The sequence below is a fragment of the Platalea leucorodia genome (genome assembly GCF_965183815.1).
Source record: "Platalea leucorodia genome assembly, chromosome: 5".
NCBI classification, from domain to species: Eukaryota; Metazoa; Chordata; class Aves; order Pelecaniformes; family Threskiornithidae; genus Platalea; species Platalea leucorodia.
In genome coordinates this window covers 7767929-7884664 of record NC_138827.1, presented here as the reverse complement: position 1 = coordinate 7884664, position 116736 = coordinate 7767929, and the positions used below count along the sequence as shown (strand labels likewise).

The following is a 116736-nucleotide window of genomic DNA, read 5'->3' as shown; positions in this document are numbered from 1 at the left end:
CATCGGAGATGCGCACTAACGGCAGAGTCCGGCCAGGCAGAGGGGTCTGTGGCCAGTCCCCAGCTGGCACTGCTGCCCTTTGCACCCCCCAGCCCTTCCTCCTGCAGCCAAGGAGCCCAATCTGAGCCTGTGATGTGCAGCAGGAGCTGTGGATGGAGGTAACTCCACATACCCGCTCGTGCTCTGTGTGCCCAGCACCCCTGGCCCCAGTGTCCCTGGTCCAGCTCAGCCCATGGCTGTAGGAGAGATTGCAGCAGGAACATGGCAGGAGTAGATGCTTTGGGCAATTAATACATGTCCATATGTAGATTTTATTAGGTTTTTTTTTTTTTTTTCCTTATGACTCCTTACCGCAAAAGCTAAGCTCCCCCACAGATCTGCCCATGTCCCTCTCCAGCCAGGACCCTGTGTCTGGCCCCAGGCTGGTCTCACCTGGCTGCCCTCCAAGCCGTGTGTCCTGCCCGCAGCAGAGCCCCAGTGCTGTGGAGCAGGGCATCGTCAGGCCACTGGCTTTGCTGTGGCACGACCGGCCACACCATCTCACACCTCATCCCCTGCGCAGCTGGGGCAGCTGGCCAGGATGAGCAGCATGTCGGGAACCAGCAGGACCAGGAAACCTGGCAGTCACTCATGGAGAGCTGCCAGGGCCTTCTCCTGGGCATGGCTAACCAGCGCCCAAGGCCAGCAGCCCCAGGGCAGCCCCAGGGATGCTCACGCAGACCCAGGTTGTTGTCTGCTGCTCCACTTTGCTGGGCTCCTGGTGATCCAGCATGTGGCCAACAGCTCCATCCCACCATCCATGCCCGCAGCCACTTTTCCTGGAGGTGATGGCTTGTGCTCATGAGATACTTCCTTGGGTGGATGGGAGAAGAGAGAGCGCAGCACAAGGCTGCAGAAGGAGCTTCAGGCAGGATGGTGACCATTCATACCCCAGAGGAGGGGAGGAAGCAGAGCTATTAGACTCCCTCTCCTCCTGCCCAAACAAGGCCCTTCCCCTCCAGCCAGCACTTGGTAGCTGGTCTTCTTCAGTTCATTACTGATACCCCCTCCTCAAGCTGATGCCTGTTTTGCAGGGGCCTTCACAAGGTAGAATAGCTACTAGAAACTGCATCACAGAAAAAGTGAGGTTGGGAGGACCTCTGGAGGTCTCCAGTCCAACCTCCTGCTCCGAGCAGGGCTGGCTGCCAAGCTAGACCAGGTCACTCGGGACCTTGCCCTGTTGTTTTGAAAACCTCCAAGGATGGAGGTGCCACCACCTCTCCAGACCCTGTCCCAGGGCTGCACCACCCTCCTGGGGAAGAAGTTTTTCCTTACATCCAACCGCTGTTTCCCATGTCACTACCCACGGCCTCCTGCCATGTCCCTCTGAGACGAGCCCGGCTCCACCGCAATCCCAAAAATGCAGAATGACTTGTCACAAACGTTACTCACCAGCAGAGCCATGAAGATGTTTGCTGCTTTTCCTCATCGCCTCTAAACACCACAAAGCAAATCCCAAGCAGAGAGCAAAGCTGTGGGGGTGAGCGCAGTGCACACCCCCAGCCGCAACCGCCCTCAGCATCTGTGTCCAGCTTTTTGGGAGAAATTGAGTCCTGTTGATTTGAAAGCAAAGAGAACAGCGATATTTGAAAGGCGTTTGCTGGAATTGCCCAAGTGAGTTTCTAAATCTCTTCTTGATAAATGCCATAGGATGGGGGATGACTTTCAGGCTAAGTTTTGACCTGTGCTGACACTGCGTTCACAATTCATAGCGCTCCTAAAAATCATGTCCCTTTGCAATGGCTGCTCCACACTGAGAGCCTGAAAGCCATGAGGGAAAACGCAGGCTCGCCTTTGAGACTGGCATGAAAGGCAGGGACACACTGCTTTTGCTAATGCTCCCAAAATATTACTCACTGTTTGAGTACAGAGGGGTCTGTGGGGAATTTGCAAGTAAAATGCTCTTTAATTCATTCATTTAAATAGATAAGAAAATAAGTTTGTTGAGAAATACAGCCTTAATCTCAAGCTGTTTTTTGGATCAGTGACCACAGCTTGCTGGGAGCCATGAGCGAGACGGACAAAATTCAAACGTTGCTTCAAGATATCAGCTAACACAGACTTGGGAATTCAGAACCGCAAGGTCAGTATACATGTCCCGCTATTGCTGAATGGCAGAATTAGTCCAGCCATCCCAACTGAGGCTTTCCCAGTTTGGGTGCTTTCCCCAGTTAACGTTTTTCTCTGCTTTATTGTTCGCAGTGTTGGGTTTGGAGGTGATTCCCCCAGCCGTGTAAAACCAAGCCCCCTCCACAACCAGCACATGGGCCCAACTTTTGTGTTTCAAGGGGCACTGTCATATTCGTGGTGGCATGCTGGGACTATTAAACTGTGTATTTTTGTTACCTGAGGAATGAATTAAACAAGGATCTCTCAGTCCTGGATTGACCTTTTAACTTCCCAGCGCTGGTGGCTGATACCTGCACACGTGCATCTCGCTGTCTGAATTCCACGCCTTTGTCCACCAACACCCAGAAAACCGCTAAGGCTGGGGATCCCCCCCTCTGCTGACCAGTACCTGACTGCGGCACGCTCTGGGGCAAGGTTTTCCTCATCTCCGACCTGAACCTGCCAGTTTGTGGCCATGTCCACTCCTTGTTTCATCTGCCACGGCCGCCCCCCCCTCCTCTATCTGAACCACGAACAGAAAAAACCACCCGGGCACAGGGGTCACCCCTGGCCATTCTGCACTGCTTCGGTGGGTGATGGACCACTTCGCACTTCCCCTTGGGTTGCCTGGCCCTGGTGGCACTGGGAAGGGCTGTCACCACGAGACATGTTTGCGGCAGGCGGCCTTCGAGGTGGCCTCCGTGGCTGTGACTCTGCTTGGCAGTCCGTGGGGAGCCCCGGCACAAGGCATGGCATGCCCCGAGCCCTTCCCTTGTTTGTGCTTACAGATGCGCTGCTGAGCGGCGCTTATCTGCGACAGCCAAGGAAACCTGTGGCTTGAGTGAAAGCCTCAGGCAGAGCGCTATGGTTGGGTTTGCCCTGTCAGAAGTCCTCCCAGCACTGGCTGCAGTCCCTACACAGGAAAATAAAACAACCAAGTGGTTTTGCACTCAAGATGCCAGCTAGCAGCCATCTTGCCCAGGAATTGCATTGACAGATTGGCACAAACCTTGGCCTGCCAGTTCTCCTCGGGATTTTTCCTTTCATTGCTATCTTGCTGAGATCATTTTTCGCTTTTCCCCCTTCTAAGTGGTCTCCACTGCTACCCCAGCCTTATCTTAATCTGTCAAATTCAAGGTGACCCTGGGCAGGGCTCTCTGGCAGTTTGTCACTGGCTGTCACATCCTCGAAAGCTGCTGGGTCTCTGCTCCCAGCCTGTGTGTTGGTATTTGCTGTGCACGCTACCGCGGTGCTCAGGATCCTCATGGTGGCTGGCGTTGGACACGGACGGCACCTGGTGACCTTTGCTGAAGCTCAAGGCAGTGCTCGGGTCTGAGCTGTGCTTAGCAGCCAGGCCCTTCCCCTGTCCCGGGGTGGATTTGCAGCCTCAAGCTGACAGCACCCAATTTGCACCCACAGGTTTGTGGCATCTGTGGCTTTCTGGGAACACGTTGTCATGGCAAACCAGCTCCTCCGATTCCCCTTGCTAGGGCAGGGAAGGAACTTGATATCTGCCAGACTGAGCCCACCTAGACAGATAAAAAACTACTACCATCACACCAGCACAGTCAAGCTCTAATTTTGTGGTCAGAACTGCAAATGAACAGGCATAAAACCAGGACAGGTCTAACACTGGGCCCTGAGCTATTCCTCCACCTCCTCAAGTAACCTGGCTTGGGGTATCATTGCCCAAACTACCCCGAAAGCCAGACAGGGGCTCCCTGCCACCCCAAGACATTTTCTGATCTGCCTAGCAGAAGGGCAAGCCAGCCCTGCATGCTTGCGGCTGTGCAACCATGCACTTTACTTTCTCTGAAGCTGCAGCATCCCTGGTCCGCAAGCAGAGTTTCCAGCTTTCCTCAAGTCAGGAGAGTATTTCCATGAGAGTAAGCTCCCGGCCACATCCAACATGGGTGTAGGGAAAGGAGCAAGGGGAGGGTTTCACAGAGAAGGCAGGATGAGAGAACGGAGGGCTCCAACTCAGAAGTCAGGATTAACGACATCTCCAATAGCTTCCCCATGGAGAAGCTCCTGCAGCTTGTATCGCACTCCTGCGGTGCCCCCAGTAGCACCCCCCGCCCCCAGCAGGACAGGAGCTCTCCCCCAGGTCCCGCCCAAAGGTCCCGTCTCACTACCCCTCAGCACCCACCGAACCTTCCCGAGGCAGCAGATCCTGCAGAACGGGCACATGCGATGAGCAGTGCTGAAGAACAGAATCAACTTCAAGGACAGGCAATACCAGCAGCGCAGCTGGGGAGGACGTACAGCCAAAGCTCTCCCCCGAGAGATACCGCACTACACAACGGGAAGATAATTTTACATAACTAAAACCTACTAGCCCCCAGTACAGAGAAGGAGCTGGTAATTGCCCACTCAGCCATCCCAACAGCCCCCTCACTGCTGAGGAGCTGTGAGGCACTCGGGGACCCGCACGGGGCTGAGAACGGGATCCGGGCAGGCGCCAGCCACGCTCTGCCGTAGCTGCACCGGGCCCGAGAGGCCAGACCCACACCAGCACGTTCCAGTAAAGCTACGGAGGGGGGCCGGGACAGAGCCACAGTCTGGAGCTTTGCTCAGAGCGGCATTAAAATGCATGAGCTGTGCTAGTCCTAATGATGAGCAGAGCTGTCAAACAAGGAGCTTGTCCCAGCTAATTATCTCTAACGAGGGCAGAGTGTCAGGGTCCCCGAGGAGCTGGGCAGCAGCTTTCCACTCAGCTCAGTTGCAGAAGAGGGAGAAGATAAGGAAATGTCATTGTGCTGGCCTAGCTACAAAATCATTAATTAGGCAAACGTGACCTTCGGTGCCAGTTTGCTCTTGAGAACCCGGACTTGCTGGAGCTGAGACTCACAGGCAGGCTGGAAACATCCCAGCTTTTGCCACCCACCCTGTCCCCTGCAGTGCTGAGCCTCCTGCCCCCGTGCAGAGACAGCAGAGCCCCAGTCTGGCAGCCCCTGACCAACCAGCCCCACCAGCCCGGGGCTGCACAGCCATGCCACACTCACCTGGGGGCTCAAATACCCCTTGCGAGGGCTGCAAGCCATTCCCTGGCCCAAAAAGCAGCAGAGAAGTCTGGTCTTCCTGAAACGCCACCATTTATGTCATGTTCACCTCAACCACCTCCCTCATCCCCAGCCACCTAGCACAGCCCTGCAGGGGCTCTGTGCCCACCCAGCAACCACCCCTGCAGCACCTCTCTCCCAAATCTTTACGGCAGATGTTAAGGCACTGGGAATTTCTGCTCCTCTGTGGTTCTACTCCATTCCAGTGCAGAGGGCACCAGCCACACACCACTCTAAAAGCCCGGTTTCTCTCTTATCATGGGTCCTGTGGCTCAGAAACCGAGACTGTACACTCGCCCTTATGTGCTGGATACGGGGAGCATGTCTCATCCCAAGGCGAGGTTAAGGCAAAGCCTCTTCCTGGGGCGACAATCCAGAGATGCGGCTCACACGAGGTCCATCCTGCAAGCTCTGTGCTTGTCCCTCACCTCAGAGCTGAAGGGAAAGGGAGGAGAGGCTGCTTTTTCTCCAGCCAGAAACCCACTGCAGGACCACGAAGCTTACAGACAACACCAGTGGCACACAGCACTGTTCGCTAGCACGTAATTCTGGTAAGTGCTTTTCGGTCCCTTGTTGCCAGACAGGAGCAAAGGCTTGAACACCCACTTCAACTACATTTTTACAAAATAAAAGATTTAAAAATCACCTGCTTCAAACAGAAACAGTGCTGGAACCCAAGGGTGAGCTGTACAGCCATCAACTGCGGCCGGGGAGCTCAGCCCCACCTGCTGGCAGGCACCGCCTGAGGCAGGGGTTTGCGGTCAGGCTTTTGGGGCACAATCGTCTCTGCTGCAGAAGGCTGGGGACTGATCTAAGTTACACCACCATGTCTTACAGTCCCTGCTATAATACACTAACGAGCAATGAGTATCAGAGAAAAGTTTACTGATATTCCCAAAATGCATATTTCGTTTTATATAGTGATCAAGCTCTCAACAGCAGCCAACTACTTGTACAGGTAGAACCACATTAAGTCAGTCTTACAAGAACGCTTTCAGAGGCCACAGGACAGAAATTCCTTCCTCAGCCCACAGGAACGGTTCCTCACTGAATTTAGACTGTCATTAGACTTCGATAACTGCAACATGCTCCTGGGCATGCTCTTCATGTGGCCCCCTCCACACAACGTGGTTCAGACAGAAGACTCACTGAACCCCACAGCTTGATCTGCAGCAGGGGGTTTGCTCCAAAGGTTTCTTTCCTTCTACTGCTTCTGCAGTGCCTTTTCTTTCAGTTGGTTGACGAGCTCTTCAGCATACACCTTAAAGAGCGGGACAGGGTCCTGAAACAAAGCAGAGGATAAACCACTTAAAAGGAGTGAACCTGAGCAGCAGCAAGGGGTGAAGTCTAACGGAGAGCCCAGGGAGCCAGTGCTGTGGGAGTGTTAGCAGTTAAAACCAGAGGAAGATGGGCCTGGTTTTTTTCCCGTGGCTGAACAAGACAACCTGCTGTGCTACTCCTCCAGACACAGCTGCTGCTCAGCTCTGTAACCTTGCCTCAAAGATGGCAGGCACCTGTGTGGGACATTCACCAGCTCTCCCAATTCTGCCTGCATTCGAGAATCACCAGTAGCTCCCAGGAATCTCTTTTCTTCTACAAAAAGCTTGCCTCCCTCCTCACGTTGCCCTAAATCAGAGCTGTACTGAAGCACATTGGGTGAACATGCTCCCTGAAGCTGGACCCCACAGGGTTGAGGGCCCAGCACCGCCTCCTGCAGTCAGTGCTCCTGACCTTTCCATCCCTGCTGCAGCTACGACAGGAGCCAACAGGTCTGGGGGACACGTCACCAAGGCACCCCATCCCCCAGGAAGCCCTTTTGCCCCAGCAGCTCTCTGGGGAACCCTGCTCTGCATATTGCTTCTAACAAGCAAGATGTGGTGACAGAGGGTCACAAACTGAGCAAGCCCTGAGCTTGTATCCACGTGTCCCAAAGCACAAGAGCATAGCAGAAGGCAACCAAAGGCAAAGATATTCACACAACGGGGCAGGAGTTATGAGCCATCCCCCTAAATATCTCTCTCCTAACTGGGGGATCTGGTTTTACAATGTGCTTTAACTCAGCCCCATGTTTTGGGCACCCAAATTTAACTGGGCTCACGTGGCTGCTCAGGAGTTTCGGAGCACCACTTCTGCCGCTCAGGAGCGCTCAGATCAGCTGGACGTCCAGCCTGATGCAGCTAAGACGCCTCGGCGCTAAGCACTGCCTCAGGAACTCACCTTTTTTTCTAGGAGCCTCTGTTTTTCTATTGCTTCTTCTAAACTCAAGCCAACCCATTCAGCTTCCTCTTCTGGGATCGCAAATTCCTGTGATAAAAGAAGGAACGGGTGGTACAGTCTTTCCAGGTGACTAAGATGCAAATCTTCTCTATGCCCAACTCACACAAACAGGTGATCCAGTAGGAACGTTACTACGGACAAATCTTAAACCACCGTTCCCTCATTGCTGGCAACCAAAGTCCACTTCCCTTCTCTCCTTTTCCCTTTGCGAGGGTCCTGCTTCCTCTGAGCAGTCGTGCCCACTGCTGCACCCCTCTTTTCTGTAGTTCTGTAGCTGTTTCTCAGCACAGCTCCATGGACTGTAGACGCTGGTGGTATTTCTATACTGGCAACCATCACCAGCTGCACAAAACGAAACTGCACACAGGCAGTCTGGGCTCCTCGCTGCAGAATCAGTACAAATTCTCATTGCCATTGGCAGTTCCAGCTCCTACCAGTGCTTAATGCAGACCCTCACTGACCTCAATCACAGTAAAATACAGGCTTTTGTCTTCCTAAATGATCAGTACAGAAATTAGCAGCCCACAGACAGACAAGAAAAACCTGACAAACGATATTTAGATCTTCTCTGCCCATACCCTTAACCCTAAACGCGGTTTGTACCGCAACAGGGTGATTAGGGCATTATCAGTCTGGACAACCAGCAAACATCGCTGCAGACACCAGGGCAGGGACTGCAGGTCAGGCACCCACCTGGTACTTGTTATAGATCGCCTCTCTTTTGGCTGGATCATCAGGATGCAGTTTAGGATCCCGCCGTGCGAGTCGCAGCAGCATCGTTCGCTTCAAATCCATCCCGAGCTTTGAGCACATATCGGCTTTTGGAGTCTAGAGAAATAAAGTCTGATGTCAAACTGCACCAAGAGACCAGCTGCTAGAGAACACGCAAGTCTATCAGCACGTGGACAACACTGGCAGTTTATCCGCACGCTCTAGAGGCTCTCAGGACACATGTTATGAAGGGGGAACGATCCCTCGGATTTGTTCTGGAGCTAATTTGATCATGGTTCTGATCTTTAACACCAAGGGCTCTAATCAAGGGGATATTAAAGGCTAGAAGCCTTAGACCGGCACCAACACATTAACAGCAGCAGATGCCTGCAGGCCCCTGAGCAAGGGCAGCGTGGGCGCAGACCTGCCGCGCTGAGGCTGCTGCACAGCAAGTCCCGCTGGGCGCAGGGCCTTACCTTGAGGATGTAGAAGTCGAAGCCGTAGGCCTCGTCGATGAGGTCCAGCGTCCGCATGGTGACGGTGATGGTCAGCGTGGCGTCCAGGATCTCGCTGTAGAACTGCCGCTCGAAGAGCTGCGGCTTCCACGTCTTGGGCAGCCTGGTGGAGAGCTGGGCAGGGCCCGGCGGTCAGGGCCCGGCGGTCAGGGCCCGGCGACGCCGCCTTCCCCGGGGGTCGCCGCTGCCCGCCAAAACGGGCTGAGGCTGCACCAGGGGCTGGGCGGGCCGCCCAAGACACGGCCCCGGGCCGCTGGGGGAAGGCGGAGGCTGCTACCAGCGGGCCCTGGTCGCCCGCCCGGGGCTCCCCCACCGGGCACCGCCGGCCCAGGATAAGGAAAGGCCGGAGCGCTCACCTTGTCGTTGCGCGCATATCGGAAGCCGCGGATCCAGCCCTCGCCGCCCCAGAGCCCCTCGTCGGCGGCGGGCGGGAAGTACACCGGCACCGGCACGTCCTGCACCCGCTCCCGCTCCCCGGTGCGCGGGTTCCGCCGGTAGCGCACGCCCAGCGGCCGCCAGTGCACGGGCGTGGGCGGCGTGTCGTCCCGCAGCGCCGCCAGGTAGTGCTCCGGCAGCCGCGCACAGATGCCCTCCCGCAGCCGCAGGGCGGGCCAGAGCCGCGGCGCGTACCGGTGCAGCGGCATCGCCCTCCCGCCGCCGCCCGCTTCCGCTCCCAGCGGCCACCGCGGCCGGAAGCGGGGCCGGAGCCGCCTCTCATTGGCTGGCGCGGACGGGCCGCAGGGGCGACGACGGCGGCCGGCAGGGGCCGCGCCGCGCCCGCGTTTCGCCCACAGCCTGCGGCTGCCCGGCCCTTGCTGCTCCGGCCCTGGCCTCAGCTCCAGCCACCACCTCTTTGCCCTCAAATACCATTACCTTTATTAAATTATAAAATTGTAAGCTTTAAAATTTACCGTATAAAATAATCACAGGTATTAACAGCAAAGAAAAAAAATAACCTTTTTTTCCCAGACACAAGAATTCGCTCAGGTATTACCCCAGATAATTAACACCCCCCCCACCCCAGGCACCTGACACAACCCTGTGCCAGGGCCAACAGTCGCGGGGCGGGGGGGCAAAAGCGGAATCTCACCGATCAAACACAAAATAAACAATGACGTTAGTGGGATTTCTCGCCCCAAAGCTTCCCCTGCTTGGCAGCGCGGAAGCCCCTGAAGGAAAAAGCCCGAGGAGGAATTATTGCTTTCTCTGGTAACCGGCAGCACCGGGGCCAGACCGGCAGCCTGGCGCGGACGGCACGGCTGTGAAGGAGCAGCGGTCGCCTGCCACAGGGCCGGGGCTGCAGCGGCCGCTGTGCAAACCCGGGGAGGGGGAAAAAGTGCCTAAAAGTGATAAAAGTTCAAGGAAGCCCCCGCATTCCCCGGTTCCCGCCGTGCTGCCGGTGTGGTGGATGGCAGCAGCAAAAGGAACCGCAGGGGAGGTGGGTGCCGGGGGGACGACATCGCTGGCTGCAGGCCCTTCGCTCGTCCTGCGTCTGCTTAAAACGTCGGAGTTTGCAGAGGAAGGGGAGGGAGAGGGATAAAGTGCAGAGCTGAGCAGAATGCTGGGCGCTTTTTCAAAGCAAAGAAATAACCCTGTTTCCTATAAACTAGGAGGCAAATCCTTCATTAATTGCTCTTTCCTCCCCAAAGCCACCTGAGGGGCTCCCAGCAGCACACACCAGACCGACCACTGCTGGAATAAACCAGCAAGGAACAAACCAGCAAGGAATGATGTATTTGAGCCCTTATCTATAGAATAAGGATGGGCAAAGACAACTTGCCTGGCTGCCAGTTTTCTGCCCTTGCTTTCTGATGCCTGCGTGCCCTATAGTAAGGCTAAGGTGAGACAGACGCTGCGAAGGAGTCAGTAGCCATGTGGGGAGCCCGTGGTGAGGCTCCTGGCTGGGGCGGGACACTGCCGGTGGCCTCTGATCAGCCACAACTCCACAGCACATCCAGCCTCCACGGCACAGCAGGCTGCTGGAGGAGCGGGGGGTGCACAGCTCGGACACCATCCCGGACCACCTATGCTGCCCAGGCAGAGCCGCACATGTGCCCAACCCACAAAAGGGAGGAAGAGGGTGAATACCTGAACACTGAGAGGAAGGGGACAGTACAGCAGCCTGGCTCCTTCCAGATGAGCTAAGAGGGCTAAAGCTAAACTTAGACTAAAGCCTGCACTGCTGTGGGTTTCACAGCTCTGGGCGAGATGCTGCTGATGCCTCTTGCACGTCCCCGCATTTTTTTTTCACATTCCTGCCAAGTCTGATCCTGAATCCAGGGCCCAAGTCCTGGCCTTGTTCTTTCCCCCCCAGAACCAGGACTAGGTAAGAGCAGCACTGCCCGTTTCATGGGGAGAGAGGCTCCAGACCCCCGTGGAGACAGCAGCCAAGGGCACAGCGCACACCAAGATCAGCTCCCTCCCTCCCCATCAGCACCAAGGGCACATGGCAGCATTTGCCCCCCAGATCAGAAGAAACCCATTCTTCTCTTGGGTTCAAATGCTGATTGCAGGATGGCAGGAGAAATACCCGTCCCACAGCCCTGTGCTAGGACAGGGTGTGCTGGGAAGAGCCCAGCAGCCAAAGCCCTGGCTCCAGCTCAGCGTGGGCTAAGCCCAAGCCTCATGGATGCAGCAGGAGGGGAGGAAGGGCTGGCAATTTCCCCCAGGGCCATGGGGAGGTGGGGGACAGGCTATTCCTTGATCTAGAACCATGAAGAGCCTGCCCCATCCCAGCAGAAAAGCAGAGGTGGCCTCAAACTTGCCTTCACAAGACAAGCCCACCATCTTCATCTTTAAACCTGGTCCATATTGCACTCTCCCAGCCAGCGAATGAGCATGTAAGAGGATTGCTCACGTGTGAGAGAGGGGCAGCCCAGGCAAAGAGCAACCGCACCAGCCCTCCACCTCTGCTACCAGGAGCTGAGCAGCTTCAGGTCACAGCATAGAGCTCCTCACGGTCGTTCTGGCAAATCTGATAGCGACAAGTGAGCTTCTGTGACCAGGCCCAGGGCTTCTTATGCTTGTCCCGTGGAGGAAGCAGGAAAGCAACACTGCAAGCCACCAGCACGTGCCAGATGCTGTGGGTGTAGTAATAGTTCTCGTTGGTTTCCATGAATGCATATACTGAGATAGCTATGAAAGCCAAGGTGATCCCTGGGAGGAGGTAGAAAACCCAGCGCTTCCACGAGGAGGGGTAGCAGTGTCTGCGCTTCACTCCGTGGTAAACCTGAAGGTGTGAGAGCACAGGAGGGTTAAGCAGCCAAGCAGAAGCTTAGGCAGGGGGAAACAGGCAGCACTGCCTGACCAGGAACATCTGCTAACCTCACAGCAAGAGGGTGTGCTTGCTGCCCCTGAGAAATTCAGCCCCCTCCCCCTTCTTGGGCCCATCTCTTGTGTGCAAGAGTCCCTATCCAGCTGTGACACCAAAGCCCAGCACAGATGCCATAGCTCCTGCCCAGGGCATGGGCAACAGCCAGCTGCTCTGGGACAACACTTCAGCCACAGGTGTGCGTTCAACTGGAGCTGCAGCAGCTGGACTGTGCTGAGACCCATAACTGGGGGATTTCTCAGCTACTGGAGGGATGGAAGGTAAATCCCTTGCCCTGCCCTCCCTCCACCTGGGTGTTTCAAGGAGATCAAGCTCTCCTTGTGGATGGGATGGAGCCTGGGGTCTGCTCTGCCACCATCATTCTCTGGAAGGGAGCTAAGGGCAGCAGGTCCTGCCTGGCTGCCTGTACTTACCCACGCTGCAATCATGATGACAAGGGCAAAGAGGCAGGGACCCATCATGTTCCACACCCCTCTGCGGTCCAGCTGTAGGGACATGGCAATTAACAGGGTCCCCAAGACGAAAAGGACCTGGGAATGAGACACCACCACTATCGTCAGCAGCTCATCTGCTGCCAGAGCACAGCCAGCCATGCCAAGAGGCAGGGAGAACCACCTCCTGGCCACCCAGCCCTGCATGCATGCAGGACTCAGGAGCAGCACCTTCAGAAGGAGAAACCAGAGGACCCACAAACCTTTCCCACAAATCTCAGTCCCTTCAGGCCCAGTCCCTACAAGCACGCAGGTTTATGATCCAAACCCCTGGGACAAAACAACCCACTGGTTTAAAAATCAGGGTGGCACTGGGTGACAAACAGGCTTTGTCACCAGGCTGGGCTGTGTCATTAAAATACAGCCATGAGAGGGCTCAGCATGGCCACCCGCAGCTTGGCGGGCTCAGGTCTGGCCCTGCCGTGCGGGGTTACCTGACACTCACGTATTTCAGGATCTTCTTCACCCGGGACATGCACAGGATCGTCACCCAGATGGACACCACAGAGCCCAAAAAGTCACAGTACTGTAGTGTGTCATAGTCCATGATGCACATCACCGCGACGCCTGGCTGGTCACACGCGTGGTAGAACTAGAGCCGGGGACAAAAGCAAAGGCTAGCATGAATCCAGCAGCAGCACACGGCTTTCTAGGAAGGAGAGGCAGGAGAAGACTCGGCCCATGGTAGCTCCACCATTACGGAAAGCAGATGAGAGCAGTCATCAACTTGCACCCTCCCAGCAGCAGCCGAGAGCTCCTAGCACAGCACCCTTCAAGCGCGCAATGCTCCAACCCCATCTCAGCTCCCTGGGGTCCCACCCCCAAATACAAGCACCCGCAGTGTGGGTAGAAGAGTCCAGGGAAAATAACACTCCTACCAAGCTCTGAAGGGGCAGGACCTGTCTGTGGAGGTGCTCGTCCAATGACCCTAGAAGCTCCCTGTGGAGCTCCAGGATGGACTGCTCCACGAAGGACTTCAGTCCGAAGCAGCATCCCTGATGCTCAGGGGAAGCTGGCAGGGGACCCGACAAAAGGCAATCCCTACCGTGGAGAAGAACATGGTGTAGGTGTAGACGGAGGCCTCCACCAGGTAGTAGCGATAAACAGCAACTGCTATTGCCGGCAGGAACATGAGGTTGCTCAGGGTGAGCAGGAGGGTGGCCAGGTTCTGTGCACTGACAGATTGAGCCTTGGTATCATCCGTGCAGCTCCACCCGCCCCAGCCTGCGGAGCAGAGAGGTTTGTGTGGATCTCGCATGCCTTGCCTTGTCCTCCTGCAGCAGCCAGCAGGAGCCTGGGACTCCTCGGAAGAGGCAATCACACGCCAGGACCACCTCCTGGCCTCCTCTCCCTTGCTCCATCAGCCACTCGCACTCCTGTTCTCAGGATGGTCTTGTTACTCATCACATGCTCTGCTGTGGAAAGTCTTGGGGAACCCCAACAGAGCCCCGTGTCTGCTCTGAGGACACCCCCAGGTTATTCTGACATAGCAGGGGCCATTCTACATACAGCATAGGTGTGTCCAGGCTGGTACTTTTCATTCCCACAGTAACTCAACACACATGCTACTTGCAGGTGATACATTAAGCATTTGAGGCTCAGACGCTTCGGATGATAGTGTAAGCTGGGTGCAACATCCCTACAGATCCCAGGAACCAGGGTGGAGAATGATCCACAACACGGAGGAAGTCGTTGGGCTCCTGTCTTACCTCCTGTCACAGCAGGGCAGAGTGCAAAGCCAGCTGAGGTTGCCCTGGGCCTTGCCCAACTGAGTTTTGAAGATCTCCAGGGATGGAGACCTGGATACTGTGCAAAGCTGAACAACTCTGACGGGGGGAGATTTGTCTTCTTCGACTTAGCTGAAAGTTTCCTTGCTGCAGCCTGTGTCTGCAGCCTCTTGCCCTTTCCCTGTGCTCCCCCAGAAGAGCCTGGCTCCAGGGTCCCTGTAACCCCCGTGGGCTGTGGAAGGTGTGATTCAACCCCTCTCCAACTCCTCTTCTCCAGGGTGACCAAACCCACTGCCTCAGCCCAGGGTGACATCCAGGTCTGTGCAGGGCACGTGGGATCGAAAACTTTCTAGAGGACAGCGCACACTCTAGGCTTGACACGGGGGTCAATTCTCAGCCTGCTGATGGGATACCAAGGACTGAACTGAGAGAGTCTTCTACAAACACAAACCTGCCTTTTGTTCTTTCTTTTTCTTTTTTTTTTTTTTTTTTTTTTTAATTTTAATTATTTTAATTCAAGATTAGGGTGCCCATGCCCTCCTTTTGGGGAAAGGAGGTCAGTCACAGGGCAGCTTGGGTACATGCAGGCACTCCACGGTCAACAAGCAGAGTAGCATCCATCCCATTGCAGTGCCACTAGAAACCAAGCCAGCAGCTCTGCCCCTCCTGCTGGCTCCCCGCCAGGCAGAGCCCAGGGAGGCTGCTCTCTCCAGTTTATTTCTGGGTCACGAATATGCAGATGGGGCATTTTGCTCCGAGTGATTCAGCAGAAAGCTGTCCTCAGCCTGATTCCCCAGTTCCCCTGGGGTGCTCTGTGCTTCCCAGAACCTGGCACCCCTCAGGGAAATTAGGATGCTGTTTTCCATCTCGCTCCTTGCCCAGCATCAGCACTGCAGCAGACAGCAGGGACATCCTGGCTCAGGCCCAAAGCAGCACTGAACCACATTTTGCCTTGTCCTTCTGCTGAGAACAGGTACACGTACTCACCCAAGCACAGCAGAGCTATCATCTTCCCTACACCGCTGACTCCCGCCCAGTCTGCTCATCCCATTAAGATAATTAGCAGCTTGACACAGATGTTCCTCCTCCAGGGGCACCTCTGAGTCTAAGGGCTGGCCTGTGTGCTGGCTCTTGGCAGGAGACAGAGCACCATGGCAAAGCACAGACAGGGACTGCAGCCCAGCCTCATCGCATGCCTTATCAGGGCCCTATGTAGCAAACCGCCCTGAAAGGCACAGGCTCTGACGCACTTTCAGGCAGCCCTGTCGGCACCCTGATCTCTTTGGGGACGCTCAGAAGGACCTCTCCAAGCCCTGCGAGTCTCCAAGCTGGAGGCAAAATGACCATTGAGCAGAAAGTTGTCCTCAGCCCAATTTCCCCTGTGGTGCTCTGTGCTTCCCAGAACACAGCACCCCTTGGGGAAGTCAGGATGCTCCCAAAGAGGCCACCACGGGTGCCAAGGGCTCCCTGGGCAGGCGCTGCGACCTCAGGCTGTTCCTGGCAGCCACAGCAGACCCCAGACTCCCCTACCCAAATACCACCACCGAAAAACGTGGCCTCCCCTTGGGAAGGATGACAAAGCTTCCTAGGAAAAGGCACTCACCAGCCTTGCAGCTGCAGCCAGCATAGAGGTAGCCGTGTCTTCTCAGGAGGCTGCACTGTCCGTACGGCCCACAATCATTGAAGCAGGGGGTGAGGTATGCAAAGATGGTCACTTTGGCTTCTGCAGCATTACATTCACTGCAAGGAGAGCAGGTTGCCTTGGTACCCCGGTCCTTCGGGGCAGCCTTGTGCCCAGGGAGCACTTTGCTCCAGAGGGTCAGGCCACGCTCATGCACGCAAGCTCCCCGCGATTTCAAGATCTGCTCCATCCCTCCCAAGAGCTAGGAGCAGAGTCAGCTCCCTCTCCACTCAGACTGCCGAGCTGATGCGCAGGCAGGAGTCAGCTCTCCCCAGACCCCCACAGCAGACCCCGGTGCCCAGGCCCAGCATCACCAGCACTGTTTTACAGCGTGCGCTCGGCCCCTTACACAAGGGACCAGCAGGAAGGCAAACTGCAGGACTATGGGTACAACTGTCTGCATTTCAAGAGATCCCTCAAAGAAGTAACAGCAGCATTTTCATTTACCAATTTATCACTTCAAAATCCACCTGGGGAAGGAGAAGCTCATCCAGGCAGGCTCTGCCACCCACAGTCTGCATGAGACATGCCAGCTTGGCACCAGACAAGCTGCTTGGGTACTCACAAGAGAGCAAGTCGGCACTGCCACCCGCCTCCTTCCCCCTCTGCAGCCACAGCTTCACTCCTACCAGGTGAGACGAGCCCACGGCACAGCAGTGAGGACACAGGTTTGGTTTTGCTCACGCTAGTCAAGGGCGGCAGGACCCAGAGGCAGAGCGCTTTGAACCAGCCCCAAGGTGGGATGACAGACTCAGACTCACCCCTGGCCCTTTAGGCAGATGAGCTGCAGGGAAAGGAACCAGTCATCTGTCTGTGGGTACAGGACAATCAGCATTGCTTCTGCAGATGACGTGCTCACACTCAGTGGGTAGCCCTGGAAAAAAGCTTAAAGGGAAGAGGGTGCTGTCATGGGCCAGGACTAGGGGCAAAGAGTCCATGGCAATCCCAGGCTGAGACTAGTTGCACAGGAATCAGATGCTCCTGTGGCTCCTTGCTCCTGTCCTCTGGAGTCACCAAGGACCCTTGCTCCTGAGCCCCTTGTTTTTTCTTTCATCTCAGCTCTAGGTACCTGCCTAGACAGCACAGGGCACCTGGAACAGCCTGTTTGCCTGGCTAGTCCTCCAGTGCAGAGCTCAGCTTCTCTGCACACCAGCAATACCCGGACCATCCCCAGACCTCCTGCCAATGAGGCTGGAAGAGCCCCAGCTGGTAACCAGACCTTCCTTTGGTGGAGGCTAACTCCCAGTGCCAGACTAGCATCTGCATCCCAGCACCCCTGGGCAGATGCCAGCACCAAGACCGCCGGAGGGCTTGTGCCAAAATCGGCTTCCCTGGGACACCCCACAAAGTCTTGAGTCAGTTAACAGCTCATAAGGTCTAAAAGCAAAGCCCCGAGATGGCGTAGCTGAGCTGGCGGCGGGTGCCAGCAGCTCTCATACCTGTGCTGCAGTTCTGCGTGGCATTGAGGGACAGCACCGGTGAAGCAGCACTCACACACGCTACCACGGTGGCATTGGCCAGGCTCACGGACGTCTGTGCAAACAGAGCAGTGTCCCATGTCAGAGCGCCCTGATGCCACCCCCCTGCACAACTCACCTCCCACGCTGCCCACGGTATACGGGAACAGCAGGTGACAATAAATCCTGCAGATCAAGGTCACCCGTCAATTCAGCAGCTCTTTCTGGGCAAACCTGTGTTCACCTCACCCTGCACTGCCACTGTGTTACATGCTGGCTGAAGGGCAAGAGAGCCTCCCGGGGGACTGCACGGGGGGAACTGCCCCAAAGCTGGGACGCTTGCACATCGCTTCAGCACGAGCAGAGGGTGGCAGAAGTCAGAGGCAGCAGGACATCAGGGCTGAGCCCTGCTCCAGCCCTCGGGAAATTTCATAGAATTTCAGGGGGCTGATTTTGGGGTGTCACTGAAGGAGCCTGGGAATCAGCGACTTGGGCAGGAAGATCCCTGGGCTCCCTTGCTCAGTCTCCTCCCGTGGTGGCAAGGCGCTAGGCTCCTGTGGAGAAGATGGCATTGCAGCTGCCTTCCATTTCGTCTCCTCTGCCTCAACTGCCACCACACACCAGCAAGCTGTGGCATTTGAATTAGAGCTGGCAGGTGGGACATGCTAGCAGCGGTTAAAACAGGCTCAGAGTGTTTTGTGACAACAAAAAGAAAGAGAAATAGTCCCACAGGTACCTACAGCCCCTGGAGTTTGCTGACAAACCAGCCTAGGAGCAGGGACAAAGCCCTGCAAAGGGGAGACAATCCCATCAATCAGCCTCCGCACCTTGTTAAGCAGGAGACTGACCACGAGGGAACCCCCGCTGTCCATGCCAGTGTTCAGGTTGAGGAGGAGGAGGGTCGGGGAGAGGGAGCTCACAGGCACACTGGGACTATTCAAGAGCCTGTAGCGCACAGACACCACATCCAGGTCCTCACGAACGACGGGCTGGTTCTGCAGACAGAAGCTCTTCTGGTCGGATGCATTGCGTGAAGCCTCTCCGGTAGACAGAGTAGAGCTCCCTGCTGCTCCTGTGCTACCTGGTCTGGGACCAGTTTGGCTCTGGTTTAGGCTGCTGAAGTTAGGGAATGAACTGGTACTTCCTGGTCTACAAGCTGTAAAGCAGAAAAGGGGAGGAATCAGCACAGCCAGGACTAGCACCTCATCCAGGCAGGGCTCCAGCAGCTCCAGACCTTTAAGCGATAGCACAAACTTGGGGTATTTCAGCTGGTTCATGCACTGCAGTATTGGCTACAGCCCCTGAAAGGCACCGTCTTTGCAGGGGGAACTCTAGCATCGGCATCCACAAGCTGGGACACTGATGGAAGCCAGAGTACAGTGGGTGGAAGCACCCTGGAGCTGCAGGGAAGGGGAGGGGGAACAGAAGAAGGGGTAACACACAGCATCATGACACGTGAACGTACCCAGGGAGTATTCACCAGCCAGTGGCAGAGCACAGCACTTAGCTGTCCCATAACCACAGGCTGCCTAAAAGTCTCTAACAGTTCCCCAGACGTGAGCAGACAAAGCTGAGAAGAGAGATGCTAACCCAATATAGCTACAGGCACAAGCCATCACGTCATGGCAGATGGAGCTGAATGTGACACGTGGAGTCCCACTGCTGGAGCCTGCTCATCGCTCCCAGAGACTCTAGTGCTCCCCTCTAACACCTTGGCTGCCAGTGCCAGGCCCTCCAGCACATGGGATGAGGCTCTGCTTTGAGGAGGGGATTACAGAACCCCCAGCAGAAGAAAACTTTAAAAACGTACCTAGTTGGTGAGCTTCCTAAAGTCAAACAGGGATTGTGGTCACCTAACAAGAGGATGCAAAGGTGCCTATCACAGCCACGAGGACCTTGTGACCTCCTGAGTCACAAGGTGTCACCCGAAATGGTGACATCCCCTCGCTACAACCCAAGACATTACCCCACATAAACCTCTGTAAGATGGTTTCCTGTCTGTAGCCTGCTTATGGCCAATCGATAGTCAACGTACCATTACAGTCTGGTGCATCTACCCAAAACCATTCTCCCCACCAGATTTTAAGCCAGCCACTCCTTCCCAAACAGCCTTTGGAAAATACCATTGCTTCAGAGACCCTGAACTTTTCAGGCATTTCCAAAACAGGGAGTATCCCTCCAGGGAGTATCCCTCTTGGGTGAACACTGGAGCCTTCACTTTTGACCCCAAAGTAACAACTAGGTCTCAGCACCCAGGGTTATGCCCAGGCAACCAGCATGCTGGGGAACGCAGGCCACTACAGCCAGCCACCCAAAGACCCAAGAGAGCCACAGTAGATACAAAGTTCTCTCTGGTCGTTCCCATAGGCCTAGAGAAAGTGGAAGCCCACCTGTGAAAGAAGCCAGCATCTCCACCGACACACTGGCATTGGCAGCACCGAGACTCTCCACCATGATCTGCAGCCACTTCTCCCAGGGGGGTGAGTCCAGGGCCAGGCTGCAGTTTATGTTCCCTGTGCAGGTGATAATCCTCTGGAAGGACTGGGGCAGCGTGATGGAGCCCAGCACCACCCGCACGGTGCACGCTTTCTGCTCGCTTGTTATGCAGCTTCGCAACTCAAACCGCATCCCTGCGGCATGCTTGGGAACGAAGACCCTGCAGGAGGAGGGACGAACAGTTTGCAGAGCTTGTAGTCTCAACACAAGCCAGCCAAGTCTCAGCGGTCCCTGGGGCTTTGTGGCAAGAACTAGGATTGCCCTGGTTGGCATTGTGAAAAGCCTTCCCAAGGGAAACATCTCAAAGAACTAAAATTCCTGCAGCTGAACCTCTAAGACCACCTGGGAAGAGCTGGATAAGGGCACTCGTGTGCTCCCCACGCAAACCCTACCACTGCTGCAAGGGAGCTTGGCAAACAGGCTCGGAGACCCCTCAGCTCCAGCCCCACGTGGGAATAACAGTGCCTTCCCCTAAGCAGCACCTGTGGGAAATCCCACCCCACCACGGCCCCAGGTCTTTCTATCCGCTGCTCTCACTCACTTGACATGCAGTGGCTTAGCAGGCGAGACGACGGTTTGTGGCATGGCAACACCAGGCTCCAGGACGGGCATATCAGTGAGTCTGAGCACAAACATATCTGCCTGGAACATATAGGGGCATGGAGTGGAGAAACCCTGCAGGAGGGGAGAGCAGACGGGTCAGCTGTGGTGAGACACATTGGGCATAGTACGATGGCTGAGACCCTCACCAGCACCCTCACCTTCACTTCAATCCTGCCAGCAGCCTCAGGGAGATGGGCAGCAATGAACCAGTCTCCAGCAGCAGGGGTGGTGACGTTCACAAAGGTGGTGTTTTGCACAGCACTGCTCAGAATGATGCTTATGTTATAGGAAGGACGGACGGTCGCATTTGCAGGAAAACGAGTGCCCAGTGGATTAATTACAGGAGGGGCTCCGTAGCGAAAGTGCCTGCAAAAGAAACCAGAATGCGAATAAATCGAGGGATGTAAAGACACTGGCAAGATAAACAGGGATACAAACTTGTCAGTGGACACCCAGCTTGGCCTGAGACTGGAGAGGGAGCAGGCTGGAAAAAACCCCACGTTTTCAAGTGGACCACCAGATTTTCATCTGGTGAGGACTGGCTGCTATTAGCTTATCCGGGATTTATTTAGAGATTGGTTTAACTTGGCTGCTTGTTAAGATAAGGATTTACACGGTTCCATCAAGCCTGAAAGCAAATTTCCACAACACTTACTAAGGTTAAGCCCCAGCCACAAGACTACTCCTTTTACGTAACCATCTGCAAATTCCCCATATAGGCTAAATCGTCAACGAAGAGCTTTCATTTTCTAGCTAAGATCTGCATCTTCCCTATTTCCTCTGTTAGGAGGGCGGGCAGACGACTAAAAAGATGCTTACCAAGGAAGGTCCACGTGACTGACTTCAGTACACCAACACTTCTGCTTTCCAGATAAGCAGTACAATGTTCAAAGCAGCAGAAAAGCAGGCAGCTAAGTAATACGTGAGATATTTATTTGGGCAGCCAATTTGGTATGTAATTTGCTTGCTTTTGGACTGCGCTGCCACAGAAAACAGACGCAACAGGTCCACCAAGCAAACATGACAAGGTGATGTGTTATTAACCTGTTTGAGTTTAGCTGGGCTGGTCTTCATTTCTTAGGGTATCGTTTAGCTGCTGCCTTGTCCCTCACATCCCCAAACTATGGGAAACGTTTCTGGGAAGCAGAAAGTAGCAAGAGCATCTGTTCCAGGCTGCCCTGGAGCAACCAAGAGCACTTGTCTGTGCCCAGGACAGACCAGGGAAGCACAAGCCAAGCAGCAAACTTCAGTCACCGCCAAGACCTCTGTGGTGCGGGTGCCAGAGACCCACACGTCTCTGAGGGCACAACCTGCCCAGGAAACTTGGGACCCTCCCAAGATACAGCTCAAAGTCTTGCCCCACCTGCAAGTTTTCGATCTCAAATCCCCCAACAACTCAAGTACTGCTTTAAGCTACATTTCTTTCACTGGCATTGAGTTTGCAATCTTCTCATGCTCTTGTGTCTGCAGGACTCTGCATTCCTCTGCTGTCTCTGCTCCACGCACAGCCCGCGTCCCTCAGAAAAAGCATCCCCAGTCTCTTCAGTTTCTTTGTACTGGGGAATTTGTCTGTGTCCCGTCAGTTTGGGTCCTCTCAAGCCCCTGCCACATCCTTTGGTGCCATGCACAGGATCCTGCCAGGCACAGAAAGGTCCAGGAACACCTTTGCTGATGAGCAGCAGCATCAGCCTCACCAAGAAGCTCTCTCCAGTATTTCTAAGGCGTCTCTTAGACATCACGTCTGAGATACAGCCCCAGATCTACTGGTAACGTGAACACGAAATGCTCCTACAGGTTTAAACACAGATTTAGTTCTAGTACAGTAAGAAACTATGACTGCTGCAACTGGGGAACAGACGCCCAGCCTCCTACAACCAACCAACCACAGCCACGAGCAACAAGGACAAGAGAAGGACAGGAAGGCCACGTGGGCAAGCACTGGCACAGGGACAGACATACACTGTGATCTCCATGTCGGTGCACTCAGGTCCTTTCCCCCGGGACGCTTGCAGGAGCCAGCGAAGCAGCACAGTGTCTTCTGGCACACGGAAATGGAAGAGCTTGGCGTTCCCATACCAGCTGTAGAAGGAGAGCTTCTGTGCGCTCTGAGAGAAGTACTCGGACACATACAGGGACTCTGAAAGGGAGAGAGCACAGCAGTTGCTGGGGTGGCTTCTGGGGGCAGGCTGCAGGGCTACACCCGCCCACAGAAGCACACAGGAGTTTTAAGGTTGCCAGAGAGGAGCCCTTTGTGTCCCTGATTTCTCATCCCAGTCCCACTAGATACATGGTGATCCGCGTTGTTCCTCCAGCCAGAACCACCCACACCCCTGCTACAAAACCGTCACCCAGAGCCAGAAAGCACTAAAAGATGCTTTAACTACGCTCTGTGAGATGTCCTCTGAAGATCACAGATCACCAGAGACACTGAGGAGGAGGAGGAGGAACAGGTCAGGAGGAAAAGCTGATGGCACAAGGAAAGGCAATGGAGTAGGCAGCAGCAAACCCTGGGGCAAACAGTGCAGAGCAGATGGGTGCAGGTAGCGCAGGGGTGCTCCGGGCCCCAGCAGCAGTTTATGGTGCCAACAGGCAAGAGCTGTACCCTCGTCTGTCTCTGCTGAGCGCATGGGCTGATGTTATTGGTCTTACCCAGCTCAGGACACATGTGCTGCACAACACACTGCCTTCCTGTGACACGCAACGTGATGAAAATTCATGGGCTACAAATGTAACTCTGCTTTCAGACATACCTTCCAAAGTCTAAAGATTTTCCTACCTGGACGAAAGGCTGCTGGGATAGCGAGAACAGCCCTAAGGTAGGCTGAAAGGTCATGCAAGAGGACAACAGCTATTCAGTCAAAGTGCCATCAGGACTAACTAGAGCCTCCATCCATCCCTCTGCCGAGCTATGTCTATAGATCACCCCCAGCCTGCTGATAATTCCACCTGCAAAATTATATGCTAGTATTATTGTCAGCAAGAAACCAGCCAGACTGCAACTCAGGGATGGAAAAGAAACATCACACCGGGGTTGAGAAGGGGACAAAACTGCACGGAGACAGTGGAGCCAAGGCCATGCCGCCCACCTGGAAACAAGGTTCATAACACTCAGCAAGGGGGTAGAAGAAGATGTCTTCACATCTCTGCCAAGTCCTCCCAGATGCTCCTTTTCTACTCTGGAACTCCCTGGAGTGGGGAGAAACTGTGGCACCTTTCAGACGCAGATTCCTCATTTCTATCAGAGAATACAGCAGCAAACGCGGTTTAACTTGCCTTCCTCCAACGCTGCACAGGGTCGTGTTGGAAACACAGAAGACCCGAATGAACTTAAGAAAGATGCCAAAGAAAGAAGAAAACAGTCCTCGGGCAGGACCAGAGCCTTGGGATGTACTTCATGCCAAGAGGAACCTAATCCTAGCAGGAACTACGATTCATGCCCCAAAGCAGGATGCATGCTGGCCTGCACCCACGGCACTGCAAAGAGACAGGAACGGTAATCATGGGTTTAATTCCCTGGCAAATTACCAAGCCAAAGCCTCCGGGCACCCTGCGAATCCAACAGGGAAAGGAGGAAACAGGAAAACAAGAAATACCAGCCATGCAAGCCAACCGGAGGATTTGCTTGTGGAGGAAGAGTGTGGCCACCTCGCCTCGCCATAGGGACTGCCCCGGCCACGCACCCACAGGGTCCAGCCAAGGGAGCAGTGCTTGCAGCACCTTAATGCACAGGGCCAGGCGAGGTCACGGGGAAGGGTGAGCCCTGGGCAGGACAGCGAGAAGTCCACAGCACGTGGGCAGAGCTGTCCAGCTGCGGTCCCGGCGCCAGGGTTACGCTGCTCTCTAGGCCAGCAAGGAGCAGAGACCACAAAAGGGGCTTTTCAAGCAAATGCTCCCTGGCTGCAATGCCAGCGCAGTGCGTGGGCTATTACAAACAAGAGCTGGCTGCGATCCCCTACAAGCCCAGCCATATTTCATGCACAGGAGCTACAGAAGGGAGCAGTCTTTAATCAGCGGCGTCTATACCCCCGGGTGCCCTCTGCATGCACACGGCATGTTTGCTTCTGGAAGTCCACGGAGATGTTTGGGCACAGGACAGGGACACAAAGCGTGATTAGAGCTGGGAGAGCCCTGGCCCTGCTCAATGCAACAGGTCCCATCAGACAACCTGCATGGGGCTAAGCCTTCCTCCCTTGATGCAAGCTGCTCCAACCCCACGGGCTGCCAGGCTCCGCACGGCCAACAGCCACAGTCGCCACCCATCCAGCATGTCCTCACAAAGCTGAAGCATGATTTGTGTGGTTTTTGGGGAGGAGAGGGCAGGCAGGCTGCAAAATTAAAAACTCAAGCAATCAGTGGTGCTATTTATTAAGGACTGGTCAATTAGACGGAGCGAGCTCAAGCGCAGTAGGAGGCTGAGGGCCTGCCTGCCCTGCCCACGCGCTGCCTGCCACCAGGTCAGCAGCAGCTGTGGCTCTGTCAACAAAACAGCAGCGTGGACAAAGTCCACGCACAAACAGCTTGGGCCGGCTCGCAGGCTTCGCTGCGCTGGGCACCCCAGAGCTGCGCAGCGGGTAAGGTGACTCCCACAGCACTCTCCACCTGGGCTGACAGGCGAATACCACAGGCAGATAAACTGATTATCAGCAGAGAAAAGCCAGAAAGACAGGTCACCGCAGGGGAGGCGTGTGCTCTGGCAGCCCATTTGCATCCAGAGAGTGTACTCCAGTATTTGCTGTGCTCTCTATGTGTCTGTCCCCATCCATTCAGTATGCTCTGCACCAGCACGGCAACAACCTGGAAAGTCCCACTTGACTGTCCCATGATGTAAAACAAGCCTTTAAACCGAGCAAGGGAGTTGTCAAATAGATGCTGTTCCCATCCTCTCCTATACAGATTTCAAACATATTATGCAAAAACCAAGTGTTTTTAAGACAAGAAACAAAATGCGGGAGAATGACAGATGCAGAGAGGACACATTATATGAACTTCAGAATAAAGAGCCACCTGCAATAGCTTGGGTTTGTTGGTCCAAAGATGATCTCATGGTAGTTTTCGGAAATAATATCTTGACTGCTGTTTTCAGGGCTTCCCATCAGAAGGATGAAGCCCTCATTTCAAAGCAGACGCTGTGCAAAGCTATACAGACAATGATAAGTCTGACTCTGGACAAGACATGGCTATAGGGCAAGGTGTTTGGTTGTTTATGATGTAACAGAAACCATATTCCTTTAGCCCGGGTCAAAAATCCATCTTTAAATGTCCCAGAAAGAGGATGCCTCGCTCCTCTGGGAAGACGCTGATCTTCACCGGCTCCCAGACCTAACCCTACAGAGGCATTCCCCCAGCCGGCGGGACGGCGCCGAGACAAACCAACCACCACACCTCAAACGCAGGGTAGCTCTCCAGGGCTGGGAACCCAGCTAGCAGGATGCCAGAGGAGGGTGGGCCTGGGGCAAAAGGCCATCTCAGCCATCGGCTCCTCCAGAGCAGCCTCCGCGCTTTGCAGGCTATGAGGAAGTGATAACCCACCATCAACAGCAGATAGCCACCGCTGGCACAAGCCTACCTCCGTGACAGGGTAAAGCAGGCAAACAATCTCACCTCCGCAAACCTTTCTACCACCGCACGCGCTGGCTGACGCTCTGGAGGGGAAGGCATGGTCCCTGGGGACCCCAGACCCCCAGTACCACCACGAAGAGCAGCCCACCGCCCGTCCAAAACCCCTGCTCCCGCCCAGCTGCCTTGATACACTGGAAGTAAAGCAACCTGAAAACAAAGCAAAACCAAGCAAAACAACCACCACCACCGCAAATACAGCAGAAACCCCTCCGGGTCCGGGCCTGACCTCTCGCTGCTCTGCAGCGCCCGACACAAGCACGGCTCCACCGCAGAGGGTTCACAGAGTCCCCGAGCGCCCAAATCCCTCGGGAAATCACAAAGCCCCCCTCAAAGCCACCCCCGGCAGGAGCTGCGGGACTCAGCCCAGCTCCCGGGGCTGGGCGGCAGACAAGTCCCCGCTCACTTGAACGTAACCCGGTTGGTTTTCCACCGGCGCCTCTGCCCCCCGGGACCCCCGCCGCCCCACGGGCGGGCAGGGACGCTCCCCCAGCCCGGCTCCTCCGCCAGACGTGCGCCTCCGTCCCCGCCCCGGCCCCCGCGGAGCACCCCCAGCTGCCTCCGAGCATCCCCGCGGAGCATCCCCAACCTGCCCCCCTCATCCCCCCCGGCCGGGACTCACCGGGGCCGGTGCGGTTGCCGCGGCCGGCGGGGAGCGCCAGGAGCTGCAGCAGGAGCAGGAGCAGCAGCCGCAGCGGCGGGCCGGCTCCCCGCGCCATGGCCGCCCGGCGCTATACCGGCATCGCCGCCCGCCGCCCGCCCCGCAGCGCCATCGCCGCCGCCTCCGCCCGCTTCCGCCGGCCGCCCCGCCCCGGCCCGCCCCCGGCGGAACCGCCCCCCCGCCGCCCCCGGGGAGCCGCGGGGACCGGCCCGGGGGGGCGCCGGCGGAGCCCGGGACGGGCGTGGGGACACCCGGTCTGGGGGCAGCGCCGGGACCCCCGGGAGGAACGGGGTCTGCCCGCGGCCCGGGGGAGCCTTGGGGGGCTCGGGGACAAGCCTGGGGCTTGTGGGGTGCCCAGGTCCTGAGGGAGCCCCAGCACCCACCTGGGGACCCCCGTGATCCTGGGGAAGTCCTGGAGCCCCATCAGCACCCCAAGACCCCGGATAACCCCAGGGAGCCCTGTGACCCAGAGACATCAGATGGTCCTGGGGTCCTCCGGCACCCCGATACCCCAGGAGGTCCCTGAGAGGCCCGGGAGAGTGACCCTGGGGGGGGGGGGGGCTCAAAACCCCAGGAGCACCCTGGACCCTTGGGAGAGCGCCCTGGGGAAAAGGGGGGGGGGGGGGGGGGCGGTGATGGAACCAGGCTGCTGCCACGGGAGACAGCAGCCTCCTGCGTTGGCTTCTCGGTGACACAAAGAGAAAGCGAGATGGGAATTTAAGATCAATTTAACCTGAAATCACAAACACTAACATGCCTCAGTTGTGAACAGAGGGTAGCTGCCCACCGTACCCTAGCTCAGAACTGAAATTGTAGGGCAGGCTCAGCCCTTCCATCTGAAGGGGGGTTTATACTCGTCCCTAGAAAGTCTGATTGCCGGCTCAGCTCTCACGGATCTGCCACGTGCATAGGACTCGTGGGAGATGTGGCTTCCATAGGTCAACTCATGCTCTGATCTTCTGATTGTCTCCAAAAGAGTCAAGGATCTTCGCTCTTACAGGCCTTTTCTTTGGGATACCTTCTGACGTGTTTGTGTTCTCCAAGAGAATAATGCGGTCTAGACACAGTCTCAGAGTCCTTGCTCAGGCAAAAATCCCACCACTTGCTTATGGGTCAGCTTGGTTGAGGACTTCAGACCTGCTTTCAGTCAACCACAGTCTCCCTGAAGACGGGCTTGTTACTTCAGGAACTCAAAATCTTTACTTCTTGCTCTCACGGGCCTGCTATACTTGCAGTGAGTTTATTAGGTATGGGAAGGATTTCCCCTAGGGAAGAGACAGTCATTTTCTAGGGGCTCTGACATCACTGAAAGCGCAGTCGGAGCAGCTTATGCAATCAATAGCTAGCAATGCCCTCATCTAATTTATGAGAAGACTTCCTTGAAGTCAGCCCAGAAGCTTGAGGGCATAAAGCATGGGATTGGAAGGGACTATTCTTCTAATTCCCAGGCTAGATTTGTTCAGTGCCTATTCATTTCCATTTCTCCCTGTGTAGTACTATCCTGGGATGTTCAGAGCTCTCCTGGAACGTGTCCTGCCTAATGACAGCATCAGCCTTCTCCACATCTTTTTGCTGGGCATGAGGATATCATCCCCTTTCTGCTATATTGATCCTTCAGGCCCTTCAAGTATCCTGTAATATTCTGATCCTCCTCTATTGTGACAGCACCCACATCTTTTTTTTTTTAATATTTTGGCCATTAATAAAAATTCCAAGGCCAGATCCGAGGTCAGATTCCATCAGTAATTTCCTTCCAGCCCAATAATTCCCTTTCAACATTGCTGTTATCATCTCCCTATTTTCTTGAGTTCTATCTTACAGTTCTTCCACTAATTGATATTTTCTCCAGTCTAAATCACATGGTCCCAGCGCCGCATGATGCTGCTGTAACACGGCTCATGACTTACAACAAAGCTCATGACTGAGCTTTGAGATCTTGGCCCACAACTTGATGGATTTATCTGCTCTTACTTCACTCATGCATATTGCAAACATCAGTCAAAGCCTGCTTTAATGGCTAGTCCTCCTCTCCATTTTTCATAATATGCTTATTATTCCTAATATCCTTTTGATATTAGGAAATCACACTCCAGTTAGGTACTATACTCTTTCCCTCCTGTTTTTCCTGCTTGTTTGGGATATAAAGTAATTTTGCAATGTTTTCCCTAGGGAATGGCAAGCGTCTTCCACATAAGCTTTGAGTTCTCTCAGTTGATTTTGCTGTTGCTTAAAAATTGTTCTTCTGGAAGAACAAACAAACCCTTCTATTCTCATTCTATGTTAATTTAGCCTTCAACTCCACTTTAAAGGTATCAGCTCATCATAAATCAATCCTTATGAATGATTTTCCTGCAACGCTGTCTCTACTTACAGTTATTTTCCTCTTAAAGGACAAAAAAAGAGATTCAAAGTCAAAGATCTGAGAGATCTGAGCATAAATCAAACTCAGCTAACGTAATGCAGAATCAGACCCACAACGTGTTACTTCTCCACTTCCAGAGGCAGTGCCGCAGGTGGACACATGCAGCCACTCATAGGCCACCATGACCTGCAGCCGGGCAGAAGATCCAGCTGCAGTGATATCTGCCTCCTCTTGTGGTGGCAACAAAAATCACAAGGTTTAGAAAACCCCTGGTGAGCTTCTGTCTATGCTGAAATCTGAGGGACCATGGCTATGCTGGGGTCAGGGCTTCTGTCCGGCTCAGCGACACACTTGACTGAATATAGCGCAGGTGCCTGTGTAAGGGTTAGGGCTCACCACATCTGCTTCTTGCTCTTTGGTCCATGAGTCCTCAAGCACAGCCCCTCCTCAGACGCAAGTGGAAGACCCTTTTCTGGAGAGTGTATTTCCTACAGTGTTTCAAACAAGCCTGGGGAGAAATCTGGACTATATACTGAAAATATCCTTGCTTGAAGCTACGATCTGGAAAAATAAATAATGGTGACCTGTCCAAATTGAATCTATGGAGCTTTAACAATGCTGACCCATGAATTCTGATAAATATACTTCTACTATTAATAAAGGCACTCAGCTGCTCAACCATCGAAGGAAGTATAAAAGCTTTCTGGCTGAGCAGCTGCAATGCACATTTTGCTGTATTGCTTTCCATAAATCCATAGTTGGGATCCTCTTGGCCATGTGCAAAGGTCTCTGGAGAGCACACAGCTGGCACAGTCTGTCCCCATATCTCTGTCTGGTCCTGGTACAAGGAGTTAAAAAATGGCGCTGGCTGGAAACCCCTGTGTTTTAACCATCTCCAGCTAGATCCTCATTGAGTTGCATCTACGCAACAGCTCATTGCCTACTTGAAGTCACTGTGACAGGGGATCTGGAAAGGAAGGGTATAATGAAGAACTGTGTCCCAGCAATATGGACCAAAAACCTGCTGTGACAGAGTTGCACGCTTTAGCTTTTGACAGAAATGTCAGATGACTGCAGCAGACTGGTGAGAGGCTATTTGATGTAGTCTGTGGAGCTTTACTATATGCAGCTTTCAGTGTTACTCACAAATGGAAAAACAGGAGGTCAATCATTTCAGTGGAGATAAATAAGGTGACACAAATAGGGAAATATGATCTAAAACAAAGGAGGTTGAACTTAAACTGGCTATTACAGCTCAGGAAAAAGATGCTGGATTCCTCACTGACGGTTCACCAAAATTGTAGCCTTGATGTGCAGCAAAAAGCCAGCAAAATGTGGTGATGTCATCAGGAAGGGCTTGGGCTCTCAAAACAAGAAAGAGGGCGTCTCTTGCCTGCTGTGTAACAGCTTGGTGCACCCACATCTGTGCAGTTCTGGCCTCTGAATCTAAGGACATAGTGGGCTTAGAGTCCTGAGCAGAGCAACTGGGATGATCGAGGGGATGGGGCAGCTGCAGTATGAGGAGGTCCTGGGAAGGCTGCGATTTTTCCTTGGAGAAAGGGGAGCAGAAAGGGCCAACTCTACAAAATCATAAAGTGAATGTGGACCTGGTGCTCATCAGATTCTGCATGACTAGAATTAGAGGCCATCGATGAGTCTGGTAGATTGGTTTAAAATGGATAAAAAGGACTTTACATGGGGCAGGGGGAAGAATGAACTTCTGGAACTTGCTGCCACAGGAGGTTGTGGAAACAAATAGGATCAGCAGGTTTATAAAAGGTATAGCAAATTCATGAGCAGCAGGTCAACAGACAGATGCTGAAGGCAACAGGCAGGAATGTACTCGCTGAAATTGCTCTTACTGCTGGTGTGGATGCTGGAGGAGCACAATCAAAACTGGCTAGGCTCGTGCACTCTCCCCACATGGCATCTCCTGTTGCTGCAAACAACACTGGGAGAGAGGAATCAATGATGCGACCAGCATACTTCTACGACCACTTTTCCTTTTCCCACTAGCAAAACAGCCAGCGGAGAAGGTGGGAGGATCCTAAAAAGTGTGAATTAAAGTATATTTCAACCATTCCAGTATTTTCAGACTGTTTGCCTGAAAAAAATGCCCTTTTACTTCAGCAGCTGATGGAGGCCACCTCCACACAGCCAGTACCTTTGAGAAGTGGTGGAGGGTGATGGGGTCGCAGAAACAAGGCAATAGGGTCTCTTATCATTAGCAGGGTAAAAGGAGAAAACTAAGGAACCATAAACCAGTCAACTTCAAATCACAAAAACACAGTGGGACATTTAATCGAAGAAAGAGATGAGTAATAATCATGGCCATTGCCAAGAATGAATCATTTCAGATGAGTCTGTTTTCCTTCTGTGACAGATTCCAGTCCTTGGTTCAACATTATTATTCACTGTTCCTTCATCAATAACTTATGTGTTGTAATGGAGAATGCGCTTATTAAATTCTCAGATGCGCCTGAGCTGGAGGGGCTGTGAGCACCCCAAAGCACTGGGTTAAAATTCAGAATGATCTAGACAAATTGGAGAGATCAGTTCAGTACGGAAAATCTGACATTTAGGACAGACCAACTGTCCAACGACAGGGGAAACAAACTGCTTACGCAGCAGTTTTTCAGCGAAAGACCTATAGGCTGCACCAATCGTCAGTTACGCTATTGGCATATTGAATGCCAATATGGGATGTATAAACAGAAGAACAGTTTGTAAAACAAATGATGTTTCCCCTCATCTCTCCAGCAAAAGGATCTCTCAACTGGTGTCCTAAGATCAGCTTCCAGTAATAAATGAATTCTGTATCTTCCCACTGCTTCTGTGCTAAATTTTGAATGGGAAATTCCTGGTAAAATCCCCTAGGATGCTTGACCTCCTCCAGAAGTATGTACTTCTGTGTCCCTTTCCAGGACACACTCTCTAGGGCCATGACTTTTTATCAGATGCTAATAAGAGTAGTATCCAAGCTACCTGGACAATGCTGTTTGCAGCCCCTCAAGAGACTGGTAAAAGTGTTGTGATCAGGTAAGTCATAACCATCAAGCTTGTTTCCTGATGTCATTTAATTCCTCTTTCAATAAAAATGACCTCTGAGATGCCGCTTGCCTTTGTGACTATCATATAACAAAATACTGTGTTGTTCTGTGGGTATTTTTGAACGATAGATGCTTTGTCCATCAGGAATAAATGTTGATGAGTGGCGAGAAAGGCCTCCAGATAGTGGAGACATCAGAACAGGCTTTTGTCTCACCCGAAGATGTTCATCTTCCTTCTTCCCCTGAAGCTGCCTGCTGTGACTGTGCCTCCTGAGCGCTGCCATGGCCTGGGTCAGGGGGCTTTGCCCCCCAAGTCCTCCTCCTCCACGTCGCCTGGTGCCATTTCAGGCTACTGCTGCTGTGGCAATGTGGAGATTGCCTCCACCTCATCAGCACCAGGGCTGCAGCAATGCAACCTGCAAAACCAACACGATCGGGCAGTGGGGGAAATATTTGACCTGCCCCGCTCCAGACCACTGCTGCTGCGCTGCTTGCAGGTCCCGAGGCAGCTGGGCAGGAATGCTAGCTCAGGAAGAGCCAAGCTGCTGCTGCCAGCGTGTCTGGCCCGTGGGGCAGGCTGTGTCCTAGGGCACACGAAGCTGTGGCCACCAAGGGCTGTCCAATGAAGGCAGCCCTGGGGCTCACATGTCCCTGTGCTATGAGCCAGGAGGCGTGGGCTACCTGGCTGCTGGGGCACCCAGCGCTGGAAGTGGGCTGCGGGGGAGGCTTCCTGCACCTCTCCAAGCTGGCACCAGTGTCCCCAGTGTGCTCGGGAGCTGGGACTGGCTGGAAGCCCACCATGGCAGCCTGCTTCTCCCTGCCTGGAGGCTCCAGCTCAGCCCTGCAGGCAGGACCAAGGCTTGGCCCTCTCCACCCTCTGCCTGGCCCCGATAAAGCACCACGGCTTGAGGTCCCCATCTTGTGGCAGCAGGGACAAATGGCTGGGACAAAACTCATCCTGGCTCTTCGGAGCTCAGCGGTTCTTTGGCCAGGCAGAGCCCCGGGAAAGCGCTGCAGAGCCAGGACACTGCCCACTGCCACACAACATGTCCTGCCTAAGGACACAACACTGCATGTAGTGGTTGGAAGTGAAAGCCTGGCAGAGGCAGTGGGGACAACTGCCAATCCCTTCCGCTCCACGCACATATTGTCCCCTGGGTTGCTCTTACACCTTGCCTCTTGTGCACACATCATGTGCATAAGGACCCCGCGAGGGTCCTCTGTGGCCGGGTTTGGAGCATCCCAAGTCTGTCCTGGATTTGATGCTGCCTCTTCCCGGTGCTTCACACACTAGTCCACACTGCCTTGCACACCTGTGTGCCCTGAACCCCCACCATGCCCCTGTGCCTCCTGAGCTCCCCAGGGAGCAGAGTTGTGCCCACAGCTATGTATGGGTGATGTTGGCTGGAAGGGTGCAACCTGCTCCATGCAAAGGTAGATCAGGTTGGTCAGTGGTGCCCTGACCAGCCTTGTCTTCCCCTCTTCACCGTTCCCAGGTGTGGTGAGCATATGGGGTCATGATGCCTGTGGTGCTTTGCAAGAGAAACCCTGGGGGCTGGAGGGTGTCCCTCTCTCTCCAGAGTCATTTGGGGTCTCTCTTGCTTCCAATATGTTCACCAATGGTGACTGGAGGCTGTGGGAAGCGTTCATCCTTGCAAGTGCCAGGGAGCAAAGGGGCCCATGGCAACCTCGGCTTGGTTCCATGCTCTGGCTCTGCTCCACCAGCTTTTTCAAACCTTCTCCCCAGCACTGAGCACCCCCCAGCCCTGCCAGGGCTGGGGCAGCCTTACTCAGCACCTGGCAGGTTGTAGCCCCCCAGGACTATCTGCTGCCCTGTCTCCTACCACACCCACAGCTGGAGGAGAGCCTACGCTCTCCTTTATCAGCCACCCACAGCCCCCGCCCCGGCCACCCCGCTGCAGGCTGCGATAAGGGCCGGGGCTGCACAGACACCAGCACTGCAGCACCCAGCACCGCTTTGCTGCCTGTGCTCATTTTCCTGCTCTGACACCCCCTACTCTACTGCAGTTCAGTGCCCAAAGAGCAGGATCTGGGGCTCAGCCCCATCTGCTCCCCTTGCAGTGCCCCATGCCCGCTCTCTCCCCCAGCCTGCCAGCCCCCCAGAACCCCTCCAAAGTGACACCCCAGCAATGCAGCAATCCCAGACGCCCATGGCTGGCAGAGCAGTGTCTGCCTGCTGGCCACCACCACCCGAACGCTGTCTCTCTCTGAGACAGCAAAGCCAGAGCCCATTTCCTCCATGTGCCCACCTGGCAGGGGGGACCCTCAGTTCGGACCCCCGGAGCAGATCCCTCCCGCTCCCTCCCCGCAGGCAGCAACCAGAGCAGGACGCCAGGGCTGGAGCACAAATGCAACAGATTTTATTTCAGATCATTTGGCTGCTCGCTGTCAGAGGGCTGGCAGTGGGTTGGGTCCAGCTCTAGCCATGGTGCCGTCTTAACGGTACTTGGCAGTCAGCACGGCAGACACAGCGCACAGGAACTTGTCCAGTGAAGCATGGACCTCCGGGGTCAGGACAGAGGGGAAGTGGATGGCCACCACCACCAGGAAGCATTGGCCCAGCAGCTGAAAGGAAAAGGAGATGGTGAGCAAGGGGGTGAGGCAAGAGGGTAGCCAGGGGGTGCAGGAGGGGAGCCGGGCTGGTCACCCCTTCCCAGATGCTCACTTTGAAGTTGACAGGGTCCACGCGGAGCTTTTGGGCGTGGAGGTCGCTGAGCTTGCTGAGGGCACCTGCGATGTCATCAATGTGGTTGCAAGCCTCAACCAGTGCAGCTCCCACCTTCTTGCCGTGCGCCTTGATCTGAGCAGAGCCGTGGTGCAGATCGAAGTGGGGGAAGTAGGTCTTGGTCTGGGGGTAGGTGGTGAACATCCTGGGGGACAGAAGGGGTCAGGGACGGATGAGACAGGGACAGGGCCACGTAGGACAGGGACAGTTGTGGATGGGGAGTGGATGGGGGCAGATGGGAGGGAGTCAGGAACAGACAGGGGAGGGGATGACGACGGGGATGGACACGTACCTATCCAGGGCCTCGCCGGCTAAGTCCTCGATCTGGCCGCCGGCCTTGGTGAAGACGGACTTCACATTGGTCTTGTCGCTGGCAGACAGCACCATGGTGACACCTCCGCGTTGGCAGCCCCAGCACGGCTGTCCCGGCCGCCCGCCGCCGCCCTTATATGCGGTGCCGCGGCACCGCCCGGCCCCCGGCCCGCCCCGCTCCGGGCCCGGCCGCGCCGGCGCTGGACCCCGGCCAGCGGGGCCGCCGCCCGCCCCCCCGCCAGCGCCGCGCCCCGCTCCTCCCGCGGCCCCGGCCCCGGCCGGGGGTCTCTGCCCCCGGCACCAGCGCGGGTTTGGGTCAGGATTAGGGTTAGGGCTTGCGTCGGCGCAGGCTGGGTGGTCTGTCCCCTCTGGCACAGGCTGGCTGCAGGGTTTGGCTTAGGGTCAGGCTTAAGCGTAGGTTTAGGCTCAGGCTTAGGCTTAGGTTTAGGGTCTGCGCTGGCATGGGTTGAGGTTAGGGTCTGCACTAGCACAGGCGGAGGAGTCCGTGCGTGTCCCCGCCCGGCACAGGCTGGGTTCAGGGCTCGGAGCGGGGTACCGGCTGAGGTCCCCGTGCCGCAGGCAGCTCTGGCACAGCCTGGATGTGTTCTGGCAGGATGGCGGGGACAGCAGCATGGGGGTTTTAACTTCAATAGCATGGTGGGAGTCTGTGCCCCACAGACTGAGCCTGCCCAGAGCCCCCAACACCCACACGCAGCCCCGTAGGCACCTGCAGGTACGGACTGACCCATCCAACACAGCCTTCACGCACACACCTGAACTGCCCCGGTTACACACACTGCCCCTACACGCACTGCCATCTAACACGGCTCCTACACATAGACCGTCCTTGCACACACACGCGCTGCCCCTACACACAGACCGTCCTTGCACACACACGCGCTGCCCCTACACACACACTGCCATCCAACACAGCCCCTGTGCACACTCTGCCCCTGCACACACACGCTGCCCCTATACACACCCCGGCATCCAGCGCGGCCCCTATACACACAGCCACTCATCCACGCTGCCCCACTGCACTTACTGCTCTTGTTCCCTCTGTGCACCCCAAACTGGTGTACCCCAAAGTGTGTGCCCTCTTCACCCCCTGCTTCCCGAACTGCAGTTGCGTCCCTTTGCATACAGACCCCGGAGATCCCTTGCCCCAGCCCTCTCTCCTGCGCAGTGCAGTGCTGCGGAGGGACCGGGTGACCCTGACTCCTGGGAAGGGGGGACACTCGGCAGGGCCATGGGGATCAGCACCAGGCACCGGTGCAAGCACTGGCCTGCAGCAGCAGGAGCTCACAGCCAGGAAAGGAAGGCAATGCAGGGCCACAGCAGCCCATTGCAAGCCCCGTGTGCCCCAAATGATGAAGGCGAGGAAGACAAGAAGGGCAAGGACGATGAGGATGGTGAGGAAGATGAGGAGGGTGAGAGGGGGCCTGTGGTGCTTCCAGTAGGTTCGAGAGCTGGCACAGGCAGGCAGGGGACAGTTCACACCCGTGTTTCCTCCATGGTTCTTATCATTTGTGTTTGGAGGAGATTAGCTTGAGCTGGCACCGTTTCAGAGCAGGGAAGGAGGGGAGGACGGAGGGGCTGATCTTCCGGGAAGCAGAGCCCAGGGAAACAGCGGCGGGGCGGTGTGTCTGCTGCCTGTGCGTGCATCGGGGGGCAAACTGCAAAGGCAGAAGAGTCCTTCAAACTGGTAGCACAAGAAAAAATGGGTGTAAATGTGCATGAAGACACTGGGCTGTAGACTGGGATGTGTCTGAGGATGGAGGAAAAGTGCTACGGGTTCATGAGTGCACTGGCAGGAGCAGAGGCTGGCGTGGCCCAGGGACTCCCAGCCCTGTGTTTCTGTGCAGGCAGGGTCCCTGCACACCCAGTACCCGGCTGCTGCCTGCGCTTGGCCACTGCAGGCACTGCTCTCCCGATGCACCATCTCCCATCCCTCAAGAACGCTTATCTCCTCCCGCTGGTGTCACAGCACAGAGCAAACCCAGGGCTACTTTAGTATCTTATAACCCGTCACCTGTGATCTAAAGAGAATGATTTTTTTTTTTAATTCAGGCTCCAAAACCTTGAAACCAGTGGCCCTGTGCTGGACTGCAGCTCTGCCCGCCCCGCTCCCACCTTGCCCAGGCTCTAGGGGAAGAGCAGGCACCTGGGGCAGGTGTGGGGGCACTTTCCTGGCAGTCGACAGGGATTTGTGGCTCAGGGGCTTGAGCTCAAGAAGTGTTTGTGCTTAATGGTCTGTGGGGGATCCACTCCATGAACTTGTCTGATTGCCTGTGGAGCTCATGCGGGCACTTAGCTCCCACAGTATTCCCAATAAAGTCCTAAATAACCGTTGTGATAGACCGAGCCAGGAGGGGTTAACCCTGCCTCCCCTCCCACCCTGGAGAATCCTTCAAGGGGATGCAAGAACCACATTTGGCTTGGTGCATCCTTCCACCCCGCTCCCCAGAGGGATGGAGGCACGGTGAGGCGACAGGCTGAGCTCCATTCCTCGGGTCCTGCTCCCAGCATTGGCTGCATTCCAAATTGGGGTGGGATGGAAGCAGGCAGGGCCCTGGGGGGCACCCAGGGAGGTCATGGCCAGTGCTGCCCCCCCGTACCATGGCTGGCCTCACCGGCAGCTCCCTCCCTCCGATGGGAGCACCACAACACCCCAGCCCACTCCGGCCCTCGGCCCCGGCACAGACGGACACGGTGCTGCGGCAAAGGTGTCTTTATTGATGGCACCCAGGCATGACTGACAGCTCATCTGTACTTCTCGGCCAGCACGGCAGCCACGGCCGACAGGAACTTGTCGAAGGCAGCGTGCACCTCGGGGGTGTACTCGGTGCCCAGGTGCACAGCCAGCACCACCTGGAAGCACTGCGACAGCAGCTGCAAGGCAAAACGGGGCTCAGCACCGCCGCCACGGCCCCTGTCCCCCCGTTCTGGTCCCCATCCCTCGTCCCCCGTCCCCCGTCCCCCGTCCCCCATCCCCTGCCTGCCTTGAAGTTGACGGGGTCGACACGCAGGTTGTAGGCGTGCAGGCTGCTGAGCTCGGACAGGGCCTGGCCGAGGTTGTCCAGGCACTTGACGGCGTTGTCCAAGGCGGCCACCACCTTCTTGCCGTGGCTGCGGATCTGGTCAGAGCCGTGGTGCAGGTCGAAGTGGGGGAAGTAGGTCTTGGTCTGGGGGTAGGTGATGAACATCCTGCCGGAGTGGGAGGGTCAGTGCCGCTGACCCCCAGCTGGACCCCCTCAACCGGCCTCCCGGGGGGCTCCCACCCACGCACCCCCCTCGGCCATGGGGTTCCCGAGCCCAGCTCGCACCTATAGAGGGCCTCGGCTCCAAAGACGTCCTTCTGGGTCACCTTATCCCAGACCCGGGAGATCAGCTTCTTTTCCTCAGCGGTCAGCATGGTGGCAGCTGGCAGCAGGCAGGTCTCGGTGGCAGTGGTGCCTGCAGGGACGCCTTGTTATAGTGGCTGGCACCTCCGCCCCGGCCTTATCTTATCGGTGCCGAGGGGCTTGGGGGCCACGGCCATGCAGTGCCGGCCCCAGGGAGTGGCTGCGGCACTGCCTCGGGGGGCCCCGGACGCCTCAGGGGGCCCAGCCCTCAGGAGGCCCCAAGGGGGCCCAGCCACCCTGCCCGTCCCTGCGCCACTGCACCAGCCACCGGCCGGCGTGTCCTCAAGCCTCCTGTTGGGATCCGCCATTCCCCCCGGCTGGGCTGGGGTCCTCCCTGGCTCTGCGGGTGTCAGGGTGGGTCCCACACGTGTCCCTGGCCCCTCATGTCTGGCGCATCCAGCCCCTCTCTGCCCGAAGAGCCCCTGGGCCTCTGAGCAGGAGCCACGGATGAGCCTTCTCGTGTCACGCTGGGGATTTACCATGGGAAACACCATCTCTCCAGCAGCCCGGAGAAACCTGGGCGGGGAAGAACCTCCTTTTTGGGCTCATGGTCTTCCCAGAGTCTGCCCTGTGATGCTTGTCAGGCCTGGGCTTCTTCCCTTCTTCCCACCCCGGTGTGTGCTCCTGCCTCTCCCTGTAAACGCTGGGACATCCCGCAGGGCATATGGTGGTTGGTGACTGTCACATCCTTCGCTCAGCCTCTGAACAAAGTCATTGGTACAAATTTGGGGTTAAGGACACACCAGATGTTGACCTACCATCTGAGCTGTGGATTTAAACATTCAGGTTACCTGAGACCCACAAATGTATGATGTTTTCAAAACTGCAGTGGCACACTGGGTGACACGTTTAGAGCAATTGGGTGGTTTCAGAGCTTCCGCACCATCTCTCTCCCCCTTGTCCAGTCCTAAATGAGAGGAGGATGGCGTGCAGTGCCAGTTCAGGTTGTCGATCAGAATGTACTTAAGACTTTGCTCCCACCTTTTCATGTCAGAAGTCCTCTGAGACAGGCATGGGCAGTGAATGTAACCCGACAAATAATTTTCTTCACAGCAGCTCACATGGCGCTGTGTTTTAGATTTTTGACCAAGCCAGCCCTGATAACACACCGATGTTCTGCCTTTTGCTGAGCAGTGTTTGTGCAGCATCAGGGCTGTCTCTGCTTCTCATGCTGCCCCCCAGGGAATAGATTTTGGGGTGCACGGTACGCTGGGATGGGACACAACCAGGCAGCTGACCCCAACTAACCAAGGAGGTATTTCATACCATATAATGCCCTACTCAGCAATAAAAGGGAAAAGAGGGGGTTTTAGGGAGTTTTAGGGGGGTTACTCATCTTTTTTGCTCAGGAGCTGGCTGGGCATTGGTCTAGGCACGGGAGGTGGTGAGTGATTGCCTTTGCATTGCCTGTTTTGTTTTGTTTTCTTCCCTCTTCTTCCACTTATCCTTTACTTATTAAACAGTTATTTCTGTTTGTTTGTTTCTTTGTTTGATCTTGACCCCCAAGTTTTCTTGCTTTTATTCTTCTTTTCCTTTTCCCCTCATCCCATTGGGATCACTCCCCAGTGAGCGAGCAACTGTGCAGTGCTGAGCTGCCCACTGGGGTTTACCCACAACAGGTACATATGGAGCATCCATATGGCCTCAAGCTGCGCCAGGGGACTTACGTTGGATATTAGGAAAAACTTGTTCACCAAAAGGGCAGTCAGGCATTGGAACAGGCTGCCCAGGGAACTGGTTGAGTCTCCACCCCTGGAGGTATTTAAAAGAAGGGTAGATGTGGTGCTCAAGGACATGGTTTAGTGGTGGACTTGGCAGTGCTGGGTTACCGGTTGGACTCGATGATCTTAAGGGTCTTTTCCAACCTTAATGATTCTATGATTCTATGATCCCTGCACTCCCCCCAGGGTGACCATCAGTTCTGTACTCTTCCCTGTCGCTGCTTTCCAGAGAAACCCTGGGAATTTGTGGTCCCCCAGATGCCATCAACACTGATCTCCAGTGGCCACCAGTATTCCCAAATTTCAAATGCATGTGAAGTTCCCTGTATAAAAATAAGAGATGTCAAGCTGAGGGGATGGTCCCTTTACCAACCCTGTCTAGCAGGTGTGATAGCCCAAGGTGTTCATGAAGCGTATCAGATACCTTGTCCATACCCCATGGAGAGGAGCATGAGAAGACAATGCCCAGCATCGCTCTGGCACATCACAACATATGGCAATGCAGGTTTTGTTCACAACAGGCTGTGATGGGTTTTGGATAGGCCAAACAAAAAGACTGGGTCCATTCAATATCCTAGCAGGGTAAAAGACTGTTTCCTGGTCAGCCTGGAAACAGTCTTTGGTGGATATACCTTTGGTGAGCAGTAGCAGTCACGGGGCTCTAGCCTGTTCTGGGCTTCTGCTCAACGTTCTGTTATTCCCACTAATATTATGCTATTGCCACTGAATTTACACAGCTTAGCACATGAACTAGTACGTGTTCATTAGTACATTAATTAGTACATGAATTTACACAGCTTAGTGTTTTCCCCTCCATATTGTGTAGACATTTCAGAACACCCTTGCCTGAAGAGTGAAGTATAGGTGGAACACACGGAGATGAAAGCACAGAGACCGTAGCTCACATTTGAATTATTTATTGGGTTTTGCAGATGACCGAGCCCTTGCATAGGGGATTTGAGAGGACTGCGTAGGAAGGGGTGAGTACCCCAGAGCCTGGCAGCTGGGGTGTGCCAGGGATGTGCCTCCTTCGCCCTCTGCGGAGGCCATTTATCTGTACTTCTCAGTCAGAACAGAGGAAACACTGGACAGGAACTTGTCCCACGCAGCATGAACTTCTGGGGTGAAGTCACTGGGATAGCGGGCAGCCACAGAGCACAGGATACAGTGGGAAAGCAGCTGTAAGGGAAAACAGGGTGAAATCCATCGTAATCAGTAACAGATGTCAGTCTAGGGGTCTGCAACGGACCTTGGTCCCAGCGTGCTCTGGGATGACAGCTACATGTCCCAGCCAGGTAGCGCTGCTGCCTGATGCTATGTGTGAAGAAGCAGAGTTGCCTCTGGTATAGGGCAAAAGGCACTGCTCGATACCACTCCCTCTTTCCAAATGTCCCTTCCTTCCTCCCCAAAGGGAAATGCAACGAAGTGGAGATGTTTAGAATTTACTTTGTTCAAGACAGGTGATATAACTTGACTTGTGAGGGAGGTTCATAAATTACAACAAAGGCAGCAGGGACTCGAGTCTGCCTAACACAAACCATAGGAGCCCCCTGAGTAGTTCTTTGCTTGAGCTAGACCAGGTCTTTCACTAAAAGATCCAGTCTCAGGTTAAAACTCAGATGGGGAACAAGCAGCAACATGAGTTGACAAGGCTGTGCAGTGCAGTCAGGGATCAAGCTGCCATTAGCCAAAATGTTCTGTGGTCACTAATTCTGTGATGGCGGTTTTCATCCCTGAAAGTCTCTGTGTTGACTCACCTTGAAGTTCACTGGGTCCACCCTGAGGATGTAAGCATGCAGCTCGCTGAGTTTGGCCAAAGCGCTTCTGATATCATCAATGTTCTTCACAGCTTCCCCGATGGCATTCATGACCTTGGAGCCATGACCACGAAGCTGAACTGAGCCTTGGCTGAGATCAAAGTGAGGGAAGTAGGTTTTCGTCTGGGGGTAGCTGGAGAAAAGCCTGGAGGAGCACATGAGAATGAGATTCGGCAGTGGAAGTGACATGCATGAGGTAGTAAAACCTCAGAGCAAGTGCAGTGTAAACCTGCCAGCTACAGAAATGCACTCCTTCAGAGGTTGTAACAGAGCTTTGGGATCTTGAAGGTTGCATCGACAAAGTCTTTCTGCTCTTAAACCTCTTCTGCAGTACGTGCAGATTAGACAGTGGGCTAATCTGTATGTACTAAAGAAGAATGACATGTTAAAAATAATTTTTAACCCAATGTATTTTTTGGTTTTTTTGGGAGTATTATAAAATAAATAATAGCCCCAAATTGTCACTACATATCCTATATGACATTGTAAGCCAGTTTGCAGGATCTTCAAACTAATAGGAGCTGAACAAACGAGAATCAATGTGAGTGGTACTCACAGTGCTGGAAGGAGTATCACAATACTTTATCTTGAGCTGTAAATAATGTTTAAATAACTTTGAGTAACATAATAACTTCTGAACAATTTCCAGACTATTATCCCTTTTGTGCCAGCTTGCTTAATTTGTATGAATTTGGGATTACTGTGCTATACTTCATGCAAGGGTCCGGTTGTCTTGTTTCCTAACAGTTTGTTACTTATCAGCTGGCACAATGAAACATGAGTATCCAGTGAATTTAGTGGACAGCTATTCTCTTCATGCCTAGAAATTGTAAGAGAAATTGCATCACTTGTACAATAAACCACTTCAAGTTCATTTCCTAACAGTGATAACCCTGTTTCAGGACACTGAGTATGAATGACTTTGAATTCCTTGCCAGGGCTCCTGGCTACGAATTCTTCTGAATTGCTATAATGGGAAATAAGCCATTAGAATTGCTTAGAAAATTATGTTTTGCTGTAAGATTTTGAAGCCATCTATTAGCATTTAGTAGCACAGATATAATTCCAGAAAATTACATACGAAACAACATAGAAGTCATCCACCAACCCTCACCAGTCCCAGTGTGCTCTCACGCATGCAAGTTGTATGCGTGATGCATATGATGTATGATGCAAGAGATGCATCCTAACAGCAAAGCCAGAGGAGGCACCCTCTTCAGAGAGGTTCTGGGGCACTTACCTCTCCAGTGATTCTGCCCCAATGGCATCAGCTTGGGTAGCCACCTTTGCCCAGATGGTGACCACGGCGGCCTTCTCAGCTTGAGTCAGTGTCATTGTGCAGGAGGGTGCAGGCTCAGGCTCCTTGCAATGAACGCTCAGAGCAGGTTTGGACTCATCGCCCTGGCAGCCCTGGTTATAAAGAGGAAGGGGAGAGCGGACCTTGGTGCCTGTCCACGCTCATTGGTCACCCCAGAGGCCCACCCATGGCGGTGGGAGGCTCTTATCTCCCCGTGGAACAATGCCTATTTCGGCAAGGGTCAGTGCACTGGCCTCCTTGCTTGCTGGCGTTATCAGCTTCTTGCTTCTTAACGTAATGGCCGTGTGGCCCAAAGAAATTGTCTGGACACATATTGATACATGAACAGAGAGATAATGCTGGAAAATTCCAGGGACGACGAGTTAGGACACATCTTTAAGCTGAGGAGCGTATGGACTTCAAGCGTACTAAGGAGCTTGGAGAAAAATTTGCATTTTCCCCCTTGCTTCACAGACGTGAACACAAGACTCTGGGCCTTTCTGCAGCATATCATACACTTCCACTACATGTGGCTGCCAGGTAGCCCAATATTTCATATAAAATGATTCCTAAGTAGTGACAGGCTGGGAGATGCACAGTATAGTTCAGAGGCGGAGTGAGACCCTGATTTTGTGGAAATCAGTGGACTTTTTGCCATTCGCTTCAGCACTGCCAGGACTTCACTTTGCCAGCCTCTTGCAAAGAATTAGGGGTGCACTCCACAATTGATATTGCTTATAACAGCACCGGTAGCAATGATTCCCATGGGTACAGGGAGAGGGAGCTTATGAAATTGAGTATGGTCCTAGAAAAAAGCATGTGTGTGTGTGTGAGAAAGCCCAGTCAGACTTTTTTTTTCATCACTAAATGCCTCATATTGTGTGTCTTTGATTTCTAGTTCCGTGATTCTTACTGTTAATTATCCCTTGTACTGTAAAATAGCCCTCAGCACTACAGCCAGTGCTGGTGTGCATGGTGCTACATGCTGGACATGTACAGGAAAGCCTGGTCCCCCAATAGATGGCTTGTAGGTTCAGGGCACAGGCACACTTGATGGGTGAATGACCAAACAAGCAAAGGGAAGATCAGCACAAGTCTGTAATCACAGATAAGTGGGCAAAGTGTCAAAGAAATACCCTACTGGAGATGGTCGCTGCTGAACCTCAGGGAATCAATATCCTGCCAGCACACGAAGCAGAGGTAAATCTTTCTGCCACCCTGATAAACTACAGCAGCCATACACATCACCACTGAGCGCTGGCAGCCGTGCACGGGAAGCCGGCTGGTACAGTCATAGAGGTCAGATAGTGTTCTCTGCCCAAATAGCCTTGCACACTTGTGCTGAGAAGGTTGGCATGTATAAGCCAGATTCCTTGCCAAGATGTGTCTGTGTTTCACAGCAATGCTACCGACAGCTACAGAGGATGCTCCCCACACATGGTCGTCCTGCTAAGAGGAAAGCCCTTCTAGGGATCTAATGATACTTGGGTCATGCGTGCGTTGGAGTATGTCCAGCCTACAGTTATCTGTACCAAAGTAGCAATGCCGGTGCAATCACACCACCCAGCTCTCCTAAATGTCGCGCAGGAGCATGCACCAAACTTGGAGCCTCTCTTGGGAGCCATGGTGCGGCTGTGCCATGCTGCTGGGCAGGGGAACCTGACTGCTGGCAGGTGCTGGGTTTGGGCTGGGAGCTAGGCTCCCACGTGTGCTGTGCTTACGGTGGGGGTTCCTTCTGTGCCTTCACATGGGGCTAGGTCTCTCCTCTCTGGGTATACTCTACAGCCTGGAGGAGTTGATACATTCAGTACCCATAGACCCCACTGTCCTGGGGCTGTGGCTCTGCCACTGTGTCCTGGGATCGGGTGGGAATGAACCAGTGGTCCTAGAGAAGTGGTAGAGATGGGGTCAGAGAGCTGCTGCTGTATCCTCTGGTGTCCCCAGTGTCCTGGTGGCTGCAGTGGTGCTCGCAGAAGGGCTCTGACCCACCGCTCCTGCTTTGCACTGACTCTAAATTTAAGCCTCTCTGCACGTAAGCTGTCATACGAAGCAGGAAAAACCTTGGGCTTTCGCAAAGGACAGGCACAAAGCACTTGGTGCTTCTTGGTCTGCAAGCCTGGCTGGGTTCGGTGGTCTTGTATTATCATCTCCTCTGTGGAGGCCAACACCTTATCTGGGATTTAATCTGTGTTCAGTACCACAGCTCCCTCCTCAGCCCTCCTGCCCACCGGCTGGGTGGCTGGGTAATTCGCTTCTCTCGGTACCTCACTTTAAGAGAGGGTACAAGGGGGGACTCACTTGAGACCCAGTGAAAACAATTGCTTTATAATAAGGAATATTACCAGAGTGCTCTTTGTATATCCTCCCTTTGATAAATGCCATACGTGTTCACTGAAAACCCAGAGCTAACTCTGGCTGCACAGATGCAGTGCAGAGCAGTCTCCCATTAAAAGTGCCACTGATGGCGTGGGCAGCAGTCCTTCAGTCCGGGCACAGGAAAAGGTGATATTCAGTAGACGCAGCTTAAATGGATGGAGATATCAAGGGAGGTTGTATTCATCATCCTTTCCTACATGCATTTTAAAAACTTGCACTTTTCCCATGGAAAAATCACTTTGAAAATAAAGATGCTGTTGTTAAATATACATTTAGACAATGCTTTTGTCTCCTCCCCAAAGTGCTGCCTCTTACGTTGCCCGCTGCATGGCTGTGCTCCAAGCTCTCCTCAGTGAGGGTGCTTTTAATCAGTGGTCACTCGATCAACGCATGAGGGAAGCGACTGTGACCCTGATATACACAGGGATAAGGCAGAGACCATCAGGACTCCTTCCTATTTTGCTGCCCGCTGTTTAACCTGAGCATTGATCCTCCATGACTGTAGGATTAAGGTCTGTGTAGACATGAGGATCGGAGTAACGCCTGCACAGGAGGGTTTGTCATTGCTGAAATCTTTATGGAATTTGAATTCATTTTCTGAGAGTTACTCTTGCCCTATCACAAAAGCCAGAGCAGCCAAAAGACGACAGTGGTTTGCTAGAAGGAGCTCACCGCTTGCCCAGGATCAGGGCTGCGCTGGGGATGGCCGCAGGAGCTCCTCAGGAGTGTGCCGGGTGGGAGAAGTGTGATCCTTGGCCACGTGCCACAATGTGACGTGGAGAGTGACCGTCTCTGTCCTCACATGGACCTCTCAGCCGGGTTCCTCCATCCCAGTGCTCCAGCTGCCCACTGGTAGTGAGACGTGGAGGTCCTGGCCTGAGCAACGCAAGGAGCTGGGCAACATGATCGCTGGTGTTCCCCTGGTCACAGGACCGATACTGGAGCGATGTCCTTTGCGAAACCCCGCTCGACCTGCCTTCCTCGCTTGCTGCTGCTTCTCATAGTTACAATTCATAGACCTGTAGCAGAATGTCCACCCTCGGGCAGGTGATGAATCTTTGTCATGACCCTGTGAAATGTCACTAAAGGTGACACCAAAGGTGATTTTTAGTATTAATATAGGTCTTTTTTAATCCTGTTCCAAAAGCAGGATGCCAGAGTTTCTCATTTTAAAAGGCAGAAGCGAGCAACAGGCCTGTTTGCTCGTTATAAAAGCAGCCCTGACTAAATCCAGTGACCGATTGAATGGCACCCCTGTGAGACCAGGGATAACTTTCCCCACGGGCCTGTATTCTCCACAGGGACTGCCTCCCCTTCAAAGGGAATTCCTGTGGATAAGGTGGCACGTATGTCTGCTCTAACTCTGAAAATTTGGGGCATATTAAGTTTTGGAAATCTTAAAAGTGGAATCTAAGTCCTGGTTTTATTCTTTAATTTCCTACCAGCTTGCAACACTTTGCTTTAGCTAAACTGCAGCCTCCAAGAGCTGGAAATGACAAATATGTCTGTAATTTATTATTTAAGAAAGTACAATTATGCTTTGAAGCAGACACACTAGGAAATTTTAACGTAGCTGCCCAGTGCTGGTGCACGAGGAATGCTCTGCCATGATAATACGACTGCTCTTTAATCACCCGCAGACAACTCTCTCCCCTCAGCGACACCTTCTCTTGCTTCAATTGTTATCGCCGGCCTTGCGGAGGATGGCCCTGCTGATTACACGCGCGCTGTGGGTGCTCATCTCCCTCTTCAGCCACCCACCTCTGTCCGACGTCCCCGAGGGGAATTGCAGAGCAACATCCAGAGTGGGGATATCTCAGAGCATTCAAATATCCAAATATTGCAATCAAATGCAGAAGAATTTACATGCAAAACCCAGGACGTCCTCTAACATAATTGCTGATAATTTTCTGATCTCAGTTAAACACGAAATAAGACGAATGCACCAAGACAGCTGCCAGCTGTTACCCTTACTAATCTAGAACAAGAGTAAGCTTACAGGAACCACGAGGCAAGTTGTATCAGTGCTGTAAAGCACCCTGAGGTCTTGCAATGAACGTGAGAAAGAAGATCAAGCGTGCCTTTCCAGGAGCCAAAAGGTCCAATTTCCACAGCCTGCCTCCTGCAGGCATCCTGTAATGGCCAACCCGCGCGGGAGCGATGAGCCCTCGCTGCCGTTTGCCAGAATCGCTAAAAACCACCCAAAGAGGCCAATGGAAAGTAACGGGAACAGGTGGCCCAGGCCTCCGGCAGCCGCTGCGCGAAGGCTCCGGGGCCAGCACCATGGCTGGGGAGCCCGGGGGGCCACCACGCACAGGCTGGGTGCGTGGCTGAACTGGGGGTGCTGGGCCGTGCTGGGGGCACTGGGCTGAGCTGGCTGTGGGTGGGTGAAGCACTGGAATAAACTGGAGGTGCCAGGAATAGCGAGTGGTGTCCATGGGCATGGGAAGTACTGGTCTAAACTGGGGACACTGTGCTGATTGAGGGGAGTACTGGGGGGGGGGGGGGTGAGCTGCTGGTCTGAACTGAGGGCACTGGGCTGTACTGGAGGATGGAGCTGTGGGGTGCTGGTGTGCACTGGGGGTGCTGGGCTGTACTGGGGGCCGGGACTGTGAGGTGCTGGTCTGAACTGGGAGCACTGCGCTGTACTGGGGGCCGGGACTGTGAGGTGCTGGTGTGAACTGGGGGCTCTGGGCTGTAGTGGGGGACGGGGCTGTGAGGTGCTGGTGTGAACTGGGGGCACTGGGCTGTACTGGGGGCCGGGACTGTGAGGTGCTGGTGTGAACTGGGGGCTCTGGGCTGTAGTGGGGGACGGGGCTGTGAGGTGCTGGTGTGAACTGGGGGCACTGAGCTGTACTGGGGGCTGGGGCTGTGGGGTGCTGGTGTGAACCAGGCGCCCTGGGCTGTACTGGAGGATGGGGCTGTGAGGTCCTGGTCAGAACTGGGGGCACTGGGCTGTAGCGGGGGCTAGGGCTGTGGGGTGCTCGGGTGAACTGGAGGCACTGGGCTGTAGTGGGGGACGGGGCTGTGAGATGCTGGTGTGAACTGGGAGCACTGGGCTGTAATGGGGGCCGGGGCTGTGGGGTGTTGGTGTGAACTGGGGGCGCTGGGCTGTACTGGGGGCCGGGGCTGCGAGGCGCTGGGCTGTACCGGGTTGCGAGGCGCGGGGCGCCGGCTGCGCTCTGCCCGCAGCCGGGAGGCCCCGCACCGGCCCCGGCCCCGGCCCCGCACCTGCAGCGGCAGCTCCGCCCCGCCGGCAGCCGGGAGCGGCGGCCCGGGCCCGGGCAGCGGGCGGAAGCGGAAGCCGGCAGCGGCGAACGGCCTTCCTGCGGGCCGGGCCGGGCCGGGATGGGCGAGAGCACCAGCCCCATCAGCGTTATCCTGGTGAGCTCGGGCAGCCGCGGCAACAAGCTGCTGTTCCGCTTCCCCTTCCAGCGCGGCACCGAGCACCCCGCCGCACAGGCCAGTAAGTGCGCAACGCCGCGGGGTCCGGCCCGGCTGGGGACTGCGGCTGCCCGCCAGCCTCCGCCGGGGGCCCGCTGCCGCCCGTGGGGGCCTGGCACCCCCCATGCCCCCCGTGGGGGCCTGGTATCCCGCACACCCCCCTCACACGCCCGCTGTGGCGGTCTGGCACACCCCGCCGTGCCTCGTACCCTCGGGGGGGGCTGGCGCCCCTCGCCCGCCTCGCACCCGCAGGTGTCCCGGCCCCGCTGACCCACGCCTCGCACCCCACGTTAGTTAGCACCAGGGCTTAGGGCCGGCCCGGTGCCCCGTTGCTGTCCCTGGATCAGCTGCAGCGGTCTGGGCTTCGAAGAGCTGTAGGGGAAGGAGGAGGCAGGGTGAGAAGTGAAGGCACCGATCGGGGAGAGGGGATTCAGAAGACACTAAGCGAGCTTTAACCAGTAACGGGTAGAAACTAAGAGACTTTAGTCCCTTGTGTTGAACAATGAGGTGGAGGAGGTTTCATTTCTTCTGGCAAATAGGAACATGGGACCGTTCAGGTGCCAGCTGAAGAAGCAGCTACCCCTTCCTCCGACATTCCCGATCCGACATTCCCGAAGCGGGACGGCGTCTGGGGCCGGACTCGGACCTGGCCGCAGGCAGGGAGCGCGGGGCAGGACGGCCGTGCCCGCGGCGCTGCGGGCAGGGTCAGCGTCCCAGCTGGCCTCGCTGCCGGGCGAGCGTCCTGGTGCCAGGCCTAAAGGTGCTGCAGGGGGATGAGGCCGTTCGACTTGGGACGCTCGCTAACTGCCGTGTGTCGCGAGAGGTTTGACGCCCTGTTGAGGTTGTGAGCCGCTTTTTACCAAGAGAGAATTGTCTTCAAACCCGTTTTTGTTTTTATAGGTAAAATCTGAAAACGTGGGGTTTTTTTTTGGCTGGCTGCTTCCCTCCTGCCCCCTCCTGCTTTTTGTTGGTAAAGGATTTCAATACCTGTGACTGCAGGAGGGGCTTCTGGAGCATTATTGTTGTCCTGAAACCTGAGCAATAATGAGGGAAATGCCTTGGTCAGAATTTTATTTTCCACTCTCTCTCAAACTGCAAACTATTACCTGGCACTTGAGAGAAAAGTTGTTTCTGTGAATGTTTTGCTTTCTCCTCTTTATCCCCTGAAGGTGTAAGCCTCTTCCTCCTATTTTTTGATGTGTTTTTGAATGAGAATAGAAAAAACAAGATCTGGTATTTCTACCTAAAAAGGAAGGGGCTTTCTGCTTTAATATTACTTTTTTTAGATCTCTGTTATAGATAATTTTAAAAAGGGCACGGTCAAGTATTCTCTTAATGCACAAGTATTCTCTTAATGCACTTACTTTAATGAACATTTTAAGGAGATTGTTCCTTGAAAAAGCTGTCTTTATTCTTTGTTTCAGATAAACCAAGGAGTCGATACGCTGTGAATAGCTCTGGTGACACCACAGAAGATCAAGATGGGGACTCCAGGTAGGGGAAAACATTTCTCCTTGCCTAAGAGTTTGAAACAGAGGTGAGATGGCCTTTTGCTCTCTTGCCGGCTAGTTCAGTAGGCCAGTTCTCTCAGACTGAATAGAAGACGACCTGCCAAAAAATGCTTTAATGCCAAGTTATGAGCAAGTTAGTGTTTAGTAACGAGGAACTTCTCATGAGGGAATGCTACTGAATCTGGGCAAGGTATACCTCAGGTATTTTGTGCTCGTTAGAAAGGCAGTATTACTCTTTCAAAGCTAGGAGTATTAATACTTTGGCAAAATGCCACTTTTCTTTACCTGCCTACCTCTAACTGGATATATTATTCAGTTGCCTCAAATTCTTCCCTAGCTCATGTAATTGTCGTATGGAATTGCTGTGCACTAATGAATAACTAATTTTGTTTCTCCAGATATAGCTGCCCTTGTGTCTGTGGAATGAAACAGTAGCTCAAAAGGAAACTGAGACTTAAAGATAGTTTTTCAATTAGAGGAAATTAGTGGGTAGCAAACGCACTGAAAATAGGCAGCGTGTTGTTCAGCATGCATGTATGTACGAATGGACCCTCTAATTAGTTTTTGTAGAAAATTTGGAATCTGCATGGTTCTCAATTTATCACTATCAGATATGAGACAAATCTGGGAAAGAAAAAGGTTTTTTTGTCTGTTGGCCCATAGTTCAGTTGCAGATCTTCTTTGTGATATGCGTTTTAATCTCCAATATTAATAAAACGGGGTAGTTGCAGCTCTTCTCTCATATAAGAGTAAAAAAGAAGTACTCATTACTTGCCCCCAGAAAAGAAATTTAGATCCCAACCTTGAAAAATGTAAGCTTGTTCTTAACTTTATGACTGAGAATGGTTTAGTGGAAATTAAAATCACCCATGACAGTGAACTTCATCAATTCATATGTTTTTCCAGGACTGGGATCTTACAAAAACACATTTTGCTTGAGGTCGTTCGTATCTCTTGCCTCTTCTAGTGTCTTTGAAGCCTTCACATGCAGCATTCTGTCCTGACTTCAGCAAGCACAGTACGGTACAGGGCACAACTCCAGTGGGAGCAAGAGATGGTTTTGTAAGTGTGGTAGTTGGTGAATGGCGTTTCAGACTGTGCTGTGGACGGCAGCTAGTATGCACATTAGGAAGGCTCAGTGCACGTGTTTGCTGGTTATCATCTCAGGGATTTTGTTGGTTGCAGTTCAAAACCCTGGCTCTGGTATTTCCCTAGACAGATTAAGATGGCATTGGAACGGTACCAGCTTCTGTCTGATACTGATTCGTGTTGCCTCTGCCATTTTGGCAGGTTGGACTAAGCACTTAACGTGGAGCTGCGTTCACTGGATGTTGCCTGTGGTGCTGAATTAGTGTAATGCAATATGTGGCTACTACAGTGATGTAGGAAAAACTTTTATCATTTCAAATTATGGTGAGATGAGAAAACTGCTAGTGTCTTCCTGAAACTGGTTTTAAGTAGATTGAATGTGCTGGCGTGTAACCTGCACTAAACAAAGATTTAGATTATTTCATTGTAGTGGTGTCCAGAACTCTGGGCTTGAAAGTTAGTGCTTAATCTCCTGGTCAGTTGTTAAGCTTTTAGCGTTTAAAAGAATTTATGCTCTCTCAACTGAGCTCACTAAGCGCAAAGTATCACAGTTCTGAAGCGCTGAATGAAAGAATATGAAGACAGAACTCCCCCTCTGCAGGGATGGTCTTCAGAAAAAAGAAGACACTTGGACAGTTTTGTATGTAGCAATACACACAGACTCATGCTGCAGTGTCTGCACCTGACTCTTACTAAGGTCAGTGTTTATCAGCCTTATATCTACTTAGATGAAATTGAGGTGTCAGCCAACACAGGTCTGTTAGCAGGAAGTCCCTTAATATTATCTCCTGTGGATCTGTCTGTAGCTGCCACGCAGATGACAGGGAAATAGAAGAGGAGCATTTATGTTGCTCTGAAAGCGTTGGTTCTGCTAGAGGCCAGATATTGAGGTCCAGCACACTGCTTCTGCTGCTTATGTGGCTGGGCATCTGCATTCAGAAATTCAAAGTCTCTTTCAAAATTGTGTTTGTTTCAAGTCTGTTTATTGAAAAGCTTTTTCCCAATACCAGTGTAATCAGTGTTGTAAGTCCACTGCATCCCATACAACTGATGTAGCAGCTAAGCGTATCCTTCTCTTCAGTCATAGCAGCTAGTGGAAGAAATCACTGATGCTCTTTATACACTGAGTACAGTTAATTTATATTAGACAAGAGGAGGTTTGTTGGCAGAGTTAATCTCTTTCACTGGACTTACTGATACAGGTGGAAAAAACACAGAAGTTTTATGTACACGGGTCCTTCTTCCAGCACAAAACAAAAGGGGATCTTCAAAACTGTGTACAACAGGTTTCTCAGAGTTTTGATTTGTATCAGACCATTTTAGGAGTAGCCTAAGTTGGTGCCTTGGAGTAGAAGAGATTCGAGGGGGAGAGCAGAGGTAGAAAGGTACAGATGTCTTGGAGAGAGAGAGAGGCAAATGATCTGTAAACTAGGAAAGGAAGGAGTTTAACTATCATATGCTGTAAAACCAGTATTGTCGTTCAGCCCATGGTTTTTTTTCCTCACCAATGTTATGAATTTTCACTCCTGGGCTCCTGTTTGGAATGTGTTTTGTATGTTCCCATTGAAGACTGGGCTGGAGAGACCAGGAATGGAGCGACTGGTTTTGTGAGAGCCATTCCAGTTCCCCCAGTGGCAGCTCTGTCCCTGTAAGTTTGTCCTTCCGCAGTGCAGTGGTGCAGCGGTTCTCTTCCTGAAATGTTCAGTTCAGTAGTCCATGGAGAGAGTTCATCAGCATGAAGTTGAGTCTGTTTTCTGGTGGTGTTGATTTTCCGATTGGAGTTGTCCTCAATGAAAGTAATTTATTAAGTGGTTTCGTATTATTTCTAGAAGGCCTCTTCAAGGAAGAGTGGGCAAAAAGATTCCTTTAAATCATCGCATATCAGTGGCATCTGTAGATGTTTTTGGTGGCACAAATTGAGTCTTTGGAGCGGGCAGACTGCTAGGTTGAGTTGATGGTGTAAGGCAAGTTCGTTAATGTTGAAGGGCTGAGTCTTTTCCATGTTTTCACGTTCAGTAGCAAAGGTTATTTCAGATTTATCTTGTTGCTGCAATAGTTCTTATGAGGTTTGGATTCATCCTTTTTTATACTGGATGGCTGTCTTTAATTTACTAGCAATCCAGCACCAACTGTATCCTAGATAAGGTTCAGTATTGTTTTTTTCCTAAGCTATTGGAACTCGGATCAATTACTTTTAAGCTGATCTCTCCTGCAGCAGTTGAGTTGTATGTATTTCTTTATGGCTTCAGAAAGGACAAGATGAGGTCAGTTTAGGTGCCTTAACTCTCCATTTCCTTATAGTATATTTGTATGTGTAACTGGATTTCTTTTAGCCTTCAGACTCAAATTTCCTGGTCATTGTTATGCTCTTTGTTTTTTTACAGACAATTGCAGCCTATTTGTGACAATCCTACCTCTAGGTTACTGGTGTGTATTTGCTTATATTAATTTCAACTCAATGGAGCTGTGTGTTTGGGTCTTCAGAGTACAGATTTTTCTTCCTTTTAAAAGCAAGTCAAGCAGCAAAAGTGGTTGAGGTGTGTTGATGGTGGCCGTGCAACAAAAAGGTATTCAGAAGAATCTGCTGCTGTCAAAACAAATTGCCTGTCAAGTGTCTCTCTTTGCTGGCTTCTTCTCAGCCTTTCATCATTTGCTCTCTTCAAAAACACCCTTCAGTTTTTGAGTGCTTTATGGGCAATACATACCCCTCACAGCTTATGGAGGTGCCTGCCGGTCTCCCCCCCCACCCCCCCGAAGAAATGTGAGGCAATTACTGTTTTGAAGCCATATGATAATGCTTTGTTAAATTGGTTTGAAATGGTTTTTGTAGCTTGTCTGAAGGTGGTATAGTCAGCAAGCAAAAATTCTAATGAAGATGCACATATAGTAACATATGTTACACCAGACTTTGCATTTTTTAGTAGCATAACTAACTGAAGGAGGTTCAGCAAGTTTGACAGCATTGATGTCATTAATTGGCCAAATGCTTCTGTTATAAAAGAAGTTACTGACAAACAAGGACTTGAATGTCCCTTTCTAACAAACAGTAGTTCTCCTGTGATAACATTTCTGTATCCTCTGTCCCTCTTTCACTGGACTCCAGTATTCTTCCTTGTATTTGTTCTGAAAGGCTTCCTTTCTGTAAGCCCCTGCTTTTCCATTCATCCATCCTTCCATCCCTTCAAACACCCTTCCTGTAATATCACCCCCTTTGTATAGTTTGTCATTTGGGATTGCTCTAGGTTCCCTTTTCAACATGACCGGTAGAAATCTGCTGTCTTTTGGATTAATAGTTGTCATGGGTTTTCATTTTGTCTCCCCTTTCTAATGTGGACAGTATAAAGCTTTTATCAGATTCATTTTTCAGTATATTTAGGAAGCTTGTTTCAGGAAACAAGTCCTTTTTTTCCTTGTTATTTGGAAAAAAAAGCAGTTGACTGTTGAAATGAAAATAGATATTTGTTTCGCTGATACGAAAGTGAGTACAGCTGTTAACAGAGCCTCGCTCCATACACCTGTTGTAGAGAAGGTTTTCAAGTTCTTTGCCTTGAAAACTTTTTCAGCCTGCTCTTCCTAAGTTTCTGCTTATTGCCTGGGGCGGACAGAGAGGGAGAATGACTTCATGCTTGTGCTGTGATTCTGGACAGACTTGTACCTATTGTTTAGATCCCTGGGGGGAGCAGCAGCGGCTCTGCGAGCAAGGCCCTTTACAGAACCCTGGCTGTGCATGCAACAATAAATGTTTGGCATCCTGTTTTTCTAAGTCTTGTGGGTATGGAAGCACCAGAACCAATTGTGAAGAGCTGTGGGTCATTTGGGGCTGCACAGGATGTTCCTTTGGTGAAAATGCTAGTAATAGTCTAGAAAAGGAACTGAAGTTTAGAATCTGCCCTAAATCAGACTGCAACCTCTTCTGTTTTCTCTTACGGTAAGCATGAATTAAAAAGTACGGTGTAAATACAGCTCCATAAATGCAGCATCTTGTGGGAACACCTTACAGCAGCCAGTGTTAGCGAGAGGACTAAAATGCCTTAGCCTGTTTTCTCTATGTTGTCAATCTAAGCCTGCAATATATTCCCGGAATTCACCTACCATTAACTTTTGACTCTTCTCAATAGTTATATTTCCTTTACAGGAGTTAACTCTTTAATAGTTCATCCTAGTTTTTAATATTATCTCTTTTTTTTTTTTTTTTTTGTATTTTGTGTACTTGCCTCGTTTATTTTCTTTTGTTGTGTTTTGTTTTGTGTTTATGGCCATGTTCCCATTTCAGAGACCAATGTCCTCTAACTGATGAGCAATTGGTTTCGGGGTAAGACCAAACGTTCTAAACAGTCACCTTTATCTAGAATGGCTTTCTTTTCTCACCATCCTTTTAATTGTGCTTTGTTTCTGGTTTCTGTTTTACACCGAATGATGAGATAATTACATGCTAAATCACAATGTCTGTAGGAAACATATTGCTAAAGGTTTATGCTAGGATAATTACAAAGGTCCTACTAACATTTCTGTGCTTCCTGTAGGGTATCCAGACTGGGTGTGGTACTGTCCCTCTGTGAATTGAGAAAAGTTGTGATCCTCCGAGAATGCAACAAGTATAGCCTTGGCATTGTAGTTATTCCAACAAGGAGCCCTAGAACAAATTGCTTTCTGATGAGCAATGACTTAAAAGTACAGATCAGTGAGTAAACTATTTAATCCCAAAGTAATTACGGAGAGCTCTTCAGAGACCTGGTTTTGAGCAGCTGCTCTGGTTGGTTGTTCTTGGTGCCCCACTAAGCTGAACTGGATGACTGCATTACACCCCCTTTTTGAATGTGTGGAGGGAGAAGTGCTTATCTCGACCCAGGGCCCCAAAAGCATTAAACTGCATTTGTAGTCCCTGCTTAACATAAAGATGCTCACCTAGATACTCAGCTCCCATTCTAAACTACTTCAAAGAAGAATTCTTTATAAAAACTTTGCTTTGAATTCCTGTGGCATATAAAAAGTTATTACCTGTTCTTGGGGAAAAAATGAATTTGTGTTTGGGATTCTTTCCCCCTCCTTTTCCGTATGCTAAAGCAATTGTTGTTTCAGCCGGGTTTCCAAAGGAGATGCTGGTGACAGCAGTCGATCTGCGCTAGTGTGGTTTGTATCGTACTGCTGGATTGTCTGCTGTTGCTGCTACGTTGAGCTCGTGATAGGAGCGGTAGGGTATTTGGGGCAAATCAAAGCTTTTGTTTCTTGTGTTTAGTTTCTGCCTGCTGAATTCCTTAGTACAGGAGAGATTTGCTTCCCTCTGGAAATCACAATGCTCAGACTAATCTCATAAAAGAAGAAGGAACTGTTACTGCCCAACTGTGAAACCTAATCTGCTTCTAACAAACTCTTGGGCTCTGAGAAGTCAGTGTTTTGAGGTCATCTTAATACACCCCAGAGGTTAGAAAAATCAGTATTAAAATATCTAAAGTAAAAGTGTTCTTTTCTAAGATGAGATGATGAATTGAAATGATGGGAATAACGTATCTGCTGTCCCTCAATGTCACTACCACCCAGAGGCCTAAGAAATGTATAAATTATGTAGAGTATTGGGGGAAAAAAAAACGAAGCAAGCAAACCCAATAAATCTAGGCTGTCAGATGAGGAGAATGAGGCTGGAGTCTAGGTCTCTTGGGAGAGCCCGCGGCGATACCCATCAGGTAGCACCCGTCTGACCCATCGCAGGGTTATCTTTCCTGCGCGTGTCATCTGGCTGCAGTTGCAGTACTCTCCCAGAAAGAGAAGTCTCTGCTAGTGAGCAGATACTAAGGACTTTACAAAATCAACCTTTTAATCTCCTCCTCCCCACAGAGCCACGTACAAGGTGGGGCAGACAGGGCTGTCCGTGGCACGAGCTTTCCTGGGGAACTGCTGAACTGTTACATTCAGCACCACATTTCTCTGTGAAAAGATCTGCCGGTGTAATTCCTTGTAAAAGTCAAATCTTAACCGTGGTGAAAGTCATCGTAACGATCAGTTTTCCAGCTCCCAAGTTATCCCTTGCCAAGGCTGGGGGAGGGAAGAGTAACTCATTTCTACCAGCAAGCAGGCGTTTTCTAATTTGCCTCCTTCTCCCTCTGCTCCCCAAAACATATGCTCGTTTTGGATCCATTGCTATTACAGTCTTCCTGGCTCCGTGATGAGCCTATTAACGAGCACAGCTGAACGGGGCAGATAGAGGGGGGGAAAAGCTCCCTGCTGTCATGGTGACTTTTTCCTATTTTGAATGCGATCTCCAAGGACTGTCAGTCCGGGTCCTGTCTGAGGATGCTTTGCCCTTTCTCCATGAACTCCGTGTGTTGCGCAGCCCAGTGCAGTGTGGCGGCCGAGGAACGTGGGTTCAGCGGCCCCAGGAGTCTTTGGCTAGTCTCCCCATCTCTCTGCTTGCCCTTAGCTGTGTTTGGAGCAGAGTGGCCAGGGATTTGGAAGTTTGTACAGAGCTGCTTATTCCATAAGCCAAACACAAGCAGCGTGCTGTGGTCAGGATGACCTGTTTGTACAAACACCCGGGGCTTTGACGGCTCATAAAGCCCCTGTGTTGTCCTTCAGTCTGTGTAGGTCTAATAAAAGAAATGCCCCTCGGGTCATATGCAGATGGATACACACAAAAGACCTGGCTGTGTGCATTTGTCTTAATTTTTGTAGTACTCCGTAACTCACTGAGAGTGAACCAGGAATATGGTACATTAATTCCTTCTCTGGGCATTGTGGCCAAGAGATAAGGTGAGCGCAGCACACACCCATGCCTGCCCTTTTCTCTGAGTGATATTGGGTTATCTGGGATACCTGCCTGGTGGAGGGGGATGGTCTGACAGGGACACACATCCCCAGAATGTAAATAGAGAAAATGAAAAAAATACTTCCATTCTTAAAAAAACTGGTCTCATCAGAAACTGGTTTGAAATTCATTTGGTTAAATGGGAGCCTCTGAGAAATCAGACGAGGAGAGAACTTGCTGATATCAAACCTTGCACTGCTCCTATTCTAGAACAAGTAGTTCCCTCCAGCAGCTAACTGAGGTCCTCTTCCCTGTGGATTTGAGCCCCACTGTCTCAGAGGATGCCCTGAGGAAAACGAGTGTTTGTAGAGACCAGACCAATGTTGCAAGGCCATCGGAAAGAGCAGTTGCAGAATTCCTCCCTTGTCACCCTGGATTCTTACCCATTTTTGCAGCGGTAGCTGTATTTTACAGGGCAGACTCCTTGTAGATACTTGCCCTCCTGTCTCGCAGCTGCCTTCTTCCCACCACCACTCCAGAGCAATCCAGTAACACCATGGTCGGCGTTGGGAAGGGCCTGCCCTGTCACGAATTTGTCTCAGTTCGCTTTATGAAATGAGAAAGCCCAGGTGAGGCCAGGCAGCTCTCAGAAGGGTGCTGGTGGTCTGTTGACCACAGGTTGACATCTGTTAAGTGAGTAACTTCGAGTCTCACTGATGAGATTGGGGAAAGGAGGGACAAGCGTTGGATGTATGTTTCTTCTAATTGAATCAGCTCTTTCTTGCCTTCACCTCTGCCATACAGGGTGGCTTAAAGATCTCTGTTGTGCTTGACTGACAGGCTGTGTTGATATGTAGTTGCTTAGTAAGTTCATTAACCTGCAGCTAAATCAAGGCAATGGCTAACTCGAGCTGTTTTTATATTTAAGCGAACTGCATCTAATCCTTCCAATGTATTTTGCTGAGCATGTAATTAAATAAGCATGACCCTGCAGTCTTTGTCGTGAATGCTTCCTGTTTTATAGTTATGATAATCTGAGAGATGTAATTATGGGGTTCTTAATTTTCCATAATTGGTGGTACTCCAGGTACAGCAATTTAGATACAATTTACAATACTTTAAAAACTCACAAGTTAAATATACCTGTATTTGGAGGAATATTCTGGTATGCTTTTTGAAAATTGTAATAACTTCTGTCTCTGCTCTTCAAGGTTTTCGGATGTCATCCTGGCAACAATTTTGGCTACCAAGTCAGATATGTGTGGCAAAAAGTTTGAACTGAAGATCGATAATGTTCGCTTTGTTGGCCATCCCACGTTGCTTCAGCATGCCCTTGGGCAGGTATGGTGTGAGGTCCGCTCTGGGGACCTGCCTTCTTTTCAAACTGCCTGGCTTAGTTAGGAAACGTAGAATTCAGAATGTGCATGTTTGCTTTTGATCCTCTTTTTACTTCCTGATGCTCAAAACTGTCTTTTACTTACTTCCAGATAAATACAGTGAGTGGCAAACTGGGGAATCTGTGTCAGTGATTCACAGAAACCCCCTCCTGGTTACTGTAGGAAAGCAGTGTGGGTAAAGAGAAGTAATACTAAGCAGTCCAGCTCAAAAAGCCGTTTCTCACCACATTAGTTATTGCAAGTTAGCTTTTTAGCACCTCTAATTAGTATGGCAGTTAAAAAAAAACACCACCAAAAACCTTCACAAATGCTAGAAACTACGTCAGCCTTGTTTTTAACTCTTTACTTTTAACTATTACTGGTGCTGAAGATGATTTACAAGGCTCGGTTGGAACTGGTAGGGTATTGAAAGAGGTGGAAAATTTTCTTGTGGACAAAGTCAGGCTGCTGTTTGGATTGAGATCTAGCTCTGTGGCCTGTGTTTCAGCTGCTTGGAATGAAAGCAGTTGCCACCCAGGCTATGAAAACCATCCTGCTTAAATCTAGGAAAGAATTTACGTGCTTCTATGTGCAAAATATTCCCTGTCCCATTCCTTCTTCCTGATAGACTGTAAGAATGAACTAGGCTTTGTTAATTTCTGAATCCAACACTGATCTCTGTCACTGAACTGCTTTGGTCTCATTTTTCATCAAATTTACGTTCATTTTTTCAGGAAAAAAAAATCTGCTTGCCAATTCAATCATCCTTTCTGTCTATAATTAGAGGCGCAAACAGATTGTTGGCAACTGCTGCTTGATATTTAGAGGACCAGACTGCTTTAATCCAAGCGAGGAGCTGGCCTCAAGCATCAAAAGATGCTAGTGTTCCACTTTCGAAACTCAGTCTTGAGTCTACAAGAAATGTGACGGAGGATCACCAAGACTCAGTCCTCAAATGTTTAAGCTGTTTTGGAGACAGAATTCAAGTGTCCCCAAGCTGTGCAAGTACATCGCCAGCCCCAGACAAGGCAAGTGGTGAACCAGGCCCGGGGTCCGTATGGGGACCCCAGCCAGGGGCAAAACGAGATGGGACCAGAGACAGGGCTGGAGGACAAGGCTGCAATGTACTGAACCAAGGGTCCATCCAGGAGACAAGCTACCTACGACAATGCAGGTCGAAGGTCCACCCAGGAGACAGGGCTGGAGACAGGCACACCTGCAGGCCCTGGGCCAAGCTTAAATGGGGCTCCTGGGTCATGGGCTAGGGTGTGTGTGGGGGGACACCCAATTGGGGCTGGTCAGGGCCATTAAGACCTTTTGGTGCCCTCAGGGCCCTGACAGTGGCGGCCTGTTCTCTCACAGTATCAGATTCCTTTAGTTTGCTAATCTCGCCCGAACGACACAACTTCCTAAATGTGGTGTAAATGAGGTTGAAGATTTGTGTTTACATTTTTTTCACCGCGTATTATTATACATTCTCTCCACTTTACAATCAGTTTTATACTAATTGTATGAAATGTCTCTTCATTTTCAATTTGTCTAAATAAAATTGTATCTGGGTAAATAAACAAAGTTATACAGTGCTGCAAACACTTTTTTATTACTTCTTGTGGGATCTTCTTTTTGGGTGTGTCTTATCACCCCAGTAGACACCCTAGAACTTTCTAGTGTCCAGAATCTTCTAGACGTGGCAGCCATCTCTTCTAGTTCGTTTGAGTCTAAATCTGGGACCCTTTTGCAGTTAGGAGGAAGCTAGATGGAGCTCCTTTCCCATGGAGCAAAGGCAGTGACCGGAGTAACCCGACAGGCTCTGGTTTGGGTTTCTTCGGAGTTCACACTGTAGTAAGTTAATTCATGCGACAGCTCAGCAAATTCTTACTCAGGTGAGATTCGGGAATTACAAGAGCACAAATATTTTTATCTTGTGTGCCAGACCACGTTTTATGTAGCAATATTCTGAATTCTTCAAATTCCTTCAGCATTTTCTTTTCCAGCTTAATCTTTTCTTCTTTTTTCTGGACAAGAGGCGATGTGAAATCTAGCCTGCATCCCAATTGATGTTAATGGTGGTAGTTTCTTTGATTTTATGGAAGGCACAGGATCAGTCCCTACAATTGGAAATGCTTTTGAGTCTTTATTGAAGTTCACAAGACATCCTGGATCCTGTAACTCCAGGAGAATAAACACACAGAGTAAATTGGCTTTACCACCCTCCCATTACTGCCTTTTTGATAGAACTTCACTTACACTTTAGAAAAAACAAAAATATGTATTGCTTCTTTTAGTTTCTCTAATTTTTAAGACTACTGAGTGAAAGCACTCAGATTTTGGAGTTCACTGCTGAGCAGTTCGTTGCTGGTGCTTGGGACCTGTCAGGAAGGGTGGATGCAGCTCTGCTGTTGCCAGCTTCTCTGCGTTTGCCCCATCTCAGATGCTGCATTAGCTACGTATGCAGGTATGTTGGATAGAGACCCAGTATGAGGTTAGGTGGGTGTTTGGCCTGGCAGGTTATAGCTGTTTTCACTTGGGATTGTGTGGGTGTTCAGCAGGGAGCTTCGGGGGTGGCAGGAATGTCCTCTGGATTTTGTGCTCCATCTTGTGGCGACGCTTGCTCGATTCAGAGTTGTTAGTCTCGGATGTGCAAATTCAACTTGCTCGTCTTGGCTTCCACTGTTCCCCCCCACCAGAAAGGCTGTACCTGCGTTAGGGGTGCAGCTCTCTGCTGCAAAAAGAATGCGGGGGGCTGGAGAATGTGTTTGAAGTCCTGCAGGAAGGGGAAATCAAACCTTTGATTTTAGTACTGCAGTTCTAGAGCATATTTTTCCTGATAAAAGCAACAGGTTGTAACATGACGTGATCCAAATGGGGATTTTAGGAAAGGAAAGAATAGGTGTGGCCTGGGATGAGAAATCTATGGACTTCTCTTTAGTTAACAATATGTATGACAGTTGTGCTAAGGAATTTAAACCTAGGGTCCCTAATGATCCTAGAATGCAATAGTGAAGACACCTAGTAAGACTGCTCTCTTAACTGGTACTCATTTACATGGTCATGACCAAAATGCTTTGGTTTAAGTCTTCACAGCTTCTCAGAAAAGGCAGTGTTGTAGAGTAACTGTGACGCTTTAATAAAAAAAAAAAAATAAAAAAATCACAGTTTTATTTTTTACAAGTCAAATTTGATGGTATAATTTGATTTGTCTGCTCTCTTTTCTCAGCAAACTTGTTATTTGACTGAGTTAGGCTTTTCTTTTTTTCTTTTTTTTTTTCTTTTTCTTTTTCTTTTTTTTTGTTTTCTTTTTTCTCTTTGTTACTGGATCCAACTGAACTAATGTATGGGATTTTTAAAAAAATATTTTTCAGGTATCCAAAACTGATCCCTCACCAAAGAGAGAGATGCCCACTATGATTCTCTTCAATGTGGTGTTTGCACTAAGGGTAAGGATTGTCTTCATTCCATCTGACAGTGGGATGTGCTTTGCATGCATAAGAGAATGCAGTAGGCTCGCGTTCCAGTAAACATTCAGTGCCTGATTTCATTGGGATATTTTAATTTGAAACAAAAAACCTAAACAATGTAGAATATGACACTGACAAGTGGGAAGGTTCTCCAGCCCAGTGGAAAACAAGTACATTTGTTCTCTTCAGGACATTTTTTAGAGTTTTTGGTTTTAAATACCCAGAGCGTAAAGGCATGCAAGGAACCACTTTGCAACCCAGTTGCAAGTCCTGTATGTGTCTTGTCTTCTGTTATTAGCGAGCTGGTAATCTGCTGTGATTTTTCTAGGCCCTGCAATTGAGGCTTGTCCAACTAAGCTGTGCAAGAAGGCAGCCTGAGTCGTGACTGTCCCGCGTGTCAGATGCTGCGCTCTGTATGCGACTGCTATGCTCCTGCCCAGGATAGGACCAAATCCATACAGCTGCACTAGCACATTGCCGAGCCCTTGTGACTCCATGCAGCTCAGACCTTGGTGGTCGGTCCTGCTCCAGAAGCAGAGGCAGCGTGGACAGTGGCTCATGCTTGGCCAGCTGTAAGTCAGGTCCCCACCATGGCCCTAGTCAACCCAAGCTTGTTCAGTGCAGAGTCATTCAGAAACCTACTCTGGCTCAGAACACCACTGGTTTAAGCCCTTACTCATGCTGTATGATACAGAGACATGTGCCTTTGCTCAGTGCCTCTAGGCTTTTTTTATAATTAAATGGACAGCGTTTGAAAGTTGCCTCCTCTTAGCAATGAGATCATTGTAAAGGAAGAGTGCCAGGGAGCAGTGGTTGTAGCATTCTAAATGAGAAGAAGGTACAAGTGAAGAATAAGTAGGTTTTGATGCTCAGCAAGAACCTGGAGCAAATATGTAGTTTTCGCTTGGAATTTTTTTCAGGCCTGCTCTATTGACTAGATGTTGGTATCTGTGCTAAGGGATCCTGGCTTGGCTAATTAGGTGGCATAAAACCCTAGAAATTCCATTATGTTCGAGCATTATTTGATTTCTGAGCTCTGGCTTTCTCTTCCCAGCCCACAGGTTGCGTCTGTGGAGCCATCATATTATTTTTGTAGCATGTACACATATGAAGAAACATTTGAAAAATAGAAGAGGGAGTTGGAATAGCTGTCTTTATGGAAATGCTTGATTTTTGCTTGACTGGATACAACGTCATGCCTTAAAAGCCTCCAGCTCCCTGCTTGTGAAATTACCTTCCCCCCCCTTTTAACACTAGTACTTTTCTTACCGCTGGCTTTCCAGTAGTGATTAACATGGACATGGCCACAGTCTGGACGGTTTGTCCTTAGTTGAAGAGCAAGGTTTCACACAAGACAATTATCCCAGCAATCAGTCTGAATCAAGCAAGAAATGGTTCACTGAGTTCTGCTGGGGATCCAGTGTTCTTGTGCTTTGGGACATTCTTAGGTCAGGAAGTGCTGCATTTGCAATACAGGAATTGATTTTAGATTTCACACGTTAAGAGACATTAGCTTCAAGAATTTTGTTTTGGTGTATTGGTAAAGCACCATGCTTTGGTGGTAGGTAAGTGTGTGTAGATGCACGTGCAAACACAAACATTCATGCACATTGAGTCACGTGGAAGCAGAAGTGTTGAAACCAATGCTCCTTCATTCACAATATTGCAAGAGCTTGGTGAAGTGCAACGAAGACTATCTAGCCTGCATTTTTCTAGAATCTAATTTCTAGTAGTTCTCCTCAGAAAACTGGGGTTTTTTGCATTTTGGCGCTGGGATGATACTGATGTAATTGTGTGTGTAAGGCAGCACTAAATCATATTTGCCAAATAAGACACCGTTAGTTCATAGGGAGCTGTCATGTTTCTGGGAAGTGCTGTGCAAGAAGCAAGTGGAAATTTTTTCCTCGCATGGTATAGTGCACTGCAGAGGGTGGGTGGAGGCATTCTGAGATAACGATGAGAGTCCATCTGCAGTGGGCAGACAGAGCAGGCAAAGTCCCAAATTCTATAATCAGCACTGATCCTGCTGTGTTTAAGCATCAGGGTTACCAACGTGTCGTGACTCAGCAAGAACAGTGGAATCCAAAAATGATGACTCATGGTTTGCTAGTTTACATGCCAAGTTATCGCTTGCTAGAAGCGTAAATTCCTTTAAATGTCTTAACAAACATGAAGCAGCTGCTTACTCAGGCTGGAGCCACCGATTCCCCCCCCCCCCGTCAGCTGTACTTACACGATAGATTGTTCCAGCACTTTCATTCTGGGACTTGCACGAATACAGTGTTAGTAATAAGCCATATTTGTGAAATGTTTGGGAGCGTAAATCCAAATCCATTCTGGTTTGGGATCAAATTGTTGATCATGTGCTGGTAATTCTTACCTAGTTCCTGTCTTGTCAGTATATAAGACAAACATCAGTATAGCAACATGGAGCGAATGGGCTACGTTAAAGGCACTACAGGCCTTATACTCCCAGTGAATTTAACCTGAACATCGTGATATTCTGCCATTTAAAATAGCTTGACAGTTTCTTTTCTCACTGTGTGAAATGGAGTTCTTTGGTCTCTCTGCTAGTAGAAGGCCCATTAACAACTGCAAAAAATAAACCAGATAGCAGTATCATACTCCAGGTGCTGTGTTCGTTTGATGCACTTAGACAAGCTTAAAAATCCCTGAGTCTTCTCTTTACCTTTGGACATCTCTGAGCTTCTGCTTTGTTGCTGCTAGAGAAATCCCTTTCTTTTGCCAGTTGCCAAGGAGGCTGACTTTTGATATCTACGGAAGATAATTATTTTGACTACTTATCCATCAGTGTAGTTGCATATATGTGATTGTGGCCGAATGACTGACCTGTTTCTTTTCTGTGTTGCCTGTAGGCCAACGCAGATCCATCTGTGATAAACTGCTTACACAACCTCTCCCGAAGAATCGCCATAGTCCTGCAGCATGAGGAGCGCCGCTGCCAATACCTGACCAGGGAGGCCAAGCTGATCTTGGCTATTCAGGATGAAGTGTCTGCCATGTCAGAGAGTGAGTTCTGAGCTTAGCTTTGTGCAGGAAGGTGTTTGTCCAGGAGCACTTTTTCAGAAAAGTGCTGATTGTGCCTTCTTACTTCTTTTGTGGCTGGAATCAGTATGAACAAGTTTTGGTGCTCTTTAGCATTCTGACAGCTTTTGACTGCATTTTGCCTCATCCAAGATCACTATCCCTATGCAGAGGTGTCAGCTTTAGAAGTGAAGTAGCTTCTTTACTTTCCTTGCTAGCTCCGTTCAGCGCGATCACTGGAGAATGTGCGCTGAACCGTCACGTTTGGATCTGCCTGTCAGGCTGAGATGGAAGAACTCACATGTAGCCTACTTCACCCAACGTAGAGCAAGTTTCCCATGCTTTAATGCTGTGTGCTGAGTCACCAGACTTCTTGTGTGGATGCTTTACTCTTACATGTTGTTGCCATGGCTAGCAAATAGTTACAGAGCATTTTTATAGACTGTACTTCAGGGCAATTACTATAATGTGCCCTATTTAAGGTAAACTCTATCTGACAGTGATGCATCGTCTTGCTGCAAGCATTAAAAATTAAGACTAACATGTATAAAACCAAAAAGCTTAAAATCATCACTTGTCAAATTCACAGTTACATGTGCTTAACTGAATTGAGGTTTAGGAGAAGTTGGCAATAATTCACTATTATTATTTTAACGTGTAACTTATTGTAAAAGCTTTGGAAGATAATTGTAGATTAAAAAAATATGGATTCTGTCCCTAAGATACTGGTTGATACCTAGTGGGGGAAGAGGAAACTCTTTGCTTTGAAATCAGTGGTTTACTTTCTTGTTTTGAAATTTTCCATAGCCACAGAAGGGCCACAATCACCTTTTCATCACATCTTACCCAAGTGCAAACTGGCCAGAGATCTCAAAGAGACATATGACAGGTAAGTGGGATTTTCTTCCTATCTCATAGTATGCTGCTTCTCTCTGAAACCTCTTGGCCTTGTTCCTTAGGGTATTATGTACCTCTTCATGCTGTTGACTCATTGGGATTTGGGTTTTAGACTGGGTGGAGCAATACGAAGGCTAGCTGTCAGGTGAAATGTTTGTAGAATTGCTATCCTAACCTTTGGATATGTTATGGTTCTTAAAAGTTGGTGATGTCTGTCACAGCTTTAAGAATTATTATTTTCTTCCTTAGCACAGAGGCGCATAAAGACAAGTGAATTGTAGAATTGAAAAGTGTCATAATATGAATATCATATCGCTGTAGAAGTGCTCTAAGCCTGCAGCTAAGAGAAAAATGCTGCATCTAGCACTGATGGCAAGTCAGATACTGCCCTGGCTTCATTTGGTTACACTGTGCATGTCTGGACAGTGAATTTGGATTAGGTGGTGAGACTTTCAGCAGAATGAAAAGTGTAACATGCTGTTTCTTGACTGGATTAAAAGTTCTGGCAAGGATTTCAAAGGAGTGTGGAGTTAGTGTTGAATTTCAGCAGGAGCCAGCACCAACCTCCTCCAGCGTACTTCTGCTCTGACAGCTTGTCAGCGCTGACTCCTTATGCAGAGCAGACACCCCGGTTCAGGATACGCGCTTGGTGAAGGACCTGGACAAAGGGGAACAGAAGGTTTTGGTGGGGAGGCAGATGCTGTGCCCCTTGATTAGGGTGTTCGCCAGGGCTTGGGAGAATTACTCTGGATTCCTTCATTGACTGGAGAGCATATTGTATGATATTAGACAAACCCTTTAGCCTCCCTAGATTGTGGTTCCCCGTGTACAAAGGGAATAATTGCAAAGCCCTGTAAGGTAAGGCACTGAGAGCCTAAATAATTTAATGATTGCAAAGCACATTTTAAAACTTGTAATAAACTGTTCTTTGTTATGTTCAAGAGCTGTGAATCTCAGCTTGTTTGGAAGGAATGTAGTATATTGTTCAATACAACTCGCACAAAACCTGTACTAAAGTTTAAAATGAGGCACTTCTTATGTAGCCTGTAATTCTAATATTAAACTTCACCTCCTACTTACCTTTTTCTGTTCCTCTAGGGCTATGTATTTGTGACTGGGCAAACCCTGATCTTGTTTCCAAACATTTTAGTGACACAGTGACATCTTGTGGCATTTAGCTGTGACTGGAGGAACATACAGCCCAAGCTCGGGGAGTGTGCTAATACCACCAATAGACTAACCACGGAAACACGCACACTGGTGCTGCCCCCCAGGTGTAAAATAAGGCAGTGTCTCCCTCATTTAGGCTTTGTGAGTGGGGGAGAAGTAGTGCAAGTGATATTTTGACACTTTTGCATGACATTGTCATAAGCAAATGTAAGAAATAAGGTGTTGGTAAAAATATAAAATGTGTGTGCATTTGAGTGTCGTTGGCTGGGTGGGTAATGAGGTGTGTTCTGCAGTATTTTTCCATTAATGCTTCATGCGAGAGAACAGGAAATATGCTTATACACCTGCAGTCAGATCAGTTGAGAGGGGCTGCAAGACCTTGCCAGGCAGGCATAGAATTAAAATTATTTTTTGGTAAGGTAGAAGAAATGGTCTAGAAATAGGATTTTTATTCTGCAACTCCAAGATGAAGAATTCCTGTGTGGCAACAGCTCTGGAGTCTGTGTGGCCCTCTATGGAATGAGGGTTAGTCACAAGTGACGAGGGGTTGCAGAAAAAGCAAATAGACAAGAATGCGTAAAATAAAAGTCTTGCCTGTAAGATGGGAACCAATCCTGCTCAGGGTTGTAAAGCCCCTGCTGTAATGAATATTGTATCCAGTTTTGGGCACTGCATTTCAAGAAGGATTTGGGCCACCTAGAGAGTGTGGAGGAGTGAGAATGACCTAGGAGGAAAGATGGAAAGATTTGGTCTGTTTCTTTTAGAGGAGGAAAGACTGCTGGGAACGGTAAGTCTTCAAATGCATGCAGTGACAATGTGCTGTTTTAAATTTACAGAGATTTCTGGCATAGCCTTTGGCGTAGGGGAACAGCATAGTAAAGTGAAGAGAGCACTTTGAATTGCAGATGGGAACCCAGCTCGCCATTTGAGATTCGCTCAAGCCAACGTTTCCTAGTGTCTGCTGATTTCTGCAATTCCAGTCAAAGGCCTCTTGAATTATCACGGTTGCTCCAGAGGTGCTGTCTAGCCCTTGGTTTCCTGTAGATGGTGCTGAGGTAGTTCAGGCAAGACCCAACATGTCCCTTAGCAAGTTGGTTTGTACAAAACCGCAAGTGTATGAATCTTTTTATAGTTCAAAATGTCCCTTGCGTTTTGAATGAAATGCCTGTATTTTATAACACAGGAATCAATAGCCAGGTCATCTTGACTGTAACACTATTGCTGCTATAGTAATGGAGTATTATTAAACTGACAGTTTAGAGGTAATCAACATCTAGTTCCTGGGACCTTTTCTGACCCTAACGGAGAAAACTAGAATGTTTCTTTTTGATTAGTTCAGAAAAAAGATTTGAGAGTCTTCGTTCATCTTGACCCCAAACTCCAGCATTGGTGTGGAACAAAAAGCAGTGGCTTTAGGACCAAGAAAGTCCAGTTGCCAATACCTCCAGTGCTGACAAATTTACCAGTGTTACAATGGGTGTCTCTTTTAAGCCAGTGTTCAATTTAGGGAGTTAAGACAGCTTTCACCAAGTTTTATCTGCAACTGCAGATAATATGTTAGCTTGATACTAGCTAGCTGCCTGTCTGCTTTTAGCAAACTCTCTTAGCTTTATATTGGAATAAAAGTGAAAGTATGGGGAGGTTTTTGGGGAGGATTGGATTGCTTGTTTCTTCTTTTTAATACACAAAGAGCCTTTATACATTTTTAGCCTAGTGGGATTTGAACTGACTAATAGATGTAGCCTATCTCAGCAGCTCAGGGAGAAGTGGAATAATTATATGAGATTTAATGAATTATTAGATGCGATTTGTGTGGCTGTAGTGTAAAATATAAACCAGCTACAGTTATTTGACCAAAGGATGGTCAATGTGTCCTTTACAAGGAAATGTGAAACCATTTCAAAGCTCTAAGTAGTCACAACCTTTAGCAAAAATAAACAAACTCCAAAGCTACAAGCTCACCTCCGCCAAACTAGAAAACATATTAATTTCTGATATAAATAGGATAGTCATAAAATGAGGTGTGTGTATGTAAAAATTCATAACTCTCATAAAATATGAGGCGGGATTGTCTTTCTTTTGCCAATAGTTCTGAAAAAAAAAAAAAAAGGCTGCAATTCTGTGGGATACTGGCCAACTTTCCGGTTCCCATTTTGGGGCAGTGGCTCACAGTCACTGTTCAGGGCAGCGCAGAATAGAGCAAAAGAGCCGTGATATTCCCAAAAATGTTCCCCAGCTTCCTGCAGCTCTGGAGGTGGTTTCTGTATATTCAACAGCCTTCAGCTGATCTCACTTCCCGGAATTAGTCCATGATCCTGTGAGCCAGAGTAAATATTTAACAACCACAGCATCCTCTGATAAGGAGGTCCGTGGCTTAACTAGTTTCTGTGTTCCTTTCTATTTCTTTTGAACTTTGCTCCTTCTAGTATCAGGAGATGTCTCATAGGTCTTGTGATGGAGAGACGTTAAACAGCTCTTCCTATTTCCTTCTCCCTGTCTCAATTTTAGACTATGATAGCCCCTCTCAGTATCCTAATCCCTCATCATATATCCCTCAGTATTGCTCACCATGTATTATCTAACCAGAGATTTTTTTAAAAAATGTGGAAACTAAGTTTTCATGGGATAAAATGGAATGTCTTTGAGGGTTTAATAGCTGGTTAGAGTATGGGGAATGAAGCTATTTTTGCCCAGTCATTCTTGAAGTCTGTGGGAAAAAGGAAAAGTTGCAGCAAGGTCTCTGGATACCAGTTAAGTGTCTGATAAGACAGCAGATGAAATTCAGTGTAGATAGATGTAAAGTAATGCATGTAAGGCCAGACAGCCCTTATATAGTACATAACTGCTCTGAAAAGAGCTTTTGGAATTACAGCAGATAGTTCAGTGAAAAAGTCAACTCAGTGACAAAGCTCAGGGTCCAGTAACACCGCAAAAAATCCCCATGAAATATGAAGACTAGTTAGGAAAGGAGCAAAGAACAAAAGAGAGCCTTCTGGAAATTCCTGGTGTACCTGCGGCACCTCTGAACGCTTTGTGCAATTCTAGGTTTCCTATCGGGGCTACTTAAACTGTGTCCCTGCAGTTCACGGCGTGCAATGCAGCCGATGCGGTGTTCTCACCTTCCCACAGCCCTGCATCTTCCTGGACTCTCTACTCCACAATTTTACTTGGTTAAGAAGAATAAAGTAGAATTGGAGCTAGGTGACTCCCCAGTGCGACTTTGAAAACTTGTTTTCTTAGTATTCTCTTCTCTTGCTGGTTTTTGCCGTTCTGCTTCTGCCCCTAAAAGAAGGTGGCTTCTGGGTCTGCTGGTCACCAGCCAAAGAGCTTGGGGCCAGCTCATGGAGATTTGTGAGACTCACAGTAAAAAGCTTGCTAAATAGATGACTTCATGGGGAATCTGTAAAAATGAAGGCAAATGTGGATCTGAACTTCGCTTTCTGTGACTTGACTGTATTTCATGTTGCATGAATCTTCGTGTATATTTTGGTGAAATTATTTAACTTTGTTGGCTGGCAGTCGTGTACATTGCTGCTGGAGGATGTAGCTTATTCCTTGTCAAATTATTAGAGACTGAAATTATTTTCCATCCAAGGAGGGGCAGGTGAAGGAGAAATCATGTACATAAAGCTATAATGAAGGCTTGAAATTGTACAGTTGAATGCAAATGTAGAAGAATGGAATTAAGATCCAGATCAGAACTGAAAATCTGGTTTTCTTGTTGTCTTTAATTCTAGGCTTTTGTTGTATAGTGCGCTGTAGACAAAATTATGCTGTGGAGAGTGTAATTATGTGATTAAAGCTTCTGCCTTGGTGCACTTGGACCAAAGAATGAAAGGAACCAACTGTATTTTTTTCTGCTTCCTGAATGTTAAACTATGCAGGGAAAATATCCCTGCAAGTGTTTCATGTTTTCATGCATCTCTGCTGCTTTTCGGTAACCTGTTTTAACAACCCAGTAGCTTTCAGGTCGTCTCTTAACTCACTTGTCCCGTTTGTTTATTGTCATGCTTTCCCCTGTATTTGGCCCGGTAGATAGTGTGGATAACTACTGCTTCAGGATGCCCTTTACCTTGATGTATTTTGAGGGAATCCAGCTTTATCTGTCAATTGGTGTATGTCTGGTGGGATAAGCAGTGTTACTGGAGTGGCAGCATTTAATGCAAGAAGAACGGAGGTGTTTGCTGTGCTTTGCATGTTCCTTCAGGGTTTGGAGCCTCTGATCAGACGTGAGGTGGTAGCGCCAGAGAGGCAGTGGATCCATCCTTTCAGTGCCTTTTAAAAAAGGAAAACATACATAGTTTCTACTCCATTTGCAACTTGAAAAATCGGTATTTTTTGGAGGTCAGCGCAAGATTTGAGAACAAAACCATGGCCTCTGCTTTTGAAAAGCATTGTCTGCAGTGAGATTTTCCCTAATGAGTCTGATCATGCACGAGGCAGGACAGGATCGTGTTTGCTCTCTCACCACTCTGTTGTGGTTTGGTGAATAGTTATACCGGCAGCCAAAGCTACCCAATGTTTTTGTTTTAAAGCTGAATTTTCAGGTCTCTCTAAACCCTGTATACAACCAGATGAACTTGAAAAAGAGCATGTTAGTTTGTGGCCTACAATTGAATGCTAGGTATAAATGTTTAAATCACCACATAAAGAGTTTCCAAGACATGTATTTGCTCCCGGCCTGTTCCTGGCTTGTTTTAAAATCTGTTTTGTGTAGAGGGGAAATTCGTGGGTGTTACCAACACAAAAGTCATATTGCGAGTCTCAACACACTTTAATTTAAAATTCAGACTGGAATTTTCAGAGTGCAAACCCTGAAATTTTATTTTAGGCTGAAAAAAAAAAAAATCTTTTGGAACAAAGTTTAAAATCAAAGGACATCTTGAGAAATTCAGCTCTCTGGTGTAGACAACATTAGCTGTTGCTTGAGATTGATTTGCAAATTTATATGTGTTCGTAACTCGGTGTATATGGAAAAAAGTGGCGTGCCTTGCCTCTTCCTCCCTGCTGGGTCCCACTGCCTGCAGCAAAGCTGTTCCCAGGGCAGCGTTGTGATGGTTTGCAAGGTGGTGCTAGCTTAGCTCCCTGTGGTATGTTACCCTTATGATATCTTTACCCATTTTTAAGTAAATATGGTTACCCACCTAGGTATATTTCATCTGTTGTCTAGATTTACAGATTTCTGTAAAACTACCTGAATGACCTTGATTGCTCTAATCTCTCAGCTTTCTGGGTTTTTTCAGTAAGAGGCTTATAGTTGCTTTCAGGCTGAACATGAGGGTCAGACTTTATCGTCATTCCTGAGATGTCCATCATTTCCACTCCAGTCCTGTTGTCTGAAGTCAGCTTAAAGGCTTAGCTTAGGCCCTGTGGTTTCCTAGAATGAAGAAACCATTTAACAAGCGCATTTGTGATTTCATGTGACAAACAGGAGCAGGTTAGCAGGAAACAAACAACCTAAGCAGAACAAAAGGAGTCCGTTATTGTGGAAGTGTGCTGCTCATAACACCCCTTGCCCGGTACAGACATCTCCTTTTCTTTTTCCTTTGAGAGGAAGATCAAAATTGGAGGTGAAAGCATTGTGCCCAATTCATGTTTGCTCTTTGCAGCTCTGGTCTAGGAAATTTTCCAGTGCTTTGCAGTAGATCTTCAAGAAACTCTTCTAACTTGAGATACTGCTGCAATGTTAAGAGCAGAGGGAGCAGAAGATCAGTGGGTGAAGTCTCTCAAATCCCCCCAAAGCCTTGTAGGGGATAATGCTCTCTAAGTACAAGTTAAGGAAGCCCTTGCAGCTAGGAATCAGCTGGTCCTCAGCCAGTCTGGGGATAGACAGGGTACATTCAGTCTTTTCTTGTCCTGATGAGATTCCTGTGCAGGGGTGAATCTGGACCACAATTTTCATTTGTTATACATGGTAAATGCTGTATGTATTTATTTTCTTCCTATTTTAGTCTCTGCACAACAGGGGTGGTTCGTTTACATATCAACAACTGGCTGGAAGTGAGTTTCTGCCTGCCTCATAAAATCCATTATGTTGCCACAAACTTTATACCCCCTGAAGCAATTGAGAGAAGCCTGAAATCTATCAGGTAAGAGCAAGCTCTGTCCTTCAGAGTGTGGCCGGTCCTTCCTCCAGTTCCAAGTGTGGTGCCGCAAATGTCTGTACTGGAACAGCTGGGGGGTGATGTGACACTGAGCTGTAGTGGTGGTGGGGCCGTGGGCTGAGATAGGAATCCCTGAAGCTGATGCCAAGGTACCGTGATGCTGCTGGATACATGGTGATGAGAAGCCACAGCCTTTACGTTAACATTAGGTGGTTGTACTGAGGTGATCCTGCAAGAGAAGTCTGCGCTGCTTCCCATCAGCGGAATCACATGTTCACTTTAATCTGTTAACCCAGAATTAATTTTGCTTTTAGAAGAAAGAGAGCCCAGGCCTCATGATACCTTATTTCCTGCTCTCCATCTTTACAGTTTTTTACCTGAAAAAGTAACTAATTCTTGCGTTCTTCTGTTTTTCCTACTTCATTCTGTATTTCAGTAATGCAGATGAGCAGTTTTCAGACTAGTTCTCCAGGCTTAATTCTATGCCAGCACAGCGCAGTCATTCTTTTCTAATCACTAGGGCATCTAGTTACCACATAACCCTCTGTCCCCTTTTTATGGGGAGCATCTTATCTTGTGACATAAAAATACGCTTATTCTGAACCCACTTAGAGCAAAAGGATGATATTAGATGTTCTTTTTTACCAGCAGATTGAGCCCAGGTATCATGGTCTGGGAATAACTAAGCCTTCAGGAAAAGCTGCAGTTTACTGTGCAAATGTATTCCTTTTTTTCTGCAGGCCTTACCATGCCTTATTACTTTTAAATGATGAGAAGTCATTGCTTAATGAGCTCCCGTTGGACTGCTCTCCTGCCCTGGTGAGAGTAATTAAAACTACCTCTGCTGTGAAGAATTTGCAGCAACTGGCTCAAGATGCTGACTTGGCATTGCTGCAGGTATGGGGAACTGTCAGCAGCGGATGAAATTCTTTTAATTCACGAGGCATTTTCTTTCTGTGTGCCAGTGGGTTTCTGTAGTACACGAGCACATCAATTCTCTCGGTGTGAGCAGAGCACACAGAGAAAGCGCAAGCCTTAGAGCGTGGGGAAGGGTTGGTGAGACGAAGAACAGTGGTGCAGTGGCGGTGCTTGACAGTCCTGCAGCCACATCTGAAGCACAGATTGCTGTGGGGTAGCAGGGGCATCTGGAGGTCTCTAGTCCACACCATTGCTCAGAGCAAGTCCATGAAAGCAGGCTGCTCAGGAATGTGTCCGTTCGAATTCTGAATGACTCCAGGGATGGAGATCCCACAGCCTCTCTGGGCCCCGGTTCAGCATTTGACCAGCATCAGAGTGAAAAACTTTCTTCATATCTAATGGGAATTTCCCATATTCCACCTTGCGTTTGTTGCCTCTCATCCCGTCCCTGTGCCCCTCTGAGAAGAGTGGCTCTGTCTTCTCTGTGCCTTCCCCTGAGGTAGTTAAAACCAGGACAAATAGTTCTCTTCACTTACACCACAGTGGGCTGTCTTGGCTCTGCCACATTGATGTCTGTGCAAATGGAGGCATCCAAAACGTAAGTGAAAGCTTACAGCTGCCGTGGCCAAATACTGCTGCTTTCTCTGGATCTGCCAAGATCTTTTCTACTAAAGAGCTCTGAAAGCCTGTGCAAACCTACCCATGGATTTCCCTTAGTATATTAGTGCACGGAGTTTGCAGAGTCCCCGGAAGAAGCTCTAGTTTAGGCTTGGACAAAAATTTGGAGGCAGTCTCCCCAAGCCAGCAGTTCTTTCTGAATGCCTTTCTGGCATTGACAACCAGATTTCAAATCTGAATTGCTCAAGGTGATGTGACGAGCCCTTGAAAAGGGAAGTTTGTGCCAGTGGAGGGAATGAGACTCTGGCAATCACATGAAACACGAGGCCACTGAGAGACCACTGCGGATGACTGCGGTCATTGTGGCCCTTTGCTTGTTGAACCTGATGATTTTATTAGATGATGCAGGAGAGGGGAGAGCCACTCCATGCTTCTAAGGGTCAGTTCAGACCCGGGGATGCAATCTGTGCTCTGTGTGACAGGGAGAAGAACACAGCTTGTCATCTCAGATGCTCCTGATCGTAGGTCTGTGCCTTCTCTTACTCAAAGGAAAAGGTCCTGTTTTGAAATAAAATTTCCAGGTCTGCTTACAGTGGTCTGTGGTGTTACTTGGCGTTATATAGCTATGGGATGAACTCTGGAAATTCCCTACTGCTTCTGTAGTTTTGTTCTCCACAAAAAAGCAAAGTTAAATGCATCTAATGATACAGGCTGGATTTTATGTCTCGTAGACGCTATTTATGTGGCTCTTCCACAGCCATTAACAACCACCGACTTGTTTAACATATTAAAATACTGTGTGTAACTCATTAGTGAAATATCTCAGTGCATTAAAAACGCAGTGTTGGTTTCCTTTATGTTTGTGTCACAGTAGAGGCTGATTCTTTTGTTTTATTTTTCATGTATAACACTCAATGCATTTTGTGCATAAACAAAAATAGGTTTTTGGGGCTTGAAAAGTACCTAAACTTCTATTGATACAGTTTGAAGAAATTCTGTTAAGGCAGGAAATACTAAGTTGCTTAGAAATGTGAAGCGAACCTCTGGAAATTCATAACCTTGTCAAATGCTTTTTGATGTGCCACATGTTATATTAAACCCTGAATTTATTCTGAAAGCAGGGTGAAAGGATGGAACATTTTCCTTTCATTTCAGCTCAAACAAGACTTTTCTGTCATTGTATGGAACTCTTGCTGAGAGTCTGAGTTTTGCTTTTCTGGTCTCCTAATTTTTCCCTGTTTTCTCAATGCAGGTTTTCCAGCTTGCTGCACATCTTGTTTACTGGGGAAAAGCAATTATTATTTATCCGCTCTGTGAAAATAATGTCTACATGCTTTCTCCAAACGCCAGTGTCTGTCTGTAAGTAGAAGGAAAAGGAGTGACTGTAGCAAGAAAATGGTGAGAAGTGCAGATGTGCTTTCCTTCCCTGTCTTACTGGATACAGGGTAGGATCTTTCTTCACGTATGAATTTGTTGAGACTGTACAGAACACAAACCATTACATGTGCCTGAACTTGCAAAGCCATATTGGAGTTTGTGTGCCGTAGGGAGGAGCATCATAGCAGATCAATATGCTTCTGCAGTGATGTGGGCCTTGGAATCAATATTTACCCTGTGAAGCTACTGTTACTATTTTTAGTATGCTTGCTCATTGAATGTCAGTGTCAGAAAGGCTGTGCAAACCTGAAGCAATACAGAAACATTTACAAAACAAAATACTTTATGATTAAGTTAAATAAATGAGTGTTTCATAGGACTATCTGTGTACCTGGCACACAGCATCACCTGGAATTAATCAGAAGTAGCAAGTCAGGGTAGTGTTGCTATCATTATTGTATTGTTTCATATGATGGCATTTTATCCTGATACGCCTTCTCGCAGATAGAAGGCAATGGGGCCATTTTGAGAGCAGGCAGTGGCAATGCAAGGAAGATGTGGAGGCAGTGGTGGGTATTTTTGCTCTGCTGAAGATTGGCAGCCCTTTCTGTGTTGGATTTTGAAATGTTTTTAGAATCTGTGTTGGAACTCAGTTATAGGAAAATAGTTTTAAATCAAAACTTCTGTGATGGAAGTATAAAAATAGGGCTGGAAGGGACCTTGAGGTCATTCAGGAACAACTGTGCCTGTGTCATATGTGGCAGTGCTGTTCTTGAAGACCTTTATAGATGGAAATCCTAAGACAGACAGTTTTCCTAATATTTAACTTGACTCTCCCTTACTTCTGATCAGCCATGTTGCTTGTCCTGTCAGCATAGGCAGGGAGAACAGTCACATCTGCAGCTGCGTTCTGCATATTCAAAGATTGTGTGTACATCCTGCCCACCCCTGTCTTCTCTTGACTGCCCAATCCCTGTTCCTTTGATCAGAGACCGCGTGGGTCTAGACTTTCAGTAATTTTTATTTTTCTCCTCTGGATTCCCTCCACAACTTGAATAACGTACTGGAGCTGAATGTAACACCAAGATGAAAGTGCATAGGCTTCTTGCTTACTTTTGCAGGATGCAACATGCCATAAACTATCCTTACTGTTTTTCTAGATCACAGACAATATTTCATTTGGGAATTGGCACTTCTGTAATGCTTAAATGGATAAATGTTACACTGACCAGCAGTATGAAACTGATTTCTGCCTTTACCTCTTTTCTGTAGTTATTCTCCATTAGCAGATGCATTTTCTTGTCAGTTCCGGGGCCACAACCTGCCGTCGATGCTTTCCAAGTTCTCCCTCCCAGTGTCACTCTCAGAGTTCAAGAATCCGCTCGCGCCGCCCGTTCAGGAGGTGAGATGGGGAGTGTACAAGAGCTCCTCGTTCTCCTGCTAATGAGAACAAGGAATGGTGTTGCTTTTGGAGTACCTAGTTGGGAAGCTGTTCTTGCAGGTTTAGATGTTGCCAATTACTGTGTTTCCAACCATATGATTTGTTTTTCCATATCCACATGCCCAAAAGCTGTGGGGATGTTCAAGATGAAGCTCTGTGGATGCTCTGTGCTAGCAAAGCACAATCCTAAAAGACAAATCAGAATGTTTCTTTTCCTTGAGCGATATAGTAGAGAAAACTGAAACTCCATTTGGTCTGCTGAAAACTGTCATAAATTAGCAGGGCTGAGTGCAAGTCTGTGGATTCCTCACGATCACATTTAATTTTATTATATTCCATCTGCTTTAAGTTCACAATCTGGTTATAAAAGCAAACTGTCTATTCACTTAGCTTTTGATATGAAACTGGAATTATTTAAAGACTGTTAAAGGAAGTAGACTCAGCATGTAGTCAACAGGAGTCCATGTGTTACAGCATTAGCATTTTAGTGTTCATATTTGGGATAATAATACATGGATTTTGGATTTGTGTGCTGTTGTTTTGCTTACACATAGATCATGGCTTACGGCATTTCTGGGAACTGGTGAAATGCAAGAAAGAGCTCAATAATGTGGGGTCTCCTGGCTGACACATTCCCAGATGAAGAAGCTTGGACCCCTGAACACAGCTCGTTGCGGCAAAGGGACCATAGGCAGATTTCTTTAGCTGATTTCTTGTAGTGTTGTTTGCTAGCCTTCATACTTTGATGACTTGCTGGCTATATGAATTTAGCCACTGTTCAGATATCTGGAAGATTAACATCAATTGCACACACAGGCACAATTGTGAGAAAAGAATTTGTTGTAATTACACGTTCGCAGAGATTATGATCAGAGATAAAGATAACTAATGATGTAGCGTCTAATCCCAATAGTATGTACTGGTCAGCTGCCACCTTGGGAGGCAGGGGAAGAGCCGTGACTACTGTTTTGTCAGTACTTCATTGTAGTTACAGACAAATCTGTGTCCTGAAAATTGGAGATTAATTAATAGCATTAATTTTATTCTAGCAGCAGTAGCTTCACGAGGCATTCTTATTCTCAGTACTCCTTTTAAAATTAATTACTTGCCTTCATACTTCTTCAATACTTCTGGTTATTCTCAGACATCCTACTTTTCTTTAAAATACACAAATAAAGTCTGCCACTTACTGCTGCCGTTATGCCTTGAAACAACAGTGAGCGATCAACGTTTGCCAAAGCTGTTGGAGTGCCAAAATGGCTCTTTTGAAGTGTGCATCTCCTCCCTGATGCTCACCTGTCCTTGGTGGGCCCTAAAAGTCAACAGCACGGCTTGTTTTCATCATCCATTCAGCATGTGTGGAAGGATGAAGGATGGTGCTGTGAAAAGCTGTGGAAGTGCCTTCTACAGTCTGAAAAGGGGAGGTGAGAACTGTGGTTGCAGAAGACTCGGGGCCACGTTGGCAAGACATGTGCGTGAAGATGAAGCAGACCACACTGGTGGGCTGTTGTGAGTCATGGCGAGCTCCTTTTTGATAAAGCTAAGCGTGACAGTTCTTGGGGGAGTTTAGTCTAGAGAGAGTTTTCAGATGTTTTCATATCAGTACATTAATGTAGGAAAAGTATTTTCTTCTACTTTGATTTACCTATGTAGAACTCTTTGTATTATTTTTTGTTAGGAACTAGCTTTTTAAGAGAGATTAATCCAGTCCCCATCCTGAGATGGTCAGGCTCTAATTGTAATTAATGGAGATCTAGTTGATAGAGCAATTAATCTGATGAAATGTAGGTGGGTTTTTGTTCCGCTGTGCAGTGATAAAAGATGCTGTACTCTGAACTGTAAATACTGTCAAATTGTATTTGCTTTGCCTTTGAAAAAAATTAACAAAGTTTGGACCTTTCACTGTAATTTTGTTCTTTGTGTGCATTGGAGGAGGGGATGTTGGGTTTTTTTAACTTTGAAGATTTTCACTAGTGGTCTGTTATCTTGTGCTTTTCATCATGGTGACTGTACAGTCTCTATTTCTGAAGGTCATCTGTGCTTGGAAGGTCAGTACTGTGGGAAGGGCTGTATTTTCTGCAGAAAATGTTATGGTCTCATGGGGTGGATGCCATCCCATGGGACCATCCCATTTGATTCTTGTCTTAAGCATGGGATTGGCTTCCTCCTTTTGGCACGAGCTTCTGGATGGGCAGAGAATATGGAAGGCATTAATAAAGTCCATGATACAAAATAGGAAAGCTGTTAAAGAGCCCTTCCTCCTGTTTTTATACAAAGTCTTACTGCTTGATTTGAAAGAGGACAAAGTTATTTTTGTTTGCTTACTGTTACAAGGGTGGAGTTGCTCCATTCCTTTGGGTAGGTGAAAAAAATGCGACACTGGCATTGTTATACTTGGGGTGCTGTGGTAGTTTTTGGCTGGTAGGAGGTACAAACAACCTGCAATACCCTGAGCAAGGACAAGGGCAAGACTGCCTTGAAAGATGGAGTGCATGTCTGCATTCTGGTTTTGGTGTTTCTTACTTACAAGCTTCATATTGCCTGTTCCTCACGTGGACCGCTCCTACTCTCAGCGCTCCCTGGGTGGCCAGAAATGGACAGAAAGGGTTAGAGATGATATGACACGGCACCACGTAAGAGCAACTAGGACTAAGATTGAAACTAAGTCTGTCAGGTAGCTAGGAGATTGGTAGCGAGTGGTGTCTGCCAGGACTGCCAGTGCTCTCAGCGTACCCTGTGCTAGAGGCAGGAATTTTTCCTGAGCCTGTCTTCTTGATCTCATTTCTTGCCTGTGATGATGAGCAGTATATTGCAGTTGAACTCTCTGGTCACTGTATATCTGTCAGTGGTCTTGTGCTTATAATTTGCAAAGTTTTTGGTATTCGTGTAGTGATCTCTATGCTAGCTTCCCTTTTGCTGTGTTTAACCTGCCTTGTTTGGATAGCAATGTTGCAGCAGCGTGAGGATGCGCCTACACCTACAGCTGAGCTGATCTAACGATACCTCGGTGCTGCTGAGAGAAGGAGGCCCTGTTTTTCCTTTCCACTCTCAGGTGTGTGCACACATGCCTTCCTCCTTTCCATCTTCCCTTTACTCTAGAGTGCTGGCTTCTGTCCAGCTTGACTCTATTCACTTAACTTGTTTCAGCCGCACTAGTTTTCTGCCAGGTTAGCAGGTGGAATTTGCTCAGGGGGAGATCCAGCAAGCTCCAGGGCTGGCACAGAACGAGGGAGGCACTTCTGCAGCTGGGATGTGAGTGAGGAAAGCAGAATCTACTTTCCTCTTTTCACGGTGGTGAGGTGTCAGTTCCACTGTGCTGTGTAGTGCCACCCGGGATTGCTGCAATCCAGTGCAGCCTGGGACTGTCCTGAACAGCAACCAGTTTAGCTCATGCTGCTGGTGCTGGATCTCACCAGGGTGCGGCCATGGCAGGAGGAGATCCTGTGAGCTGATAAAACAGGGGAACTCATCTTCCCTTTTAGTGTTTTTACTGGGGAAAAAAGCAGTTTGCATCTCCTCTACCCTGACCCCAAAGAAGCTGTCCTTCCTTCTGCTGCCCATGACTTTTGGTTCCTGTCCCTGTGCTCTCCTTTCACATGCGTGGCACAGCCTTGATGTGACCGTAGAGCACACCAGCGTGGAGCTCTGGTGGTGTTCAGTGTGGTGCACACCCCGTCATAACCTCCTGTGAAAGCACAGAAACACTCGGTGATCTAAAACCTTTAGCTCCACACACATTCATTGACAAACTATGTGTACTAGGCACATGCTGGAGAACTGCAGCTGCCGCATGGGAATGCTTTAACGTGCTTTTCCGTGCAAGGCTTTTTTCATACAACATCAAAGTTTCTTCACCCAGCTACTCTGCACTAAGTTTCTTTGCAAACCAAGAGAATGGGATAATGCTCGTGGCTTCCCCTCCTCCGTGCATTATGGCCTCAGGTAGTTCATCTCTTTCAGAAGAAGGTCTAAGATCTCACTACCCTGACTTGAGGAACAAACATGGACTAGCAGGGGGCATCTTTCCACCTGTAAGGTAGAAGGAGTGTACCTAAGTGAACGAAATGTCCCATTTCCTTCCTGCATCCCCTTCACTACGGTAGCTCCTTATCATAATGAACATTGTTATTATTGTTGTAGTTATCTAATTCTGCCTCGATGGGGCTAGGATAACTGCGGAAAAAAACAGATGGGAAAGTATGAGAGCTGCGCTAAACAAAATATGTTTAATTTTTCACTTTTGTTTTAGTAAGTCTGGCCATCCTATTGGGAGTAAGGCACCGGTAGATGAGGCCTCTGCCTTATGCATCCGGAAAACGTGCTGTGCTTTGTGTAACAGCTCGGTGGAAAATGAGCACATATGTCAGGGGATGGGAGTGGGAGGAGAACTGCATGCAAATACTGAATAGGCAGTTGTGTCTTCTGAGAGACACGCTGCAAATGGGACCGTTCTGCTGGGCATCTGGAAGGCATTAAGAGTCACGGGAGCTTTTGTTGGCAGAGGTATGGAAGGAGTATTAAGGTGCATTTATATTCAGTTGGACTAGGTATAAAATCAAGGATTTTCAGTGTCGCAAGTTAAATATGGCTTTCTAGGCCTAAATGGAGGGAATGGTTAAGCTCTCAGCCAAGTGAGAATTCAGAGCTGTTACATAATGATTAAAATGGCAATATTAGACCATAAATGTTTTGTCCTACATTAATAGGGGTCTTCAGAGTCTGTTTTCTGCAAAATAGGAAGAAGTTTCAATAGCTGATCTGTTCGGCATGGTTTGAATGATAAAGAAAGGTAACACATTTCAGCAAACATCTGTTTACCCCAGCGACTTTGAAGGTGCTATCCTACTGAGCCAAGGCAGCGCTTAGTTCTCAAGTCAGGCCTTGAAGAGCGCGTATGTCAAATAACTAGTTAATCCAGACAGGAGAAAGGGGACTTGTATACTTTCGTGGGCAAAACAAGCAGTGTTTTAGCTAAGAGTGTATCCTCATGTAGTGAGAAACAAGCTAGGATTGAGTGCTTCTGGGTCACCGTTTTCCCTTCCCTTTCCTGAACCTGTTGCTGGTCCCAGTTATCTCGGTGTTTTCTGTAGCTTTTTAGGCCTGGGACTGAAACAGCCTTAAAGAACCCTTGCAGGAAATGCGTTTCATTTAACACGTTACTCAAGAGTTTTACAAATGCTCCCTTTGATTCCCAGAGGGAAGAGAAGAATGAATGCTGGATCTTGTCCCTCTGAGACTTGGGGCTGAGCTTTCCTCTGACTGTCCCAAACTGCCCAGATGGGCTGACGTATAGTGCCCATGTTTTCAGAAGCTAATGCATCTTCTCTGCTTTTGTCAATAAGCACAAAGCAATGTATTGTTACCCACGCCTTCTCTGTCGCCTTGCATGACAACATGCTCTAACTTTGCCCAGGGCCTGCTGCGCTGCGAGATGGGGAGAAAAAGGGGACGGCCACGGGCTGATCCGTGCCAGCGGGAGCGGTCCAGATGCTGCGGCAGACGGGACCCCCTCAGAGCAGACTGGAAAGAGGCAGCATGGGGAGGCGGGAAGGATGAAAGAAATATGGATGAAATTTAGAGTTGATTGTTAGTTAAATTAAGCAATGAAAAATGTTTCCTTTTATATTTCCATCACAGTCCTGGTGTTTCAGCCAAAAAAGGCTGGCTATGGCTTCCTACAGTGCCAGATGATGACTGAGCGAGTGGAGGCATCCTGGGACTGAAGCATACCCTTGCCTGGGAAGCTACTCAGCCCTTTTTGGCTTCAGCAAGGAGCCCAGCTAATCAAGTAGACTGAGACCAATCACCAAGATAAGCCCAAGATATCTCTGAGGGAGGAAGGGCATTTCCAACAGCCAGAGCAGCGCAGGTGGTGCAGGGAAGCCTTCTCTCCTGCAGACCTGTCTGTAAGCTCCATCAAGAGGAGCAGATGGAGAATGGATGTAAATTCAGTGTTCGTGTCCAGAGACAAGCAGCAGAACATACTAGCAAAGCCTCTGCTAGACCTTATCTGTGAAAACACTTGCTGCTTTTGGTAAGAAATAGGTTTAAACCTGGAAAAGGTATTTATGTGTGGGCAGGACAAAGTGGAAGTGGTGGTGTGAGGCACGTGTGCAGTGACGGCACAAAGCGCACCGCCTTGGGCACGGTGCAGGACACTGCATCACTTAGGCTTTTTTCTAGGACTAGATTTTAAGAGGTACCAAATTCCCACTGAAGTCTAGCTATTATAGATAACCATCAATGATCATCATTCTCTCTTATCTAGAGATGATTGTTGAGGCTCACTTCAGTAAGGAAGAACAGTTTTCTCTAGTTTTCGAGTTAGTCACAGCCGATCCCCAGCTTTCCCACTTATGGCACAAAGGCATTTGGCAATCATTGTACAATGTTACAGTTGTAAAGCTGTAACACCAAGAAGCCTGGCTTCTTGTTCCGCTGAGCCATAGCTGCTGTCTCAAGGGTGGCTTTCTAAGTATTTGCACAAGAGCGTAGAGGTGAACGTGCATATGCAGAATTAGAGAGTGTGGGAGAAGACTTTCCACGCACACAGAGCTGTAACGAAAGCAACTGGATATTTTTGTAATTCATGAAACCACCAAAGTGACCAGTGGAGGCTGGTATAGGTCAGGCCCTACCTGGCAGATTCTGCAGGTCTGGTAGAGCCTGTCTTACTGTCTCCTTGAATTGCCTTGGATTTTTCCAGGGTTATTTTGTGCTGTGAAATGTGCAGACCTCTTTTGTTTGATGTGAAACTAGCCAATCGGACATCGCTGTGTGCCAACCGGTTGGAAATTTCAGTAAAATATATGAGACATCTTTCCATCCAGGCCCTGCATCTGGAAGGAAGGTTTTTAGCAACGTAATCACTGGAGTAAGCCTCCTCTCTCTTCCAGGCTGATTTCAGATGTTAGCAAAACACTATGCATTTGGTATCTTTTGCCAACCTTCCTCTTCTGTAGATTTTCTATTAAACATGTTAAATGAATTATGGCTTTTCCAAAAAAAAAAAAAAAAATCTGTTTGAAGGCGATCCCAGATAATATGTTTCAAGATTAAAATCCATTCAGCCCCCAAAAGTGGTAATCCCTGAAAAGACAGGGTGTGGGTCTGTCTGCAAACACAAGATGTTTCTTTTGTGATTTGATAGCAGAGGAGGAACTGAGAATTATAAGATTTATGGAAAAAGGAAAAGTATGTGGGCTGATGAACTTCGGTTTGGGGCCTTTATTGAGATTTGGCCCGTTACCCTGATGATTAATACAGCAGAGCTAGCTTCCTTCTCAGAGCCTGAGCTCATTCTGCATGTGTTTCTCTCACCAAAACAGTGTTGGTTGCTATGAAATCCCCAAACAGCTTTTGTCAGTGAATCAGTGTTTTCAGAGCCGTTAGCTAAGGGAAGGGTTGCCTGCAGTGATATGAAAAGGCTTTTTGTGTGGAAATTCAGACACGATGATGCGTTTTGCATGCTCCTCCAAAACTCCTGAAAATAGGCCGTGCCAAGAACCTACAAACGCTTGTCCCTCGCTCTGCCCGCTGCTTTCAGCATCGCTCTGGGGACATTGTGCGGGGCTTCAGCTGCTGGAACGCAAAGGTGTTGTGCAGGTTTGTTTAACGTGAGCGTCATCTCTCTGTTGAAACTCTTGCCTGTCTGCACCCTAGAAACCTAGGTGCCTTTATAAGCTTGGCCTGTCCCATTATTGCAGGATGGCGAGCAAATGGGGGATATTAACCCCTGCATTGAGAGGGGACTCCTTGGCAGCGGCAGGCTGCTGTCTCTTGCCAAGGTTTTGGCTGCTGTTAGCGCTGTTTCTGCATCGCTGAGTCCTGGCAGGGCTCCGAGCTCTGGAGTCTCCTATGGTTTTGCAGCAATTTCCCATCTGACGGCAAATGTCTCCTACTTCTGGGCACCTGTCTTGGTTGCTTCGGCTCTGCCTCGTCACCCTGCCCTCTCCCTGGCTTTCTAGGGGAACCTGCACTTTAATCTGACTACTCTGGGATTAACCCTTCAGTGATTAGTGACGGTAGTGGGCCTCATTTAGAAACCAGGCATCTCAGGGCTCACACTGTTGGGCCTTGGGCATCAGGGCCTGCATCTGGTTGACTCGTTTCCCATGTCTGGTCTCTCAGAAGGAAGACTACCCCATTTTTTTAGCACCTACTAAGCTTGTTTTGTTAAAAGAGGACCGAACAGATCCCTGTGGTGTTGTACGGCTACATTGGTATGGCTAAAGCGTTATGTGGTGAGGGCGTTCAGCTGCTCTGCTAGAACATAGCAGGTGCTGGGGCTGTGGCGAGGCTGCAGGGCTGGTTCGTTTGAGGACACTGGCTCTGCTGGTCAGTGTTGCATAAAGACATGTTGATCATTAAAGGTTTGATTATAGCCTAAGCGTCCACAAAGGCTTTGGGTGTAATGAACATATGTGCCTGGTCACCTTTTTATGATTGGAGAAGAGATAAAACTGTTGTGCGGGGTGGAAAGCATTTCTCCTTGTGACTTCTTAGTCACAAAGCCTAACCTTTGTGCATGGTTTTCCTCCTGTATTTTATTTCACGGGTGTTTAATACCTCATTTCTCACTCTGCAGACTCAGCTCATTCAAATGGTAATATGGATGCTCCAACACCGGCTTCTTATTCAGCTTCACACTTACGTCTGTCTGATGGTGCCACCAAATGAGGAGGATTTCCGAGCCCAAGATGAAGACATGCCCTTTACTGCCAGAGTTGGAGGCCGAAGTTTAAGCACCCCCAATGCTCTCAGCTTTGGTTCTCCAAGTATGAGCACATTTTTCTCTGCTGTTCAGACTGCAGCCCACTTCTAGAGCTTCCCTTAGCAATGCCTAGGGTAATCAGGCCTCGGTAACAAGACAACTTGTCTTTGCTGGAGTGCTTGCTAATTACGTTCAGCCCTTCTTAAACTTAGAGTTGGGCATTGGTGAAAGTCTTAAGGGCTATTAGACCTTAATGTCTTGTTTTTAAAAACAAGTAGTGCTTTGTAATTTGCCTAGTTCTTATTTGGTCATGTAAAGTATTTTTACTTTGTCAGAGGTGTACTTTTATTTTTTCGAGGTAACTTCCTACTTCCTTACTGTACTCAAAAGTAACCACTATGTTCCTCTGGCTGCACCGCTGTTACTGCATGAACTTTGGTTTTCAGGAGAGGAAGAAAATTGTGAGAATTTGTTTCAAACGGCATCGGTTTCTGTGGGCTGCAGAGCCACCTAAGTTGACGCAGAGCTAGCTGTTGTTCTCACAAATGGTTGATTTCTGTTTATGTCTCCTGATTTCTTTAATTTCCTCAGTGCCATTCTTCAGGGTGATTCCAGGAAAGCATTTTTTCAAGAGTATAAATGAGATACAGTGTTGAAATCCCCAAACTTTCCTGCCTGTGCTGCTATGAGCAGCATTCTCAGAACGCCACTGGGGTTGGATATTGGGAGAGATTCTCTGTACAACTTTCAGCTTTACAGAAGTCATGAATTAGGGCAGAAATCTTGGAACGTGAGTCAGATAAGTCTGCGATCTGCTTATTCTGGCTCTCACACAAGAGGATATTGCTTCTTGGCCTTTCTTTCTGCTTGCTCCCACCTTCTGTGCTGTTAGGCTTTTCATGTTACCACTTCACGGTATTCCAGCAGAGCTGGCTGGGAATTTTCTTTTCAGATGTTTTTTATGGACTGTTTATGGTCTCCAGAAGTACAGTTTTCCACATAAATTGATGACTTTGTTGAAACATTTGACTTTCCCATTGAGAAAATCGCTGTGTTGTCATATGACTAATTGCAGATAGATGTAGCATTTTGAGAGCCACTTGCTTTGCTCTACAAATCTGAAGGGATTATTTGGAAAGACTGCATGGAAACAGCCTGAATTGATAATCTTTGCATCATTATGCTGAGGAATATAAAAATTCTGTGTCTCTTTCTCTCTTCCCCTGATAGCTAGTAGTGATGACATGACTCTGACAAGCCCTAGCATGGATAATTCCAGTGCTGAGTTGATACCTGGTGGGGACTCACCCCTAAATAAAAGGATGACAGAGAATCTCCTAGCAAGCTTGTTGGAACATGAGCGGGAAGCTATCCTCAATGTCCCTGCTGCCCAAAATCCAGAAGATCTTCGCATGTTTGCAAGGTAGGAAATGAGGAGTGCAGAATGTAATCTTTTTTTCTTATCCTTGCTGTTTTATTGAAGGATTGGTATGGACTCTGAGCACATTCCGTTAGCTTGGGGTTTTGGAGGATAAATTCTTTTGGGTTTGTTCCCCTTATACCTATTTCATCTGTGCACATCAGTTTTTGACAAAAACTAATATATGTGTCACAAGAACACTTGTTAACAAAGAGTTCTGGATGTGTGAAGGAGCATCAGGGCGTATGGTTGGACAACAGGGACTTGACTGTTTGCCTGCCAGTTTTCCTGTGTCCACACATGGTAGACGTAAATCTGCATAGCCTGAAAAAGCCTTCTGAGCATGCAGAGCAAAGATCCAGTCATGCTGATGCTGTCATTTCGTGTCCGTTGATATTTCCAAGCCAGCTATCCTATATTGTAAGGTTTGTAAACTCCCTGCAAATATGAGACAGGGAAAACGAGCATCAGATGCAAAGCCAGCCTGAATACTTTTACAGACCAGTCTACAAAGGTTTCAAGGTCTGTTTTGCAGAGATGAGCTGCTCATTACGTTAGGTTAAGTTAGGTTAAAGTCATTAGGATGTGTGATTAGTAGCACCCAGTTTTGTTGTTACAAATTTCAACACAACAAAAATATGCAAGATGCGGTTCTGCACATGGTAAAAAGCAGAATGACTTCCTAACCAGCCATCTGGGAAAAAGGTGTAGGGGAAAATACTTCTTCTTCCTAAGCATTTCAAAACACAGTGGCATCACTGGAATGCAACTTTCACTGGTTTTCATACTTGTGGAGCAGAAAGCCACCTGAGGCAAGTACTGCAGCCTTTCCTATACTTCCCAGATTCAGTTGGTAATCTACTGAAAACCCGGTTCTCGCCCTAGGATGGATATAGTCAAGTAGTGTAGAGAAACTGTAATAGCAAGAAAATACTTTTCTTGTCTGCGGCAAAGTTTGCAGCTATGCTGTGCTCCGGTATTTTCACAGAGCTCTCCCAAGCTTGTGGGTAGTTACTGCTCTCTGAATTACTCGTCTCCTTCTCCATCTTCCATAAACTGTTCAGAGGATGTTCTCTGATTGAGAGGCAACACGTTGGCCATTAGAGCACTTTGAAATGTTTTTTCCTCATTACCAGATAAGTTGTTACAAAACCAGTGAGAAACGAAAGTAAAAACAAAATCATCATTGGTGATATCTTAAGACAGAATTTGTGGGGGATGCTTTGGACCAGTTTAGTGGCAATGCAGATTCTTTTAGTTATCCTAGGGAGAGAAAAGGATTTCATGATTGCTCCCCTATCACTTCCCTCATCTGGGTAAAATTCCCATTTGAAAGCTCTGGAATTGCAGATGCAAAAAATTACTTCGATTTCTTCATAAAATCAGCTGTCTTAATGATGTTTGTTTTGCAGTTTGCTTGTGCGCCAGGTTCTTTTGCAGATCCGCAGGATGGCTTTGCTAAGTCTGAATTTCGATTCTTCTACAGATTGAATTGACAACTGCATAGCTTACTCTTAAGTCAACAGTGAGGAAGAGAGAAGATAGATACGATAAACAAATGGGTCCTATGGGTAGGATGCTGGAGTGTACAAATAGAAATGTTTATGCAAGATGCTCTTGGTTGCTGGTGGCTTTATGAGACACCATAACTTGGAGGTTGTGGGTGTATTTTCTCTCTTTTTGTGCTGTAAACCATCAGAGATGAGTGTCTAGGTAAACCTATTGCTCTTAATGAAAGTGTAACCAATTGTGAGAAGCCGCTGCAGTGAATGAGCTGATCTCCCTCATTACCCTAATACAGGTTACTGCGTCAGCTCTTCTTTTTGCTTCATTTGAGGAATAGCAGCCTAATGAGGGCTGTGCTGTGGCAAATAGCTCTGCTGTATCAGCTGCCTCCCAGAAGAAACTCCTGCTAGAAATGCATGGTTAGTGCACTAAATATACTGCAACTGCCCTTCCAAGGATAGTTGTGTGTGCACACAAAGGGACGGGCTATTTTCAGCAGAGCAATAAAGTTCAGCCCGATACATTTTCTTGTGTCTATGCCTCTGAACGCCTGTTATTCATTAAACAGATGGCAGAAGAGCTTGTGCCTGTCCATTGCTATGCACAGCCGGTATTTGCAAAGCAGAAACCTTAAGGGGAAACAAGGCGTACTGAAGCTTGGCTCCAGCACTGGCTGCATTAACCCTCGTAACGTTGAATGGGAATTGAAATCCAAGTTCTTTCCTTAGCTGCTGCTGGAGGAGGGTTGGCATGTCCTTCCAGAAGGAAACTTGAGAAGGAGGCAGGTTCTTTTTGAGCTAGATCTTTGGTAATGTACACGAAGTGTTCCTCACTGCACATTAAGCAGTACTTTTAAAGACAGTTTGAGGCTTCACTGATGGCTTCTCTCCCAAGCCATGGGTGTGGAATCACTTTCAGGATTTTTTTTTTCTTGCTCTTAGACTGGGAGATGGAGGTCCTTTACTCCACTGAGGAATGCTCATTGGCGGCACTAAGCTGTGGACAGTTCTGCTCCATCCTCAAGCAGTGCTGGTGGAAGGGATATCTCCTTGGCCAGAAATAAGCTAATCTTATTTGAATGACTAGCCTGAGACAATCCTTTTTTTTTTTTTTTTCCCCAGTGTTTAAGAGCACTATATTGCTGTTACAGGGGTAGCTCTTGTAACATGAAGAGGGAAGAACAGTGATGAGCAATGAAAAGCAATAATTTTCCGTCGCCATACCTGGATCTGGAAGTGCACATCTGTCAACAGACATACCTGTGCAGCTTCAGAGGGACTCAAATGCACTGTTACTGCCCCAAGAAGTGCATCTTATGTCCCGTTTCGGTCCTGTAAATGTTTACAGCTCAAAAAGGCGAAGGTAGTGCCCACCTTCGCTGGAGCTGTGAGCCCCAAGTTACAGCTTTGTCGATCCTAGCTGGACTTTTGGGAAAACTTCTTCCCCGGGAGGGTGGCGCAGCTCAGGACAGATTACCCAGGCATGTGGGGGGATCTCCATCCTTGGAGGCTTTCAGAGCTTGGCTAGGAAAAGCTACAGCGTTGGCAGTAGTCCTGCTGGAGCAGGATGCTGGACTAGACTTTGGAGGTGTCTTCCAGCCGGCATTTTTGTGATATTCTTTAATATCCTCTCTAACTTTTATTGGAGTGGAAAGTATTTCATCTTGACCAGTTACAAATCCAGACTCTTTGAATATAGGATGGATTTATTTATTGGAAAACTCCTGCTTAGTCTGCATTGCTGTTGAAAGCCAGGTCAAACTAATTGCACAGAAGACAGCTGTGCCAGGAGGTGAGAGCACGGGCAATCACAGCGAGCAGATTTATAGAAGGGAGGGAATATGTAGCTTTCAAAATCTTCAGAATCACTTTTTGAATCGTGATGCAAGTTACAAGATACAAAAAGTACTGTTAATACCTCAGGGAGCAGTCTGGGTTTGACACATGCACACACAAACCCACCCCGTCCCTGCTAACGCCCACTTCTCAGTGCACTGGTTGCCATCGGCCGGGGGAAGGAAGCCAATTAGCCTGATGATTTAAATACCCAGTGGGAGATACTGCAAAAGGTGAATGCACAGCCTAGATAGCGGAAAGGTAAATACGATGGGAGCTTGTCTGTCTGTCTGTTTGTACTGCAGGTACAGAGACGTAGCAATTATGTTCTATGTAATGGTGCCAGCTTGAGAGCTGGGAGGTGACGGTCAGAGCAGAAGGGAGTTTGCAGTGTGCTGGGGCTGCCTGCAGGGATGAGGCAGTGAGGTTCCCGGCTCCGAGCTTACCTACAGCTGTTCGGGGAACGAGAGGAGGGTGAGGAGGGACATGGCAAGTTAAGAGAGCAGAGAAACACAAATGGCAGCGTCCTGGAGGTAGAACCAACTCTGTGCAGTGTAGAGGGAGGGTGTGATGGAGGAGGCTTGTTGCACAGTGACTCCTTTCCAGTCACCCATGAAGGGTAATGGGTGCCAGGAGTGCCTAGCCTGAGCAGCAGAAGACAGCCAGGCAAATGTCCGTCCTTCAGGGGAAGCGTGAGAGGCCTCATCCTACTGCCACGTGAAAACGGGAACGCTCCAAGGGATATCTGGTGTCTTTTGAGGGCTGTTGTGCATGAAGACTGTATGAATGAATTGGAAAACAGATCTTGTCATCCCCACTCATTTTTACTGTCAGTTGGCATGAAGCAGGAGGCCAGCATATTCCTAAACTGCAGATGGGTATGGAAACACGAGCAGAAGCTGCTGAAGCGCAGCGTGATGTGTGACACATGCGGACGCACATCTGTCTGTGTAGCTGGGGGAGCGATTCTGGCATATGCGTTTGGGCCCGGACGGGTAGGAGTGTTTGAGCAACACGTGCAGTATGGTTCCTCTGTTTGGGAGGTTGTTAAGACAATTAAGAGACTGAGCAGCAAACTCTAGCTTTGTCTGGAGGGCTGGCTTGGTGTTACGGCTCTGCAGGGTCTCTGGGGAACAGGTCCTCAGCAGTCGGGGGCTTGCTGCAGTCGTTTGTCTTAGACCCAGCCGTGACTGACTGTGCAGGGCCGAGGTTACCTGATGTCTGCAGCACGTTGGTGCCCAGCAAAGGGGTATCTGTGTCATCTCTATTTAAAGAGAGCTGGGAATTTGAGAAGTCAGTGTGGGTTTAGCTTAGACTTCAGGATTTTGGGGCTCTTTGAGGGCTTTATAACTCCCAGCACTTCTCTGTGGTGCCTGTCACCAAAATTTCCATCTCCCTGTTGTGACTGCTCCACCTACCCGAAGCTGACCAAACCTCAAGAGTGCATGTAGTTACCAAGCCCCCTGGGCTGCTGTGAGGGAAAATAGGCTCTTAATTCTAAAAGCAAGCGCAGGTACCCAGGCCCCTGATGCAGGGCTGTGACGAAGGGCAGTGTAGACCCACGTAAGAGAGGGCAAAAGTAAATCTGCCCCTTCCTGACTTCTTAAGGCTTGTTGGCACTTGTGGTTCCTTGCTTTCTGGAGTTAAAACTATGTTGAAAATTGACAATCATCTTAGGAAATGCCCCAGGCTAAGAAACCTTCTGATACAAGGAGGACCTTTGCAAAGCCCCGAGGAGGGGGAGTCCCCTGCTTTTCCAGGGGTTTTCTGTGCTAGGCATGCCTAAGGTAAGACCCGATTTAATTCACTTTTCATGTAAATGAGGGACACAACCCAAACACCTTCTGATTTGCATCCCATGGGAGAGGAAACCTTGAGGGTGGCAATATCAGTTCTCGCTGCATGCACTTGCTTTTTGGCCCACGTGCCTCCCTTGCTCTCTTTCCCTGCAGGCTGCTGCACTATTTCCGAGGCCGACACCATTTGGAGGAGATCATGTACAACGAGAACATGCGTCGCTCCCAGCTGCTGATGCTGTTTGACAAATTCCGCAGCGTGCTGGTGGTGACCAGCCATGAGGACCCCGTCATTTCAGTTTTTCAGTCTCTTTTAAAGTGACTTTACTGGCAGAGGAAGGGAACCTGCTACATTCTCCATACCGATAGCCTAAAAGATGCCTAAGAACTCAAGGAGGTGGTTTCAGTTCCTTCTTGCCATGTGACATAGAGCAGGTTCTCCCCCTCCGTGCCTCGGTTTCCCATCTGCTCCCTGTGGTGACAGCTGAGGACAGTCTGTGCGAGGGCTCTGGGGCCTGCTGCAGCACAGCACGCGCTTGCTCGGTCTGGATTCCTGCCGCGCCACGTTCACAGCACGGGAGCTGCCGGTTCGCAGCCCTTCCCTGACCCTGCTCCCTCCCCAGGGCTCGTGACAGCGGGCCAAGGACATTTCCACTGCAGCGTTACTGACAGCACTTCACCTTTGGGTGGACGCTGGTGCATCAGAAGTGCTTTCTCTGCTCTCCAACAACGTGGCTGCTGGGTCATTCAGCCGCGAGCACCGTTTGCGAGCAGCCTGTCCCCATGGCAGAGCGCGCACGGCCTCTGATCAAGGGCAGAGGGGAGTTGGCCTGGCTTTTAGGGAAATGTCCCTGGGCGCTGAGGAATTCTGTTTGATCACTGTTATCTGGCAGCAGGGAGGACACAGGTTGGAAGGCAAAGTATCACAAGTAAACAGTTTCATGAATGAGAACGACTCGCTTACTGTGTTACAGCTTATTATTTCCTCTCCCCAGCATCCTTATTACTGAGTGTCTGTTGGAGCACAGCTGTCACCAAGCAGCCTACGTGTTTGTGGGTTTTCAGGGTTTCCAGTTGTTGACTGGGGGTGGAGTAGGGAGCTTGGTTGTTGAGCAGGACTGAAATTAGCTGGGCAAGCTGCTAGTGCATGGCCATATTAGTTCCATGCAGCCAGCAGCTGGTGCTTAGGGCACTCAGACTTGTCCCCCAGGCCTTGTTTTGTTCCTCGCGTCCCCTCCCTGCAAGCATGGCTGTGGCTGCAGGGAACCGGACTGGGAACCTGGCCGGGGTTAAAGCTATCCAGCTGAAAAACAAGATACAGCCGTCACATGGCTGTGTTTGCTAATCTGGTTCAGGACTGCTCCTCCAGCCGTGCTGGGGCTAGAACCAGAGGTGACAGCCCTGTTTCTGGGGACAGCAGGAGCTTGTGCCAGCTCACCCCTCACAGCTGCTCACTGCTCTGTGCTGTGTACCCAGGGAAGGGCAGGGGGGAGACCTTCACCTCCATGGTGGCAGCTTCCAGGGCTGCGTGTTGTTAAAAGACTCAGGCTCCTCCTTAAGACCTTCCCTTATACCACACACACAAACTGGAGTTTTTCCCAGAGTTACAGGCTCTCGCAGAGCAGCTTCACTTGCCCACACAAACTGGGTGAAACTGTGAGCTTTATGTAACTTATCTACCACCAGCAAGGCACAGTGGCGCTGGGGGAGCCCGGTGTCCACCGTGCACCAGACACCCAGTGACAACTCACGGTCCCTTCGGCGAGTCTTCCCCTGCAGCTGCGAGCAGGGATGTTATAGGAGAGCAAGAGCAATATCCGACCTGAAAATCAGATCAACGTTGCTGCAGGGCCCCAGTCCCAGCAACTGCGTCTCAAGGTGAGCTACTGAGATCGGCATAACAAGGGCTGCTCAGAAGGGGCCAAACGAGGTTTTTTTCATGTGGTGGGGACAAGGGTTTTGAAAAACTTGAGCTTTCTTCTTGCATATGAATCCTAAGGTGAGGGTGGGGTGTGGGGGGGGGGGTGTGTCCCTGTCACCCTTCAAACTGCCAGCATGGCTGCAGTTCTGCGGGTTCTGCCCTAAATTGTAGAGGTTTTGTCCCCCCATACCTCATGGCAGGCTGCAGCATCGCAGAAGTCTCAGCATCAGTACTTTCTCTCTGTTGGGGTTCACACAGTGGTAAGTTAAGTTTTGAACTGGTCTCAAAAGCAGCTGAGAAAACAAACAAAAAACGTTCTTGTTCTCTAAGCTGGGTGTTATAGACTGGTATAGGTTGGAAGGGGTCTCCAGAGGTCTTTTGTCCAAACCTCTGCTCAAAGAGAATGTGTTGGATCAGGTCACTCAGGAGCTTGTCCAGCAGAGGTCTGAATGTCCCACGGCTTGCCTGGGCCCCTGTTCCAGTGTTTGACCACCCTCATGGGGAAATTTTTTTCCATACAGCTAATGAGAATTTCCTGTTTTCCAGCTTGAGCCCATTGCTTCTCATCCTGTCTGACAAAAGCCTGGCTCTGTCTTCTCTGCACCCTCCCACTAGGTAGTTGTAGACAACAGTAAGATCCCTCCTTTACCTCGTCTTCTCCCAGCTCTCATCCTTTGAGTCGGCCCTGCTGCCATCCAGTCTTTTGACTGTTGCCCTGCAGCCACCAAACGATGGCCTCTGCTGGGGGCCAGCAGCGCTGGGAGCAGCACAGCAGGTCAGAGCTGTGAACCTTCACCACTCAGCCACTTAATTAAGCCTGGATCTATTGGCAAGGGAGAAAGTGGCCTTCAATGTCCAAAACCTCAGTTCTGGCTGGGAGACCCACGCCAGTCTGCCCCACAAATAAAATTCCACCTTGCCCCATTCGTTGTGATAAAGTACATTTATTGTTAAAAACCTCCAGGCCACTATGTCTGCCCTAGCTGCTGCCATGACGTAACCTGAGGCTGTCGTACAGAGCACAGCTCAAGTCCTGGTCGGTGGCACACTTGCAGGACTCGTCAGCTGCAAGAGAAGTGTCCTATTGCTGCCATTTCTCTTTCTGTTTTCTTGTCTACAACGCTCACAAATTTGTTTCCTCGTAAATAAAACCTGAGAGGCTTCTGTGCCCACTCTCCCCTATTGCCAATACCAATCCTTGTTGTGGCTACCACGTCCTGCTCCCCTGGTAGGTCACGTCCAGGTACCATCCAGATGGCCTCATCTTGAGTCAGGTCCCTTTGGTCAAAAGCCTTATCAATCCCCAACGCTTGGCAGAGCTTGGAGGGCCCACTGCACAGCTGCCAGTCCTTCAGCAGCTTTGTGGGTCCTTTCCTTGAAGCACTGCGCAGCTCTCTCATCGCATCTAAACCCTGAAGAGGTTCCAAAGAGCGAAGCAATACTGCAGCCCCTTCCCCTGCGCAGAACAAGAACCACGTGTTAGTACAGGGTTGGTCATCGAGGACATCTCAGCTTCCAGCCCCACCGCCAGCAGGAGTGCTTCAGCTCCGAGCCCGTGGCTCAGCTCGGCCTGATGGAGCAGGGAACTGCCTGCAGCACCCAAACACAGGGTCTGTCCTTCTCTCCAGCCGCTTCGCTTCAAGCGCCGGGCTTTGGAGTCAGTCGCTAACCCGTGGACAGTGCACTCCCTTCCCTCTTCTGAATGTCCAGCGTCCCACAGCTCTGTGTCCTTTATTCATCAGTGCTGAGCTGCTCTTCCCCCAGCCTGCTTCTTGATGTTACTAAGTCTAGCTGCTGCTCCAAGGCTTGCCAGAGGGCAAGAGGTTTTTCTTATGTCAGCACAGCGTTCAGGAATAAATACGCATATGGTTCAGTTTTGGCATAGCTATCCAAAGCTGCTCCCAAACCCAGTGGATTTATAATAAACTCTGATTACAAGAACTCCAGCTAACAAAGGAGAGGAGGAATGAGTGCGGATGCTGCCAGCAGAAAGAGCAGCCTGCAGAGTTAAGCTGGACAAAGAGAAACCTGGGAGGGAGCTGCAGGCACGGGGAGCAGCTGCTGAGGGAGCCCTGGCTGCAGGTGTTACCAGTTCAAACACCCACTTGGAGGTGTAACAGCAGGTGGGATGACCACCGCTTTGGGTAACTGCACAGCTGCAGCGGAGAGCGATCCAAACCCTTCTGCCAGGGAAGCTCTCGCAAGATGGGGACCCGGGGCAGGACGGGGCTGCACCGTATCTGGCTGCAGGATGCACGGCCCTGGGAGCATCACTTTGGCAGAGAAGACCTTTATACGACAAGAAGTGAAGAAAACTGACAGATTCTCTTCTCAAATGGGATTTGCCACCCTGCCAGGAGCTTTAGGAAACTCCAGCTCGCCACAGCTGTTGTGATCAGCTGCCCTGCCCGATTTTGGTGACAGTGAAGCAAAGATGCAGCTCTGAGCACAGACATTCCCCTGTGATGAGGACCTCCAGCCTAAGTGGGACATAAAGAGAGCCTTGATATTTTCCACTGGACAGCAAGGAAGGTCTTCCCGTGACCTTGAGTGGGCGAGGAGAGAGCCTGGTAAAGCGGTCTGTGTGCTGCCCCACACAGCACCCCTTGTGCTGGGGCCGCCCACGGCATTCCTCCCCGCCAGCATCTGCGTGCTCAGTGATGCTGCTCTGCAAGAATCCCCTCTCCCTCTCCAGCCTCAAACATCTGGAGCCACGCTCCTGCCTGGCAAAGGCTTTTTTTGTAGGCACTGACAGATCCCTAAGGACCTGCAATTTCCAAAAATAGAATCCCTCTCATATTTTGTACAAATCCCACACTAAATTACCCTCTGGGGCTCCCAACTGAGCCGATCAGCTGAGGACCTGATTTCTGACTTGTGAGGTGTGCCTCTTGCCCTGAACCTGCTCAGAGCCCCTGCTGCCCTCAGCACAGCTCGGTGAAGTCAACAGACTTATTTCCAACAGCTGTCAGCAATCTGTTCCCAGGCACTCCCTTCTCTAAGGAAGGGGATTGATGCTAATCTGGCAGCCAAAAGCTGCTTCCCTGTACTACAGTGATTTAGAGCTCAAAGGTCATTTTAGATTTTTAAGAACATGCTCCATGGCCTAATTCTGCTTTTCATCCATGCACAAAGAAACATCCTGGACGCTGCCTCACTCGCCAGGAACAACTGTGGGATTCTGAGAAATCACTAATTACACTACTTGCCTTCATCCATCACAAATGCAAGTGGAAACCGTGGTTAGACTTGGATTGAACCGAGTCCTTGGGAGTCCGTGTGAAGAGAGACAAGCATTCAGAGAAACTGTAGGTGCTCCCGGAGGACCCGCAGAGCCGTGGCAGGGGGTACCTGGCATTTCTGGCTCTGGCTGCTCTTTGTGCATTTCCACCAGAAAGTTTTCACACTCTGTGTAGCACAGACCCCGCTCTCTGCTCTGAGCCAGCAGCCCCTGAATGTGACAGCAACACCAGAAGAGCTTTGGGAAGAGGAGGAGACAGCAGGCAGGATAAGTGCAGGGATGCCATGATGAGCTACTGCCTTCTCTGTCCCCACACCCCTGGGCTGATGTTCGGGTCCTCCTGAGCATACTTGCACATCAGAAGTTTTATTTTAACTACCAAAGAGTAGCTGAATCCTTCTGGCTCATCTCCTACCTGCCAGAGTGCTTCAGCCTGCCTTCCTCCCTCTCTGCAGCCCGCAGCAGCTCGCTCTCAGGGGTTATCTGGCTTCAGCATCTGCCCGACATGGACAGGGCCACTGACACGCCACCAGCAGCGGTGCCAGTCCAGAGATGCTGAATATCGACCTCCCATGCTGAAGAGTCACTCCATGTAACGAGTAGCATTCAAAGCTAAAAGCTGGGATCTAACAACAACACAGGGGCCAATTCTCTCCCTGAGCAGCTAGAAATCATAAAACAATAGGGAAGTCCCACACCCCCACTGTGCGGCTTGCTGCTCCTTCCCTGGAATGGCTCCAGAGCTCGTTCTTGGAAACAGCGCTTGGCCACTGGAGAGAACAAAATTTTTCTCTCTCTCCACCCGTCTGACTCACTGGTCCCGCAACACTTCCTTCAAAGTCCTAGGCTGGGATCCGAAAGAGGGAAGTCCACGCAGTGTGACCCCGGGCCTGGGTAGAGCATCACTGGGATCTTGATTTTACAAGCTGTTCTTTCAGATCTGGCAGCAAAATGCACACCTTGGCAAATTGCAGAGAAACAAATCCCAGCAAAGTCAGAGAGAAGTGTGACTGGCATTTACGCTCTTCCTGAAGTGCGGGAAGCCCAACATCCTTCTTAACCCTAGGGAAAGCACTTTGTACTAAGATTATTTTGCTGCTCAGGACGTACTGTAGAATTCATGCACACTGAAAGACGGCCATGGCTTCAGGCAGCAGCAGTATTTGACCCAGTGATGGGAAGACCTCTCACAGTAAAATCCCACACGATGCAGCTTTATCTCAGTGATGTGCACAAAGATTTCCCCTTCCTCAGTGACAAAAAATATTTGAGCCCACCTTTCAACTCATTATGGTTTTATGAACACCAAGATACAGTCGAAGTCGACTGAACGCACTAACAGCCACAACTTCTTGCCCCAGCAAAGTGGCCAAACAACAGGCTACAGCTGAAGTGCTTCTGATGTCTTGTTGGCAGCATCAGGCAGGGCTGGGGACATACTGCCGAGGACACTACAGTGCTAGTGGCTCTCAAGGTAAAGTCTATGCCTTTGTAGCTGCTCCACCAAGCACCTCTCCCAGCACAGCCCTGCTGGTGACGCACCTTTTCCTAGCCCCGCATGACAGCGCTGAGGCTGATGTTTAGCATAAGCCAAATACAGAAAACGGAAGAGAAAGTTTATTCCACCTGGTATTAAAACAGATGATGCTACAAGGTTACGTGTCAAAACAAGAGAGCTCTGAAGAGCCAGAGTCTCATGAGCCAAATACCCCATTCTTGACAAGCTAAGCAGAAGGGAGCAAGTGGGAGCTGCACATAAAGCTTTGCACACCTTGTATCGGCCTCAGATCCTGAGCTGATTAAGGACCAAGGCGGCCCCAGCATGATTCAAGTCAGTGTTAAACTACTTTTTAATGCTGCAACAGTCCAATTCATGCTGCTTGCCTGGTCCCAACAGTGTGTGTGTCTGGGACAGCCCTGTGCAGCATCTGTGCCAAGAAGATAGCAAAACACAGGCAACACAGGGACAGGGCAGCACTCTGATCTCTCTCCAGTAAGAAGAGGGCTGCTTTCATTAAGCTAGCGGCTCCAAATCAGCTCTACGGGCACTCAGTTCAGGAGTCTGAGAAGCAGCAGGACAGCAGTCACTGCCAGTACTTCAGAGGATATACTGGTTCTCTGAACCGCTTGCCTTCCTCCCACAAGGATCCTGTAATTTAAGCAGCACAAGGACTTGCCTACACTACAGAACTAGATGGTTTAATCTAAGCCAGCTAAGAATTCATTTGTGATTATTAGTTTGTGCTAACTTTAATAAACCACCTAAAACCACACTAGATCTCAGTTAAGTCTATGTGCTTGTTCCAACAGTCTCCAGAAATAAATGCTTTGTTAAAAATCAGTGTATGATTGCGTGAGTATTTTGATGCAAACCACCCGATGGCTAAACAGAAACATCTTTCAAGAGTCATTTGGAAAATCTCTAGAACTGATTTCTCCTGAAATCAGCCTCAGGTTTTCCCCTAATTCTCATGTCATTCAGGATGAACTTTGCTAACATGCATCCAGGTCAAAATTAAGATGGCTTAAGATGGGGTCAATTTATGTGTGTTTGAAAACACCAGGGAACCCCCAAAGACCCTTCCCCACTGCTCCAATTTGCTGCAGCAGTGCCATGCAGTATTCCCAGATGTAAACTCCAGCTACTCATATAAAGCAGGTTGCTCTGCTGTCCTGAAATCTGCGTGCATGTCTAGGCTTGTTCTGCTCCTCCCCTCCATCTACAGAAAGATAAAACAAAACTGGAAGAGATTCAGGGACAAGCAACCAGGATGATCAAAGTTATGGACTAGCTTTGGAGCAAGAGCCTAGGGAAGGAACAACTAAGTAGATGAGAAACCTTCAGCTTGTAGGCAGCTGAGGAGAGGATATGAAAAATCCTGGGAGATCACAGGAAGCAGAAGATGATATATGGGAATAGATGCAATCACCCCACGTTCTCCCCACTGTTTAACTCCTGGTGCTCTGCAGCTTTGCACAGCCAAAATCCAAGAAAAGAGTGATGCAGCTCTGGGACGTCACTGGAGATGTGCCCTTTGAAAAGGAAAAGCATTTAGGGTTCTCTCAGTAATTTGTATTCAGTCTTTCCAAGTGACACCTTCAGAAGCACCTTCACATTCCTTTTATAGTCTCCTGGTCCGTCACTCAGGTTTCGCAGCATTCCCAGAGAGACCCTGAAGTACTTGGTTATTTTGCATCAAATTCCCTGCACAAAGATGATGAAACTGATTACATCAGAAGTTCATGCTATAAGCAGAGCGTGGTCTGTGCTACTAAGAGGGACCAAGCTATGCGACAACAGACTTTTTTTTTTTTTTTTGCCAGTGTTTCCTTGTGTTTTATGTACAGCCACAGCCAGATTCAAAACAAAGTTTCTAAGATCTGTCCTATATCCAGAAAATGAAATGCTTTTGCCTTCTACCCAGGTGCACAAGTGCCACCACAAAAGATGATTTCCTCAATCCTTCCCTCAGACTAAACAACAGGACAGGCTTCTCCATCTATGTTAAGATGGGAAAAGCATCTCAGGTATGATTCGTCCTCAAATTCTTTCTTTCAACACATCTGCACATGGACAAATATACTGAAGGAGTAAAGCCTACTTATGTAGATGCATCTGTGATACACAACATGCACAGCCATGCTATGTATTTCAGTGCGTTCCTGACAAAGCTGGTAGTGACAGCGTAGCTGCGTGTATGACAGGCTAATGGACAATAAGTTTGTAACAAAAAATCCAACTAAATCCATCACAACAGTGAGCTCCAATTGATTCGCTACAAAACTAAACAGAGGTATATAAGGGAAAATTTCCCAAAGTATAAATCTCAAAGAAATCTTTCTAGAATTCAAAGGCTAAGCGTCTTTTTTTTTTAATAAAAATTATTATTCCTAATATTTCAAACACTAAGAATCCCATCCCAAATAAAGAACTATTCTGCTTTCATTATCTAAACAGATTTGGCAGAGACAAGGTAATGAAATTCACATGTGTTCATCCACCAGACTCCAGACCTCCATTTAGACAGACAGGCTCTTCCCCCACAGTGTAACCCGGCACTGTTTTTCTGCTTGGCTCCTGTCCAAAGGCCAAAACCTGAGGATTAATGGTCACTGTTACAACATTTGCTTTCCACTTAGGAATATACAAGTAGTGGGGTTTTTTTGAGCTATACCTTTGAAATGGCGAAAAAGAAAATAAATCGGTTTTGAGATTTTTTTCTAACAAAATTTATCTAAGAAATACCTGCTGCCATTTCAAGGTGTCTAATTAACCAATAACTTTATTGCAAGGCAAACATTGGCATTCTTACAGGAAAGAAAAAAACCAAGTTTTCAGAGTAACACTTACATGTTAAGAGGAGCTGTGGAAGGAGAGTCTCAGTAAATTCCAGAATCATTTGATTAGGAGTCGATTATATTACCTTGAGAATAATAAAAGACTGAAGATTCTCTAACAGTCTGGGTATTACGATTGGGTGGGTTTTTTTGGTTTTAAGATACAGCAAAGCAGCTAAAATGCTCCTGCAGTGACTCCTTGCTTAAGCTTAGGACATCTCAGACCTTTTTGTTTTCTCCAACATTTACAGCTTCTGAAGATAAAGGCAGGAGACAGAAGTGTTCCTTGTCATGGCAACAGACACCAAGGTTTAGGCTGTCATTAGACTGCAAATTTACTTCTACGTCACCACTTTTGAGGAACAAAGTTCACTGAATCACATGAATAAGGCAGCAGCCCAGGTCATCAAAACTCCTGTCAAGGAGCTCATCCTGTCAAGATTCTCCTCCAGTCCTTAGTCTTTATTTCTGTGCCTGAACAGCTCATACAGCTCACAGCTGGGACCAAAACCTCACCAGGCTGGTGACTGTGCAGCTGGAGATGGGCCCTGCTTGTAATGTTGAAAGTTAATATGCTGTCTGTCCACGGTTACATACTGTTCACAATGGCAAAACTCAGGTCCCAAGGAAAGATGGTGACAGCAAGTCATTGACTTCACAGAGCTCATATGGAGCTCACAAGCGACTGCAACACAGCAAGCGCAGCTTGAAATACCAGCCCCATGCTACAGGCATTAAAACTCTTTCAGCCTCAACTTACCTTGGCTGGAAACGTTCACGCAGAAATAAATCCCGTAGATCTGATACACGTACAGAGTTCCTGGCTTCATGAACATTGCTGCATTTCGTTGAGTTTGCTTCCCACCTTTCGAGTGGGAAGCTTCATCTTCCCCACCCAGATAAGCTTCTGTTTCAACAATCCTCCCCCAGAGTTCTCTGCCATCAGGAAGTTTGCGAACTAAAATCTGAAAGAGAGGTCAGAGTGCATCAGTTAGCAACCCTCTGTACAAAATAACCAGAGTGCAAGAGCTGTGGAAACAAAGTCGTCAGAAAAAAGGACTTGATGCCCCTCTACTCTGCTCTGGTGAGACCCCACCTGGAGCACTGCGTCCAGCTCTGGGGTCCTCAGCACGGGAAGGACATGGACCTGTTGGGAGTGGGTCCAGAGGAGGGCCACAAAAATGATCAGAGGGATGGAACACGTCTGCGATGAGGAAAGGCTGAAAGAGCTGGGGTTGTTCAGCCTGGAGAAGAGAAGGCTGCGGGGAGACCTTATTGCAGACTTTCAGTACTTAAAGGGGGCCTACAAGAAAGATGGGGATAGTCTCTTTAGCAAGGCCTGCTGCGACAGGACAAGGGGTAATGGTTTTAAACTAAAGGAGGGTAGGTTTAGACTGAACACAAGGAAAAAATTTTTCATGATGAGTGTGGTGAAACACTGGAAGGGGTTGCCCAGAGAGGTGGTAGATGCCCCATCCTTGGAAACATTCAAGGCCAGGCTGGATGGGGCTCTGAGCAACCTGATCTGGTTGTAGATGTCCCTGCCCATTGCAGGGGGGACGGACTAGATGGCCTTTAAAGGTCCCTCCCATCCCAAAGCATTCCATGAGTTTATGGTACTACATACTCTCCTCTCCACCTAGCAATCTAGTCTGCAAGCTAACGTGAACTTTTTCAGCTGCTACTGTCCAGGCCACAGCCCAGTACAAGAAGTTCCTACCTGTCATTCACCCCACAAAATGCCTGGAGTGATTAGATGTGGCAGTATCATGAAGAACCAATTTATGATCCTATATACAGTAAAGCCCATGGAGTTGCTTTTGTGATTATTTTCTGTATTCTCTACCCCAGTCCACCAGGTTTAAGGCAAAAAGCACCACCAGCATCAACCTTGAAGCATCATGAATGTATATTCTTTAGATCAGAAGAAATATGATAGTGGCACAATTAAATAACTACTATGACTAGATAGTCTCTCTCCATAGAGATGTTTCAAACAAGTCCTAGTCCCTAACCATAGAGATAATCATGACCAGAGTGAGTATCAATGCTATTTCTGTTATTTTCTGCACCACGGAGAGGGGCAGCGCAGCAGAGCTGGGAATTGGCTTCAAGCAGACAACAACAGATCTTTGTTATTACAGTGTGTTCCCTGCTTCTGGTGCCTCCTTAAATAAAACAAAGCAGATGCAGAGAAAAAAAAAAAAAACAACCAAACAAAACACATGACAGTGAAAAGATTATCTTTAAAAATAAAACAATCATGAAATTTCGTACAGAGTTTTTTGTGGCTTGACCTGGTTTCTAAATCTCTTATTTTCCTTAATGTGTGTTTAAGAAATACTGCAGTATAGTCTCATTTAGGCAACAGCCATCAGTTTAATTATACTATATTCAGTGCTTCCATATTTGAAAACCAGCCATTCAAAAATGACCTTCAAGAAACAAAGCTTAATTCCTAACAGATGTCTGTGCTGGATTGCTAATGCAGTTATTGACCTGATCCAGTATGGATGCTCCAGAAGTCAGTTTCAAACGTTGCAACTCCGGTAGATCAACATTTCCCTACAGCACTTCTCAAATTGTTGAAAACAATCAGTTTATTATTTTTAGAAAAAATGCAGTGACTTCAGAAAAGCACTGGTGTTTAGCAACTGCCTGTAAACACCCCAAAGGCACACCCATGTGGCCACATTTCTCTTTCAATATGATGAAATGCAATGGTTAGGTTATGATTTTAAAAGCATGCAGGCATTTCCCTGACTCTTCAGACATACCAAATATTCACAGTTAAACAGTTTAAAAATGGTGATCATTCACAATACCTCACAGTAAACTATTTTACAGAGGTTTTTATTTCTCACTGAGGATGTATCTTGGTGCTATGACAGTTCATTTTGAGAGGCCATTTATTGCGTGTATGTTCTGGGGTATTTTTTTGTTTCTAAGAACTCAAGCATCACATTTAAGGTAAGCAATATTAATATACCAGGCACCTCCAAAATTTGGTAGAACGAAGATAATGAATGAAACACTAAATTACCTTTACAGCTATAATTCTAAGAAAATGAGAGACTAGACTGGGTCATGGGAGACTAGGGTTATACTTTAAAAGAAAAATCTAAAATTAACATAGAAATCGCCTGGCTTGTAATTCTAGGCCTAAAAAGGAAAAGCGTAGAATTAGGACTAAAATATCATCTGCCCAGGGTAAATGAATGCACAAGGATGTTGGAGTCATTAAGACAAAAATGCATCAGCACTGGGAGACTTCAGGTATCCTCATATAGACCAAGTAAGTATCACAGTAGGGCAGAACACAGGCTATGTTTTTTTAGACACCATCAAATGCTTTGCAGAGTGAGTAATCAAGGATCTCATAAGAAAAGACTAAACTCTCAAACTGATCCAGAGCAAAATGCAAAGTCTTTTCCAAAGACTTATCCCTGAAAAACAACTTTGTATCATGAAGTATAAAGTTCAGTGTCCTTCCACAAGTGTTAAGGTCCAAAAATAAGCTATCCGAGTTCTGCTTACCAGCAAAAAGGGGAAACTACATAAAGTGAGGAAGCTTGTTAGGAAGAACTTAAAAGAGGCAGCCAAAGGTTAAAGCTGGAAAGGCAAGCCTCTAGCAGGATGTCTATAAAGATAGCAAACACACATGACGTATCAGAGAGAGGTTCAGACAGACCAAAAAAAACCCGCAGGGTTAAAAAGCAGAGCAAAGGCGTCAATTACAAGCAAGACAATATCCTTAGAAAATAAAAAAAAAAAAAGCTAGACACAGCAAGACAGGCCAAAACCAACAGTTTGTGGAACAAATTCCTAAAGTTATCTAAACCAATGAGAACCCAGAGAGTCTGTTCACTCTACAGACAATAAAGGTATAAAAAAGACTCAGAGAAGATAAGACTATAGCAGTGAAACTAAAAACACATTTTGCAACTGAATTTAGGAGGTCCCACAATGGCACTTTTTATAGGGAAAACACTGGAGGAATTCCGTCCCATGGAAACAGCGGGAGAGTTTTTTGAAGGTCTCACGAAGCAGAAGAGACACATTTAATCTCCCCCACTCTGATTTCCAAAAGCTTTCAACAAGGTCCAAAGATTCCTCAAAGTTTCTGCAATGGGATAAGGGAGAAGGTCCTTTAATGAATAAGTAACGGCTTGAAAACTCAGGAACAAAAAGGAAGGAAGAGCAGTTTTCAGAGTGAAGAGACTTTAACTGTGGAGTCCTAAATGTCTCCACAGTAGGGCCTGTGCTGCCTTGCATATTTGTGTTAATAACCTCAGAAAGGTGATCATTAGAGAGCTCACCATGTGTACTGACAATATCGAGTTATTCAGAACAGCAAAAACAAAAGCAGGTAGTATGAGATACGACATTCAAAGCATACAGGGCAGCATAAAAAAAAGTACCAAGCAGCCTGCTGAATTGCAGGTAAGAATGAAATATTTGAGTACACTATGACAGTGGATACTGGTGAAGAAAAGGCCAAGGGCCTGCCATGCTATTAGCTTCACAAGATAGTAAAATGGAGGCAGAGAAGGAGGTGTTGCTGACTGCAAAGCATTACTTTCCACAGGGCCAAGCAAGAGCCAAAAACAAATAAAAGGAATACCTGAATGGAAAATAATGGGCCTGAAACAACCTTCAAACCACAAACAGCAAAGTACATTTCAGTAAACCAGAAAAAAAGGGAGAAAACTCCACAAAAAACTAATTCTGAAATGTGACAGTAAACTAAACGTGAAAAATTACTCCTCTGACTTCATCCAAAATAGATTTGGCTACTAGTCTTTAAATTCCACTGAACTTAACAAGAGAAGGAATGAGAGCTGTGTTCCCAAAATAGCAAAGCCCTGGAGTCAAATGGCAAAAAAAGAATTTCATCCTTTTACACGAAGTTATTAGCTAGCACATGCTCCAGTACAGTAATCTCAGTGTTCGTGCCTTACCTGTCCCAGAAAGGACTTGGCCAGACTAATACAGGGCTGGTTGAAAAAATCTGCTTCTAGCCGGGAAGAATTTCTTTTCTCTATCGCAAAATATTTGCTGCTTTTTGGAGAAGAATCCCCATCAGGCATAGCGTTTCGGTTCTCCAAGGCATCAAAAGGAGGGAAGCTGGAGTTGCTTTGGAGAGCACTTAATTGAGCCAACAGCTTTCTTTTTCTTGGCATAGTTCTAGAAAATTGATACAAACACAATTAGGAATACAAAGCTTATTTAAAAGTAACTCATTTCCACAAACTCTTATTTTTACACATCTCTCCACAACAATGAATCTGAAAGCTATAACTAATTGGACAACCTAGCCAAACTACAGAAGCAGGTGACAGATTTAGCTGTGTCTACATCAGGCTAGACAAATATTGGGCTGTACTAATAAGCAAATAGAAAACTGCAGTTTGAGTATTCATCTTTTAAGGACTGCATATGAAAAGCAACTCTGCTCCACTTTGCAGCAAAAATAAGCTTGCTAACTGTTAGGTTAGGAAACTCAGAAATTGAAAACAAAGATGAACCAGTACTATATATTTTTTTTTACCTAGAACTAACGTAATCTGCTAAGCAGACAGAAAAAAATAGGAAGCAACACCCTCAAAAATTGTGCTGACTCAGAAAGTCCACAGAAGTCATGTATCAATCTTTTTAAACAGTAATGTAACCAGATCAGAATCTAAAACTCCACAGGACACAGAACATTTGGGTTGGCAGATGCCCTATTTACAGTCACAGCAACAAACTTGATTATCATGCTGTAGAAATGTTTGTGTTAGAGCCTCCACAAAATAAGCTTTAAATTCAACCTACCAGAAAGATGAGGAGCAGTCTGTTCCAGTCAACAGTATGTATTCGAGGCAACTACGTAACCCGAGATTGTTCTTCTAGGTTTGTCACCAATTTAGTATGCGAGCTTCGAAAAGTTAATGCTTCTTTTTCTGTGCTGCAGTCCTTACACCTGTCGAACACAAACAAACTTATTTATTTACTGTATAAAGCACTTTGAAATAGGCTAAGAGATTTTAGAGCTGGAGATCATGATACCAACAGTGCACCATTAGCTCAAACACAAGAACAATTTGCAGTTTTCTGTTGGTCTAGCAGATGACCATCTCCCAGCTGGGGCATTATTGGAGATGCTCTTTAGCCTTTTTTATACAAAAGGCTACGAAAACAGCGGAGAACGCACTTTTCCTATATTGATACACAAAAAGCTGAAACCAAATTTTTTAAATTCCCCCATTGGCACTAAATTTGGAAAGTGTCAGCCTCAAAAAAAGGACTCTTACAAGAGAACACAAAGAGACCAGGTTTTAGAAGATGTCTCATCAGTTCTGAAATTCAACCACATGTAGATATAAGGGAACAAAGCAAAGGTTCGACATCATACATAATTAGAAATGGAGAAAGAATCCTAGATACAGCTGAATCTGCAAGGGAAGTACATATATAATTAAGTAACTGTTGCCACTCATTTTTCACCAGATCATCAGCTTTTAAAAATCACTACCAAAACCTTCACCATCAAAACCAATCTTTATCTTGCTCTGATGTTTCTCACAAAGAAAGATCCACCAGCAATCCTTGAACTACACCGAAATGAATTCAACTTTGCTACGCTGTGGATCACCAGTGCCAATTCCCCAGCAGCATTACATTTCACTTCAGAAGAATCCAGACACAAACATATAAAAATAGGGAGGGGAAAAAAAAAAAAAGAAATCACTGGCAGGGAGGTGGGGTGTTTTTATGCTTTTTCCTAAACATCTAATTCTTTATTGCAATAATTCAGTGATATCAGAGACTTGCCATAGAATGGCCAGCTCCATGCCAGGTATTCTGCTCTGAACTGTGGCTTTCACCTCCTGGGAATTCTTAAAAATTTTGTCAGAAGTCACCAGCCTGCCTCAGACAAAATTGCCTGGCGGCCTTCAGAAATGAGAGTCCTGTCTAGGAGAAAGGGTGCAAATAGGAAAAACGGTTGCAGGAAGGAAGGGACGGAGGAGGAACACTTCTCCATATCAGACTGACCCGCTAAAAGACTCGGTCAAGGGAATGCATCACGCTGAAGGCAGTACCTCCAGACTTCGCTGACAGTATTAACTGGAACTTCCAGTTCATCAGCCATACATAAAGACATGCTGAAAACATGGCCAATTTGAGTGGAGCATTAACTCATTTGGAAATTTGTGCTCTTATGGAATGCGACATCAGAAACAGGATCTGAGTTGCCGGGCACCTATTGCCTTTCCAATTAAGTAATTCTTAAAAGCTGCAAGTGCTCTCACGTAAATGTTATACCGGCAGCCTTAGGGCACTTTTAATTTCATTGCTATGGGCTGATCCTACACAGATCTCAGCCCTTTCAACGCTCATTAGAAACAGCAGTAGGATACTGCCTTATAGTCACGAGAAATGGGTCACATACAAAAATGCGATTGCTTTAAAAGCAAAAATGGAGAATGAGGGGACTGCAATACCATCTCAGAAATCCAGAAGAACCCCAATCTACCTTTTGTCTCACTGCTTGTTCATACCAAGATACGAAACATAAAACTCCATGCCTCAAAGCTTATCTACGCTTTCTGTAAAGGATGTTGCTTCTATATACAAATCCCTTCTTGCCTATGAAAAAGCACGCTGTAGAAGACAGTACATATCAAATACCCAAGCCCTATGTATATGGGAAGTAAGAGACACCATCTCTTCAAATGTAAGTCTACAGGTAAATTCTGCAACTCTTCACTTCTATCTAGATTTTCTTGCTTGTATAGTAAACAAATTCTACTTCTGTGCCTCAAATAAGAATCAGTTGTGGGTTTAATCACTTTTCACTAATGCTGTTGTAACCAAACTAGCTACAAGTTGTTAAGCACATGTGTGTACACACGCACAAAAAAAAGTATGGAAGTCAGAAAAGGAAGATCAAGAGCTGAGTAAGTCTGCACGAGTACCTGAAGTGTTCAGGGCTGCTGGGCTAGTCTCAGGCAAGTGTTTAGGGACCCTGCAGGTCAGAATCAGAAAGACACTGAAAACATGTGTAAAATACAGCTCAGCAGCAGATACACCCTCTAGTCGAGGCACAATTGAGTCTACGCAGGCTTCTTTAATCCTTCTAATAAGACTGCATTTGCAGCTATTTCCTCATGTATCTAACGAGCTTTCACTGAAAGGAGGTAAAAAAGCATCCCACTAGTAATATCCATGTACTTTTGGCTCACAGGTCCAGATAACTGCAGCTGCAAAGTTCTCCTCCTGTACATATATCTTTCTGATAGCACGATGAAGCATACATAAGAACACATCGCCACTTCTGGAGAGACAATTCCTCATACAAATGCCCAGTTGTACAGATTTCATGTGGGAATATATGAACTGTCAATACTGGGCCAGACCAAAGGACACGTCTCCCTGTATCCTGCTCTCCAGCACAGGTCAAAAGCAGGAACCTAGGGAAGAACAGAATAAGCACACAGTGCTTCTCCACACATCCTCCATGTCTCGAGACCGGAACCTTCTGAACTAGGCACAGTTTCTGTGCACTTAGTAACTGTGAGCTTATACAGTCTTCCCTGAGCCTGTGTAAAACTATCCAAACTGAAACTTTACTGATAAAGAAAGCTTCATGGAATTAGTCATTACGGCTCCAAAAACTCACTCATTTTCTGTGTGAAATTAGGACTGCTCCCCACCCACATGAATCAGTTTATATTTGCAATTCATCACCATCAGCCCTCTTCTTTACCGCCTCAAATAAGGTAAAGCCAGCTGGAAACATTGTTTTTCCAGGTCATTGACAAAACATTCCTGCAGCACTCCAATGGTGACCTCCAGCCACCACGAGGGCTGCCATTTACTCACATCCTCTTTCCTATCTTTGCACCAACTGTTTATTTATAACAGGGAACTCCCTTACTGTGTCAGGGGTTCGTCAGGTGAGGGCTCTTGTTTAAAAGCTTCCTGAAAGCTGAGTACAGACTGTAAGCCAGAGCTCTCAATGTGCTTATTTAGACCTTCACAGAATTCCAACTTTTTTTTTTTTTAAGGCATGACTTTCCACAACAAAAGCCACATTGGCTCTTCCTCACTATATAATATTTATGCAGGTGTCCAATAATTCTACATTGCTGTATTTTCTACTAATTCAGTTGGCAGTGGTCAAACTTCCTGGTCTGCAGCCCACAGATTTCCCCTAGAACCCTCTTTAAAAAGTAGTGACACATTTGCTGCTCTCCAGTTCCCAGGTATTGGCTTTCAGTGAGAAGGCAGAGACCATCCTTAGCAGCACTGTCCCTGGGGGCTTCACCTGGTTCGGCAGCTTGTTCCTGCCTGTTGCCTATTTGTTCAATAACGTCTCACACAGACACTTCATTTTAAGCTCCTTCAATGAGTTCTCAGCAAGAAGGATTTCCATCCACCTTTCCTACCTAGTCTAACCTATTAGTAACCAGAAGTAAGTTGATAATGTATAGCTTCCTGGACAATAGCATGAGAAGCAGACAAAAAACCCTTCCTGAAAGAAGAGTGCAGGCAGGAGCTAATATACTATAATTACGAATATTAAGTCAATCTCTCCACAGACAGACTTTGACACTATGTGCTATCCCACTAATACCTCAAAAGTATGGCAAAATGAATGGTTTTTATTCACCTTACTGAATGCTGGGGATGTAATTTCCTGCAAGACGTCCCTGCAATTCCAGTCCTCGCTCCTACTGCCTACTGGACATTTTGAACTTTTTGGAATGAAAACTTATTCATCCTTCTGTAAAGAACAAGGAAGATAAAAATGAGGGAGAGTAATGAAAAGTCATGAAAACCCCAAAAAAACGAAATTAGCTTCGTTTAGCGAAATTATGCTTCGTTTTGGTTGACCCTCTTAAACCATTTTGGTTTTTTTTTGTCCCCCCCACCCACCCAACATTCTAGCTGCTATTTTTAACTGAGTGCCAAACTTGCATATTAAATGAAAGCAAACAAGTTAAATACAATACTGATAATGGATGTTAGCTAGCTCAGCCTTCTGAGATTTGAGTTAAGCAAGCCAGTATTTAGTTAAGCAAGGCAGCATTTCGAGAGGCCACAAACACTGATCAGGAAATGGACATAAGGATTCAAAATCATCTGCAGTTCAGGTTTTTTCTTTATATCTACATTATTTGTAGCAAATGTACATTGGGTATATTGTGCTTATCATCCAAGAGCTAGAAGTCTTATTTTTTTCCCCACCTACATGACAGCAGTGAGAACACTCCTGATTTGTAAAGTACATTCAAAGAGCGATATAACAGGATACAGAACTAGTTACACTTAAGTCTTAGGTACCCATCTTATAAAACGACCCTAGAAAATACATTCCTTCCTCAATCTTAATACTGCATGAGAAACAATTTAGTTTAGGCATGAAGGTTTGACTCAATGACCAAAGATGTTTCACCAAAGCCTTCATTAACGCACTGACAAAAAGGAAAACTTATGACTCAAATACTCAAACATCCGAACAACATCCACAAAGAGAGTTCCACTTAAGAGTTCCCATTGAAGTACCATAACTTAAAGACTAGGAAGAAAAGCATAAGCAGCAAAGACACAAAGATTTACCTGCAAAAGGATCCTGGAGCTGCTCCCTGCATGAACATGGAAGCAGAGGGTTCTCACACCTCCTCCTGAGAAGTCAGCCCTAGACTCAGGCTTAGAGAAAGGACCTGCTCCACATCCAGTTTTACAAAGCAGAACTGTGTGAAGTCCTAGGAGAAGTCTTTGTCTTAAAGAGAGAGAAAGATTTCAGGCCAAGCTACTCAAAAGAAGGCCTTAGTATTCACGCTTTGCACAAAGAACCTGAGCTCTCCAACAAAACCATGTGGAGGGAATCACAGCCACACTTTGTAATCAGTCATGAGACGGGCTCAGTAACAGCTAAGGTGCTGCTCAAGGTGATTAAATTGGGACTGATTCAATGCACATGCTATGAGCCTCTCTCCTCAGTGAGAAGATCCCTTTCTTCTGTTTTCAGCCACAGGAAAGGCTTTTCTTACATTTAGCGATTCAGGATTAATCTGTGCAGTATATCCTTGTTACAGAGACACTATTCGTGTACACTTAGCATTGTGTTACCAGGCACCGTTAAACAGTTACAGTAAGAAAACTGAACGCTGGATCAAAGCCTTAACAGATGATGGTCTGCAGACGATAAGCGTGTAAATGCAGGTGAAGAGAAATAGCTGATGTAATGTCCACCACTATCATAGTGAACGTTTTCAAAACACTAGAACAAAGCCTTCAGGCCCTATATAAACAAAGAAGGATCTGAGGAGAAAGGGCAATTTCCCGCACAGCTTTGGATAACATGCTGTATGTGACAATAGCTTGCTAATGGCAAGCGAGACAAAACACTTGTGATGATATAACAGAGGAACAAAAGCAAAAGTCTCTTCTATAAAAAGATGCTTCCAGGAAACCAGCAAATCACTGCTGACTGCAGAGGCTGCGAAAACCTGAGTCAGACACAGATTTGAACCAGTAGAGCGCAAAGGCACTCCCACTCACGCCACAGTAGCCTGGTTTCTAACGTGGCAATCTCATTTAGAAAAGCCTCCATTTTTCAAAACTGGTTTGCAGCACATTTCCATAGGCTGGGTATTTCTCCTCCTTATAAGGTCCAAACCATACCATTTTTGTGACACATCTGTACAGCAGCTGCTCTTCCAGCATTTAACTGTGAAATCTATTACCGATTCCATAATCTGTTTACTTAGTTATGCACAAAAATGCCAGAGGATGCTCTCTGCAGAACAAAAGTGACGTGGGAGCTAGGAAATCACAGTGCAACCTTATTCAAAGTGCATTTGTACACCCCATTTAACCAGCTGATCACACACCTCTTTCCCCCAGTCTGAGCTGTGTTCAGAAAATGGCGATGTTACCTTTCCCTCAATGTTTATTACATAGTCTTTGCAATATCTTTGATCCACAACGTATATAAAAGAGTTTTTATAGTATTAGAAAGGGTCATTTACACACATAGGCCTGTTACACAGCAATAAACAACACTGATAGCCCTGAAGGCAGTGCAAGACCCCTCACGGCTTTTTCTACTAGGCACACGGGAAGCACGTGTGAAATCTGCCGGTGAAATCTTTCTATGCAAAAACGGTTAATGTGGCACTAAACAGAGCCTACAAGTACATCATTTTTACACAGTACAGTAACTACCATGCTCGTGTTTTTAAAGGGAGTCAGGCCTCGGAGCAGCAGCGCCGGGCCGGGGCTGCAGCCAGGAAAGGCAGCGGCCTCGCAGCTCCCCCGGGGCGGCCCCGGCACCGCCCGCCCCGCTCGGCAAGGCCCCGGCTGGGGCCCGGCCGGCCTTGCCGAGCGGGGCGGGCGGTGCCGCGGCCGCCGCCGGGCCCAGGCCTCGGAGCCCGCCGTTAGCAGACGGAGCTAGGCCGGGCCGGGCCCAGCGCCAGCGCCAGCCCCACGGCAGCCCGGCCCGCCCCGGCCCCGGCCCCGGCCCCGGCCCCGGCCCCGCCGCACACGCACCTGCCGGAGCCTCACCGCTCCGCCGCCGGCCGCTTTCCCGCCTCGGCCGGGTTGCGGCCTGTAACCGCCGCGGGGGGGCGCGGACAGGCCCTGCCCGGAGGCCCGGCGGAAGCCGGGAGCTCTCCTGTGGGGCGTGCCCGGCGCGGCGTGAGGGGAGGCGGGCCTGGGGACGGAGAAGTGGCGGTAGAGCCGCGCTGCGGCTGTTGGGACTGAAGAGCCCTCTTTTACCTGACAGCTCACTCTGTAGATGGCGATGGTCCACAATCAAATTGATTTGCAGCCTTTTCTCTGAGCTCGCTTGATCTCTCATCGTAGCTCTTGTTTTCTGGACCCCAGATCCTCCATAGGCCGTCTTTGAACTCTCCCTGGTTTTCG

The 116736-nt window shown here is 48.7% G+C and overlaps 7 protein-coding genes across 33 annotated transcripts; 1 reads left to right on the top strand and 6 right to left on the bottom strand.

Annotated features, from left to right (window-relative positions):
* Positions 1-6354: 6354 nt before the first annotated feature.
* MRPL28 (mitochondrial ribosomal protein L28) lies at positions 6355-9501 on the bottom strand. Its single transcript, XM_082312266.1, has 5 exons — positions 9070-9501; positions 8675-8827; positions 8181-8315; positions 7428-7514; positions 6355-6492 (listed from the first exon to the last, which is right to left on the bottom strand). Exons 1-5 carry the CDS (start codon positions 9355-9357, stop codon positions 6415-6417), a joined length of 741 nt encoding a protein of 246 aa, XP_082168392.1. The 5' UTR covers positions 9358-9501; the 3' UTR covers positions 6355-6414.
* A 121-nt stretch (positions 9502-9622) lies between these two features.
* Positions 9623-26874, bottom strand: PGAP6 (post-GPI attachment to proteins 6). Of its 2 annotated transcripts, none has more exons than XM_082312264.1 (13): positions 26738-26874; positions 22459-22636; positions 20658-20865; positions 20438-20571; positions 19791-20056; positions 18228-18556; positions 17383-17476; positions 16705-16828; positions 15866-16002; positions 13581-13759; positions 12981-13127; positions 12458-12574; positions 9623-11942 (listed from the first exon to the last, which is right to left on the bottom strand). In XM_082312264.1, exons 1-13 carry the CDS (start codon positions 26832-26834, stop codon positions 11646-11648), a joined length of 2307 nt encoding a protein of 768 aa, XP_082168390.1. In that variant the 5' UTR covers positions 26835-26874; the 3' UTR covers positions 9623-11645. The 2 variants fall into 2 exon arrangements, with proteins under 2 accessions (XP_082168390.1, XP_082168391.1); XM_082312265.1 differs by lacking the exon at positions 26738-26874 and adding an exon at positions 23586-25855.
* A 7673-nt stretch (positions 26875-34547) lies between these two features.
* LOC309590706 (hemoglobin subunit alpha-A) lies at positions 34548-35384 on the bottom strand. Its single transcript, XM_082312100.1, has 3 exons — positions 35227-35384; positions 34875-35079; positions 34548-34774 (listed from the first exon to the last, which is right to left on the bottom strand). The coding sequence occupies exons 1-3, from the start codon at positions 35319-35321 to the stop codon at positions 34646-34648; spliced, it is 429 nt and encodes a 142-aa protein (XP_082168226.1). The 5' UTR covers positions 35322-35384; the 3' UTR covers positions 34548-34645.
* A 2578-nt stretch (positions 35385-37962) lies between these two features.
* LOC309591721 (hemoglobin subunit alpha-2-like) lies at positions 37963-38733 on the bottom strand. The gene is made up of 3 exons (XM_082314462.1): positions 38573-38733; positions 38249-38453; positions 37963-38138 (listed from the first exon to the last, which is right to left on the bottom strand). The coding sequence occupies exons 1-3, from the start codon at positions 38659-38661 to the stop codon at positions 38010-38012; spliced, it is 423 nt and encodes a 140-aa protein (XP_082170588.1). The 5' UTR covers positions 38662-38733; the 3' UTR covers positions 37963-38009.
* A 2688-nt stretch (positions 38734-41421) lies between these two features.
* Positions 41422-44053, bottom strand: LOC309590981 (hemoglobin subunit pi; the record flags this gene model as incomplete). Its single annotated transcript, XM_082312598.1, has 3 exons — positions 43429-44053; positions 42129-42333; positions 41422-41550 (listed from the first exon to the last, which is right to left on the bottom strand). The coding sequence occupies exons 1-3, from the start codon at positions 43521-43523 to the stop codon at positions 41422-41424; spliced, it is 429 nt and encodes a 142-aa protein (XP_082168724.1). The 5' UTR covers positions 43524-44053.
* A 5081-nt stretch (positions 44054-49134) lies between these two features.
* Positions 49135-96871, top strand: NPRL3 (NPR3 like, GATOR1 complex subunit). Of its 23 annotated transcripts, none has more exons than XM_082313026.1 (17): positions 49135-49245; positions 50730-50799; positions 54290-54332; positions 54417-54472; positions 56179-56217; positions 59856-59985; positions 63383-63457; positions 66355-66508; positions 67331-67412; positions 74542-74679; positions 75435-75591; positions 77483-77589; positions 78880-79009; positions 87636-87825; positions 88992-89184; positions 94475-96196; positions 96786-96871. In XM_082313026.1, exons 6-16 carry the CDS (start codon positions 59902-59904, stop codon positions 94638-94640), a joined length of 1476 nt encoding a protein of 491 aa, XP_082169152.1. In that variant the 5' UTR covers positions 49135-49245; positions 50730-50799; positions 54290-54332; positions 54417-54472; positions 56179-56217; positions 59856-59901; the 3' UTR covers positions 94641-96196; positions 96786-96871. The 23 variants fall into 23 exon arrangements, with proteins under 23 accessions (XP_082169152.1, XP_082169153.1, XP_082169158.1 ...); XM_082313027.1 differs by having other exon boundaries at positions 49135-49327; XM_082313028.1 differs by lacking the exon at positions 49135-49245 and adding an exon at positions 49658-49700.
* Positions 96872-97300: 429 nt separating this feature from the next.
* On the bottom strand, positions 97301-116485 carry MPG (N-methylpurine DNA glycosylase; the record flags this gene model as incomplete). Of its 4 annotated transcripts, XM_082313043.1 has the most annotated exons (8): positions 116362-116485; positions 114427-114589; positions 113477-113590; positions 111780-111829; positions 109636-109783; positions 108780-109005; positions 104579-104783; positions 97301-97695 (listed from the first exon to the last, which is right to left on the bottom strand). In XM_082313043.1, exons 6-8 carry the CDS (start codon positions 108999-109001, stop codon positions 97301-97303), a joined length of 822 nt encoding a protein of 273 aa, XP_082169169.1. In that variant the 5' UTR covers positions 109002-109005; positions 109636-109783; positions 111780-111829; positions 113477-113590; positions 114427-114589; positions 116362-116485. The 4 variants fall into 4 exon arrangements, with proteins under 4 accessions (XP_082169169.1, XP_082169170.1, XP_082169171.1 ...); XM_082313044.1 differs by lacking the exon at positions 111780-111829; XM_082313045.1 differs by lacking the exons at positions 111780-111829; positions 113477-113590.
* Positions 116486-116736: the final 251 nt, after the last annotated feature.

What these genes read in the sequence shown, in the direction of transcription:
- PGAP6 (XM_082312264.1), bottom strand. Translation starts at nt 26,834, where the DNA reads ATGGCGCGGGGAGCCGGCCCGCCGCTGCGGCTGCTGCTCCTGCTCCTG. An exon ending in ACACCATGTTCTTCTCCACG is followed by an intron (nt 13,128 to 13,580) that starts GTAGGGATTGCC and finishes CCCCGGCTCTAG; the next exon opens with TTCTACCACGCGTGTGACCA. An exon ending in TCATCATGATTGCAGCGTGG is followed by an intron (nt 11,943 to 12,457) that starts GTAAGTACAGGC and finishes TCACACCTTCAG; the next exon opens with GTTTACCACGGAGTGAAGCG.
- NPRL3 (XM_082313027.1), top strand. Translation starts at nt 49,210, where the DNA reads ATGGGCGAGAGCACCAGCCCCATCAGCGTTATCCTGGTGAGCTCGGGC. An exon ending in GGTGGCCGTGCAACAAAAAG is followed by an intron (nt 54,473 to 56,178) that starts GTATTCAGAAGA and finishes TTCCCATTTCAG; the next exon opens with AGACCAATGTCCTCTAACTG. An exon ending in AGTGTCTGCCATGTCAGAGA is followed by an intron (nt 66,509 to 67,330) that starts GTGAGTTCTGAG and finishes AATTTTCCATAG; the next exon opens with CCACAGAAGGGCCACAATCA.
- MRPL28 (XM_082312266.1), bottom strand. Translation starts at nt 9,357, where the DNA reads ATGCCGCTGCACCGGTACGCGCCGCGGCTCTGGCCCGCCCTGCGGCTG. An exon ending in GATATGCGCGCAACGACAAG is followed by an intron (nt 8,828 to 9,069) that starts GTGAGCGCTCCG and finishes GGCCCTGCCCAG; the next exon opens with CTCTCCACCAGGCTGCCCAA. An exon ending in CGATCTATAACAAGTACCAG is followed by an intron (nt 7,515 to 8,180) that starts GTGGGTGCCTGA and finishes CTTTTATCACAG; the next exon opens with GAATTTGCGATCCCAGAAGA.
- LOC309590706 (XM_082312100.1), bottom strand. Translation starts at nt 35,321, where the DNA reads ATGGTGCTGTCTGCCAGCGACAAGACCAATGTGAAGTCCGTCTTCACC. An exon ending in GCCGGCGAGGCCCTGGATAG is followed by an intron (nt 35,080 to 35,226) that starts GTACGTGTCCAT and finishes TCTGTCCCCCAG; the next exon opens with GATGTTCACCACCTACCCCC. An exon ending in TGGACCCTGTCAACTTCAAA is followed by an intron (nt 34,775 to 34,874) that starts GTGAGCATCTGG and finishes TTTTCCTTTCAG; the next exon opens with CTGCTGGGCCAATGCTTCCT.
- LOC309591721 (XM_082314462.1), bottom strand. Translation starts at nt 38,661, where the DNA reads ATGCTGACCGCTGAGGAAAAGAAGCTGATCTCCCGGGTCTGGGATAAG. An exon ending in GGAGCCGAGGCCCTCTATAG is followed by an intron (nt 38,454 to 38,572) that starts GTGCGAGCTGGG and finishes CCACTCCGGCAG; the next exon opens with GATGTTCATCACCTACCCCC. An exon ending in TCGACCCCGTCAACTTCAAG is followed by an intron (nt 38,139 to 38,248) that starts GCAGGCAGGGGA and finishes TTTGCCTTGCAG; the next exon opens with CTGCTGTCGCAGTGCTTCCA.